Here is a 125,282-nt window from a genome sequence, read left to right as displayed (position 1 = left end):
CAAATTTTAGTATCATGTGCTAAAATTCCATGGAATCCAAGTGAGGCTACCATTTTACTACTATAAATATGCATGAAATTTTGAGGGTGTTAAAAACTTGGATCATCTGATGACTGTTAAAGCTTGGATCATCTGATGACTGATATTATGGTCATTTTGAAGCATGAAATGGATATGTACTTGCAAACTAAGGCTTTTTTCTTGAAATTACTTGGTTTTATTCATCTTAAATTTTAGATTGTTATAGTTTCAAGTCACTCAAAATTGAAATTTTCTGAAGACGAGGTTGACTTTATATTGTTTTTTTAAAAGAACTTGTACCGTTTCTAATTTTGCTCTTTGAAAAATTAAAAAAATGTGATTGTATTTTTCCAAATCCTAATTTAACTCGAGCCTCAGTTTTTTCACTTCAATGTACATTATTCAACCGTTAAATTTATAAGTTTGATTGAGTATTAGTTTGATCTTTGCATCACTTCAGTTATAGAAGAGAAAAATGAAGAAAAACATGAAAACATGTGGGATCATCACCCATCAACTTCCTCATGCAGAAAGGTAAATCACTTTCATTGCTTTTGCATCTCCAAAACCCCGTTGCTGCACAAGCACGAAAATTCTATGGCGTCTTTTCATTTAGGAGTTATAACTATATGTTTCTAATCCCTATTGTTTTAAATTTAATAATTTTTTAATTTGATTATATAGATTCATTTCATTTCGATTCTAAAGTATCCTAAGTTCAAATATTCCAGCAATTAAATGTCATTTGTATATTTTTTAATTTCCCTCCGTCCCCCTCACTCCCACGCTGCCTCCCCCTTCCATTAAATTGAAAATATAAAACCATTTTTTTTATCATCATTAAAACAAAAGCTTTTGTTTGATGTGGGATCACTTTGTTTGTTCTTGTTCTCTAACTCTAGAGAGAAAAAGTCTTCACTTTTAACTTTTTAAGATCTTCAAAAGGTAAGCTATGGTGGCCGTTTTCCTATCTAATTTCTTCATCAAGTGATTTATGTTTTTAGTTTCTCTCTAAATTAAACCAAATCCAGTTCTAAAAACCTGCAAAAAAATTCAAAGCTTTCATCTCTTACAGTACAATCTTATTTTATTTCTTGAGTGAATCAGAGGGGTTGTTTTTGTCTCTTTAAAATGGAAGGGGGAGGCAGCAGGAGGAAGGGGGGGGGATTGCAGGGGGACGGGAGCGAGGGGGATGAGGGGAGGGGAAGAAATTAGTTTTTTTTTATGCAGAAAGTGTCCAACTTGTGTCTGCATTTCTAGTTTAACTACTAAAATTTATTTCGTTTTAGTTTGATATCTAACATTTAATTTTATGACTCAAAATAATTTATATTGTAACGAACCATTAAGTTCAGTATACTTTTAGTATTAAAAAATAATTTCTGGAAATAAGAAATTAACTAAAACAAACCTCCGTCCCCCGCACATCTTAAATGAGCTTCGCATTCTTCGCTTGATCGGAACACTGAGGGAACGCCACTGTCGGCACGATGACGACCAAGCTCTCCAACGTCGAGCTCCACCAGCAATGAGTCACGAAGCAACCCAACGATAGATGAGACAAAACTTCCACTTGTGAACACCATGAGACTATCATCCCGAACTTCTATAATTCTTCTCTGTGTTGAGAGATCATGTGTAAAGAGTGCACATAATCAATGTGCTCTCGAGTGTATGTGAGCAAAACCTCAGACTGTTAGTCTGTTAGTCAGTTAGGCGGGTTTTCTTACTCTTGTAGCTATAAATGCAGCCTTGCTCAGCTGTGTAAAGCATGAATAATATACTGCAAGTTTACATCTTATGTTGAGTTTCTAATATGGTATCTTTCGCCAAACATTCTGGGCTTCTTCTCTGCTGTGCTCTCTGACGCCAATTACTAAAGTGTTGCTTCCTGCTTGATTCGCCATGTTTACAAATAAGAAAGTGAATGTTGTTTTGGACGAAACCAATTTTCTTCTCTGGAAGCAGCAGGTTCTCTTCACGGTTCGTAGTCATCGGCTCGAACGGCTCCTTAATGGTACGATGACTGTGCCACCTGAATTTGTTGTTGATGAGAATGGGATATCTAGTGTCAATGAAGCGTTTGAAGACTTCATGGCACAAGACAGTGCTCTTGCCTCGTGGCTCTTATCCACGATCAGCGCTCCGCTTCTACCTCAGTTTGTAGGAGCTGATTCCGCAGCGGCTGTTTGGCGTACTGTGGTGCAGTTTTTTGCCAACCGCTCGACAACAACAGTCATGAATTTACACTACAAGCTGCAGTCGTTGAGGAAAGGTGATGACTCCATGCGTGTATATCTCACACGCATCAAGGAGATTTGTGATGCTCTCGAGTCGTGTGGCAGCCCGGTGTCGCAAGTTGAGCACGTTGTGAGTGTTTTAAAAGGCTTGCCAAGAGAATATCAATCTTTTATGGCTGTAATTACCACGAGTCCAGATTTGCTTACTCTGGATCGGATCTATTCCATGCTTATTGATGCCGAGACTCAATTAGCTGGATTTGATTCTCATGCTGAGAATTTCCCGATGAGTGCCAACGTTGTGCAAGGTCAAACTCATGTCACTAATACTGCTTCGGATAATACTCATGGCTACAAACCACAGCAGTTTGTCTCAATGCGTGGAGGACGGTCTGGTGGTAGAGGTCGAGCCCGCCTGCAGTGTCAATTATGTGGCAAGAATGGTCACTCGGTTGACAGATGCTGGTATCGGTTTGATCGTGATTTTGTTGGTGTCCTAGCGAATAATGCTCAGTCGAAAGCTAAGGATGAATCCAGCAGTGTCAACTATGTGAGCCTTGACAATGTTAGTTGTGCATGTTGTACCAATAAACATTGTGCTGCTTCGGTGCAAGCTGGTGGTGCTCCCCAAGCTAATGTTGCTGCGTCTCATCGTGCTCAGTGGGTGGCTGATTCGGGGGCTACACATCACGTGACCCCGGATGCATCCAACATAGCTCATATCACTGATCTTGATGGTCCAGGTAACTTATTGGTTGGAAATGGAGTTTCCCTTAGTGTAAATACGGTTGGTAAATCCTTATTACATTCAGCGTCATCCTCACGAGCTTTGTTGCTCACAGAATTATTACATGTGCCTCAAATTACTAAACATCTCATTTCGGTGTCAAAGCTTGCTAGGGACAATCACGTGTTCTTTGAGTTTCATGCGGGTGAATGCTGCATTCGTGATGAGGCATCAGGTGAAGTTATACTACGAGGGAATCAGCAAGGTGGTCTTTATACATTTGCGTTGGATAATAATAGTTTGAGTACTTGTAATAAACCAAAGGTGTTTTCGGTGGATGTCTCTTGTAATGCACTTGATCTGTGGCATAGGAGGTTAGGACACCCAGCTCTTCCTGTTTTAAAGACTGTTTGTAAGTCAATTGCTGTTGATATTTCGAATAATGCAAATCAAACGTGTGTTGCTTGTTGTTTGGGTAAAAGTCACAAGTTACCCTTTACTGAGTCCGATACTATATATGATGTTCCATTCCAGCTTGTTTTCTCTGATCTCTGGGGCCCTGCACCTGAGCTCTCGGCTGGAAATAGATATTACATTTCGTTTGTAGATGCGTGTACAAGATATACATGGGTTTATTTTTTGAAGGACAAGTCACAGGCACTTGTAGCTTTTCAAATGTTCCAAAGGATGGTTAAGACACAATTCTCTCTACCTATAAAAGCTGTGCAAAGCGACTGGGGAGGGGAGTACAGAAACTGGGCGAATGAATTAAACCAAGAAGGAGTTTTACATAGGGTCACGTGTCCTCACACGTCTGAGCAAAATGGGGTAGTAGAACGTAAGCATCGACACTTAGTAGAGATGACGCTTGTGTTGTTAGCTCAAGCCTCCCTTCCAGTACATTTTTGGTCATATGCAGTAGCTACTGCAGCTCATCTTGTGAACAGATTGCCCACCAAAGTGCTCGGCAACGTGTCACCATTTGAGAAGCTATTCGATAGGAAACCAGACTATAAATTGCTACGTGTGTTCGGTTGTAGGTGTTTCCCACACTTACGAGCGTTTCAACCGCATAAGTTGATGCCACGATCCAGAGAATGCACGTTCTTGGGTTATAGCACTCAACATCGAGGCTTTCAGTGCATTGACCCCAATGGTCGAGTGTTTATTAGCAGGCATGTTAAATTTGATGAGTTTGTTTTCCCTTTTGCAGAAAAAAAACTACTACATGCTGTCACACTCAGCCTTCATCGAGATCAGCAGCTCTTGAGATTATTGCTAAGCATCACAAGCCATGTCTTCAAGAAAAACTGCCACAGCATGCGTCTGTTAGTGACACTTCGCATGTAGATGCTGTGTTAAGTGAAGATAGTCACGACTCCTTGGTGGCGGGGGCCGATCTGCCCGATAGTGATAATGTTCTCTTGCTGCCTGCTGAAGGTTCCTTCTCAAGTGCTGATTCAAGTAGTAGTGCTGAGAACAATGTCGATATGCAGCCTGTCAATGAAGCCTCAGTTGAGTCTTCGGTTGAAGTTGTTCCTGTTACCAACAATCATCCCATGCTTACACGCAGTAAGTGTGGTATATTCAAACCGAAAGTGTTTGTTAGTGAGATCGGTGGGACAATTCCTACGGATGTCCATCAGGCTATGCAGTCGAGCAACTGGGCAGCTGCTGTGCAAGATGAACTAGCAGCCTTGCAACGAAATGGTACGTGGTCGTTGGTGACACTGCCAGCTGGACGAACAACTGTTGGGTGCAAGTGGTTGTTCAAGTTAAAACAGAATCCGGATGGCACTGTCAATCGTTACAAGGCACGCCTTGTTGCAAAGGGTTTTACACAAGTTCCAGGGCAAGATTTTAAAGAGACCTTCAGTCCAGTAGTCAAGTTCCCAACGCTGAATGTTGTGTTGTCCCTTGCTGTCACAAACAGATGGCCTCTAAGGCATGTAGATGTGAACAATGCCTTCTTAAATGGTGATTTGAGTGAGGACGTCTTCATGCAACAGCCACCTGGATTTGAACGAACTGCTGCAGATGGCACTAAGCTTGTGTGCAAACTTCATAAGGCCCTTTATGGGTTACGCCAAGCACCAAGAAATTGGCACTCTAAGTTGAAAGACAGTTTGTTGCAAATGGGATTTTGGCCATCGAAAGCTGATGTTTCATTGTTCATCACTCGTGCCCATGGTGTATCAACATTTGTGCTCGTTTATGTCGATGACATCCTTGTTACTGGTGAGACTGTTGAGGAAGTTGAACGAGTGGTACAAATGCTTCGTGACAATTTTTCCTTAAAAGATCTTGGAGACCTAAAGTACTTTCTAGGTATTGAAGTTCAGAGATGTGCTGGTTCTCTAATGCTCAGTCAAAAAAAATTTGTTTTAGAGTTGCTGGAGAAAACAAATATGTTAAAGGCCACACCAACTGCCACACCTATGACTGCCAATAACAAACTCTGCAGTGGTGAAGGTGAATTATTAGAGAATGCGAGAGAATTTCGAAGTATAGTAGGATCGTTGTTGTATGTTTGTCATACGAGGCCGGATGTAACCTACAGTGTGAGCAAGATAGCTCAATTCATGCATGCACCACGAGAGTGTCATATGTTGGCTGCAAAACGCATATTGCGTTATCTAGCTGGAACGGTTGAGTTTGGACTTGTGTTTTCACCGTCCAAGGAAGCAATGCATGTAAAGGCTTTTGCAGATGCTGACTGGGGTGGATGTGTTGATGATCGACGATCCATGACAGGTTATTGTGTCTTCATTGGCAGCAACATGGTGTCGTGGGCTGCTAAGAAGCAAAAAGTGGTTTCTAGATCAACCATGGAAGCTGAATATCGAAGCTTAGCTGATGCAGCAGCAGAGGTTACATGGGTGGAAGCACTCCTAACTGATCTAGAAGTAAAACGACAAGAATGCCCCATTATCTGGTGTGACAACACCAGTGCAATTGCGTTGAGCGTCAATCCAATTCATCATGCGCAGTCAAAACATGTGGATTTGGATGTTCACTTTGTAAGGGAAAAGATTGCAGCCAACCAGTTGTGCGTTAGCTATGTTCCTGCTACACATCAAACTGCTGATGGCCTAACAAAACCATTGGCTAAGACTACATTCACCATTTTTCGTGCGAGAGTTAATGTGATGCTGTTGACAGGTGAAGAAGAGGAGAAAAAGTAGGGAGAATGTTGAGAGATCATGTGTAAAGAGTGCACATAATCAATGTGCTCTCGAGTGTATGTGAGCAAAACCTCAGACTGTTAGTCTGTTAGTCAGTTAGGCGGGTTTTCTTACTCTTGTAGCTATAAATGCAGCCTTGCTCAGCTGTGTAAAGCATGAATAATATACTGCAAGTTTACATCTTATGTTGAGTTTCTAATACTCTGCAACTCAGTTTATCTTGTTAGGTTTCTTCTCCTCCTCTAGCTTTCTGGTTTCTCACCACCCACAAAAATGGCCGCCCACTAGATATCAAAGTTTGAGCGATTTCCTCCATTTGTTGCCTTGCTAAAACGGCGATGCTTCCGAATGATATGTAAACAACATTTGATTTTGGTTTCGAGTTTAGCCATTGGAGATAATCGTTTGAGTTGCACTGGAAAATGTCGGCTCTTAATGAACTATCCAAAGATGATTGGATTAAGGGTCTAACGACGATCATTTTGAACTTTTCAATTGCGTTTAATGTTTCCGGTTCCAAAGCGTTCGAAGTGTTGAAAAACGAGGGAACGTTGCGGCTGGAGACGGCGGAGGTATGGAGTTGTCATTACCTGGAGGTGGGGCTGTACCAGCTGGAAACAATGGTTGGTGTAGAATTCTTCTATAAATGATAAAATCCTGAATTATAGAAGAAGAAGAAACTTGTGAAGGTGATGAAGAGAATGATAGCAAGAAGAGAAGGAAGATGAAATGAGGAGGAGTCATGGTGAAAATTTCAGGGTACAAGATCCTTCTTCTTTCATCAATGGGAGAAGGAGATGAGTTTGCAAAACACAACACGACAAAGAAAAGATAAAAAAAATTAAAAAGAAAGAAAGAAGGAATACGAGTTTGTTTTAGTCGAGGGAAACTTCTTTTTTGCTGCAAGATCTGGATGCCCCCGCTCTTCCTTCTCTGTAGCTGAAATCAGCCACCTCCGTCACCCAATGAAGGAGCAAAGAGTAGACAATGCAGGTGATAGGTTTTCCTTATTTTCAGAATTTTTTTTAGTATTAAAAAATATGACGTGTGATATTTTTATTGGGTTAACAGTTAAATTTAACAGTTCATCACAGTTTGATCTATTTTAAGCCACAGAATGAAATGTTAGCTATCAAACTGGAACGAAATAAACGTTAGACACTAAATTGAAAAAACGGACATAGGTTGAGTACCTTTTGTATTCTTAATTTTTTTTTTATTTTTTTTAGAAACAACAATTTCAAAAATTATATAAATGTGATGTTTTTTTTAATGGAAGACACTTAAAATTTTATAGGAGAAAATAATGAACATATATTTTTTAACAAAAAAAATCTTTTGACACTAAATTGTATTTCAAGATATAATTTAGATACTTATTTTTAAATTAAACCTAAAATCAATAAATCCAGAATTTAAATTGAAAAGGAGGGAATTAATTAACATATGTAACTAAATCTTTTTCTAAATTATATCTTTTTTGAGAGGGAAACTTCCATTAACAAGAATTAATACAATGCTCAATATAAAGACATAAGATGGAGTATAATAAGAAAGGCATAAAAATGAGTAATGTTCTAAGAGGTCGTGAGTTTAAATAGTTTTGTTTGTAACATATATATGTTGTCAATAATTAAGAAGGATTTTAAATATAACATTTTTTATTATTTAAATTATGTTTAAACATAATAATGATTTTTCTAAATTATTGTCTAAGGGAGTGGAAGGAGAACGGAAATGTTACTCTTAATAGGTATTGAGCCCACAACTCAAAAGAAATGAGACGTGTAATTGAAATTTTTTTAATCATCTTCTCTAATGATTGTTTACTAAATATAATAATAATTAAACTTATTTATTAATACTCAAATATGTATCATTCAAAAAATGATTAAAATAATTCCTGTTAACGAGTAATGTTAAGGTGTTTTAAAATGATTCTATGTATTCATGTTTTAGTGCATAAAATCATGAATACAGTAATCAATTATTTCATTTAATATAAAGATATCATTATAAATATTAGTGTACTGAATAAATTTTTATTTATTGATTTTCTAAAATTTTCATTAACAGTTTTTGAAATAATTTTCTAAAATGATTTTATGTATTCAATTAATTATTTCAGGTTTTTTTTTATATTATTATAAATATTAGTCTATGATTCGCCCATAAGATCTAAAGGGGGAAGTGACCCCAAAGCCGAAAATACACGTGAAAGGAAGGGACCCACACGTTAATATCGGTTTAGGTTACGCCAATGAATTTAGGTTCGATGTTATTTTAGATAGATATATGAAAAACAAAAAAAATATTTTATATAAATTTATATTTGTAAATTATTAAATAATAATTTTAGGTGGAATGATAAAATGTTATGTTTAAAAATACAGATAATTAGTTTTAAAACCAAACGTTTCATTAAAAAAATAAGCATTATTCACATGTACGTATGCGTCTCTCAAAACTTATATTTTTAAAATTATTGTTTAAATTTTATATCACTTAATTTAATATATACATAAATAAAATATTTATAATAGTAATTCATGTTTATTTAAACTTATAAATAAATATCATTAAAATTTATTTTTTAACTAATGTAATTAATTTTAAAATTATAAAAGTATTTAAATTTAAATTAATTTTATTTAAAGAAGATAAATCTTTTAGAAGTTATCTAGTATTCTAGTTATATTTAAGAACTTATATATTTAAACAAATTTGTATACTTTCAATTGTTAGTATATTATCTGTATTATTTTTCCATATCCTAGTATTTTAATTAACTTTACAATATTTAAATAATTACAGTACATTCAAAATTATTATATTTAGTTAATTGGAATTGGTCTAAACTCTGAATGGTGACTTTTGGTTGTTAATTAGACTTTCCCCCCTCGAAAGGGACATATATTTGTTGCCTATAAATGGCGATTCATTTGTAGTTTGAGCCTTGAGTACCCTACCATTTCTTCTTTTATTTTAATCATTTTTTTGGTGGACAGTTAGGATGGGTATAGGTCGGGTTTTTGCCAAACTGACCCAATCTGAAAATTGCATATCCTTATCCTAACCTGACTCGATTTTTTGAAATAAATTTGAACATGATCCGACCCAACTTGAAATAATAATAAAAATATTATTTTTATTTAATAAAAACAATGATTTAATAGAGTGGAATATTATTGTAATTATACCTAAATATATAATATAAAATTATATATATTTATTGGTCGGGTCATGTAATTTTAACCATAAACCCGAATCCGATCCAACCCGAACATCACATTTAAAAAAACTAAATCTGACCCGAGTTCGATTATTTAAAAAAAAAAAAAACCCGACCCGATCAGCTCGGGTCGGAATCCATCGGGTTCGGGTCCCATGCCCATCCCTATGGACACCTTTGAAAAATCTTAGGGAGAGAAAATTAAATTATTCCAATGTTCAGCATCAAATTTCTAATATCTTAACAAGGTAAGACAATATTTTTTTTATTAAGAATATAAATATAAGAAGTTATATTATAAGATAAAAAATATAAAGAAAACCTATGATTATAATAAAAATATGTAAATTATATTTAAAATTTTTAAAGATGTGACCAAACAACATGTCTCCGATCCATCTATGATTCTAGTAAAAAACATTAGATTTCTAAGGTGGGGAACGTTGAACATATGCATGGGCTCACATAATCACATGTAGGGTAGATGTATATATATATATTTTTTGAAAATGGGATATATCGTATATTGGTTGTTTTATATTTAGCGGCTATAATAATTGCCATGAATTGTTATAAATATTATCTTTTGGAATATTGCATTTCAAATAAAATAAACAAATAAAGGGAAAGGCCACATGTAAAGAGCAAAAAGGAGATTTCAACTCCTATAAAAAAAGGTCCGTTGAAAGGCTCCACCCATTTTCCCTCCGGTTTTAGGGTTTTTGCAATGGCTGATCAATGCACTTCGCTCACCTTGTCTTATTTCCACCAACACCAGGTAAACCATCTTTCTAATCTTGTTTAGCTTCGCCATTCTTTGAATCACTACTCCAAATTGCAGTACGAGGGTTTAGTTTCTAATCTCCTTTTGTTTTCTGCAGGGAATGGAAGAGTTAAAGCAAACCCTACTGTTTACAACGGTGGAGCTAGAGACAACTCTAATGTCAGCCAAAGAGGAGATTGCAAGGAGAGAGTTTGAATTGGTTCATCTCAAAGATGTCCTGATTCGGACATTGAAACAGAGAGATGAAGCTCAAGCTCAATGTCGGAAGCTGACGATGGAGAAATTCCTACTTCACCAACAATTACAGCACCGACTGCCGGAAACAGCTTCACCTTTTGGTGTTTCCCGTGAAGAAGACGAATCAAAACCCGCAGCTGAAGCTGTTCTCTCCGCCGGCGAACCAACCATGGCTTCAACTCCGGGTTCTGACTCAATTTCGGCTCCGGTGACTGTACCATCACCGCTTCCCGAACATGCCTTGAAACTAGCAGCTAGCAGGCCACTTCCGGCGAAAGGAAAGCTGTTGCAGGCTGTTAAAGATGCCGGTCCGCTCCTGCAGAACCTTCTTTTGGCCGGACCGCTTCCGCAATGGCAGCATCCTCCGCCACAGCTCACCTCCGTTGACATCCCGCCGGTGGCCATCTCTTCCAACAAGCTTAATAAGAAGGGTCCAGAAAACTACGGAGACGATGATTCTTCCCCTAAAACCAAGTACCAGAAGGTCGTTGATGCCGACTTCATCCATTAATTTCCGGACATGGATGGACCCGGTACGAGGAACAAGAATTAAAACATAAGCACCCGACCGCCTATCTAAACCATGATTTAATAGGATGATCTTTTTCAATTCTTATACCAGGAAAAAATGATTTGTTCGAATCCTAACCTCCAATGTTTAATGGAGACTTCAAATGTACTTTTTATGGCCGAGTTTCCTAATTTTGTAAATTAATGAAATCGCAAGCAAAGTTTCAAAATTTACAGATTAGTCAGGAACCTTAAACAAATTTATGTTGTACCCAAGTTTTAACTAATCAAATTTCAACTTTTTGCTCTCATGGCATTCACTGTCTCTCTTCTTTAACTTTGCATATCAACGTTTAACATTGTTACATCAACAAAAAATTATTTATTAAAATAAATATATTTAATTATTTTTATTTAATTTAATCAAAACCAATTAAATGATTATATGTGTCATCCTCTGATTGGTAAAATATAATTTAAATAATAATCCTAAATAAGTTTCAAATTTAAGATTTATAATTAAAAGAAACATATTATATAAAATAAATTTACACAATTTACGATTCAAATAGCAACTCTAAATATAAAATGAATTTAAATATCTAAAAATAAGTAAAAATATATATATTATTTTATATATATTAAATTTAATATCAAAGACAAATATCCTAAAAAAATAATAGAAATTGGAGTTGCATGATGAAAAATATGATTAGATAAAAGCAAATAAGCGATGATAGATCTTAATTGAGATTTTCTTTTTCTCGGCCCATAAAGCACTCTCCTACCATCCATGGCGAATGTCTGCCACTAAAACCGGGAACTGATCACATCTCACTATCATTACTAATTAAAAATCAACTTTGAAAAATTAATCATTTTTATTTAAAATCAAAACCTTTAAGATAATGGTTTGCTTTCACATGGAGGGGTCACGGTCATTCTTTGCTCTAAGATCATTTTTAATGGAATTATATTTGTTATTTATATAAAATTATCAATTTAATGACGATCTTTATATCATTAATGGGAAAATAATTTCACATTTTTAATTTACTTTAAACTAGACTTGCATTACTTATATAAATAAGACATGAGATATGATAATTTGATCATTAAAATATTAATTGAATACAAAATTAAAGATCTTTAATGATTTTGGTTGGTTTAGTCATAATCATAAGGCCACATGCTGGTTAACTTAAAGATTCACTTGTTTAGAGGACCCACACGTTTTCTATGGTCTACCAGAGTTTCATACTTCTAGATTGTCTTTACAAGAATTATAATTTGATTCGATTGAATTAATTTTTTAAAAAGACAAGATTGAGTTTAAAATAAAACAGTAAAATTTAATATAATATTATAATATTATATATATATATATATATATATATATATATATATGTAGACACTCATTTTCGTTCTATTTTTTTTTATTTTTTCTACATATATATATATACAGTATATAGTTTGAAAACATTTTTAATATATATATAATATATAATTTTGAAAAGCATGTTTGAAAACATTTATATATTATATAGTTCTTAAGACATTTTGAAAATTAATATAATATATGGTTGTCAAAACATTTTTGAAAATATATATATTATATAGTTTTTAAAAACATTTTGAAAATTAATATAATATATAGTTTTTAAAATATTTTTGAAAATACATGTTATATAGTTTTTAAAACATTTTAAAAATATATATAGTTTTTAAAAAACATTTTGAAAACATAAATATATTATATAGTTTTTGAAATCATTTTGAAAACATATAATATATAGTTTTAAAAAAACATTTTTAAAAAACTATATAATTTTGAAAACATTTTTAGAAAGTATATAATATATAATTTTAAAATATTTTTAAAAGTATATATTATATAAGTTTTGGGAAAATATTTTTTATATTATTATTATTTTTCCCCTTTTCTCTGTTTTATTATTATTAATTTCATTTTTTATTTTCGTTTTTAGGATCCAAACGAGGTCAAATCTGTCCAAATCCAGGGTCCAACATTGGGCCTGATCTAGCCCGGTTATGTTTAGGGTTTTCACAACCCTAACATCAACCTTGTCACAACGTCGCATAGGAGGTTCCAGAAGCATGGAGCCAAGCAGTCAACGCCCAGCGCACATTCCGGTCGCACCAACGGGACTGAACCATCCCGAGGCGGCCGGTACCATGAACTGGAGGATCGAAACAAGCAACAACCCACATCCCGTTATTTGCGGGAGCCAAACAACCAACACCGGGGCTATAAAAAGCCCCGGTGAGGCAAACGGAAGAAAAAAGAGGAGAGCCAAAAAAACTGAGACCACAATATCGGTCAACACAGTAGATCATCGATACAGAGAACCCAAATAGTACCAACAACGATACACCGACCATCGTTAGTAAACAACCAAGAACCATCAGGCCAACAGGCTACAAGAGCGTCCAACCACAGTTCCAACACCGTACCAGAACCACCATCGTACCACACATCAAACAAAAAACCAACAGAACCACAATAGCAAAATCGAACCACTATAGCCAACGAAAAACCAAATCGAAACATAAACCCAAAGGCCGGAGCCCCACAGCAAAGCAAAGTAAAAAAATCCAAGCAAAAACAGCAACACGGTCACCAGAAGTTGAAGAGACCGTCAGAAGAAGGTAAAAAAGCCGAACCTTGTTTGCTAGGTCTACGTCGGGACGGCTCGAGTTTAACGTTTTGGGGTTCAGATTTAAAATCTCGGGGGGAAGGTGAGTGTCTTGGGATGTTTTGGTTTTTGCCCGGCCGCCGCTAGCGGCGGCTGGAGAGGTGGCAGTGCGGTGGAGAGAGGTTACCGGGCGGTGGCCGGACCTTGGTCGAGTCTAGAGAGAAGGGAGAGAGATATCATCAGAGGAGAGAGAGAGAGAAATCTAGCAAATGAGGGGAGATGGGGTGAGAAAAGCCTTGCTTTAGCCTTAAATAGGCGCACCAAAACTACGTCGTTTTGGCCCCTTAATTTGCCGTGTTCTGGAACACAGGGGTGAAATCCTTTTTATGGTCCCTCCTACTTTGTATGCTTATTATTTAATCATCCAGGGACATTTTAAAGGTTCTGTTTTGGGCATTCTTTTTTCTTTCGTTTATGTTTTAGTCCTATATTATATATATATATATATATATTCCGAATTTGAAGTAAGATTTGTGAAACTTCTATTTTGGTCCCTTCTATATGCCTATTTTATTTATTTATTTTTTTCCTCACGGTTTCTAATTAATTTTTCTATTTTATCCTATTATTTTTTTCCTTATTCACTTATTTATTCATTTAGTCTAAACTAACATTTTCTATTTTTTTTCTTTTTTTTATATATATTATTTTCTCTTATTTTACTATTTTCTAGTATCTTTCTTTTTTACTAACTCTTATTTATCTTTGTCATCAATTTTTTATCATTATTATACTAATATTTTTTCCTTCGTATTTATTTCACCATCTAACATTTTCAGTGATAATTCCAATCGATCGAAGGTAAGCAATTCGAACCGAATTTTTAAATTTCAATTTCAATTTTAATTTTCTCAAATAAAGACAACCGATAAATTAATTGGTACCGAAAGGGCGGTTCAAGGGTGCTAATCCTTCCTTGACCGTAACCGACTCCCGAACTCGATATATTTCTGGTACAACGCAGATCAGGTAAGATGGTGTCCGACCCACCTAAATGTTTTTTAAAATGGTTGGTGGCGACTCCAATCCATATTTTTCAAGTCGAAGCCCAATTCCGGGGCCCACCAAAAGACGGTTCCGACAGCTTGGCGACTCCGCTGGGGACAGGTAAGTGAGTCAGGCCTGAATTAATTTTTTCGGTTGTCTTTTAAGCGAAAATTACAAATTTTAATTTTAATTTATTTATTCGATTCCAATTATTTACCTTTGATTATTTTTCAAATAAATAGTTGTACTAACTTTTTTTAATGATTTCAGATTTTTCAAAATTGTCATCTCTAGCTCTATACCCGAGCTCTGAACCCTTTTATATGGGGGTGAAAGCGATGCCTTCGTGTGAATTTATTCACCGTATGGGCCTAGCAAGTAACCTTCGGGATTCATATACCTTATGCCTTCGTGTGAATTTATTCTCCGTATGGGCATAAGGGAATGTGTCCTCTCGAGTTTAACTTAGTCCACACAAGCCTGTAATAGGCTTAGGACTAAGGGTCTGGCAAGCCCAAGGGGGCACCGACAAGGGGAACTTGAGTACCTTTTTAGAACCTAAACCGGGAGAGTACATGGAATTAGAGCCCACCCCGAAACCTCATTCCAAACCCTAGGCTATTTTATTTCCTGCTTTATTTTCTGTTCAAAGCATGCGAACTAGACAAACATGTGGTTAGGTTTTGTTTGAAATTAGCATGCGGGATAGAGATCATGTCCGGGTAGGAATAATAATCATGTGGGGTAGATATCATGTGGGGTAGAATTTTTCATTTTTATTATTGTTTTGATTTACCTCACTAACTCTTTTTATTTTTATTTTTTTTATTTGTTCTCTTTCATTTTGTTCTCATCATTCGCATCATTTAAAAGAGGTGTTGATCCACCAAAAACGTGTTTGTTGAACATGAATAATCTGCATTAATGGACAAAGGGGTTGTAATACAAGAGATGAAAATGCAGAAGACAATCTACAAGGTGACTATGTGGTGCCCACAATTGAAGAGGATATTACTCTGGTGCATTATAAAGGACTCAGGATGAACCAGGTCTACATCAAGCAATGAAAGTATATCTTTGAAGAACTAACTGTCAAAGGTTACAAAGCAAAACAGGAAAATGTTACAGACCCGGACGCTCATTTTGAAAACTACGAGAACAAGATGGCGAAACCCTAGCTGAGATGAACGTCATGGCTGACGAATTCAAGAAGAAAACTTCGATAGAGGGCTCTAATGGTGTTGCTGCTAGGGAACAGACTCGGCAGAGAGTGGAAGCTGGAGGTGCAGCCCTTCGAGACTCTTTTTTGGGGCAAACAACTCATCATCTGCATAAGTCAGAGCGGTTCGACAGGTTATCCAACCGGTGACAGACGAACGCAGAAGACTAGTCAACATGTCAGAAGTTGTCAGAATATTCTTGTCTCTTAAAAGATAAAACACTTTTGTCCCCAATAAGGATTATTTCTAATAACAAATACATTTTTGGATTAATGCCTCGATCATTTCATGCATCCTGCATTTAGACATTTTGCATTTTGTTATTTTCTTTGCATTTTGTTATTTTCTTTGCATTCACATTAACTAACATAAACATGTCTCATCAAAGGGAACAAATACCGGATACACCGCCTCAAGCATTAGACACACCCCATCCACATAACACTCGTTTGAAGAAGAAGAGGATGGAAGCCAGAATTACACAAATCGAGGAGAATATGTTAAAACTACAGAAGGAGCTAGAAGATAAGATAAACCAGAACAATCGAAATACTCTGGAAACAATCACAAAGAACCAAGAGTCCTTGGTTGATCAGATCGTTGCCAAGTTAGTTGGCCTACAACAGACCAGTGCGCCCGGGGCAGGTTCACCGGAAGGGGTAACTATACAACCTACCCCACAAGTGGTTATCTCACCTGAAATCTTACCAGAACTTCGAGGGGACTCATCTGCGGCAAAATCAAAGCCCTCGTCCTCTGTATTTAACCCTAAGAACAATCCGGGTTATTACCATGTACCGGATTTGGACGAAGAGGACAAAGCGAAGAAGATGGAGGAAAAAATCAAACAATTGGAGGACCAAATGAATATAGTCAAAGGAGACCGTGACTACCATGAAATCGATGCAACAGAACTTAGTCTAGTCCCGGACTTGGTTCTTCCCCCGAAATTTAAGTCCCCGGAGTTCGAGAAGTTTGACGGGAACAGTTGCCCATCCGCTCACATCACCATATTTTGCCGAAAGATGACAGGATATGGAGGAAACGACCAACTCCTGATCCACTGTTTTTAGGATAGTCTGTCAGGCTCAGCCGTTCGGTGGTACAACCAGCTCAGCCGATCAAATATCAAGACCTGGAAGGACCTGGCCAAGTCATTTCTGGAACAATACAAGCATAACAATGATATAAGGCCAGATCGAGTTATGCTACAAAACATGGAAAAGAAGCATAACGAGAGTTTCAGGCAATACGCACAAAAATGGAGGGACTTGGCTGTGCAAGTTCATCCACCGTTAGATGAAAAGGAAACCCGGAAACTTTTCGTGCAGACTTTGAAGGCTCCATACTTCGGGCATCTGGTGGCGATCACATCAGGAAGCTTTTCAGACTTGGTTATGGCCGGAGAAATGATTGAGTCGGCCATAAAGCAAGGCAAGATTAAGGATGGGGAAGCCAGTAAGAAGCCTCCTATGAGGGAGAGTGATGGAGAGGTTAACAACATCAAACACTCCAGTAAAGGTGTTACAATCTCCAGCCCAAAATCAACTGCAGCTGTACCCGTTAGGTACTTCTAAACAAGATTCCAGGAGGGAAAGGGAACATTTCGACCCAATTCCCATGACCTACAAAGAGCTTTACCAGCAACTTCTTGACACCCATGTGGTGTCACCATATCCAGTAGAACCCATGAAGCCCCCATACCCCAAGTGGTATGATGAGAATGCGTATTGTGAATATCACGGCGGAGTCCCAGGGCACACAATTGAGAACTGTTACGCATTCAAGAGGGTTGTACAAAAGATGCGTAACCAGAACTGGATCGACTTCAATAACTTGGGGGCATCCAAGTAAGGAATATCATTTCATCATTTGAGGCATTCTGTTTGACTTTGTTTTTTCCATTTTTTCTCAAGTTTTTGTAAAGACATTTTAATCAAATTTATGTTACTTTAAAATATGTTAAGCAATGGATCATATTTGCAAATTTGCAATTCTTTGCATATCATTTGAATTAAGAAACTCTGTAAACGGTTCAAAGTTACGAATCTTTGACGAAGTAACATGATTTAAAACAAGGACTTTGACCTTATCCAGAATATACCCTCAAACACCATACCCCGCTCTTGGAATTAACCAATATACCCTTTTTCCTTTCGTAGGAAGTGGACAACACGGGGCATCATTTGCATATGACAATTACTATGTTTTTTATTTAAGACGTTCAATGACGATGATGATCTTTACAAATGAAAGAGTCGAGTAGGTGAATCCAGTTTAGGTCAGTTGCTTGAAAATTGAACTCTAAAGATGAAATTTTTGACTTTCAACAAATACCTAGGCTATAACAGGTTCTTCTTGACAATCTTAAGAAATTAAATCTGTAAAAACTGAGCTATTCCGCTAAGGCAATTGGTTATAGAGGAAACTTGAAAGCCCTGGCCTTATGAGTAGATTACGTTCAAACCATGACATTGCTCGGACACTTGGCAATTCGGTGTTTGCTCCACTGCTCTTGTCAGGCTGAAGACTCTGTGATGAGATGAACCCTTCAGTTAACTTGATAAGAGTGATTGTAATATTAAGTTGTCCCTCTAAGGCAATTGGTTAAATGCCCCGGCTTTATGGATTCAACTAGCCAGATAATGACAAGTTAAATCAAATTTATCTAAGCAAGAAATTTTCGGTGAAATGGACTAAGGGAGTTAAGGAACACATGTTATAGTCAACTACACACGAGCACCCAAGAATTTCATTTTTAGACCGATGTTTCTGCACTACCTTTGTTAGAGGAGCCTACAAAACTTGAACAAATGAAAGATTTCGGAGAACCGAAATAGAAGGCCTAGTAATTGATTAAGTTAGTTGCATCATTTTGTCCGCGCCTAATCGAAATGCCAACGCATGGTTCGATATTTCAAAAAATGACATTTTTTTTACCAAAACCTTAGAAAGGAGGCCAGACTAAAGCCAACCCATCCATTTGAACATTTGTCAAAGAGCTGTAACTCTGAAAACGTTAAAAGAGATATTGATTCCTTTGATAATCTTTGAACTCACGTTTATAATTTGATTCAATTGCGAATAATATTTTACAGCATTTTTATCATTTTCTCTCCTGAAACAAGAAAAATGAGAAAAACATTTTCAAACAGAACAATCTCGGATATGAAATGTCTGTAAAACCCAAGCTCGAGAAGCAAATGGGGCACGATCGACTCCATGGACCAGATTGGCAGACAAAGCACGAGACTCCATCCAAGAAATAACACATAATTTATTCATGTTGCATGCATCTTAGACATACTTAGGTGCATCACATTCATCATTTTAGCATACATAATTTTGCAGCTTTCAGAGTCAAGCTTCGACTTTAGGATGAAGGCTACTCGACTTGCAAGCACCTTTAAAAAACGATGGTGTAACTCAGCAGCAAGAAGCTACACCTCAACCGACTTTACATATCTACAGATCTCAGAACCAATTTCAGATGGGTTCGAGAACCAATTCAGATCAAATTCAGTTCAGCTCAACTCAACAATGAGCAACATGTTTCCAGTTTATGTCTTCAAGCCAGATTTCAATTCCACAACGGAAGATATTTGGCTATCAGAATTCATCAACGGGCTTTCCCATAAAATGGGAGTCATCCAAAGATTGTCTTACTTGATTCTCGCTCAGAGGAACCACCTGAAGAATCATGACCGGCTTCGACCCGTTAAGGGAAGCCATTTTTTAAACAAACTATTTGCAGCATAACTTAAGTCGAGAAGGGTTATCTGCCGACCAAAGACCCCCGAGTTCGATTACACTCAGCTTCGAGGGCACATCATTTGTAGCATAACTTAAGTCGAGAAGGGTTATCTGCCAACCAAAGACCTTTGAGTTCGACTACGCTCAGCTCCAAGGCACATCATTTGCAGCATAACTTAAGTCGAGAAGGGCTATCTGCCAAGAACCCCGAGTTCGATTACACTCAGCTTCGAGGGCACATCATTTACAGCATAACTCAAGGCTAGAAGAGTTATCTGTGACCAAAAGACCTTTGAGTTCGACTACGCTCAGCTCAACGGCACATCATTTGCAGCATAACTTAAGTTAAGAAGGGTTATCTGCCAACCAAAGACCTTTGAGTTCGACTACGATCAGCTCAACGGTACATCATTTGCAGCATAGCTTAAGTCGAGAAGGGCTATCTGCCAAAGACCCCCGAGTTCGATTACACTCAGCTTCGAGGGCACATCATTTGCAGCATAACTTAAGTCGAGAAGGGTTATCTGCCAACCAGAGACCTTCGAGTTCGACTACGCTCAGCTCCAAGGCATATCATTTGCAACACAACTTAAGTCTAGAAGGGTTGTCTGCCAACAAAAGACCTTTGAGTTCGACTACGCTCAGCTCAACGGCACATCATTTACAGCATAACTCAAGGCTAGAAGGGTTATCTGTGACCAAAAGACCTTCGAGTTCGACTCCGCTCAGCTCCAAGGCACATCATTTGCAGTATAGCTTAAGTCAAGAAGGGTTATCTGCTAAGACCTTTGAGTTCGATTATATTCAACTTAGAGGCAAATCAAGCTTACAGAATAGCTCAAGGCAAGAAGTGTTATCTGTCAATAAAATTGTCGAGTTCGATCCCAATTAGCTCGATGACACCTCAATCACACTATTGTCCGGCTGCAATCAAGGTTTTCAAGTCGAGAAGAACACCTGGGTTAACCGTGCCTTAGTGACAAAAAACCGCTTTCCGACAGCATAACTTAAGTCGAGAAAAGTCATCTGTCGACGAGGACCTTTCGAGTTCGATTTTATTCAGCTCAAGGGCCTATCAATCACATGGTGGAGTCAAGGAACTGCTTTACAGTCGAATTTTTAACCAATGTCTTTAAACCGAGAAGAAGACCGAGGTTGACCACAATTGGGCAACAAGAAGCCGCATCCGGATTCAAATTTTAAACTACATTTCAATTCCATATCATTTCAAGATGAACTCGACTTCGCGACGGAGGAGCCATCCGCAACCCAATTCGATAGGGAGTTATTCTTCAAAACGAAAATTTGTGTCTTTTTATCTTTGTCCTATTTTTCGTTCTACGAAAAAGGACAAAGAGGGGCAGCTGTAGACACTCATTTTCGTCCTATTTTTTTTATTTTTTCTACATATATATATATATATATATATATATACAGTATATAGTTTGAAAACATTTTTAATATATATATAATATATAATTTGAAAAGCATGTTTGAAAACATTATATATTATATAGTTCTTAAGACATTTTGAAAATTAATATAATATATGGTTGTCAAAACATTTTTGAAAATATATATATTATATAGTTTTTAAAAACATTTTGAAAATTAATATAATATATAGTTTTTAAAATATTTTTGAAAATACATGTTATATAGTTTTTAAAACATTTTAAAAATATATATAGTTTTTAAAAAACATTTTGAAAACATAAATATATTATATAGTTTTTGAAATCATTTTGAAAACATATAATATATAGTTTTAAAATTTTTTTTTAAAAAACTATATAATTTTGAAAACATTTGTAGAAAGTATATAATATATAATTTTAAAATATTTTTAAAAGTATATATTATATAAGTTTTGGGAAAATATTTTTTATATTATTATTATTTTTCCCCTTTTCTCTGTTTTATTATTATTAATTTCATTTTTTATTTTCGTTTTTAGGATCCAAACGAGGTCAAATATGTCCAAATCCAGGGTCCAACATTGGGCCTGATCTAGCCCGGTTACGTTTAGGGTTTTCACAACCCTAACATCAACCTTGTCACAGCGCCGCATAGGAGGTTCCAGAAGCATGGAGCCAAGCAGTCAACGCCCAGCGCACATTCCGGTCGCACCAACGGGACTGAACCATCCCGAGGCGGCCGGTACCATGAACTGGAGGATCGAAACAAGCAACAACCCACATCCCGTTATTTGCGGGAGCCAAACAACCAACACCGTGGCTATAAAAAGCCCCGGTGAGGCCAACGGAAGAAAAAAGAGGAGAGCCAAAAAAACTGAGACCACAATATCGGTCAACACAGTAGATCATCGATACAGAGAACCCAAATAGTACCAACAACGATACACCGACCATCGTTAGTAAACAACCAAGAACCATCAGGCCAACAGGCTACAAGAGCGTCCAACCACAGTTCCAACACCGTACCAGAACCACCATCGTACCACACATCAAACAAAAAACCAACAGAACCACAATAGCAAAACCGAACCACTATAGCCAACGAAAAACCAAATCGAAACATAAACCCAAAGGCCGGAGCCCCACAGCAAAGCAAAGTAAAAAAATCCAAGCAAAAACAGCAACACGGTCACCAGAAGTTGAAGAGACTGTCAGAAGAAGGTAAAAAGCCGAACCTTGTTTGCTAGGTCTGCGTCGGGACGGCTCGAGTTTAACGTTTTGGGGTTCAGATTTAGAATCTCGGGGGGAAGGTGAGTGTCTCGGGATGTTTTGGTTTTCGCCCGGCCGCCGCTAGCGGCGGCTGGAGAGGTGGCAGTGCGGTGGAGAGAGGTTACCGGGCGGTGGTCGGACCTTGGTCGAGTCTAGAGAGAAGGGAGAGAGATATCATCAGAGGAGAGAGAGAGAAATCTAGCAAATGAGGGGAGATGGGGTGAGAAAAGCCTTGCTTTAGCCTTAAATAGGCGCACCAAAACTACGTCGTTTTGGCCCCTTAATTTGCCGTGTTCTGGAACAAAGGGGTGAAATCCTTTTTATGGTCCCTCCTACTTTGTATGCTTATTATTTAATCATCCAGGGACATTTTAAAGGTTCTGTTTTAGGCATTCTTTTTTCTTTCGTTTATGTTTTAGTCCTATATTATATATATATATATATATTTTCCGAATTTGAAGTAAGATTTGTGAAACTTCTATTTTGGTCCCTTCTATATGCCTATTTTATTTATTTATTTTTTTTCCTCACGGTTTCTAATTAATTTTTCTATTTTATCCTATTATTTTTTTCCTTATTCACTTATTTATTCATTTAGTCTAAACTAACATTTTCTATTTTTTTTTCTTTTTTTATATATATTATTTTCTCTTATTTTACTATTTTCTAGTATCTTTCTTTTTTACTAACTCTTATTTATCTTTGTCATCAATTTTTTATCATTATTATACTAATATTTTTTCCTTCGTATTTATTTCACCATCTAACATTTTCAGTGATAATTCCAATCAATCGAAGGTAAGCAATTCGAACCGAATTTTTAAATTTCAATTTAAATTTAAATTTTCTCAAATAAAGACAACCGATAAATTAATTGGTACCGAAAGGGCGGTTCAAGGGTGCTAATCCTTCCTTGACCGTAACCGACTCCCGAACTCGATATATTTCTGGTACAACGCAGATCAGGTAAGATGGTGTCCGACCCACCTAAATGTTTTTTAAAATGGTCGGTGGCGACTCCAATCCATATTTTTCAAGTCGAAGCCCAATTCCGGGGCCCACCGAAAGACGATTCCGACAGCTATATTATATATATATATATATATATATATGAGATAATTATAATATTATCGATTTCGAAACATTTAAAGAACACATTTTTGTGTGAAGTAAATAATTTATCAATTTCGGATAAACTTCCAAAGCTGAAAAGATCCGAAGAAAAGTCTTCGAGAATGACAAATTCTACAAGGATAAAAGGAAAAAAAATTCTTTGATCATATAATTTCTCGTAAGATATTTCTTTGATGGAAAAAACGTATAAAGTGTAGTAAGTATCTCTCGCGAAACATGTAGTCTGAATCAGGTCGTCGAACTAACGACGTTAAACAAAAGTGCTCTAATGAGAGGAAACCCATTTTGGTTTGTTTTAGTACCTAAAGTTTCAATTTTTCAAAACCATACCTAACATTTGGTTTTTATTTTGTTTTGTTTTAGTTCATCGCTGTTAAAAACTTAAACGGGTGATTTGCACGTGACACCTTTGCCAACTTTTTTTATACGTAAATTGCATCATTCATCACTCAACTATCTTTTGACTTTTATTTTGGTTTCTAAAATTTAATTTTTTAATTTAATTGCTTAACTTTCAAATTACTCCTAAGTTAATCACTCTAACTTTATATATTAATAAAATAAAATATGTCATGTCACAAAACTTATTAATAAAATAAATTAGAATGATATATGAATAATTTGAAAGTTGAGTTGTTAAATTGAAAATTTTTAAACATTAGTACCAAAATAGGAGTGATAAGATAGTTGACTTATAAATGATGTAATTTGCCCATAAAAAATACAATGTCGTTAAGTTTTTAATGGTGTGATACTAAAATAAAACAAAAACTAAATGTTAGGCATAGTTTTGAAAAATTAAAAGTTAAGGTACTAAAATAGATCAAAATTAATAGTTTAGATACTAAAGGTGTAATTTATCCTAAAAAATATGAAGAACCTTAGGCCTGAGTGGAAACATTTGATTCCGGCCCGGAATATCTACAAATATTAACATTGTGGATGTCATGATGGTCAAAGGTCCCTCTAAATAAATGGACAAGCTTAGGAATAATTGAATGCTTAGTTTTTAAAAAGCAAGCCTAAGTTGCAAGGCGTTGGTTGGAGAGGTAGGCACAGCGCAAAACGGAAAGCTCTCCCAAGCGCACTTCGGGCTTCGGGGGTTTTTCTATTAGGTGCAAGGTGCGTGGTTCGGCCGCTGGGATAAGAACTAGTCAGCTAGTGAAGATCATCAAGAGTTTATACAGTAGGAGAAGAAGAAAGGAGATATGAAGCTGAATAAACAGAGAGATTTATTAGGGAGCAGTGATGTGTAAATACATGAACCACATTAATGGAGGAGTTAAGATGTTGATCCGGACGAAAAGACTGCACACATTTCCTTGTATAATGCATGAATCCAACAGCGATGTGTGAATACACGAACCACATTAATGGTAGAAATTTAAGAGTTGATCCAGGTGAGGAGACTGCACACATTTCCTTGTTGTATAATGGATGAATTCAACTCTATATCAATAGACAAAAAGAGGATGTTGGTTGCTGTAAGACTAAGCAAAACTAGCTTTATATAGCCTTGATTAGTTGTTATCTCTATGGTTTTTAATGCTTCATCTTTATGTCAGATGCTACTGTTATATTACCTGCATGTGATGTGCCTCTTATTCTTAAACCTTGATTGAAGAACTGCTTCTGAACTCTGTTTTATGATGGCAGGACAGTCAATATCTGGACGAGGATGCTCCACCTAGTGATGAAGTTGTGAGAGAGCTGCCAAATGAGAGAATGGATGAGCGTACTTCGTCACCTATAGATAGATCAGATAATTGCCTGCCACTATGCAACCATAATTGAGAATCACCTTTATCTCAATCCCGATACAAGAGAAGGCGGCATGCTGATTCGGTTCCAAACCATGCACATATTTCTGAAAATTCTACTAGAATTACTCAGGGTCATTGTTCAGCTACAACAGCCACAATGTCTCCATCATCCGCAACAAAAACGGCGGTTTCTGCACTCTTGGAATTTTCATTGATAGAACCTACAGAACCGAAAGAGAATTCTTGTTCTCTTCCACCAAAAAAACATTACGAGTAGTCTAGATTCTGTTGTGCCGCCTGACTGCATGAAACTTATCAATGAACTGCAAAGTGAGGTCCGCAAGATTGACTCTGCTCAAATTGATGAGTGCTCGAACTATGATCAGCATTCTACATTCAAGAATCGATTCTCTTATCGATGAAAATGAAGATCTGAAGAGGAGCAACCGAGACATGTAGCATGGGGTGGCTAGGTACTTTTCTGGTATGGTTGTTGAATTAGGACGACATTAGCCTTCGGCTTGTCGATGAATTTTGCAAATGTCCTTGTTTAATCCTTGGTTGATGAACGTTGAAAATGTACCTACATGGCCAGATCTTCCATTGAAAATGAATAGAGAAGTATTATTTTGATTTTTTAAAGCTTAATTAAAAGAACTTGTACATTCCTAGTTATCCAAACAAATTAAATATACACTAAAAGAGTTTTAAATCCAAAAACAAAGATGGAAGAGTGCTTATTATTAACCCACAAACGTCATTACAAGTACAACAAAATAAGACCCACAGCCATTACATTAAAAACCTAAAATGGAACTAAAATTCCCAGAAAAACAATAAATTTCTTTCATCTTTTCCCTTGATGCCTTGCATCTCCTACTCTTTACGAAAGTTGTTCTGACCGAGTTACTCTCTACCCCTCTTGGAGCCACTCTTTCGTGACTTTGCGTTTGCCGGTGGAACTGACTTGGGCAGTGTCGGCAGGGCGAAGAGGCACGTGATGCCCAGGAACCAAAGCTGGGAACCCAACAGCAGGGATTCTAAAAAAACAAACAATGATAGAACTGTTCAACAGGCTTAAAAGAATGAACCATAATTAATAGCAACAGTGTCCTAATAAGTAACAAAGAACACAAGAAGCATTGAGTTCTCCCACTCCGGGGCAGATTATCAAGTCATTAATCTTTAGAGGATCAGAAGTACAATAAGCCTCAAAACAGCCCTCCTCTTGACATAAAAATGAAATTACAAGCTAAAACCAAAACCCTAATCCAAGTGATAAACCCTACTAAAGCTAACATGGGCAAGGTTGAATATTTGCCAATTCCATTACGATTTTGATCTAGAAGAATAAAACTAGAAAAACACACTTGCAAGGACATAAACAAGTGGTATTCATATTAAATAAATTAGTGTTATTCTTTAAGGATTCGAGTTTGAGCACTACATATGTTAAAGGTGTAAACATTTAATTTTAACAGATTAAGAATTATCTTTAAACATATAATGTCTTGTACTTATATTATATTAATAAAAAAATCATCCGTTATTAATTACAAGTAGTGGCCCTAATGTCCACAATTTTGACAGATGCAATTATGTTACCTAATAACACCCATATAGGTTAGTTATGACTTCAAAAGGTTTAATCATTTCACTTAAAATTAGTACTTTAAACGATTTATATATCAATAATTAATAAAAATAATTATTTAAAAATTCATATGCAATAAATTACTAACAATTTTAATTTTTCATTAATTGTAAAGTAAAAAAATAAAAATAAAATAAATAGATTGTTTTATTAAAACAAAATTTACTTTCTCAATTTTCATATAATAGAAGAATGAAATTTACAATTAAACCACATATCAATTATCGTGTATATGTTTAAAAAGTAAAAATCTAGAACCTTCCGTTCCACGTGCTTTCATGTCAACAGCACCTGATATGCTACTTTGAGTAACTTTATCATTCCCTGGTGACGTAGAAAGACAAATTAAAGTTCTCGGAGTTCACGTTAAATAAAATAAATACGAAAAAGAAAATGAACAAAGGGATGAAATAGTAATTTCATACCTTTCTTAGCCATCTCAGAAAGTTGACGGATGTGATTACGTCAATATCCTTTAAACCTACCCCACTTATCATTTTTCTTACCAAAAAAGAAACATAAACAAAGTTGGGTGACAAAAAAAAATAGTTTACTCTTTATATGAAACAAAATTTTTAGTATGATATTTTAATAATTTTTTTAATAATATAAGGTAATTATAAAATATTATATATTTAATTTTTTTAATTTATTGGTGATATATACACCCTTTAAATATAATAAATTAATAAATTAATAAATTAATAAATTAGTATGAAAATTTTGTCCATATAAACCAACATTTGTGATCAAATATCAGATTTTATATTACTACACCAAAAAAATTAGTTCTCACCGAATTATGTAATTGAATATAAAAATAAGTTTATTGCTTAGAAATTTTGGTATCAATATATCAAAATAGTTATCCAAATATCGAATATTTTAAAGTCACACTAATTTATCAAACATGTAATCATATGTTAAATAATACCAAATATGTATATTATATTAAAAATATATTTTAATATTTTATTGTGATTACAAGATAATATTTATTACAAATATTTTTTAGTCATTAATAACATGTCTAATCACAAACGTAACTACTTGAAATTAAAATATATAAAAGAATTAACACTCATTTTAAAACAAATAATTTGTAAGTATCTTATTTAAATTATATATTTAAACAAACCCATAGTAATATAAATTATTATTTAAATAAAATTATTTTAATAACTTTAAATAATTAATTCAGCACCCAAACTTGTAACCGAGTTTATTAAAACTTTTCCGCTGTGCACGGCAGTCATTAGGCACTCGGTAAAACTTTCATATTTCAAAATTATTTTCTTTGAAATATCTGAACTTTGAAAAGCTACCCAATTCCTTAAAAGCCCTGAACTTTGTTTATTCCATTCATTCTGAGTAGATGGGTCGTGACAAAGCATCCTCGCTAGCTCCTGGGTTCCGGTTTCACCCCACCGACGAGGAACTCGTTCGTTACTACCTAAAAAGGAAAATCTTGAAGAAGCCTTCTTCTGATTTGATCTCTGTTATCGATATTTACAGATACGAACCTTGGGATCTCCCTGGTAATTTCCTTTTTTCCCTTTCGGTTTGATTCTCCTTTGTTTGGTTATTGAATATTCTGTTAAGTTTTTTTTTTCTTGATCGGAATTTTAACTTCTGAAATTAGGGTTTTTGTTTTCGGTTAACTGTATTTTGATTCATGGGTTTTAGGGGAAATTCAAAATTTCGCTTGAGGTTTGATTGTTGAAGATACTCTTTTTTTTCTTTTTCTTTTTTTTACAGCGAAATGCTTCTTTGCATTTTGTTTTAGGTTTTAAAATTGGGAATTTTTAATTGCTTAATTATACATTTAACTTCCTAATTTCGGGTTAAACTTTACGTTGTACGCATTCTTAAGGTATTTTTCTATAATTCTTGAAATTGGTTTATATATATATGTATGTATGTATATATATCCGCCTTTATCTGTTGCATATTTTAGTTTTTCCTTTATATAAAACTAGATTTTTGAGCAAGTTTGTTGAGTTAAATCAATATTTTCTTCTCAATAGATAAGTCAAAGCTGAAGAGCAGGGATTTGGAGTGGTACTTTTTCAGTGCACTGGACAAGAAACATGGAAATGGGTCGAAGACCAATAGGGCAACTGAGAGAGGCTACTGGAAGACAACTGGAAAGGACCGTGCAATTCGCTTTAGGGAAAGAGTGGTTGGCATGAAGAAAACACATGTTTACCATAACGGTCGTGCCCCACGCGGTGAACGGACTAACTGGGTAATGCATGAATATCGCCTTACCGATGAGGCATTGGCGAAAGATATTCAGCAGGTAAAGATTATAATCTTTGTTGTAGTGTTTTGGCGATTTGAGATTTGATGTTTGTTTGGTATTTAACACTGGGCTGTTGGGGCTGGAAGGATGCTTTTGTTTTGTGTAGGGTGTTTCAGAAGAGCGGGTCTGGGCCAAAGAATGGGGAGCAGTATGGGGCACCCTTTATCGAAGAAGAATGGGAGGATGATGAGGCAGTTATTGTGCCTGGTCAACATGATGCAGCAGTCTATGAAGTGGCTGCCAATGATGAGGCGTTTGTTGAAGTAAATGATATTGATCAGGTGTGTTATGTTTTTGGCTTGTCTTGTGCTCGGAAACTTTGTTTTTGCTATATTTTATGTTGTTATGTTTTAAAATTTGAATAAACTCTTTTGGATGATGCTTTGCAATATAATTGAAATGACTGTAACTAGTGAAAGTTTATAGGATACTGAACGATATAAAGATAAGTTAGTAAATGTTCCTAGGCAAGCTATTTGATTGTCCAGGCTTCTTTTTTCGTGTTGAAAAGAAAAACTTGCTCACCTGACTTGTTCTTATGAAATCTTTGAGACACTATAGCTTTAGTGAATATAGGGTAAGACGCTCATGCTATGAATGAGTTGGTTCACAGCTAGATGAATGATCGTAATTATTGTTGCTTTGTTGACAGAATCTTGACATTGGTGTCTACCATGGGGAGGAATCAAGCAACCATATGGATCATTCAAGGGAGTTTAGTGAAGACAATCAAAAGCCATCAGACAATATGTCTGAGAATGCATTGCTCCCTTCCAATTTCTATTATGGTGAATCAAGCAACCGTGCTGAACACTCGATTGAGTTTAAAGAAGAGCCTAATGCGACAGTTACATATGTAAAACCAGTCGAGGATGAATATGTGCTTGAACCAATTGAAAACATACTTTCCACGGACTATGTAATTGAAGACCAGTACCAGGATGCTAGTGATTATCTTCCAACCATTGATGAACATCCCCTGGAAAGTAATGATCTTTCAAACCCCATTGACCCAGACTCTGATCTTTTTGACATTGGTGAATATCTTTCATTCGATGATGCTGATGATCAGTTGTTAGCCTTTGATTATAATCAAATTATGGGAAGTGAGATTCCTGTTTCTGGCGAAGAACCTCTTATTGAAACGGTATATAGTTCTCTCCTGTCTTTGTTTTCTCGTTGTAGTAGACGCAGAAAATTTATGCTGTTTCTAATTAAATTATTTATTGATAACAGCATACAAATGAAGGAACTGAACATGTGCTTAATTCAAGTAAACATGTTGAAGAACACAGGAATAGTGAAGCATCCTCTAAAAGGCAAGAGTTGGAGACCACACAAGTTGAACTCGGTAAGATGTTTGGAACCACCTAGCTCTTAATGCCATTGTTTACGGAACGTTTGTATTTGTTTGAGCTCACTTTTGGTGCCTTATTTGTGGTATAGGTACCAAGTATCCATTTATTAAAAAAGCTAGTCAAATGTTGGGTAGCTTTCCTGCTCCTCCTGCATTTGCCTCTGAGTTTCCTTCAAAAGACGTAATGCACAAGCTAAATGCAGCCTCACAAGCTTCCAGTTCTGTACGTGTTACAGCTGGCATGATAAGAATAACAGACATGGCTTCTTCTGGCAACCGATTGGACTGGACGTATAACAAAAATGGGAGTGTCAACGTTGTTCTTTCTTTCAACTTGCCGCAAGGTGATATCAACTCCTCCAGTTTTCTGCCACTGGCTGGCCTACTTTCCAGCAAGACAAGAGGTCGGTTCTTCTTGATGCTATTTTGGGCCCTAATTATTTCTGCGAGTTTAAAGATGGGGAGCTGCATTTGCTCAAGGTATTGGCTATGATTCACTCAACGCGTCAATTGATTAAGAATGTCTGGTAATATACCGGTTGCCACTGTAGGTCGACTAGGATGGTAGACCAGGTGATGTTTCGTCATCTATTTTCTTTTTATGATGATTGCGGAATCCGAAACCGTAACATATACATTAATCATCTCATTGCAGTCCTTGTTCACCATATAAAGTTGTAAGGTACATTAACGATACTCTGGGTTTATAAGCTATCATGCAACTATTGCTGGTTGCTTCATCCTCTCATCCTTACCGTCTTATTTGAGTGTAAGATGCTCTCACAAGCTGAATTCCGGTACAGGTATTTGTTGGACGCAAGTGTTCTCAATTTTGTCCAAGTATTTTGGAGTCTTTAAAAAATCTTATTTAAATATAAATTTATTCAAGTTAAAATTCATTTAAATCAATATGAATTAATAGTTTAATTTTAAGTTTTAATGGAGTTTAAGCTTTAAATTCTCTTTTCTTGAATTATCACTTTTTGTAAATTCTATTTTATCATTAATTTTTTATTCTTTTATACTCTATTTTAACAACTTGTCCTAATTTTTTTTCAGAAAATAAAAAATATATTAGATAATATTTTGTGGGTACAAAGATGAGGACTGCAGAAGCAGTTGACTACAATTTAATTGCTTTTACACCCTTAGCATCAGCCAGTAACTCGATATGGGTTAACAAATTGCCAGGTTATAATGTTGCAGAAAAATCAGGATGATCCAGATTATCCGTTGAAGGCAAAATAAGCTGGTTTTACTCGCAGGGGTGTAAATGAACTGAATTTGAACGAATAAGATTATATTCGTGTTCGTTTATTTATTTTTAAAGTTATTCATATCCCATTTGTGTCCGTTTAAATTTTTAATATCATGTTTGTGTTTTTTTTCTTCTTCTTAAAAGTGTCCGTGTTCGTTTATTTGTTGTTCACGAACATGCTCATTTAGTACTTGTTTATACGTACATTTAACATTTGTATATATGTTCGTTTAACGTTTGTTTATATGTTCAATTAACGGTCTTTTTTATATTCATTTAGTGTTTGTTTATATATATATATTTAATTATTAGGTTTTACCCTTTCATTTGTAAAGCTAAAGAAAATTAATAAAATTGTGTCACTAGTGCTTAAACTCCTTGAAATTCACAATTTAAACTTCAAATTTCATCATGTATTTGTCGAAACGATTTTTTCTTAAAGGTGAAAAAAGGTGAGATTTTGAAAACCACATTAATTCTTAATTGTCCCTTTTTAATTTAAAAACAAATGCGAAAAAAATCTCTCGTTTCGAAAAATTTTGAATTTCCTTTACGATCGAAAAATACGGTTTGAAGAGTCGCCACCAATCTTTGACTAGAGTGTGATTGGGCACCAAAAAATGCTTTGTCATTTTAAATAAAAACTAATTTTAATTAAAACAACAAATTGAAGTCTGCGTTACCAAAATCCGACTTCGGGAGTCGGTTACGTGTGGGGAAGGATTAGCACCCCCACAACGCCCTAAATCGGTACCTAGTCGATTAATTAACGTCTTTACAATGAACTTTACAAATTCGAATTTATTTTGATTTTTGATCCCATAAAATAAAAATGTAAATTTAAAACATTCAAAAGCACTCAAATAAATTAAATTAAAATTACCGAGTCGTTTTAGAAAGATAAAGAATGTTCGATTATTTACAAATATCGAGACCAGATCTTAAAAGTTATAACAACCTTTTCTCGATAAATTTAAATAAACAAACATTTCATTTTCTTTCATTCCCAAATTTTAGGTGACGAATCAATTTTTGGTTTCACTTTCAGGATACACTTTTATTTTAAAATCACTAAAAGCAGACCTCAAATCAGTTATGACTGCCCACTTAAAACAATTTTAAATTAAAAGTATATTACCCTTAATCCAATTATGTCATATGGTCGAGTTATGCAAATGATGTTCTCATGCATATTATGCAAAATAATGTCATGCAAAAACTAATTAAAATATGCCATGCACTCAAACAAACTTCTAAATCTATAAAAAAAATCATATGTATTTACGACATTAACATACATTAGAATAAAACAATATATACAATAAAACATATTATTAATAACTCGATTTCATATTCAAAATTACCATGAAGGACCAAAATAAAATAAGATTAAACTAAGCAAGCAAAATGACTGAATTGTCAAATAACCAAAATTACAAGTTATACTTCAAAAATAAAACGTATAAAAACATTTCAGGATTAAAATGAAAAGCACTCATAAAAATGAAGACCAAATTAAAAGGGTGCAAAAGATTCGTTCAAGGACCAAAATGAAGGTTCCGCAAATTACACAACCAATGTAAAAATAGTGCGAAAATAGCTCTAAAATAATTGTGGACTAAAATGGAAACCAAGAAAAAATCTAAGCCAAATATGTAAAGTAACAAAAACTTAAAAACAATACAACGCATGACTGAAATGCAACACGCGCAAAGATTGATACCATAATCAGAAACGTTTAAAAGAATGAACCATGGACTAAAATGTACTTAAACAAAACATGGAAGGGTTTAAACTGAAAATGATCCACACGCGAGAGCTCCTCTAAACGACGTCGTTTGACGCTTCATTTTAAAACCCTCAGACTAAAACAAAATCCCTAATTATCATTTCTCCCCAGCCTCTCTTCTTCTCCTCCAACACTCGACCCCGAAGACCAAAGACAGAGCCACCAAGACTCTATCGTCATCCACAACTAAGGTAATTTTCTAATTTCTTTCTCTGTTATTCTTATTTTCTCGGCTTCAAAAGAAAATTAAAGAACCATACATAGCATTATTTTCAGGAAAAAAAAACAATGAAACATAACTTACTTACAAATTAATGGTATTGCTTTCGAAAAAATAGAATAGGAAAGATCTTGATTACACCGTTCGATCTCTGAATCCCTGGATGTTGTTGACACAGCTTTTACACTCCTTTTTTAGAATCGTGCAGTAGAACCTTCAACATTTTTCGTTGTTTCTAAACTGTAAGAAGAATAGATGGGGAATCAGTTTTTTTTTTGCTTTCTCTGTTAATTATTGATGTCTTTCGGCTGGTTCCAGTTTTTTTTTGGCTCTGTGTTCCTTTCTCTTTTTTTTTTCTGGTTCTGTCTCTGTTCCTTGCTGATATCTCCTCCCGTGTCTGGTGGTTAATTCCAATAAAAAAACTTCCATTTTTTTTGTTTTTCCCTTGATCATGGACCCGTTATTCACCAACTTCACTTTTATGCTTATTAACTCCTCATAACCGTCTTTATTTTCCAGGGGATTCTCACATGGAATGGAAGTTACTCTGCTGGATCTTTGGACTTGAACTAGGCCTCCAACTGGTTTGGGTTGCAAGTGATTTTCTATAAACCGGACAAAACGGTTGTCTACAGCTGCCCCTCTTTGTCCACTGTTGTACAACAAAAGTAGGACAAAGACTAAAGACACCAGTTTTCGTCCCAAGGCAACCAATTTCCATGGGAAACCCATTCCACTGCAACTTCATAATAAGTGAGACTTGAAAAATCTTCAAATGGCGTGTCTGCTCCCTATTCATTCAGGGAGTATAAGACTCGAACAATCTTCAATAAACGGGTCCGCTCCCTATTCATTCAGGGAGTATAGAACTCGAACAATCTTCATAGAACGGGTTTGCTCCCTATCCGTTCAGGGAGTATAGAACTCAAACAATCTTCATAAAACGGGTCCGCTCCCTATTCTTTCAGAGAGTATAAGACTCGATCTTCAATAAACGTGTCCGCTCCCTATTCCTTCAGAGAGTATAGGACTCAAACAATCTTCAACGAACTTGTCCGCTCCCTATTCCTTCAGAGAGTATATGACTCAATCTTCAACGAACTTGTCCGCTCCCTATTCCTTCAGAGAGTATAGGACTCAATCTTCAACGAACTTGTCCGCTCCCTATTCATTCAGAGAGTATAGGACTCAATCTTCAACGAACTTATCCACTCCCTATTCCTTCAGAGAGTATAGGACTCAATCTTCAACAAACGAGTTTGCTTCACTACTCTTTCGTGAAGGCTTATAATTTACTTATTTTGAAGGTCAAACCTGAAAATCAAACATTACCAATCATTAATATATGTTTGAAAAATATTATACTCAAAAATTTAAGATTTGAGAAAATTTCTGAAAATCCATCTCCATCGCGAAAACTTGTCTGGAAACCATTGGATACGTGAATCTGCTTTAGCTCAGTTTTCGTATAAACATCATTCTTTTCAAAATCTCCAAACCAAATATCTTAATCTCGATGCTTCAATATCTTCAATCTTCAACTATCATTGGGAAACCTGCAAATGCTTAAGTCATCATGCAATTATGAGTGCCATGATCCTATTCATGCCTAAATGTATGCAAATATGCAGTTTGATGCACTTTCTTCTTCGAAGGAACTCTATCTCCTTTGATCTCGTTGGAACTCGGCTTCATCTTGGGCACAGAACGTTTGACCAGTTCACCCCAGTTGACAATCTCAATTCCATATCTCTCGCCTTAACATGACCTTGGCTCATTTCTTTCTTGAAACCCGCCAGTATCCCTGACCAACTTCTCGACAAACAACACTCTCTTAGGGTCATCTTTTAATGGCTGAAATTTTCTACGAACTTCAAGATTTCATTTTCCCGTAACCACACAAGCTCAAATGTTTAAACCATTGTCAACTTCAGAATACCTGCATTCTCCAAAACCTTTTGCACAATAATACAAAATGATCTCATGTACTTCAAGTTAAGCTATATGTTTTAACTTTTCAAAATAAGATACTTACAAAAGGGAAACGAACAAGAAAATACATCTCTTTATTTATATAAATACAGAGAATTTTAGGCAACTAAATGGCAAACTTTTAACTGGAAAAAGCAAAAGAACAAAAGAGTAGGTGTCTTCAAATATCAATAATGCAAATGCTTTTGAATTGGCACGCCGTTAGAATGTCTCGAGCGTAGCTTCTGTCAAAAAGATCTTCAAAATTGTGATGCTTAAGAGTATGAAGCTACTTCTAAACTCCCAAATCTCTATCATTGGATGCCCTAAACCAGTATTGAATCTCATGTGCATTCAATTTCTCTTGGTTATTTCAATCGAGACTCATTAATCTTTAGTCTCATCCCTGATCACCAACTGTCATTTTTACTATCCATATCAGGAGCTCTTTCCACTTCCAAAATTAATTCAGAACCTTCCACCATGCACGAATTCTGAATTTCAAATTCAACTCAAGTCGCCCTTTGCGGGTTTTCAACTTGAGACATCCTTTGGTTCCAAGACGCCCTTTTCGGGTTTTCATCTTGAACCCTCCTTTTATTTCTTTTTTTTCATTTTTCTCTTTTTTCATTTTTCATTTTTTCTTCCCTTTTCCATTTTTTCTTCTTTTTTCCTTTTCGTTTTTTTCCATCATTTTTCTTTTTTCTCATTTTTTCATTTTTTCTCTTTTATTTCTTCTTCAAGCAAAATATCTCTTAACAGCGTCGGAATTCACTAGATATGGTAATTCTGATCCGTCCATTTCAGTTAGGACTAAAGCTCCCCCAGAAAAGGCCTTCTTGACAACATAAGGTCCTTCCCAATTGGGCATCCATTTTCCTCTGAAATCCTTCTGAATAGGCAAAATCCTTTTAAGCACCAAATCTCCCTCATGGAATTCTCGAAGGCGAACTTTCTTACCATGTGCCCGTATCATACGTTTTTGGTACATCTGACCATGACAAATAGCTTTCAATCTCTTTTCTTCAATCAAATTCAACTGGTCATACCTAGCTTGGACCCATTCTGCCTCATCAAGCTTTACCTCTGACAAAATCCGAAGTGAGGGAATTTCCACCTCAATAGGTAAGACAACTTCCATCCCATAAACCAAAGAAAACGGAGTTGCCCCAGTTGAAGTCCGTACTGAAGTTCGATAAACAAACAGAGCAAAGGGCAACTTCTCATACCAATCCTTATAGGTCTCAGTCATTTTCTCTATGAGCCTTTTGATGTTCTTATTGGCCGCCTCTACTGCCCCATTCATCTTTGGGCGATAAGTAGTGGAATTATGATGCTTTATTTTGAACTGTTTACAGACCGAGTCCATCATCTTATTATTTAAATTCAACGCATTATCAGAGATAATCCTCTTGGGCAAACCATATCTACAAATGATCTCATTCTTCAAAAATTTGCATATTGTAGACTGGGTAACATTTGCGTAAGAAGCTGCTTCTACCCACTTGGTGAAATAATCTATGGCTACCAGAATGAAGCGATGGCCATTTGAAGCTTTGGGCGAAATTTGTCCAATAACATCCATGCCCCACATTGAGAATGGCCACGGAGCTGTCATTACATGCAACGGATGAGGAGGAGTATGTATTCTATCTCCATAAATCTGACACTTGTGACATTTTCGGGCATAATTAATACAGTCTGTTTCCATAGTTGACCAATAATACCCAAATCTCATAATCTGCCTAGCCATAGCATGCCCATTAGCATGGGTACCACATATTCCCTCATGCACTTCTTCAAGAATCAATTTGGCTTCTTTCGCGTCCACACATCTTAACAAGACCTGATCCAGACTTTTCTTGTATAGGGTCTCACCATCAAGCACATACCCTGATGCCATTCTTCTAATGGTTCTCTTATCATTCTCAGTAGCCTATTCTGGATAACTCTGATACCTTATATATTGCAAGATATCATAATACCAGGGGTTTCCATCTTCTTCCTCTTCAATATTAAAACAATGGGCTGGATACTCATAAGCCTTCATTTCAATGGGCATCATATTTGAATACTCGCTCATCTTAAACGCTGCCGCCAGTGTGGCTAAGGCATCTGCCATTTGATTCACTTCTCTGGGGAGGTAATTGAAAGTTACTTCATCAAATTCTTCAACAAGTTCCATAACTAACTTACGGTATTCTACAAGCTTAGGATCTTTTGTCTCCCATTCTCCCCTGAGTTGGTAAATTACCAAAGCTGAATCCCCATACACTTTAAGCATTTTTACTTTGCGTTCAACAGCAGCTCTAAGACCCAGAACACAAGCTTCATACTCGGCCATATTGTTTGTACAATCAAAATTAAGCCGGCTGGTGAAAGGATAATGCTCTCCCTCTGGTGATACCAAAATCGCCCCGATTCCATGTCCCAAGGCATTTAAAGCACCATCGAAGTTCAATTTCCAATATTTGCTAGTGGATGCAACTGCTTCTTCTACCGAAATAGCCATTAAATCTTCATCTGGGAAATCAAAGCTCAACGACTCATATTCTTCCGAAGCCCTGCTTGCAATGAATTCCGCTATAGCACTTCCTTTAAATGCCGTCTGGTTTACATACTGGATGTCAAATTCGGACAATAAGATCTGCCAACTAGCTAATCTTCCAGATAATGCAGGCACACCCATTAGATATTTCAAGGGATCAAGCTTGGATATAAGCCAAGTAGTATGATACAACATATATTGTCTAAGCCTTCGGGTAGCCCATACTAAAGCGCAACACAACTTTTCAACGGGTGAGTATCTTGTCTCACATTCAGTGAACTTCTTGCTGAGATAATAGATAGCCCTTTCTTTCTTCTCAGTTTGGTCACGTTGCCCCAGCACACACCCCATTGAATTTTCATAAACTGACAAATAAAGAATCAAGGGTTTGCCTGAGATGGGTGGCGCTAAGATTGGAGTGTTCGACAAATATCTTTTCACTGCTTTAAAAGCTCTTTGACAATCCTCACTCCATTCCCCTGAGTTATTCTTACGAAGAAGGTGGAATATGGGATCATACTTTTCAGTCAACTGCGAAATAAACCGAGCTATGTAATTCAATCTCCCCAAAAATCCTCTGACTTCTTTTTGTGTTCGTGGGGGTGGCAAGTCTTGAATAGCTTTTACTTTATCTGGGTCTATTTCAATTCCTTTTTGGCTTACTACGAATCCCAATAACTTCCCAGATGTCACCCCAAAAGTACACTTATTTGGGTTGAGTTTTAGTTGGCATCTTCTTAGTCTTTTAAAAAGTTTTCTCAAATTCCCAATATGTTCTTCCTCTGTCTTAGCTTTGACAATCATATCATCGACATAAACTTCTATCTCTTTATGCATCATGTCATGAAATAACTTCACCATGGCCCTTTGATATGTTGCCCCAGCATTCTTCAGTCCAAACGGCATTACTTTATAACAAAACTTTCCCCACATGGTAACGAACGTCGTTTTTTCCATATCTTCAGGGTTCATCTTAATTTGATTGTAGCCAGAGAAACCATCCATAAAAGAGAATAAAGAATTTCCAGCAGTATTATCCACTAGAGTGTCTATATGTGGCAAGGGAAAATTATCCTTTGGACTAGCTCGGTTGAGATCTCTGTAGTCGACACACATTCGAACTTTTCCATCATTCTTCGGTACTGGGACAATATTCACCACCCACTCAGGATATTTAGCCACTCTAAGAAACCCAGCATCAAATTGTTTCTTCACTTCCTCTTTAATCTTGAGCAACATCTCGGGTCTCATTCTTCTCAGTTTTTGTTGTATCGGCTTACATTCAGGCTTTATTGGCAGTTTGTGAACAACCAATTCTGTATCTAAACCCGGCATATCTTCGTATGACCAAGCAAACACATCATTGTATTATTGAAGCAATTCTATCAAATCATGTCGACCTCCAACTGACAGAGTGGTTCCAATCTTTACTTCTCTCTTATTCTCATATGTTCCCAAATTCAAAATCTCAGTAGGCTCTTTATGAGGTAGAATATACTTATCTTAATTCTCTACCATTTTCAGCAATTCAGAAGGTAGTTCACATCCTTCATCATCATCACAATCTTCGATTTCCCCTTGACATATAGGCTTCTCGAAATCAATCTCCGGGTCAGAGTCATTGGCATTCATATTATTGATATCTGAGATCCTGAAAAAATAATGAAAGAGAAGATATATATACATATATACATATGGGAGGATCTTTTCCCATATAAATAAATAGAAAGAAATAAATACATACATATATACAACAAAGAATGAATGAATGAATGAAATGCATGGGAAAATGTTTGCCATTTGGAACTAACAGAATGCATCTTTTATTGAAAGCAAGAAAAAACAAACAGCTTAACCCTTTACATAAAATCACCTATTGCCCCAGGGTATGAACAACAGGGAGAAAGTTCCAGTGCATTACTCTGTAAAAGATTTGTAAACTACAGGCAGTTCTTCCGCGGTCCTATTGTTCAACACGAAGCCCGGCGGTGCAGGATAAATGCCCATAGCTCTCATTTCCTCAAACTCACCATCAGTTATAACATTAATGCCTAAATCTCCCAAGGCATTCTCAACCATCACCTCGGTGTTCCTTGAATTCCCTTGAAACATATGTCCCCCATATATGAAAATGTTGCTCAACGGCGGGAAGATCATGGGTTCCCAACTAAGGTCTTCACCAGTCAATCTGGCCTTTCTCATTTCCTGACCCTTCTTAATTCCCCTCAGCTTATCCCTCGGAGTTGAATGATACCCCAAACCAAATCGATCTCTTTTAGTAACAGGGCATATTGGATTCACCGGTCCTTGCAACTGTCGACCTAACCCTTTTCCAACTTTCACTCCTCTTCCAAGAGTCAATTTGAGCCCCATCTTGGTACAGTTTGACAATCGAGGCTTTGGTATCTTCTTGCCTTCGGCCACAAACGTAGCATTGACATACTCCAACGATCTGAAAGAACACTCAACGGCTTGCTCATCAACTTCAATATACGGAGCAGTAGTAGAAACAGAAGAAATAATGTCCTCTTCAGCATGAATACATACCAACCTTCCATCAATCACAAATTTCAGTCTCTGGTGCAATGTGGACGGAACTGCACCGACCTGATGAATCCAAGGCCTTCCCAACAAACAATTGTACGTAGGCATAATGTCCATTACGAGAAATTCCAGTTCATAAGTTGCTGGACCAATATTCAGAGGAACATCAATCTTGCCCAACACTTCTCTTTTAGTCCCATCGAAAGCTCGAACCACACTTTGACAGGTTCTCATAAGTGTACTATCTAATGGAAGCTTCTTCAGAGTCACTAAGGGCATCACATTCAAAGCTGAACCATTATCAACCAAGACCCGGGACAACACATACCCTTTACATTTAACTGTAATGTGCAAAGTCTTCTGACTACCAATCATCCCAGAAGGGATCTCATCCTCAGAAAAAGATAAAAAATTATCAGCTTGTATATTGGAAACTAACTGATCCAACTTTTCAATGGGTAATTCTTTCGGAACAAAAGTCTGGTTCAAAACCTTTAACAGAGCATTCCTATGGGCCTCTGAACTCAAAAGTAATGATAAAACAGAAATACGGGCAGGCAACTTGTGTAACTGTTCCACAACACTGTACTCACTGTGTTTCAGAAATTTCAAAAATTCTACCGCTTCACTCTCGGTTACTGGTTCATTGATAACAGGCTTATCTTCTTCTATCTGCACATCAACCTTTTTCCCCTTATCAACTGCAACCTTCTTCTCAGACTCTTTAGGTGGATTAAGAGAATAACACCTACCGCTTCTAGTAAAGCGTCCCACCTCATCTACTTCCTCATTCTCTTTTGTTACATCTCTCATCTGGCAATCATATCTCCAAGGCACTTGTTTATTATCCCGATATGGGAATGGAGATGGAGGTGTAATAACCACTTTCGGGGCTACCTTCTCAGCAACTCGATTTTTAGGAGTAATAATTAGGGGATAACTGGTATTGTATACCCCTTTAGACGATCCTTCTGAAGCGCAAACTTCCGCTTCCTCTTCTTCAGCAATCTCTCTAAAGAACTCAATTTCTTTACTGTCCATCATGTCTTGTACCAAAGATAGGAAGTCAGGACATTGCTGAATATTGTGTCCTTCACTGTTATGATACTAACATACCTCTCCACTATTAAACTGTTCAACCACCAAACTGGGCTTCAACCATCCTACCTTAACCATCTGGCACCACACCCAACTCATGGGTGATACCACCTCACTAATATTCCTTACAATTCTCTTTCCTTTATCTTCAGTAATCGCATTAACACCTGCCCCTGCATGGCTTGGCAACGGATTCTGAGCTATATTTGGCTGCTCACTGTCACCAAAGTTGATGACATTCCTCGTTCTCAAAGCTTGGAAAACCTTCTTAAAAGCAGTACCATTCTCAATGGAATGCCCAGGGTTCCCTGTATGGTACTCACACTGAGCACTAGTATCATACTATTTGGGAAAATGAGGTTGTATTATAGTCACGTGATACGGTGAAACCACATGTCGATCATACAAAATCTGAAACAATTCCTTATAAGTCATCAGAATTGGATCAAATTGAGGCCTCTCTCTCCTATGGTCCCTTGCCCCTTGTCTATTATCATTTTGTGTTGACGACCCTACTCCTTGAGGACGGGAAACAGTGATGTTATTAGAATCGTACTGCCTCACATTACTGACTTCGTTTTCCTTTTTCCTTGTTGGTGGCATCTTACTAGACTCTCCTCCCTCGAGCTTTCCACTCTTAACAGCCATTTCAATCATTTCTCCCGCCGTAACTACATCAGCAAAACTTCGATAAGGATTACCGATAAGATGCGAGAAAAAAGGAGCCTTTAAGGTGTTGACAAAAAGCATATTTGTTTCCTCCTCTTCCAATGGCGGGTGGACTTGCACTGCTACATCTCTCTATCTTTGAGCATATTGTCTAAAACTCTCGTTAGACTTCTTTTCCATTCCTTGCAACATCATCCTGTTGGGCCTAACATCTTTCACATGTTTGTATTGCTCAAGAAAGGACTTAGCCAGGTCTTTCCACAATTTAATATTAGCTCTACTCTGCTGGTTATACCACCGGATTGCCGAGCCAGTTAAGCTTTCCTGAAAGTAGTGTATCAACAATTGATTGTCCCCTATGTATCCAGTCATCTACCTACAAAACATCGTGATATGCGCAGAGGGACACCTAGTACCATCAAACTTTTCAAAGTCAGGAACTTTAAACTTTGGAGGCAAGACCAGATCAGGAACTAGACTTAACTCCTTTGCGTCAAATCCATAGACACTGGTATCTTCCTTCATGGCTCTGACCTCTCTTTCTAACTGCTTCCATTTCTCTTCCAACAGATTGTTTTGGTCTTTCTTGGCTTCTTCATCAAGGTCCGGAACTTGATGATATTGATGTTCTTCCTGATACGAACTAGATCCAGGCTGTACGTTAACAGAAGCACCGAATGGATTAATGTGCACCTTCCCGACATGAACAGGGGTCACTTGAACATTCTGAGATTGTTCTGGGGTTAACCCTGGATGATGAAGTGGGTCCTTAGTTACACCTTCTGGCATAGGGCTTTTCCCATGTTCTGGATTTCTTCCTTCCAACATACTCGTAAACTTGGCAAACATCTCCTTTTGGGCATTCATCATATCTTCTTGCATTTTCTTGATATTATCTTGTAACTCCAATCGAGCCTTCTCAATTTGGGCAAGTTTTTCTTCCATAACTTTCTTCCTGGTTCTGTAGATATGCTTGGGATTTTCCAGTATTACTCTGTCACAGAGTCATTTTGTTATCGCTGATATTTATTAATGAATATGAAATATATGATTATGAATGAATAAAATGCGATGCAAAAATTAAATGCATTAAAAATGCATATGCAAAATACAGGGTGTTGATCCTGGAACGACTCTTTAGAACAACTCTTTATATTAGAACGACATTCAATTACAAAGTTGAAACATATCACAAATAAATCTGCACCATCTCTCCTATTTGTTGTACATGTGCTAGCAACTCCATGATCTTCTGGTTTTCTTCAGCCTCGGGATCCAGTTCTTCAGTCACATCAGCAGCTTCCTCAGATAGAATGACCAATATTGAGCTATTCCCCGCGCGTGGTCTAGGTAACAAGCAATAAAATCCTCTATTTGCTTAACTCTCGCCTGAGCTCGCTCCCACCGAAAACGCCACTGTATATCCCCCTCATAGGGAACTATCGATAGCTCACTTGCTTGCCTCTGAAACTCTTGAACCATGGCTTCAAGCTCGCCCACTTGTCTCTTCAAACTTTCAACCTCCCCACGGCTCGAGCTACCTTCCCCGCTTCGGTATCGTCGTAATGCAGTCTCTAAACTTGTAATTTTCCCCTTCAACTTCTCATTCTGGGCTTGACTCTCTTGTAACCGCTGCTCTAAAGAATCATTTTCCTTCGATAAAATCTTAACTTGGTGCCTGCTTTGCTTGAGATCTTCTTGACTCTCTCCGGCTATTCTTTTGAGGCTCGCCACCTCTTGCCTCAATTCGACAGACTTACTCGAGCTAGAACCTACTTGAGCTTTTACCATTCGCTGATAAGTTGACCGAAGATCGTTAAAATCCAGCCGAAGTTGCTTCTCTACTTTTTCAATTCAATCTGATCTACTCTTCTGAATGTCAATCTCCAATCCTTTTTGATACACTTCATCTTCTAGCTTCTGCAAAGTCATTCTCCATTGTCTCCGTTCTGCTTCGAAATCGCGCTTGGCTAACTCTAATGGAGATGGCATCACTCTCAACTGTTCCTCCATCGGCTGAATATTTTCAGGATTCACCATCGGGATATTGTCATTTACTCGACCGCTTCTCCACTGCTCGTACTCTTGAGATAACTCGAGATCATAAGTGAACAGATTCACACGACAAGTTTGCTTCCAAGCCTCAGTAACCCCTTTAACTTTAACCTTATACTGATCTCCTTTGAATGCAAAATCCGATCCTACCAAGTCCCACGTGGCTGGGATGAACTGCCTCGATCCATACTGTCTGGAAACTAGTAGCGGTGCATACCCAACAGAACCCCATATACCTGGAAAAAGAACCCAATCTCGCTCTCCACATCGGTAAAGTATAGCTGAAGATACATTCCATGAAGCTCGCCACAAGATATCACCATCTCTAATATTCTTGAAGATGACCATCCATTTTTCTTCGGTAAAACCCCCAGGCCACTCTTTAGAAAGAAAATCCTTCAAAGGTGAGAAACTGTCTAAAAATACTCATCCTGGTGCCCTTTCAACATGTTTGAAATGACTCAGAATCCACACTAGCAGCAAAGGCGCACATCCTATAAAGCGTCCTTCTCCCTCGCGCCTACAAGAACTCAAAGACCAGAACGTCTCAGCTAGAATAGCTGGAACATGATCCACGCGCTTGTCTAATCTTTCAAACAGGTCAACAACTGATACGTCTACATATCCTAGCACTTTTGGAAAAATAATGAGCCCATAAATCCCTAAAGCAAACAAATCAAGCTTCTTTCTCTTATCAGGATGATGAGCAATTACTTCTTTCAGAGTAGCCCACGAGATGCATTCACTGTCTCCCTTCTTCTTAATGTTTCTGATTACCCAATCTTCACTCATTCCGGTCATCAATAGTAATTTCTTCTTAAATGAAGGAGTGACTGTAGCTTGGTATATATTCTATCCATTTGGGACCTCGGACAATGGACCAAAGCTTGATACTCCTCTATTGTTGGTGTCAGGTCCACCCTACCAAATGTAAAACAGCTATAAGCCGGATTCCAGAACTGCGCCAATGCTCTAAACAGATTTCGGTCAATAGGAACATCCAGAAGGTAAGGAATATCGCCGTACAACTGATAAAACATCTCCTTATCGGCTGCTTCCCATTTTCTCCATATCTCTCTTAGCTCACTCAGATCATTCTGACGTACGTTGATGTGAGTGTAACCAAATAACTCTGACACATATCCGGGCATCACGCTGTCTCCATTGGTCAATTGGGACTGTTCCGACCACCTCAGAACATCTGCATTGTCCTCAACCTCTTTCTGAACCGTTCGTTCCATATTACTGGCCTTCTATATGGATATCGACCCCAAATCAACACCATGTAATGGACAATGCAATGCAAAACAGAAAAGAAACAAGGCAAAAACAACAAAAGATCGGTTAGTAAATATGAAGCAATTAATTCAGGATAATAATTTGTTCAAAAATCCTACCCACATATGCTGACTACCCCATCATGCTTTATCAGATCTTACCCAACATGATATCTACCCCCATGCTTTGTTATTCACAAAAATAAATCTTAACCGCATGATATCTAATTTGCATGCTTGTTCAAAAAATAAACCTAACCGCATGATATCTAGTTCGCATGCATTTATTCGAAAAAATGAAAATAAATGACTCAAAAAAGCTTTTCCTTGTGTACCCTCCTCACGGGATTCTTAAGGTTCGGGTTTGGTTCAATCTAAGTTCATGCTCTATGTTCACTATATGTCGGGTTAGGTTCTAAAGTAATAGGTTCTCGAATTGTCCTTGTCGGTGTCCCCTTAGGTTGCCGAACCCTCAATCCTGGCCCATCACAGGCTTTAGGGGATCGAGTTCAATTTCGAGGGAACACACCTCCTTATGTCCATGCGGAGGTGATTACCATCACGAGGACCATAAGGCGTGAGCTCCAGGAGCGATCCACTATCCCATGCGGAGGTGAAAACCACACGAGGGCATAGTCTCTCACTCCTACTTAAATAGGACGGAGTGGGGTTTTAGCTCATGTTATGATAATGCATCTGTGCAGTGTGTGAGGAAAAGCGAAAAAACAAACAATAAAAACACTCAAAATCAATTCCTCAAACAAACAATTATTCTGAAACCATTAGCAAACAGATTAGTACAACTATTTAATTGTTAATCGAATTAAATTAAAAAAAAATCAAAATACAAACAAAACTTATTAAAAACCAAACTAGGGATCAAAAACCAAATTAAAACAAATTTATAACTTTCAATTGCAAAGACATTTAATTAATCGACTATCGGCCTGACTCTCTAAAAAAAGTTCCCAGTGGAGTCGCCAAGCTGTCGAAACGATTTTTTCTTAAAGGTGAAAAAAAGTGAGATTTTGAAAACCACATTAATTCTTAATTGTCCCTTTTTAATTTAAAAACAAATGCGAAAAAAACCTCTCGTTTCGAAAAATTTTGAATTTCCTTTACGATCGAAAAATACGGTTTGAAGAGTCGCCACCAATCTTTGACTAGGGTGTGATTGGGCACCCAAAAATACTTTGTCATTTTAAATAAAAACTAATTTTAATTAAAACAACAAATTGAAGTCTCCGTTACCAAAATCCGAGTTCGGGAGTCGGTTACGTGTGGGTAAGGATTAGCACCCCCACAACGCCCTAAATCGGTACCTAGTCGATTAATTAACGTCTTTACAATGAACTTTACAAATTCAAATTTATTTTGATTTTTGATCCCATAAAATAAAAATGTAAATTTAAAACATTCAAAAGCACTCAAATAAATTAAATTAAAATTACCGAGTCGTTTTAGAAAGATAAAGAATGTTCGATTATTTACAAATATCGAGACCAGATCTTAAAAGTTATAACAACCTTTTCTCGATAAATTTAAATAAACGAACATTTCCTTTTCTTTCATTCCCAAATTTTAGGTGACGAATCAATTTTGGTTTCACTTTCAGGATACACTTTTATTTTAAAATCACTAAAAGCGGACCTCAAATCAGTTATGACTGCCCACTTAAAACAATTTTAAATTAAAAGTATATTACCCTTAATCCAATTATGTCATATGGTCGAGTTATGCAAATGATGTTCTCATGCATATTATGCAAAATAATGTCATGCAAAAACTAATTAAAATATGCCATGCACTCAAACAAACTTCTAAATCTATAAAAAAAATCATATGTATTTACGACATTAACATACATTAGAATAAAACAATATATACAATAAAACATACTATTAATAACTCGATTTCATATTCAAAATTACCATGAAGGACCAAAATAAAATAAGATTAAACTAAGCAAGCAAAATGACTGAATTGTCAAATAACCAAAATTACAAGTTATACTTCAAAAATAAAACGTATAAAAACATTTCAGGATTAAAATGAAAAGCACTCATAAAAATGAAGACCAAATTAAAAGGGTGCAAAAAATTCGTTCAAGGACCAAAATGAAGGTTCCAAAAATTACACAACCAATGTAAAAACAGTGCGAAAATAGCTCTAAAATAATTGTGGACTAAAATGGAAACCAAGAAAAAATCTAAGCCAAATATGTAAAGTAACAAAAACTTAAAAACAATACAACGCAGGACTGAAATGCAACACGCGCAAAGATTGATACCATAATCAGAAACGTTTAAAAGAATGAACCATGGACTAAAATGTACTTAAACAAAACATGGAAGGGTTTAAACTGAAAATGATCCACACGCGAGAGCTCCCCTAAACGACGTCGTTTGACGCTTCATTTTAAAATCCTCAGACTAAAACAAAATCCCTAATTATCATTTCTCCCCAGCCTCTCTTCTTCTTCTCCAACACTCGATCCCGAAGACCAAAGACAGAGCCACCAAGACTCTATCGTCATCCACAACTAAGGTAATTTTCTAATTTCTTTCTCTGTTATTCTTATTTTCTCGGCTTCAACAGAAAATTAAAGAACCATACATAGCATTATTTTCAGAAAAAAAAAACAATGAAACATAACTTACTTACAAATTGATGGTATTGCTTTCGAAAAAATAGAATAGGAAAGATCTTGATTACACCGTTCGATCTCTGAATCCCTGGATGTTGTTGACACAGCTTTTACACTCCTTTTTTAGAATCGGGCAGTAGAACCTTCAACATTTTTCGTTGTTTCTAAACTGTAAGAAGAATAGATGGGGAATCAATTTTTTTTTTTTGCTTTCTCTGTTAATTATTGATGTCTTTCGGCTGGTTCCAGTTTTTTTTTGGCTCTGTGTTCCTTTCTCTTTTCTTTTTTTTTTCTGGTTCTGTCTCCTTTCCTTGCTGATATCTCCTCCCGTGTCTGGTGGTTAATTCCAATAAAAAAAACTTCCATTTTTCCGTTTTTCCCTTGATCATGGACCCCGTTATTCACTAACTTCACTTTTATGCTTATTAACTCCTCATAACCGTCTTTATTTTCCAGGGGATTCTCACGTGGAATGAAAGTTACTCTGCTGGATCTTTGGACTTGAACTAGGCCTCCAACTGGTTTGGGTTGCAAGTGATTTCCTATAAACCGGACAAAACGGTTGTCTACAGTATTCAATTTAATTACTTCCTTAACCCATATTTAAAATGTAAAAAAAAGATATACAAAAAAGGAATTGTGTAAATGAGCTTATAAATGAGCTTGTTCATGAACATAAATGGACGAGTCGATAAACAAGTTTATAACAAGCTTTTTCGTGAACATAACAAACCGAACACACCTATGCTAATTTTGCTCGTTTAGGAAATAAACATAAAACTTTTGTTCATACTCATTTATTCAGCATAACAAATAAACATAAACGAATGTTATACGAACGGTTCATGAACAATTCACTGAATCCTCTGTTCATTTACACACCTATTTACCGGAAATCATCAAAAGAAGCTATCTTTTTGTTTTTAGGAGAAAAATCTCAAAAGAAACGCATGCAAAGAAGCTATAGGATTTCTCGTCTTCAAAATAATAATGAGGCTATTGAAATCACAAGAACAGTTACTTCAATTCCTGGAAAAGACATCGATTTTTTAAATTTCTGATCACTGGGGGCAAAGATATTTGTAGTATGCAAATTGATTCCTTTCATGTGCATGAAAACTTTAATACTCAAAATCGAAACTCGGAAGCTCACAAACACCGACTGAGAAAAGTGCCGTAAAACACGTTAACAGTGTGCATGATGTAAGTGTTATTCAAATAGACCGCACCCACTTATACCAGTTGGTTTGGAACTTACCTAGTCATTGCTCCAGAGATACAGGAGCAACACTAGTATGATCCTTTGTTTCGAATGATATGCAACTTCTATGTGCCTCCGGCTATCCACCGCCAAACACCACCCGAACCTTGCCGCTGGGCAGATGAAAGCTCCATCTCCTGCTCCAGTGCAGACTTTTGCCTCTTAAGTATTTGCACTTCGTTTTCTACTGTTTGAAATGATTCCAACATCTTATGTAGTTCTGCAATTTGAGCCTGGAAATATAACTATGTGTTAGATCTTGAATCCGCGAAACTGAAAAAAGAATACACAAAAAGCTAGAATGAAACCAAAAGATATGAAAATTGGAAAACCTCAAGTTTAAAGCATCTTGATCTCTCTGATATATTGGAGTTCCTGCTCGACCGCAAGAAATTAAATATAGCAAACACTTCAAATCGATTTGTTAATCATCAGAGCTATATAATTGACGACGACTTTTTTGAGTCACTTCAAGATCATACCTTTGATAATTCAGTATGATTGCTTTTTAATTCATCGATCTTCTCCCTCAGCCTAGAGTTTTCGGCCTTGACTTCCTCAATCGATGTCTCCAATGCCTTCTCTTCTTTAATTGCATCAATTTCCGTATTGATATCCTTTTGAGGAACACTCTTTTCAACTGCATTAAAGTTCAGATCTATTATTTGTGGGAATTCCAATTTTTCAGACTTCGCCAATGCATATGCAGCAGTAACAGAAGCCGCTGCTGCAGCTGCTGCCGGGGACTGGAAGATCTTCGGATGAGATAAGTCTCTTGGCTTGAGTTTCATAACAAAAACCTATCAGCAAACAACAAATAAAATATCTAGGAAATGGTAAAATGATGCATAATGAAATATAGATCAGTATGAGCTCTTCGAGAAAATGATTTCATATATACAACAAATACCTCATTATTATATTTCCCATTGTATCCACCAAAGGCTACCAAATATTTCCCCCCATCAATTACAGCCGAGCAAATACTTAAGCCCTGCAGTTTAAATGATGATTAGATCATATCACTCATGGGAAAAAAATAGGGAATTGATTGTTTCAAGGTAGGAGTGATCGATTCTTCTCGATAGAAAATAATTAAATATTATGGTGTTTTCGTCCTAAAATTCAAATAATATTATTTGTATGAGATCTTAAATTAAATTAAATTCGAATTCGTAAATTTCATTGCAAAGACAATTAATTGATCGACTAGGTACCGATTTAGTACGCTGTGGGGTGCTAGTCCTTCCCCACGCGTAACCGACCCCCGAACTCAAAATTTTGGTAATGCGTATCATAAATTTATTGTTTTAATTAAAATTAATATTTTTATTAAAATAACAAATACGTTTTTGAGTGCCCAATCACATACTAATCAAAGATTGTGACGACTCTTCGAATCACATTTTATAATTAAAAAATTCAACAAATTATTCGAGATGAAATCTTTTAAAAATCAGATTTTAAAAATTAAATTTGTTTTTTTTAAAAAAATCGTTTCGACATTAGCCACATAAGAAGATACTAGAATTTGAGCTAGGTTTTGGGGATATTTAAATTGATTATTTAAGTGTTTAGTGCCCTTTGCAATGCCCCATAAATAGAGGACCCTGGCCTTCATCTTTTACACAATTCAAGAGCCAGGCTTGTTAAAGTTTTTCCTGTCTGTATCATGGATTCAAATCGCAGTTTCGTTTTCGATCATGTCGCGTTTACTGTGATTACGGTCATAGCGAGTGCTATTACGGGTATAACGTTTATATCAAAAGGCAGTGCTACCGTTATTTCGCGACCACTATCGCTGTCGTAGACCACTATTTAAAACCCTGGTTTATACCGTGTGAGAGTGGTTGCATTTAATTCCTTTTATTCTGTTTTTGTTCACTAGCTTTAGAATAATGGGGAGCACTAGGGTTATTGGTGCTGCGTTTTTGGTTTTGGTTCTATTGGACTTGGCCTTTGCTGCTAGGTCATTTAGCGGCGTAGGGAAAGGTGGCGAAGGTGCTAATGGTTTGGACTCTGGATATGGTTCCGGAAGGGGTTCCGGGTATGGTTCTGGTAGAGGAAGTGGAAGTGGAGGTGGAGGTGGAGGAGGAGGAGGAAGTGGCTCTGGATCAGGCAGTGGGTATGGGTCCGGAAGCAGTGGAGGAGGTGGAAGGAATGGGAGCGGATATGGCTCAGGCTATGGATCTGGATCGGGATACGGAAACGGAGGTGGAAGAGGTGGTGGTGGAGGAGGAGGAGGTGGGGGTGGCGGCGGCAGGAATGGTTATGGACAGGGTCTGGCTATGGTTCAGGGGTACGGCGGCGGAGACGATGATTACTCGCCATAAACTAATTAAAAGATGAAATATTGGATTCAGGTAGAAGTAAGGATATTATAGTTAATTATTGTGATTTATGATTTGAAAATAAAATAGAAATGTATAGTTTTTGCATGGGGGTTGCGTAATATAGTGCAAGACTTTCCACGCCTTTTGTAAGGCGTATTATAGACCATGTTTCATTGTGATATACCGATCCATAAAGGACACTTGTTAATTCTACTCTTCTTCTTCTTCTAACCCTCATTAGGTAGTATGAAAATTTAGTTGGAAAAGGAAATTTCCATAATGATAAGTTGGCTCTCTTACTGCCCTCCGTACAAGAAGTTGTTCCCTGCACTCTCGATCAGGCTACTCTGTTCGTTCAATGTATGGATTCCCTTGATCGAATATCTATATAATTTTTTGTAATTACTTTAAAAATTAAATCTACTTGGTATTCATTCTAGTAGTTACAACTGATAGATTGAATTGAAAATAAACAATCTAACCAAGTTAAATAAACAAATTTGCAAACCGTCAAAAGACAAGAAATGGGATCAAGGTTCAACCGGTTGAGATTTTAAAATTGAGTAAATTACAAATTTAACGACCGAGCGATAAAAAAAATCCAATATACTAAGTTCAACGAGCAAAATAGGAGAGATAATAAAATTTAATAATGAAAATTTTAATTTATCTTAAAATTTTCTAATTATTTTTAATTGGTAATTGAACCAATCAAGCAGAATAAATCAAAAATCAATATTTAACCAAATTTTCACCGGTCTAATTTTTAAAACATTCTTATTTACATTAAATTTACCCAGTAAATCATTTTTTTACAAAATTTTGCATTCTCTAAAGGAACATCCAATCAATATAGGTTCAGTAAAGCGAATTGAATCCGAATAAGTTGAATACATAATTAATATAGATTTAGATCATAATGAGTATTCCACCGTTAATATATAAAAATGCTGCCTAAATTGAATATAAAAATAGGTATCATCTTAAAGTTATAATTCAGCTATTCAATAAAAGTAAACAATTGCTAGCTGTTGCAATTGATAGCCTATTCTAACATAATTTTTCTTTTTGTGTTTTTATTTTTTCAATCAAGAAAATTAGTTTGCATGTTTCGAAAAATACCTAAATAAGAGCTCCGCTCGATAAAAAAAAATTCCCCTTCCTGCTCTTACATCTCTGTCAACAACTCATTGCATGCCAATGAATGCAAATACGTTTTCAGTCAAACTATGTGAGCAAGTCGGAAAACTCGACAATAATGGTTTCGAATCTTTTGATAACCGGAAGACTAATCCATCACCCTCTCAGTGGAGTTTGCCACCTTCTGCTTTATCATTGACTCAGCTTGACGAATTGCTCTTTCTGATCCCATGATTGTGACTTTCCTGTTGCACGAGGTAAAGGGGAAAACATTACCTATGAACTCGATGCTTAATGGCAGATTGATCAAATCGGGATTCTCGTACCTGTCGGTTGTTCCGGACATGAAATCGCCTCTATCCGATATTTTTATCCTGGCGCCGCTTACCTGCAATGACAAAGTGCTCAAATTCATAACACAAGCGAAAATATTATGGAACCAAATGTGTATATATTTCTCATTTATAAACCTGACTAATTTCCATGATATTCCTTCCGCTACGACCTAGAACCAGTCCAATATGCTCATCGGAAACACCAATTGTGATGGAGTTGCTATGATCCTCCTGTATAGACATGTAAAATAATTCCGTCAAGCAAAGACCGATTAACGACAATGTACGCATATAGTATGAGTTGTTGATTTCAGAATATCAGTCACATCACTTACAAAATAAATAATAAGGGTTTAGTGAGACATTAAAATTTGAAATGACACTAGAAATACAACTATATTGCTCCTATTCTTCATTTAGCTTAAAGCACCCATGTCTGACATATACGGAAATAAATAAGGTATGGGGATATGACACCCCCTAAGGACCCTACAAAAAACATGGAAAATATTAGAAAAAATTAAACAATCCAGTGTTGGACACATACTCGTATCCAACACTCATACCAAAGTCCGAGTAACATATACTACAATAAAACAGTTCTAGAAGTATAATAAAATTTGGCAGAAATGAGTTAACAAATTAACTATTGTACGAGTCTGCAAAAAAAAAACAAATGGAAGGAGCATGTTATCATCCTCCGTGAAAATGCCAAAACAAAAAATAACAAATTAATATACTTTCCCTAGCACAGAACAGAACGAAGTAAAATAGCATCGGTCACCAGGCAGAACAGAGAAAGCACACAGAAAGAGATGAACCTTGTGATTCGGAAACTTCACTCCAGCCCCATTTGGTGCATAGCTCATTGAATTGTAAGTCACTGTTGCAACAGAAGGAAACACGTATGCATGTGGTATACCATGAAAACCAGAGAAGAAAATAGCAAAAATTTCAAGTTAAAAAAAGCTTACCAGGACCAAATTAAAGAAATCTTGCTAGTAATAGATATAGTAAGAACTCTACAAGGGTCATAATACCTAGGTAAATCACAATTGTACATCACGGAAAACTCACACCATAAATTAAAAAAGAAAAATGACCATTAAGAATCAGATTATTTGAAAACTGAAATTTGTTAAAACATCCTTAAAAAAAAGCTAAAACTTTCAAAGAGCTGAACCTCTGGAGTTTAAACACATAAAGGAACTTCCATAATATCTTATTCTCATGTACGAAGTTGAAAGAGGCATCATGATTTTTCGGCCACATTTTTTGAAGACTTTTTTTTTTATAGAAATTTTTTGAAGACATATTATTTTTAATCATTTGAACACCGTCAGTTGAAATTTGCAATTAGAATAAATTACATAGGTGCAACACTTCCAATTTTTTGTGTTTGTTATGCCCCTTTGCTTTTAGGTTTCTGTGATCATTCTGAAAGGCCCAGGTCCAACGGAAAACAATGTAACAGTTGTCTAAGCATTCAGCCCTCGAGAGTTGTTTATTTATGTATGTATTTTATACAATGTGAAGGCAAAAAGAGCATTAAAATATCAGAAAATGGGATGGAAGACTTGTGTCAGACGCGGTCTCAGTGGAAGGTGAAATACTGAAAAAACGATTGTTACAAAGGCAGTGTGTTCTATATTACAAAAAGAAATTTGAAGATCATGCTGGCAGCTAAGTTTAATGTTTAAATTCACAGCACATCCAGAAAGTTCTAATGAGAAGGATGACTACTGTCAGGCTTGGGCTTAGTACTAGATGGAAAATTGTAAAAAGGATAATATGGATGAACGGAAATACATCTAGTTTTAACTGTTTAAAGTCACGTTACAGATAAAAAGTTCTCTTTGTCAAATATTAAATGGTAAATAAGTAACTCTTTGCATATCAGAATTATGATATCACCGTGAAAGAGGTGGGAGATAAAATGGAAATATAGTGTTTATAAAGCAGAGACAGATGCAACCATAGACACAATAGCAAAATAAAACAAGAACACACCTGGATATGAAAATGGGGTATGCATAGCCTGTGAATAATGAGGGTCTTCACAAAGCTTTGAAAGAATCAAATCAATTGCCCGCAACTGCTCATCTATTGTGCCAGTCACTGTTACTAGCCTATCATTCAAGCCATAAAAGTTATTATCCTGTGGAGATATCTTAATGCCAGCTTGGGAGCCATCAATAAATGACCTACCAAAAAGGGATAAATAACAATTAGGATATGTCTAAGGCAGAAATACTCAATTAAAAGGCACAAATAATGCTTCAACAGTAACTAACAACAGACCATGGACCACAGACATATAACATGAGCCTACTTTAAACAATTACTTTTAGTATATGTTTCGTTTCTCGTTTCATCAAATGCATTCAGAAAAGATTATGTTCACAGCAATAATTTTCTTATGAGGGGAGCATGTTAAGGATACACGAGCTTTAAACAACCAATTATAACTTCATGTGGGACTTAAGCCACAAGTAGCAGCTATAATTCACTTGAACAGCAGTCATACTTTATAAATCAGAAAAACTTCCGAGTCAAATCATGCTCACTTAGGTGGAAGTAGTGGATAAATGTAGAAAAGCACAGGTTAGCACTAATTTTCCTTGCATGTGATAGTTACATTTAAGAGACTGGTCCATCTTGAAGAAAATGTCCTCAGCCCACACAGTACCCGAGCACCAAGGTACAATGATAACATTAGTTTGGTTCTTTTCCATGATCCTAATTGATATACAATCATAAATAAAGCTCAAGGTACTTCCATTGTAAAAAGAAAGCAAAATATAGCAAAATATCATGCAGTTTAGATATTGATGGCTAGCTAGACCTTCTAATAAGAAACCAATATTCTCAAAAACCTTAAGCTGCATGTTATGAATATGCAATTCTAGAAGCAACTTACTAAGCTGCATCAAAATTATAGCGATTGTAATCTTTACTAAATTTGTTCCTATCACCGAAATTTCTCCTTTTCAATGCTAGAAGTTGTCTAATCATCCCTAACTTAGTTGGCCATGTATAACCTTCATTGTAGACATTCTCAAACATGATTCAATTCCAAAGTAAGCAAACACCAGTCATGCCTATTTGAACATACTATAGATCAAGTGTAGTTTAAAATTTTTATGAAGTTTATTCCCAAATAAATACAGCATTATGGAAGAATGAACACATATTCTTTATAAAAACAAGCCGGGTTAGTATGCTACAATTCTATGAGCATACTAAAAACTATATTAAAAATTCCTTAGATTTCAAGCCTGCAAAAACATCATATCCAGGTTAATTGCCGAAACAAAGAAACAAAAATATGTACAATAATCAGAGTGTCCAAGTAGAATTCTTACTTAATGGTAGCCCCTCCTTTCCCAATTATGCTGCCACAAGAGCTATTGGAAACTATTAGCCTCACTTTTGTTCTAGGTTCAGCATCATCATTATCTTTGATATTAAGCTAACCAGAAAAAACAAACTTCATTACTATAAAAAAAGGTCAGAAAATTTAAAGAGTTAAAACTTAGAAAGTCCTCAAAAGAAAGATCACCTCATTCAATAATTTTGCAAGGATAAGTTCCATGGCTTTGAGTATATCATCAATTGCTCCAGAGACCATAATGATCCTGTCTGATGTTCCTGGAAAAATTTCATGACTGCGTGACAACTGAATTCGAGCTCCTGATTTGGACTGAAATTCAGTAATCGTTGAGCCACCCTTTCCAATTACAGAACCAGCGGAAGCATTCGATACAAGAAACCTGATATACGTAGGCTTCTCTGCATTATCTGCCAAAAGAAATATGTTAAAAAAACATCACTAACATACTTGTAGTCAATGAGGAACTTTGGAACCACGCATGAAATTTTTATCAACTGAAACAATCTCCTCTCTTTCAGTGCAAAAAACAAATAAGAGGATAAAAAGATCAACTGTGTGAAGTAAATGAATTAAAAACAGAATCTGTGGTAGCCTGATCTCAACAAGTACTGCTTATTAAGACATGCCACCTTGATTTCTGATGGTAATAATGTCATCTCACACATGGAAAAAGTGGAAAATCTGATCTTATGGTAATATAAAACTTATATTTTCAATGTTCACACAAGCCTTATCAACATTTTGAATTTTTGATATACATTTGAATAGTTAATAGCAAGCAACACAGATCGGTAAAACATCTCCTAAAACATCTCCTATTAACATCTCCAAAGTAACTTAAATCCCTATCATCTGTCACTTAACATTTAAAAACCAAGGGATGATCCTGAAGTAGACTGTAGGCTGGTAGCTGTAAAAGGACAGATCTTAAACCTAGAGAATATGAGTCGGAGAAAACTACAGGTATACGAAAGATAAGAATGCAAGCTGTAGATAACAGGATATACACTAGATGTTCTACATTTTAGTATTGAAAATTTTGAAGGACTAGTTTGTTAAATATAGCATCTAGGAAGTCGAATCAATTACTTCGATGATATCTTCAAATATATAAGAAACAAAAACATTTTATACATATGCCTTTCCATCAATGACTTCAATTTATTTTCTTTGGTTTCACGTCTAATCTTTAAAGATGAGCACCAGCACCGTGACCAAAACAACCCTTACTTGCAGCTCATCACACCTCCCAACATTGTTGAACTCATACATAGTCGGTTCAACTTTCACAGTTACTGTACAAATAAACGCAGATAAAAGATACTGTCAGCGGAACTCCAGGATTTCTCACCCTTCTACTCTGTTACTTTGGGCAGCATTTAACCATACTGAGAACACATTCTTTCCTCACAATAAAATTAGCATTTCTCCCCAGAGCACAATGCTAGGGTTAGAGTTTCAAATTCTAATCAAATCTAATCTTTAGATTAGGAAAAGAAAAAATAAAAAAAAAATACATAACAAACTTTTCCGCCATTACTCGAAAAACAGAAAACACACAAACTGAATAGCCTAAACGAAGATAAAAGGAAGATCAGATCAAAAGCTTACCAGATGTCGGCGATTTAGGCGGAGGCGGAGATCTATTCCTCGCCGCCTCTGGTGATGACATGTAAGACGACTCCGTCGACTCCATTTCTCTCTTCTCCTCTTCTAAACCAAAAATCAATAAAATAAAAAACAATAACAATAAAACAAGGACACCAAACTACATAAATAAGTAGGACAAGAGAAAGCAAAGGTTAAGCAAATTAATCAAAATCTTCATCTAAATTAAGGTAATTTTAAACAAAAACAAAAGGATTTATACTTCTTTTCAGAATTTGCTATCTAATCTAGCTTTTTTTCTTTGAGTTCGCAGCTTTCGTGTTCTTCGGTCCAGCTTAAGGTTTCTCTGATATTCTCGTTATCTATATACATCGGTCGCTGGTTTAGGTTCAATGCTAATGGCTCGTTTGAGAGTTTTCTTTTAAGGGTAAAATACAACATTCATCATTCAACTATTATCTTACTCCTATTTTGGTCATTTAAATTTAATTAATCACTTAACTTTTGAATTGTTTCTATTTTAGTCCCTCTACAAGTAGACAATCTCATTTATCTATTTTCAGTCACCCAACAATTCTAAAATAATGAAAAACTAAAAAATTTACACTAAATATAATCTTTACATGTGTAAATATATATAGAGAGAGAGATACATGATCCATTAACATTATGATTTTTTTTAGTTTTATATTGTTAAGATCGTTTGATGAGTTAAAATAAACGATTGAGAATAATTGTAAAAAATGAGAATATATTCACTTAAAAATATAAATAATTTTAGTCATCTATTTTCATTTATCCAATGATCCTAAAAATATATAAAGATAAAAAAATTTATACTAAATGTAAGTGGATATATATACATTAGGATATGTTAACATATTATAAAACTTTTAAATTTTATACATTCTTTAAAATTATTGAATGAATGAAAATATATTATTAAGATTAACAATAACGAATAAAAAGATTTTTATAAAAAAATAATTATCGTCATATTTTAAATTTTAAATTTGAATTATTAAATTCAATTAATCAATTGATTGAAAAATATGTAAAATTTTAAGAAATATATCATATAAATAGATATTAATCCAACAAATTAAATGATAAAAATATATTATTCAATCACTTACTTAAGAAATAAGTTAAAAACAAGTATCAATTAAGATTTTTAGTATAAATTTAATATTATTTTTTTATGATTAAGCTAAGATGGTTATAAAGTAATAATTGTTTTAAATATTTTTAAGTATTTAGGGTTTATGACTAGGAAGATGACAAAGACGACGTCAGCGGGTTTGAGTTAGGGATTTAGGATTTTTAGGTATTTGAGACTTTTTTTACACATGTCACTTAACGAAGAAATTTAACGACAGTTACGGTCAGGGCATTTTAAATGATAACATTTATAACGTTAGACACCTGGATGATTCAAAAAGTTTAAACACTTATTTTAAAAAACGATATAATTTATACACTTATTTTATAATTAAGCACAAACAAAGATTAATTGTGGGTCAAACCTAAAATTTCAATGGGTTGAAAACCATCTAACTACCGGACTAAACAAAATTTTTTATTATGTTCTAACAACAAAAGTTAAGTTAAAATTTGACCCTTTAACGACATAGGGTTCCATATCATCTTCCGTGACGGAAATGAGTATACCCGTTAACGAAATAAAATATTATATATTTTTTACGATTAAGTTAAGATGATTATAATGTAGTAATTGTTTAAAAATATGGTAAAGATAAATAATACAAACTTAATGTTATTCTACACACGATTCAATAGTTATTATATACTATGTTTTGAGTGATAACCTAATATTACGCCCTTTGTGCTTTTCTTAACCTAATATTACGCCCTTTGTCCTTTGCCAAATCTTATACGTGCCCTGTGATTTACTATATACTTTTAAAGGTTAAAATATACACGAATACATATAATTTTTAATAAGAAATAGATTTCTCTTTGTTGCCTTAAGTCAATTTACAATTTGCAACGATCAATTTGCATATAAATTTATTTTGATCGACGTTTGTTTGAAGCTATTTTTTTTTATAAAATATTAAAATATAACGATGCGTCTGTCGAAATAGACTTGGAAAGTTTGAGTAAAATGCAATGATGGTCGGTAAACTTTTAAGGTAATTTCATTTTGGTCATTGAAACAAAATAATTTTTTATTAAAGTTACTATGATTAAGAAAAACGTTCATTTCGATCCAAGTTCATAAACAGCTAAATTAGGATATGTATCACTATCAATATCTTATTGGTGAAAAATTAAGAAAAAACAAAGTAAGGACTTATGGTGGATTGAACATAAAGACCTTTGAAAAAGATTTCTAATATCCAACTATTAGATTAAGCAAGATGTTTTATTATAGTCTTAATTATAAAATAAGTGTACAAATTATATCGTTTTTCCCAAATAGGTGCATCGACCGTAATGGTCGTTAAATTCTAGCGTTAAAGGACACATGTCATGTTCTGGTAGTTTTAAAAATTTTATTTAAAAATAAAAAATTAAAATTATATTTAAAAAACAAAAATTTTGAAATACTTTTTTAAACCCCACAACTTTAAAAACCCTAATTTCAACCCCTAAACGCATGCCAACCGTCGCCTTTTGCCGTCAAAGAACCTCCACCTAGTCTCACCTCCACCTGACGATTGATAACCCTATGAAATCGCTATCAATCGACGGCCAACCGACGTGTGTATCATGATGAACCTGACATTGTAAATCGTGACCTCACGCGATCCCGACGACCAATCGACGATAATTATGGTGACTTATGACTAGAAAGATGGTAAGGACTACGTCGGTGGCTGGCAAGGACAATGTCAGCATGTTAAAGTTAGGGATTTATGATTTTTAGGTATTTGAAACTTTTTTGTAATCTAGGAGAAGTTTTTTTCTTATAAATATAATAATATTTTTGTCTTTCTAAATGTAATTTTTAAAATTATCATAACGTGACACGTGTCACTTAACGAAGAAATTTAACAACAATTACGGTCTGGACACTTAAAGTGGTAACATTTGTAACGTTAGACATCTGGATAATTCAAAAAGTTTGGACACTTATTTAAAAAAAAAAACGATATAATTTAAACACTTATTTTATAATTAAACACAAACAAAGATTTAATTGTGGGTCGAACCTAAAATTTCAATGGGTTGAAAACCATCTAACTACCGGACTGAACAAATTTTTTATTATGTTCTAACTAAAGTTAAGTTACAAGTTGACATCATCAAATCTCGAATTTCAAATATATGTGGCAAAAACTAACTCAATCATGATTTTTTTTTTTAAAAATAATATGGTCCAACATCAAAATAAATAAATCCATGGGTGCCCTGCCTCCTAGACAAGACCATTTGCTAATATTTTGCCATGTACTCCATGGGTGCCCTGTCCCCCTAAACAATAGCATCGTTGAAAAAGGCAGTCCAACATACAAGAATAATGCAAAATACCACATTTTTGCAGTGTACATTCTACATTATACTTACATTATTTATTTATTTTAAAAAGTCATTGTCTGGTAAAGAACTTGAAACTTTGAAAGTATATAGAAAATGAATTGATAAATCCCAATGAATATGAAAAAAGTTGTTAATCATTGTCTTGTCGGGTAATGCACTAACATAATTAAAATTGTTAGTTTTATTAAAAATAAAAAATATTTAAAATTATAATAAAATTTTTCAGACATAATTGTAAACTTAAAATATAATTATGATATTTTTATATTATCATAAAAAAATTAATTATTCTATATAAATAATATAATAAAGAAAAATGATTACGTGCCCCTCCTTTGGAAATTGGTGCGTAGCTCTCCTTCTCCCCATAAATAAAAAAAAAAAAAGTAAAAGACGAAATTATCTCTCTTTTCTTTCATGTAATAGAATTATAAATTTCTCAAACAATCATTATCTCTTCCTTCCATTTTCTATTTTAGTTTATTTTGTTTTGACAAATAGAACTTGTGTTTCGGTTTCCTATTTTCACGTTTTAGCAGAGGAGATCCTTCACTTCAGTGCACGATAAACAGCAATGAAAAGCTAGTTTTCTTTCTTTTTATTCTCAGCTTGCTGTTTTCAAAATTTACCGGTACGTCTCTTTCAGATGAAAATTTCTTTCACTTTCTGCGATTTTCAATCAAATTCCCTCGTTTTTTTTTGGATTTTTTAAAACAGGAGTTGTTAACTGGTGAAGAAATTAATTGGAGCTCTATCATTTCCAATCGGAGAGCATAGGGATATTTTTTTTGTGTGAAAAAATTAATGAAATTTGAGAGCTGAATTAGGGTTTTATTTTGTAATTTTTGGCATATTTGTTTCAAAGTTGTGATATTGGGTACATTATCAGGAGGAAAATGGGTTATTTGCATTAGACGAAAATGACAGATTTTCAAGCTTTACAACAAAAACCTGAATCCCCACTCGATGATGGAGCTGAATTCGAAAGGGGTTTGGAGGAATTGATGAGGGGGCATTTTGACGATTGTATGTCATTTGCATCATGTAGTGTTAGTAGAAGTCCTGATGATGAGGATGATGAGAGTGATCGACTTGTTAGGAGGAGGGCAAGGTCTGATATTGAAGGGGATGACTTAGCTGAGTCATCCGCAGCAAGAAGGCGACATTCTAGGATTTTGAGTAGGTGGGCTGCTAGGCAGGCTCAGGAAATGATAACTACAATGGAGAGGAGAAACAGGGAGTCTGAGCTGATTGATTTAGCTGGTTTACATACAGTTTCAATGCTCGACTCCTCTTTCTTGAGAGAGCCACAGTCACCTACTTCTAGGCGACAAGGGGGTAATGTTGACAGATCCAGTACTCAGGCTTCTGCTATTTTGCAAATGTGGAGGGAGTTGGAGGATGAGCATTTGTTGAACAGGGAGCAAAGGAGTGCTGATGGTAATAGGACCATGTCTAGTATTACTCTGTCCGAGAGTCATGGGAGTGAGAATCAAGGGAGTGTTGGGGATGTGACTGAGTGTGAGAATGACTCTGCAACTTTGTCGAATGATCAGGGTGTGTCACAGAATGATCCTGGGAATGACAATGGGTCTAGTAGGGAGCAGTCTCCTGATCTTGGGGAAGTTGAGAGAGAGAGGGTGAGACAGATTGTTCGGGGATGGATGGAGAGTGAGATTAATGATCATTCATCAAGTGTTACCCAAAGGGCTGGCAGTCCCAGAGCTGAATGGCTTGGTGAAACAGAGCGTGAGAGAGTTAGAAATGTCCGGGAGTGGGTTCAAATGACAAGTCAGCAGCGAGGAGTTCGTGGGGTACAGAGAGAAGATCAGGAAGCTACAATTGGTGCACAAGTAGACCATGTTCCTCATAACTATGCTACTGACCAAGATGAAGGTCAACCAGAGCATATTCGTAGGGACTTGAGGAGGTTGCGTGGAAGACAAGCTGTAATTGACTTGCTTGTGAGGAACGAAAGAGAGCGACAAAGGGAGCTTCAGGGTTTGTTGGAGCACCGTGCTGTATCTGATTTTGCTCATCGTAACCGCATTCAGGTCAGTTAGCTATCATGTAGCGTTCATTTATGCTTTCTCTTGATTTATGCATTTCTTAAATTTGTTCATAATAAATGTTTTACAAGTTCTCCACCTCATGATGGGTGTTAGTTCCATGCTTTGAGTCAAGGTTTTGAATTTTGAGTCCAACATGTATTGTAGTTTCATATGGGATTAACCTGTTTCAATAATAAGGTACTATGTTCTATTTTAAGTCAAGTCACTTTACTAGGAACTTTATGGGAACTAAGCATGTTTGATTGGTTCAACATTTAGTTTGACTTGATTTCTAGTTCTGTTGCTCAAGAACTTTGATCAATTTACTTAATAGGATCTGTGTAAATTGATTTGTTTTTCTTATAAGGTTTATGGTTCTCCTGATGCCAACTTACTAATTAACCAATAAATAAATAATTAACAAGTGGAAAACACTGTCAAAATAGAGAAAGCATGACTCTAGCTTTCATCCCCGAATAAAAATATTCAATATTAGTCTGAGGCTCTGTTCTGCACTTTTCTGCAATGCTAAGAAGCTTGAATCTTGCTAATATTGGTTAGATCCATTTGAGTGGTGTGCAATAGTTAATTGATCTTGTGTCATCACGTATCATATTGATTTTTTTCATATTCTTAATCACTGCTCAAGAATTTCAATGATGATAAATATTCAATGATTTTCTTCTTTTTTTCTTTTAGTAAATCCTTCATAAATATGTTTTTGTTACCCAAGCTTTTACCATTCAACCCCCTTCTCTCATATATTCATGCTAGGCTGGAAATTAGAGGAGGCTTTTTTTCGAAGAATAATACTTTCTATATCAGGTTAAGACTGAAAGTTACATCATTCTTATGTTTTTAGAAAACATTTCAATTTTAAAGTAAAATATGTAATAAAGATATGCTGATGCTGGAATTAGCTTTATACATCACTCCTGGACTATTGTATGATCAGGTGTCTTGACTCTCGGTGTTATTATTGAATTTCTGTGAAAGTCCTTTGGTAGTTTATTTTCAACCTGTGGCCTGGTTAATTAGTAATCCTTTTATCTAAATTTTGCAGTCACTACTCAGAGGTAGATTCTTACGAAATGAAAGACCTGTTGAAGAGGAGAGGCCACCTTCAGTGGCAGCTAGTGAATTAAGTCAATTAAGGCAACGGCACACTGTATCTGGTTTGAGGTAGGAATTTTTTTTCTTTCATGCTTCCATTATGGAATTTTTCAGAGAACTTTTCACTATTATTTCGAAACTTCTTGGTGATAGTTTTAAAATGGTTGATGTTTGTTAAACGGTGATGTTACAAGCTGAAGAATTTTGGCATATAGATGTATAAAACAAGCTTCATTGCCTTAACAATTTATGATCTAATTACATTTTGTTGATGTATTATGCAGTTACACCCCGTTTTATAATGTTTTGTTTGTTTTTCTACTCTGTCTCTGTGGTTATTTATTAATATTATAACCTTCTCCTGTTCATGGAGAATGGGAACAACTTAGGTTGATTTTTCTTTTACTTTTAGCTCCTTTTTCTAAAAGAACACATAAAAGTTTATCTTGCTTGTTAAACAATGAGAAATCTGTGGCACATGTGTGTGTGAGTGTGTGTATAAAAATAAGGCATGGGTCACTGTGCAGAGTCCATCTAGTGGCATCTAGATTATAGGTTGAAAAATTCTCTGCAATGCCCTCTTCAGCTCTTTCAAGTTTTCCATTGATTTCCTTAAAAGCCAATTCTTTTTCTTATTCAGGGAAGGGTTCCGCAACAGATTAGAAACAATTGTACGTGGTCAAGCAAGCGCCAGTTCTGAAACTATATCTAGCAACGTCATCAATGATTCTAGAAGTGAACTTCCCCAAACAAACACTTCACAAAATGTCCAACATGAAAACATTGAGGATACACAACCTAGGAGTTTGAGAAGTCACACTGAACAGTTGCCTAATCAAACAGGAAGTATGGTTAACAACGTGCTAGTTGTTGAAAGCATAAGTTGGCAAGAAAATGCTAACCAAGGTGGGAATTGGCGGGAACCAACAACCAATGATGAGGGAGGAAACTGGCCACAGTCAATGGGTCCCCTACAGAAGAATTTCTTATTGATAAAGGGTTAAGGCAAGGATGTAGCCTCTCTCCTATTCTGTTCAATGTTGTTGGGGAATTGCTTCACAAGATGCTTTCAAAAGCAGTGGTTTTGGGTCTGTTTCAAGGGTTTTCGTTCGGCAATGATCAAAACTCCTTTAATTTATCACACCTTCAGTTTGCGGACGATTTAATTATATTCTGTCGAGCCTCTATTACCCAGATCAAGAATGTTAGAAGAGTTTTGAGGATTTTTGGCCTAATGACGGGGCTCCATCTCAATTTAGCCAAAAGTAAACTTTATGGTATTAATATGGAGAATGACTTACTTGAAGAATGGGCGAGGGATATTGGCTGTTCTATTGGCTCTTTCCCGACAGTTTATTTAGGCCTCCCTTTGGGGGCAAAAAAGAATTCAGAGAAGTTGTGGGAGCCGGTCATAGAGAACTTTAGTAGAAAATTGGTGGGGTGGAAAGCTTCATCTTTATCCATGGCTGGCAGATTGGTGCTTATAAAGTCGGTACTTTCATCTTTACCCATTTTTTACCTATCTATTTTCAAGATGCCATCTACTATTTCTCAACAGTTAAATTCTTTGATGTCGAATTTTCTTTGGGGTGGAGGGGGTGAGAAAAAGAGAATGCATTGGGTTAGTTGGAAAAAGATTTGTAAGCCGTTGAGTGGTGGAGGTTTAGGAGTTGTTGATTTGAATCTTACCAATCGAGCGTTGTTGGGGAAGTGGGTATGGAAGTTTGCAAATGAGAAAGACTCGATATGGAAGAAATTCTTTTGTTGTAAACACAATGTGAGTTGTCATTCCTTGGATATCACTAAGGCCCTATCTCATAAAGACTCGTGGATTTGGAGGGGAATTGTCAATAACTTCTCAAAGAATGACTTCATTGGAGGGTGCCTTAGATCTCATGCAAAAATTCAAATAGGGAATGGAGAATCTGTCTCTTTTTGGAAGGATACTTGGCTTGGGGATTGTCCATTAAAAATACTTTTTCCTAGGATTTTTGCACTTTCTACTAACAAAGGTGGCAATGTGGCTGCTTTTGGTAGTTTTGATTTGAATGGATGGGAGTGGAATATTAAAACAAGGAGGAATCTTTGTGATTGGGAAGTGTTGCAGTTGGTTGAATTATTGAACAGCCTTAAAGACATTAAACTGATTGAATCTTTGGAGGATTGCCTGCTGTGGGATGGCTTGGGGGACGGGCTGTTTTCTGTCAAAGAGTGCAGGAAATCTCTAGAGTCTGTTTATGAGGATACATTTCAGTGGAGAAACTGTGTTTGGCTGGGATTAGTCCCTCCTAGAGTGGAGACTTTCCTTTGGCAGCTATCTCATCAAAAAGTTGCTGTTAGAATGGAATTGATGAAAAGGGGGGTTACTTTAGGGGAGGATACTCTCTGCCCTTTTTGCAATCTATGTGAAGAATCTGTCCAGCATCTTTTTTTGTTCTGTCAGGTTTCGTGGGAGCTGTGGAATAAATTAATTTGTTATTGGGGTATTAGTTTAGCTTTTCCACTTGACCCTCCTTCCTTACTTAGTTCTTGGTCTGATTTGAGGCCTTCTTCGGTTATTTGGAAGTTTATTCCGGGTGTAGTGCTATGGTCAATTTGGAGAATCAGAAATGAAATTATCTTTGATAATGGTAAACTGGACAAGCTTTCACTGTTTTTCACTGTTCGCTTAAGGCTAGCAAGATGGTTTCTAGCAAAATATCCTCTTTCCTATATTAAGGTGGATTCTTTAATTGGTGATCCTTCCTTGGCAGATAGTATCTCTGCCCCTAAGGAACTTCACAGATCAGGGTGCGGGTGGATTCCTCCTCCAGTTGATTTTTTTAAATTCAATGTGGATGGGGCTTGTAGTAGAGTTGGGAGAGTGGCTGGAATAGGGGGTCTTCTCAGGGATTGGAATCGGGTTACACTCATCTCTTTTTCAGAAAATGTTGGTCCTTCTTATCCCTATTTAGCAGAATTGAAAGCTGTAAGAAGAGGCATTGATATCTTTGTTTCTTCAGAATGGTTGTTGAAGGGCAGACTCATTATTGAATGTGATTGCAAGCTGGTCGTGGATTGGATCAAAGATCAAGCTTTGGTTCCTATTTCCCTTTCGAATTTTGTTAAGGAAATTGTATCTATTGTTTCTTTTAGAAATTTTATTGTCAGGTGGATTCCAAGGTCTTGTAATTGCGAGGCTGACAAGCTAGCAAAAGAGGGGATCGGGTGATTTTTTTTGTCTGTTTCAGTTGGTGTCTGTTTCTGAGCTTAGAAGCTAGAGGAGTGTGTGAAGTCTTATGTTGTTTGTAAAAGTGTTTTTAAGTCTTATGTAACTTGGCTTTCATTAATAAATTGAGGTACTCTTTTCCTCCTTCCGCTAGTTGGGTCTTACCTTATGGGTAAGATCCTCTAAGAGGGAGGTTTTTAATGAGACCTCCTATTCCTATCAAAAAAAAAAGGAAACTGGCCACAGCCGACCTATGCTCGGTTCAATGAATGGAGAGAGGGAAATGCAGAAGAAATGGATACAAATGGGCAAGAAAGTTCAGTTAGTGAGTATCGCCAAGAAATTCCTGAAAATGTAAATGGAGGAAGTGATTCTCAGGAATCCCATAGAGTTTGGCGCGAGGATGACTCACAGGAAGCTGTTGAAAATTGGTCAGAAGAGCCTTCTGATCCTCCAAGAGCACGTCGTGCACCCCCAGTTAGAAGGTTCAATAGATTTCATCCGCCTGAAGATGACAATGTGTACAGTATGGAACTTAGAGAACTCCTGAGCAGGTATTTGATCGCATAGTTAATCTTTACACTTTTATGTGAAATGACTTCTTTATTGATGCATTTTATTTTGTAGGAGGAGTGTCTCTAATCTTCTTCGAAGTGGTTTCCGGGAAAGTTTAGACCAATTAATACAGTCTTATGTGGAAAGACAAAGTCATTCTCCCATTGATTGGGATCTGCGCAGAAACTTGCCAACACCAGCCTCACCACAGCATCATCAAGAGCAGCAGAGAGATGAAACAAATGATCATCAGAATGATGCTACCAACAGGCCTTCACTCATGTTACCTTCTCCTCCAGTGCCTCCACCACAGCCGTTGTGGCATCAGGATTTGCATCACACTAGCTGGTCAAGGCACAGCATGCATAGATCAGACCTTGTGAGCCTTCTATCTTAGTCTTGCAACTGCATATATATTTTGCTCCAACCTTTCATTTTTCTATAAGTATCTGTGTCTGACACCCATGTTCAACACATTTTCAAACATGGATATAGGGATAGCCCGATAGGACCCTTCAAGGATCTTAAAATAACTGGAAAAACTTGGAGATAATGAGGATACATTTTTCTGGACACATCTGGGTCTATTACTCACACCCGAGTTCAAGTAACAGTGTTGCATATTACCGTAACTACTGAAAATGAGGATACTTTTGTTTTCCTATCCAATTTGCAATTATACTGTCTCTATCTAAGTCGACACATACTTATATCCAACACTTGCACTTGAGTTCAAGTAACGTTGATTTGCTACTGCTTGTGTACCATTATAGGTTGTCAGTCGTCCCTAGTTGAATAGAAGATGTTGAAATATCTTATTTGAAGACCCTGCCAATACTTTTTGTTACTCTGCATCTTTTCAGTTATTTTATGAGACTGCTTATTGTTTGCAGGAATGGGAGATGGTTAATGATCTAAGAGTTGATATGGGCAGACTCCAGCAGGGTATGAGCCACATGCAGAAGATGTTGGAAGCCTGCATGGATATGCAGTTGGAATTGCAGCGATCCGTCAGGCAAGAAGTCTCTGCGGCTTTGAATCGTTCAGCTGGTGAAAAAGGTTCATAAATCCTCCCAACGTTTCTTACCTGGAAAGCTTTGTTTTGTATTTTTCGAGGTCGTTTTGATTGTTTCTGTTTTGACTTCGTCTTGCATTTCAGGTTTGAGTGCAGAAACACCAGACGATGGTTCGAATTGGGGTCATGTGAGGAAAGGGACTTGTTGTGTTTGTTGTGATAGCCATATTGATTCACTTTTGTACAGGTTTTACCTTCTGAACTTTTCTAAATCTTTCCATGGTCAAATATCATCTATGAAACCATAATTTTGAACTCCATTGATGCTTTAATTATACATTGCAATTGCCCTCTTTTTTCACATTAAAGAACTGGTTGCAGATGCGGACACATGTGCACTTGTTCAAAATGCGCAAATGAGTTGGTTCGTGGCGGAGGAAAGTGCCCTTTGTGTCGAGCACCTATTGTCGAGGTAATCCGTGCATATTCAATTCTGTAAAGAGATGAAGAACAAAATTGGAATTGAACAGTCTGTTAAAGGTCCAAAAGAGCCAATGGCCAGATAAAAAGGCCCCGATTTGTAGAATGTTGAGTTGAAGCTAGTGTTTTTCTGATTATTTGGAATCGGAGCAGCAGTTGGCATCATTGATTCATCATTCATGCATAAATAAAATATCGTCTGTAAATTCTTTTCTTCCCATTTTATGTTACTGAATATCTAGGGGTGACAATGGGAACTGTGGACTCGATTATTTGTGGATATCCAATCCATTTTTATGGATTCGGTTTGATGCTATTCATTAAACATTAAATTGATAAGAGGAATCCAAGATAAAAACGAGACTAAAAATGGGCCTATTCTAAAACTACTCATCGATTGGATCATACATGAAACAGCAAAGTGTTTATGTTTTAAGTTTTTAACCGACGCCTAATCTAAATTTGACTTTTGGGTTAATATCAAATTTTGTCATCCTATAACTAATTAAATCGATGGGTTATAAGATGTTGTTTTGTTAAGTCTCTCGACTATTAAAAGTTATAAAATGGTCATCCAACTATTGATATGTTTTAAACTCGTTTTTTTTAATTAAAAAAATTAATAATATTTTAAGTTAGACGTTAACTTGCTATTTAGGATATGATAAACTTGATTGCAAAATCTCAAATGACTATACAAGTCAAATGGTTTTGGGATTAGATTTTATCATATCTCAATCAGTATGTTACGTTTATTTTAGGCGACCGTCAATTTTTTAACATAAAAGGATGAATTTAGAAAATATAATTGTCGATTGATTATTTTGTAACTTTTAATAGTAAAAGAACTCGATAAAACGGGATAATTTTATAACTTTTGATAATTGAAAGACTCAACAAAAGTTATACCGTATGATCATAGGATAATTTGTTTACTTTACTCTAAATCGATTGATACTATTATTTTTTACATAATTATTATACTTAAAAATAATATACGTTGAAACGCACTTGTACTGACGTTGTCTCAAATGCTAGCATAATAGTAATCATATCAATTGAATCAAAACTTATTCAAGCACCTGACTTCATGTCAAAAATGACCTTTTTAGTCTCTTGAAGATTAATTTACTTTAGAATTCATTACATTTTTTACTATTACATTTTTTTATTAAATTAATTTAAACATGATAAAATAGTAACATCAATTATTTACAATTTTACGTGACATTGTAAAAGGAAATTGAAAATATATATACATAAAAAGTTGATATAAATATCTGCATGATAATAAATGAATTAATTTTAAATTATTTAACAACATAGTAAAAATTAAAATAATTAACATCAATTTCAAGATACAATAGAACACCTATAATTAATATTCGATAAATTAATAATTTCTCTAGAATAATATTTTGATAAGTCACATTATACATTAACATCATTCAATTAGTCAATATAAAGTGAAGATTAGGCAAAATAAGAACAATCTAAATTCCAGCTTGATTTAAAATAGAAATGTAATTACTTGATTAAAACTCACTTACTTGAAAAAAGCATCCATTAATCATCATGCTCAAGCTTCAACCTCAATTTTTTATCCTCAAACTCAAATTCGAGCCGAGATTCTTCACTACTAACCCCAAGATACATCGGCAAACCAATTTAAACGTAGCTCACTCAATATCTCGAATTATGACAGATAAATAAATAAACTAAAATGACGAAATAAATAAAATAAGACAATGGATATTTATATTTATTAAAATAATTTCATGATATGAAAAATACGAAAAAAGTCTAAATTGAACTCAAACTGAAATAAGATATATCTAATAAATAATAAATAGTATTGAAAATAATTTTATTCAAATAACCCTCTGAAGGGTATCCCAAGTATTTGGAGGTCTTCTATAGATTAATCGAACAAAAAAAGATAATACATCGACTTAAAATTAAATATGAATTTTGACAAATCCAATAAAAATATTTCTTAAAATAATTGTACTAAAAGAAACACAATCAAATAATATATACGTACAGAAAATGTACCTAAATAATACTAATAAACATATATATATATATATATATATATTATTCAACAATAATATTTCAACAATAAGGACTTGTAATTGGGCCGGTTAGGCTTGTTGTATGGCCTTCGGGTCTATAAAAATAATAAATAATATTAATATTTAATACAATAACAAAATAAAATAAAAATGCCAACCCGGACAAAAAGGTGTCTAAAACATGAATTGCCAAGGATACCGGGATGGTAAGTTTCCGTGCGTTTAGTTCACGGAATATAAGATTATCTGTGAGAATAAAAGATTATCAGTGAGAATAAAAGATTATCGGAGAATAGGATTATTGGAAATGTTGTATTTTGTGTTTGGTTGGTTTAACAGAAATGTAAGATTACAGTGTTTGGTTAAAGGAATAAAAGATTATTGGAATGTATATTTTATCAAATTATCCTTTTTATATATTTGTTTTTTAACCAGTTGAATTCTATTATAATATTATTATAATTAATATATATATTTTATTTAAAAAATTTAAATTCATAAAATTTATATAATTTTTTTTACAAAATTAAAAAGATAACTAGGTTTAATGAAATGTAAAATTTTATTTTAACCCTGAACTTCATATAAAATTTTAATTATAATTTTTTTGTAAATCTAAAATAGTTTGAGATAAAAATCCACTGTTGGTAATAAAAGATTATCGGGAATATGATTACTGGTCAACTAAACGGGGAAATGAGGATTCCATTCCTCCGGTAATATCTTATGCTGTGAACCAAACGGCCGCTTATGTTTAAAGAATGAGGATGGAGCATAAGTTGAATACGTTTGCCTTAGTAGAGCCTTGTATCAGTGGTCATAAAGTTGATTAAGTTATTGCTAAATTGGGTTATAAGAAATCTTTCAGAGTTTAAGCTGATGTTTTCGGGGGGCATTTGGATCCTTTGGAGTTAACCTATTTTGCTTGAAGTTGTAGCGGTTCACTCTTAGTTTATTCTCTCAAAAGTGACTGGTTTATTCAGCTCTGTCTCGGTCTTTGTTACAGTGGTATATGGAAACCCTCACAGGGAAAAAATGAGAAGCTCTTTGGAGAGACCCTAGCTCGTAGGACACATCCTTTAGATTATCGCTGGTGATTTTAATGTTTATATGTCTAGTGCAGAAAAGACCGGCGGGACTAGGAGAGGTGTTGGGTGTAACCTTTTTCAATAGTTTGTGGAATGATATAAGCTTATTGATGTCGAATTTAAAGAACCTCAATTTACTTGGAATCATGGAGGAGTTTTAAAACGTCTGGATCGTATGTTGATTAATGACAATTGTAATTTAGTTACATCGTCCTCGACGGTCTATCATCTGCCGAGGCTCAAGTCTGATCATAAACCCCTTCTTCTCCGTACTCTTGGTGATCCCAAATCGACCCTCTAACGTCTATTCCGCTTTATTGTTGACTAGGCTAAGCATCCCGAGTTTCATACTTTCACCTATGAGAACTGGATTTTCGACGGTCGAATTAGTAGAACTACAATCACCTTAATCGATGCTCTCAAACTATGGAAGAAATACGAGCAGTCATATCATCCAAAAGAAAAAAGACCCTTAAAAGACAACCTACAATTATCCAGGACAAGATGGACAATAGGAGGGATTCAAGGTTAGAAAAGGAGAATCTGGGTAAATTTGAGGAGATTCTGGACCATGAAGAGCTTTTCTAGAAATAAAAAATTGGAGCACTTAGATGTTGGAAGGGGACCGTAACACCAAGTTTTTCCACAGGCAAACCCTCCACTATCGTAATTCTAATCGAACCCAAGCCTTCAAGGTTAGTAATTGTGAGTAATATCTGGGCATGCCTTTATTTCATAATAGGATAACCAATAGCACTTTTCAATTTATTATCGATAAAGTTTGCTCTAAGTTGAGTGGCTGGGCAGCTTCTAAATTGTCCTTAGCTGGTCCGGTGACCCTTGTCAAAGCAATGCTTCTTTCAATCCTGAATTATTTCATACAAACCGTATCTATACCCAAAAGTTTGTGCACAGATTGTTATTCCCTTAATGAAAAGCTCAAAGTTAAATTGGGACATTGATGTAATCGTAATTTCAGGTAACTTATTCGTATTGTTATTTTTAGCATTGTAAAGTACTGGTGTTGACAACTTATTTTGCCTCAAGCTGTTATCAAAAGCATTGATCAGCTTTGTGTCAGGTTTTTATGGAAGGGATCTGATTCCTCGGCTGCGGGTGCAAAGGTCAGTTGGGTCCAGATTTGTTTGCCTAAATTCGAAGGGGTCTTAGACTGCTTGCTTGTTTTCTCTTATGAGATATATCTTGGCGGGCCAGGAGTCTTTATGGGTTGCTTGGATTCATTCTTATGTGTTGAAGGGTGCAAATTTGTGGTAGGTTGACATTAAAGGTCATTTTAGCTGGTGCATGCGGAAGATCCTCAAGTCTAGGGAGCAAGCTTTTCCCCTTCTTGGTTCTGTGACGGATTGAAATGTAGTTGCTTCCTCTTGGCTTTGGTGTGAGGCGTGGGTTAAGGGTGGCGTTGTTTTCTGACATCAATTGGTGTGGTTTTCTTTTCAGGTTTCTAGGCACTTTGTTATTGTTTGATTTGCTGTTTTGGGGAGACTCAATACAAAAGATCCACTGTTGCGATGGGGTATCGTTACATATAGCTCTTGTTTTTTTATGGTCTGTGTGAGATGAGGAGCATCTGTTCTTCTCTTGCCCGTTTTCAAAAGAGGTTTGGGGTTGTTTTGAGATTGAGTAATGTTTCCTGGTCAGTTATGTCTTGGGATCATGAGTTGCTTTGGGTTGTTTCTTTTCTCAAGGGTAGATCGCTGATTTTTTGTATTTTGAAGATAGCTTGATGCGCTTATTTGTACTTTGTGTAGTATGAGCGAAATTGCAGAATCTTCAAGGATAAGCCTCGCTATGCTGATGATATTTTGGCTTTGATTAAGAGGGTCGTTGGCATTAAGTTTTGCAGGAAATGCATTGATAGTGCTGCCTATTTAAAATTCTCAGTTGTGTGCTACTTGGAACATATCGTTGTACGGACTGTATTTGTTTTTTTGCTTTATTTCTCTGCTGCTTTCATGGTTGCCCTTCGTCCTGCTGTTTGCTTTTAAGGGCAGGAGATGTTTGAGTTTCAATTAAATGCATTTTAAATAAATTTTGTAAAATGAAAATATGGATGATATTGGACATTGAAGCATGCCATGCACATTATGACGTTAATCTAATTTTCTTTATATAATCTATTTATTCATCTATATATAATTATTATTTTATACATTATTGATGTAGTTCTTAAAATTTACTGAAAAAACATGTTAAGATTTTGACAAATAATTTCTATTTACTTTATTATTTGTTAAAAAAATCCAGTTTTGACACTTAATCATTTAATGATAAAAATCCATTTTCTTAATTTAACTTTTTACCATTTAATTCGATTTTGACAAAAGGATGTAGCTTGCTACTTCTACGAATTTTCCTTGTAAACTACGTTCTGGATTAATTAATATGGACAAATTCCATCATACTCCAACGTTCTAAAAATCTTAACTTATATACGAACTAAATTATCCGAGTGATTAAAAAAATAATTATTGTTTTTAGACGTCAATTAATTATAGGTAATTTAAATATTAATTAGAGAAAACCCTAAAAAAATACGATGTCAAAATTTAATTAAACATTTTGGAGTGGTTAAGATGTATTTTTACTATCGTACTTAAAATTTATAATTTCTAAAGGGATTAAACCACAAATCTATCATTTTAGGTTTCAAATACATGGAATTTATAAAAATATAAAAGGAGTAAAACACAAATTTACCATTTTTTGTGGCCTAGGCCCGTATATGCCATTGGAGTCCTTTTTGTTGTTAGTATCGTATTCAAATTATATTCTAATTCCTAATATATTTTACATTTTCAATTAAATATTTGTGCTAATTGATATAATTTTAATTTTTTAATTTTTAGAATTGAAAATTTAGTTAATATATTTTTATTTTTTTAAATATTTTAAGTAATTAAATTTCAATAAATCAAATTTATTTATTTTTCGAAATTTTAAAGTTGATTTTCATTGTACCATCACGTTAATAAATCTATGTAAATTCCACTTCTTTACCACGTAATCGCTTTAATCAACGTGTCAAATATATCAACTGAATTTACACGTGGCATTCATGTAGAGCAAGTGAACATCACGCTAACTCAATGCCACCCCCCATAAACGTATCAAATCAAGTTTCCCATAAAAATTTAAAAAAGCAATTTATTGAACAAATAAGCAAAGTTTTCCAATTTAATTATTATTATTATTATTATTTAATGATAATAAAATATTTTTTAAATTTTTATGTTACTATAATTTTTTAGTGTATCGTTTTTTTTGGCTCTGCCCTTAATAATTATACTTATAATATTAAGAAATAAAACCTATAAAAAGAAAAAAAGAAAGGGAGAGCAAAATGGTGATGATTTTTCCTTAGAGAAAAAAATACAAATAAAAACAACGGTGGTTTATATGGTGGTTGCTGGAGGCGGTGAGAACGGCGGTAGTGGAGGAAGCTGCTGCATGAAGTGGTGGCAGCATAACCGTAATCACAATAATCACGTCCTCCACCACCATCACCACCACCACCACAATCATAGTAGCAATGGTAGTGGGAATGGTAACAGTGGGAAGTGTTGGATCATAAACTTGATCCATTATGGGAGCCTAAACCCAAACCCAAACTAAATTGATGTCATTACTTACATCATTTAATTAAAGATGTCATTGCTTACATCATTTAATTAATGATGTCATTGCTTACATCAATTTAGTTAGGTGAGAGTTAGATATTTGTTGAATTTGTAATGGTTTAAATTAGTTTATTTGTGTGGTGTAGGATTGTTCTTGAGTAGTATAAATACCCCTTCCCATTTTAGTTTTAAGCATCAAGAAAAATTAAGAGCTTCTAAGTGAGTGAAGAAGCAAAGTCTTATAAGAGTGAGTTGTAGTTCTTGTTTTTGAGTGAGAGTACTCTTGTAATATTTGTTTGAGTTTCAATAAAAGTTGTTTGTGTGAGTGTTTTATTTCCAACAAAGTGGCATCAGAGCGAGTTGGAAAGATCGAAGGTCTCGACGAGAGGAATACGACGCCGCCAGAATTTTCTCAATCTGAGTTCTGACGCACCGCCACGCACCGCCGGAAGACTGCTGCCAGAAAATCGAGTTGACTCACCGAGTTGAGCCGATTCAGCCGAGTTGGAGCCCTTGACCGAGTTGTCCAAGTCCCTCCAAAGTTTTTTTTTTCATCGTTTCGGATTCATCCGTGCAATCGGATTTTACAAAATCTCATTATATGAGAGATATGGCAAATGGTATGGCACCATTCCAAGTTCCGACACTCAACAACAACAACTACGACAATTGGAGTATCAAAATGAAGGCACTTCTTGGATCACAAGATGTGTGGGATATCATAGAGAAAGGCTATAATGAGCCTGCGGATGATGATGTTTTTGCTACTCTTACACCAGATCAAAAGACAACTTTGAAGGATTCAAGAAAGAGAGACAAGAAGGCTCTCTACCTCATCTATCAAGCATTAGATGATGATGGTTTTGAAAAGATTTCAAGTGCAAGCTCTAGCAAGGAAGCGTGGGAGAAGCTGCAAACCTCTTACAAAGGATCTGAGCAAGTGAAGAAGGTTCGTCTCCAAACATTAAGAGGTGAATTCGAATCCTTAAACATGAAAGCATCTGAGTCTATTTCAGATTATTTCTCAAGAGTAGTAGCTGTTTCTAATCAATTAAAAGAAATGGTGAAAAGTTAGACGATGTGAGGATAATAGAGAAGATACTCCGTTCGTTGGATCCCAAATTTGAGCACATCGTCGTGACGATTGAAGAAACTAAAGACTTGGAAGAAATGAAGATCGAACAGCTCCAAGGATCATTGCAAGCATACGAAGAGAAGCATAAAAAGAAGCATGAGTTTACTGAGCAACTCCTCAAGCTGCAACTCAAGGATATGCATGAGAGCCAACGCAATGATAGAAACCAACGTGGCCAAGGTAGAGGTAGAGGCCATGGACGAGGTGGAAGTCGAGGTCGTGGACGAGGCTGGAATTACAACAATAACAATTCCAACAACAACTATGAGAAAGGAGAAAGCTCAACACGAGGCCGTGGAAGAATTAATCCAACTCAAAGTATGACAAATCTCAAATTCGATGTTATAATTGTCAAAATTTGGGCATTATGCTTCAGAATGTAGAGCTCCCAACAACAAAATTGAGGAGAAGGCCAATTACGTGGAGGAAAAGACAGATGGCAAAGAAACTCTTCTTCTAGCATGAAAGGAAACTGATGGTGTCCAAGCAAATTCCTGGTATCTTGACAGTGGTGCAAGCAATCACATGTGTGGAAGGAAAGACATGTTTGTGGAGCTAGACGAGTCAGTAAGTGGAAATGTTTCGTTTGGAGATGATTCCACAATAGCAGTGAAAGGGAGAGGTAACATTCTTATCCGTTTGAAAGATGGGAGACATCAATTTATTTCAAATGTCTACTATGTGCCCAATATGAAAAGTAACATTTTAAGTTTAGGGCAACTGGTAGAGAAAGGTTATGATATTCATATGAATAATTATAATCTTTCTATAAAAGATGATAAGAATAACTTCATTGCTAAAGTGCCGATGTCAAAGAATAGAATGTTCTTGATCAACATACAAAATGATGTTGCAAAGTGCCTGAAAGCTTGCTACAAAGATGCATCATGGCTTTGGCATCTTCGATTTGGGCATCTCAATTTTGGAGGTCTAGAGCTATTATCTAAGAAGGAGATGGTGAAAGGACTACCTCACATCAACCATCCTGACCAACTCTGTGAAGGGTGTCTAGTCGGGAAACAATTCAGGAAAAGCTTTCCAAAGGAGTCAGAGACAAGAGCTAAGAAGCCACTTGAGCTCATCCATACCGATGTGTGTGGACCGATCAAGCCAAGCTCTCTCGGTAACAATAACTATTTTCTTCTCTTCATTGATGATTTTTCAAGAAAAACCTGGGTATATTTCTTGAAACAGAAGTCAGAAGTTTTTGAAGTCTTCAAGAAGTTCAAAGCAGCAGTGGAGAGAGAAAGCGGTAGAAAGATCAAAGCCATGAGATCCGATCGAGGTGGAGAATTTACTTCCAGGGAGTTTCAAGAGTTCTGTGAAGCAAATGGAATTCGTCGACCAATGACAGTCCCTAGATCCCCCCAGCAAAATGGTGTGGCAGAAAGAAAGAATAGAACAATCCTCGACATGGCACGAAGCATGCTCAAAAGCAAGAAACTACCCAAAGAATTTTGGGCGGAAGCAGTATCGTGTGCAGTCTACTTGTCAAATCGATCTCCAACAAGAAGTGTATGGGGAAAGACACCGCAAGAGGCATGGAGTGGAAGAAAGCCTGGCATTTCCCACTTGAGAACCTTTGGAAGTATAGCCCATGTTCACGTACCAGACGAGAGAAGAACGAAGCTTGATGATAAAAGCGAGAGTTTTATCTTCATCGGCTATGATGCTAATTCGAAGGGCTACAAGTTGTACAATCCAAACAATAAGAAGTTTGTGATTAGTCGAGATGTGGTCTTCAACGAAGAAGGAGAATGGGATTTTAATTCTCATAAAGATGACTTCAATTTCTTTCCTCAGTTTGAAGAAGATGAGCAGACAATGAGGGAGCAACTAGATGAATCTCAACAAGAGCTTGCAACTCCACCCACTTCACCAACATCAACCACTCAAGGAGACTCATCACCTTCATCATCGTCAAGTGGGAGTCAAAGTGAAAGAGTTGTGCAACGCACAAGAAGCCTTAGAGATCTCTATGAGGTAACTGAACGACAAGATAATCTTACATTATTTTGTCTGTTTGCCGATTGTGAACCAGTGAGCTTTCAAGAAGCGGTACAAGAAAGAATGGAGAGATGCGATGGATGAAGAAATCAAGGCCATCGAGAAGAATGACACATGGGAACTTACCTCACTTCCCAAGGGACATAAGGCGATAGGTGTCAAATGGGTGTACAAAACAAAGCAAAACGCCAAAGGAGAGATTGAAAGGCACAAGGCGAGGCTAGTTGCTAAAGGCTATAGTCAAAAGGCTGGAATTGACTATGATGAGGTATTTGCTCCTGTTGCTCGATTGGAGACTATCAGACTAATCATTTCTTTGGCAGCTCAAAACAAGTGGAAGATACAACAGATGGATGTAAAGTCCGCCTTCCTAAATGGAGTTCTTGAAGAGGAACTTTACATTCAGCAACCATCAGGCTATGAAGTCAAAGGGCATGAAGACAAGGTGTTGAAGTTGAAGAAGGCTCTTTACGGGCTAAAACAAGCACCAAGGGCATGGAATAGCCGAATCGACAAGTACTTCCAAGAGAATGGCTTCAACAAATGTCCCTACGAGCATGCTCTATATATCAAGATCAAAGATGAAGATATTTTGATCGTGTGCCTCTACGTGGACGATTTGATCTTCACTGGAAGCAACCCAAGCATGTTTAATGAATTCAAGGATGTGATGATGAAAGAATTCGAGATGACAGACATGGGGCTCATGGCGTACTACCTTGGCATTGAAGTTAAGCAACAAATGATGGAATTTTCATTTCACAGGAAAGCTATGCAAAGGAGATACTGAAGAAGTTCAAGATGGAGAACTGTAAGCCAATAAGCACACCGGCAGAATACGGGATCAAGATGACCAAACATGAAGAAGGCGAAAGTGTAGATCCAACATTCTTCAAAGTTTGGTAGGAAGTCTACGCTATCTAACTTGCACGAGACCCGATATTCTTCACGCAGTTGGATTGGTTAGTCGCTACATGGAATCCCCAACAACCACCCATTTTAAAGCCGCAAAGAGAATTCTTCGCTATCTGAAAGGTACAATTGACTTTGGCTTGTTCTATTCAGTTTCTAATGATTACAAGCTTGTTGGATATAGCGACAGTGATTGGGGTGGAGACATAGATAATCGAAGGAGCACTACTGGATTCGTATTTTTCATGGGAGATATTGCATTCACATGGATGTCAAAGAAACAACCGATTGTCACATTATCCACTTGTGAAGCGGAATATGTTGCTGCTACCTCATGTGTTTGTCATGCAATTTGGCTTAGAAATCTATTGAAGGAGATTGGTTTGATACAAGAAGAGCCTACCAAGGTTTGTGTCGACAACAAGTCAGCCATTGCCTTAGCAAAGAATCCAGTATTCCATGATCGAAGCAAGCACATTGATATTCGCTACCACTATATAAGGGATGTGTTGCAAGAAAAGATGTGGAAGTTGAATATGTGAAGTCACAAGATCAAGTTGCTGATATTTTTACCAAGCCACTGACCAGCGAAGACTTCTTAAGATTAAGGAACCTACTAGGGGTCACGAGATCAAGTTTAAGGGAGGGTGTTGGATCATAAACTTGATCCATTATGGGAGCCTAAACCCAAACCCAAACTAAATTGATGTCATTACTTACATCATTTAATTAAAGATGTCATTGCTTACATCATTTAATTAATGATGTCATTGCTTACATCAATTTAGTTAGGTGAGAGTTAGATATTTGTTGAATTTGTAATGGTTTAAATTAGTTTATTTGTGTTGTGTAGGATTGTTCTTGAGTAGTATAAATACCCCTTCCCATTTTAGTTTTAAGCATCAAGAAAAATTAAGAGCTTCTAAGTGAGTGAAGAAGCAAAGTCTTATAAGAGTGAGTTGTAGTTCTTGTTTTTGAGTGAGAGTACTCTTGTAATATTTGTTTGAGTTTCAATAAAAGTTGTTTGTGTGAGTGTTTTATTTCCAACAGGAAGGTGGTGCGGCGGGGTTCGTCTTTTGTTTGTTTTGTTTTGTAATACATGGGTTGATCGCTGTTTTATATGGGTGGCTGATTTTAACGCCGCCGTCTAGTTTAAACCAACGAAAGGGTTTGCCTTGGCTTGGTTGTCAAGAAGATAATGAAGGGTCTTGGGCTATTGGTGTTTTCATCGGTCAATCCCCTTTCTCTCTCAAACCCATTGAAACTGTGAGTTGTCTTCTTCTTTTTTGGGGAGGGGATGTTTGTTATTTTCCATCATTGCATGTAGTTATCATGTAAAAAAAGTTTTTTTTTTCTCATTTGAGTAGATTTTTATTTTCCCTTTCGGCTATGAATACAGGAATGTTTCTGGGTTTAGTTTAGTTTTGTTTGTGAATAAATTTGGGTTCCTCAAAAAGAGAGGAAGAAAATCATTACGTGGGGTTTTCTCGTATGAATGTACAATTACAGATGAGATAATTTCATCCTGATTTCTTTTAAATATTTGGGTTTTTTGTGATTTTTGGTGGGTTTTTCTCTCTCAAGCTAGTTGAAGATTGAACTTTTGCACTGGTTTCGTTTATATTCTACTGGAATGTAAAAAAAAAAACTAATTTTGGTTGCTGTGTATTGGTTACTTTTCATCACTGTATCTAGATGTCATTTTAAAAATAATGGGTTTTTTTTTTCATTCAAGTATATGCAAATTTTCTTATTTCTGGGTTTTGTGTGACCTTTGGAAAGTTTTTTGATTTTCTCTTATGCTTATGCAGTTAAAGATTGATTTTTTTTGTTTTGTATTTGTTTCTTTTCATCATTGTATGCTGTAATTATGTAAAACTGTCATTTAAAAAAATGGTTTTCATTTCAATAGTTTTTTTTGGCTACCAATACCTGCAAAATTTCTTATTTCTGGGTTTTACTTGGTTTTTGTGATACTTTGAGGGGTTCTCTTATGGATGTAGAGTTAAATATTGGATATTTATGCTGTTTTCTTTAGAATTTTTGTGTTTTTTAATGGTTTAATAATTGGAAAAAAAATTTAGGCTGAGATATGGATAAATGAGAGTGCAGCATGGCCAGTGGCTAACCCAGTTATAACCTGTGCTTCAGCTTCTGATTCTGGTTTCGCTAGTAATTTTGTTGCTGATCCTTTTCTTTATGTTCAGGTAACTATTGTTTATTATCTTTTTAAATATTTTTATTATTTTATTGCCACTCCTTTCTTTATTCATATGTTTCTGCTACTTGATTCTGTCTCTTTAAGCCAATGTAGGAGATTTTTTGGGGCCCAATAAACAGTAGTAAGTTGAGAGTTATATATTCCATACATCCAACTTCACTGTGTTGACTTTTCTGTTATTTGTTTATTTCAATTAGCAGAAGAATTTCTTGTTTATATCTTCAGGTCTTCCACCAAATATATCTTTTGTTTGAGATTAGTGTTGATGGTGTCATACATGTTACTTGGGGTCGAATTTAGCCAATGGACTGGACCATGTAGGAAATTGGTTTACTGTTTATAGATTATTTATTTCTCGATTTATTTTCTCCAACTTTATGTTGTTGAAGTAGGATGAACTATGTAAGACATGGGGTGCAGAGCTGAATTATAGATACCGATCCTTATTAGCTCATTGTTTTAGGTCTCTATTCACAATGAAGTGTGCAGGGACATATATAGATTTTTGAATATATAGATTTTGTTTTGGCCAGATATGCTGATGCAGTAGAAAAATCTGCCGAGAGGGAGGAATTGTAGGGTTTCTTTCTGCTGCCGTTTTAGTTAATAATTGCTGCTTTCTATAGGATTTGGGTTAGGCACTCCGGCGTCAGGCACAAACTCGTGTCTGAATCTTGCACTTGAGTCCAAGTTAACATGATTAGGCACTATAGAGTGGGTAGTGAAGCTGCTCAAGGAAACAACGCAGAGTCGAAATATAGGTCCCATTTTATCGGCTCTGTTCTTGTTTTGCTTGAACTAGAAAATCAGAATGGAGATTATCCTTGGAAGACTTGAGCTTGATTCTCGAGCATCTTTAACTATTTTATCTCGGAGATAATGCGAATGAGAGTATGAGGCCTAAATCAAGAATAGGGGTAGAGGATTTTGCATAAGAGTTAGTGATTCTCTCCTTGACTTGTGGCACAGTTAGTTTGTGCGATTCATATGACAAATTCCTTGACCTAGAAGTCTGTTAGTCATCGGAAAAACCTTAAATTCTATGAAAGTGCTTGTTCCCCCTCTCTTCTTACATCTTGTTGCTATGAGTTGTCAGTAATAGTAAAGGAATAATTGATTGGCCTCAAATCATCTCTCGTATGATTCTTGGGATTCCTGGACTTAGATGGAATAAGGAATTCATCTTCCATTAACTATTGTTACATTTAGTGTAAAATGAACTAAGCGTATCGCTTATGTACTGAAGAATGGCAGAAGGTACCTAGATATGGTGCAAATCGTGTCCTTTAAAGCATTGTCATAAAAAGTTTATCTTATATGTTAGTTTTTGTTTATTTCTGAAATTTGTCCTCATGTTCGCTTGATCCAGGGAGATACCTTTTATCTATTTTATGAAACAAAGAACTCATACACCATGCAGGGGGACATTGGGGTGGCAAAAAGTATAGACAAGGGAGCAACATGGCAACAACTGGGCATAGCCTTGGATGAGGAATGGCACCTCTCATTCCCATATGTCTTTAGCTATCTTGGCCAAGTAAGACTATCGATTTGTTCCGTTAGTTTTTCTTTTACCATCTATATTAGGTTCGATATTCATGCAATTGTTGCTTAGTATCAACAACTTTTAAGCACCTTCTGATTTCATAATCTCGGAAAACAAGATGGCACATAACTGGTCCAATCTAATATGACATGGCCAAAGTAGTGTCGAACATGAATGTATAGGTTGGTGAAATCACTAGTGTGCTGAATTAGTTGACACAAATCGGTACCTGACACGTATTCTAATATGGGTACCAGGGTATGATCCACCATTTTTAAATAATTTTTTTTTGAATATGCCCATGTCGTATACATCCACACATCCGAAACTCACCCTCAAGTTCGAATAACATAGGAATTTTGAACACCAATCTTTCCAGTTTCTAGGATTGACCAGTTAAAATGTTACTGTTTCTTTAGCGATCAAGTACCATCGTATTCATGATGGTTATGTAACCTACTCAATAGGTTATCTTGTTTATTGACAAAAGTGTTTTGTCGTTTTGTTCATGGCTACAGGTATACATGATGCCCGAAAGCAGTGAGAAGGGAGAAGTTCGCCTGTATCGAGTAACCAATTTTCCCTTAGAGTGGGAACTGGATAGGATTATCATGAAGAAGCCTCTTGTTGATTCATTTATTATCGATCATGATGGAGAGTACTGGCTTTTCGGATCAGAACACCGCTATTTCGGAGCAGCAAACGGACAGTTGGATATTTGGTATAGCAGTTCACCCCTTGGTCCCTGGGAACCACACAAGAAGAACCCTATTTATAATACTTACAGTAGTTTTGGGGCTCGTAATGGGGGACGACCATTTAGGTATAATGGAAATCTTTATCGGATTGGTCAGGACTGCGGCGAAACATATGGACGACGTGTGCGGATATTCAAGGTTGAAGTTCTTTCTAGGGTTGATTACAAGGAAGTTGAAGTTTCATTTCCCTTTGAGGAGTCCAGCAAGGGTCGGAATGCCTGGAATGGTGCCCGGTACCATCATCTTGATGTGCAGCAGCTAAGGTCTGGTGAATGGGTTGGGGTTATGGATGGGGACCGAGTACCTTCAGGAGACTTGGTCCATCGTCTTTTTCTTGGCTGTGCTTCAGTTGCAGCAGTTACAGGCCTCATTCTGTTATTAGGTGTCCTAATCGGAGCAGTGAACTGCATTGCCCCCCTTAACTGGTGTTCAGATTACTCAGGAAAGAGAAGCGATACTCTTATTGCTTGGGAGAGAGCAAATGATTTTTCTTCGAAAGTGAGGTGGGTTTTCAGCCGCTTAAATCGAACACCTTCGTATCTGCGAAGCTGGATAAAACCAAACACCTGTACTGGAAAATTAGTTTTGGCTCTGGTGTTTGTTTTAGGAGTTGTGCTTTCTTGCATAGGTGTTACGCTTATTTACGGAGGCAATGGTGCTGAAGAACCATACTCATGGAAGGGTCAGTTTTCGCAGTTTACATTGTTAACAATGACTTACGATTCTCGTCTCTGGAATTTGAAAATGTTTGTGAAGCATTATTCGAGGTGTGCTTCGGTAAAAGAAATTGTTGTCGTCTGGAACAAAGGGATACCCCCTAAGTTGAGTGATCTTGACTCAGCAGTGCCTGTTCGGATCAGAGTCGAGGATCAGAACTCCCTCAATAACCGATTCAAGATTGATCCATTAATCAAGACTCGTGCGGTGCTTGAGCTTGATGATGATATAATGATGCCCTGTGATGATATAGAGCGTGGATTTATGTTGTGGCGCCAACATCCTGATAGGATTGTAGGATTCTACCCTCGGTTTGTAGACGGGAGCCAATTGAAATATAGAGGTGAGAAATACGCCAGAAAAAATAAAGGGTATAATATGATTCTTACAGGGGCTGCTTTCATCGATACTCAAGTAGCCTTCGAACGGTATTGGAGCAAGCAAGCCAAGGCAGGGAGAGAAGTGGTCGACATGAAATTTAACTGCGAGGACGTGCTAATGAACTTCTTGTATGCGAATGCAAGCTCGTCTAAAACTGTTGAATACGTGAGACCTGCTTGGGCAATAGATACATCAAAACTTTCCAGTGCAGCAATCAGCAGAGACACAAATACACATTACAAAATAAGAAGCGAATGCCTTAGGAAGTTTACTGATATGTACGGTAGTATGAGTGGTCGGCGGTGGGAATTCGGGTCCCGGAAGGATCATTGGGGTTCCAACTTGTTCATCGGTTCTGTTACCTGACGGCTAAAATTCGCGTCTCCTCTCAATGCGAGTTGTCGATATTAGGTTGCACATTGATATGTTCATGTTTTCTTGTTACATAGAAAAGGTTTTAGAATGCTGAATACATGATTGCTAATCCCCTTTACTCTTCTTAATTAGAAACAATAATATCTGGTAAATGAATGTGTTCAAGGATTTAGTCATTGATTGAGAAAATAATGAAAAACAAAAATAGAGATGGCATGGGCATACGAATTATCAAGGCATTAGTTTCTTTTTTAAAAATAAAAATTAAATGTTTTAACAATAAATGAATACGATTCAGGTCTACACATTGTCCCTTAACAAAATGGAGATGGCAAGGACATACCAAAGGGGCATTTTGTGACCGTATTGAATAGGTCCAACCACAAATGTGTCATTAGATTTTGCCGGAAAATGTCTTTTAATATTTAGTTAACACTGACCACCTAGGGTTGGATTTATTGTTGAATATTATTAGAAATCATTCTTCGAATTTTATTTAAAATTATATATATTTTTAAAAAATAAAACACAAATTTTGAAATGAACCAAAAACTTTGAAAACCTTCGTTTCAACCCTTAACTCCAAACCGACCTTTGCCTTTTGCCATCGACGAACCTCCACCAGTGGCGGATGCACTAAGCCTCCATAGGGGCCAAGTGCATCCCCATTATTTTGGAAAAGTAGTTAAATTTAGCTTAATGTGTTAAGGAAAAAAAAGAAAAAATTACAATTTTTGCATACCCATTATTTTTAAGAAAAGAAAATTAACTCATTCTTAAATTTTTAGATCCGCCACTGACCTCCACCTGACCTCCCCTCCTATGGCGATCAAAACCCCCATGAAAAATTGATCGATCGATGACGTATCAAGTTTTATACCCGAGAACCCTATGATGAAAATTGTGATCCCACACGATTTCGACAACCAATCGACGGAAATATGATGGCGTATGAGTAGGAGGATGACAGGAACTACGTCGGTGACAGTGGTCGTGGCCAGAAAGGGCAACGACGACAGATTAAGATTATGATTTGGGATTTTGGGGCTGTTTTATAATATAAGAAAAGTTAGTTTTTTTATAAATATTGTAATATTTTAAATATTTAAAAAAAATAAATTTCAAAATACCAGATCGTGACATGTGTCATTTAACGGAAAAAATTAACGTCGTTGATGACCAGAACATCTAAATAAGTAACGTTTATAACGTTAGACACATGGATGAGTCAAAAAATAATTTATGCAACTATTTAAAAAGTATAATTTAAACACTTATTTTATTATTAATCCTTAATTTAATTCTAAGTTGACATATTTTTATAGTAATTACTATTTTTATGTCATTTATATCTTAAAAAAACAAAAGAATCTCTATAATTCAATTTGAACTCTAAATCAATGAAATATGTAACCTTAAAGGCTTAAACTTATTTCAATTCGGACGTGCATGTGCATGTGCATGCAGGTCCTGGGGCCTAGACGAATATTGATGGAACATACAGTATTGATTGATCAAACAGGAAATGTATCCTTTCCGACAAAATCAAAGATTATGACTTCCATGTCTTGTCTATGTCTATGTTATTTTATTTCTTTATGTGATATGTCTTTCAGCTCCCTTTGTTTGGGTCCATGTACAATTTATGTCCCAATCAAAAAGTAATGGCACACTAATTACGGATGAATAAATGATTTTATATTAGAGGTGAATTTAAATATAGTAGAATAAACTTTAATTTATAAAGTTTTAAAAAGATAAAAATAGATTTTTAATAAAAAAGATATAATTTTTTTTAAAATATATAATAATTTTAAATTTTTAGAAAATAAATGTACTTTGTCTCTCCAATCCATCCCCGACACTAATATAAAAGCTATATAGTAAATGGAACTCACTTGCACAAGTGGAAACAACACTGATGATTTGTGGTTTACTTTTTATATTTGAGTACAAAATAATTGATTAATTAAGTGATTTAGTGATAAAATAGAGTATATTGTTTTAGATTTGGATAGTTACATTTGTAAAATATGTGCATTGTAAAAAATTGAAAGTAATTTTAGATTATTTTTATTAAAATAATATATATTTTTAATTTTTTTAATTTATTGATAATATATATACACTATGTAGATTTAACAGTTAGTTACAAAGTCCTCCACGTGACCTTATCAACGGTGCCAATATCCTCGTTTTGCGCTTTGTTGATCCGACGGTCACGTTTAATTTGAATCCCATGGATCCCACTGTAAAAGATCTGATTGTAGGCGTCCCCTCTAATCTAATCCAACAAAATAATTTATTTTTTTTATTCCTCTTTGACTGGGACCAAAAATAGCAAAAAATCTGTTCCTTTGACACCCCATAATTTATTTTTGTATTTTTATTGTCGTTTTTTCCCTTAAATTACTTTTTATTATTAGTATAATGCTAAAGGAAAAGTGGGAGAATCTCGGAGAGAGAAATGTTGACAAAGGAGAAGGATTTTGATCCAAAGCTGGGGAATCAGGGAGCCAATAATAATAATGACGATGATGAGAAAAATGCTAATTGTTCTTCTTCTAATGGTGAAGCTTCCAACAATATTGTGAAATCAAAAAGCTTGTCGTTTAGAGCTCCTCAGGAAAATTTCAGTATTGACGGCTGCATATGTTCCTGCTGAAGTCCTTAACTCTTCTCCAGCAACTTTCGGGTTAGTCTTGCAATATAGATTAAAACCATCAAACAAAACCGATTCTTAACCCATTTTAGTAACAGTTTTAATTATTATCTTGTTAAATTGTTGTTTATAGGATAACTAGTTTGTTCTGTCTAACATATTCAAACAGAAATGACATCTGGGCACTTGGCTGCACCTTGTACCAAATGCTTTCAGGGACTTCTCCTTTTAAAGATACAAGCGAATGGCTTATATTTCAAAGAATTATAGCCAGAGATATAAGATTTCCAAACTACTTTTCCGAAGAAGCCAAAGACCTTATCGATCACTTAATGGTAAGCTGCAATTTTTATGCATGTGGGGATTTGGTTTCTGCTATGCATTCATAATCTTGTAGTTAAGACTTTGAAGATCTTTGTTGACGCCGGACAGAATAATGATTATCCTGCAGGCGCTCCAACAGATGATTCACAAGAGAAAATTCGTCCAAAAAAACAAGAGAAAAAAGCCGGACTGTTATAGCAAAAAAATCGTCTTTATTCGAATTTTGTCAAAAATAGCAAAATCCCGAAAATCACTCTAAATTGAAATTCGAAATAAAATAAGCAATCTCCAAAAAATCCGGCCTAAATCAGATTTAAATTGACTTCCTAATTGACAATTGAAATATTACCATAAATAATAAAAAATATCTAAATATAGTGATTCGGAGGAGAAAACGACATAATTTGAGGTTGAAAAAAAGGCCACATGGAGCTTAGCTCAATGTGGAGAGTGTGCGCGTCGAAAAGAGCTTTCCGGATTGGGGTCTTATGCGCGATTCTGACACATGTAGCCAAAGTTATGGCCAAAAGACTGAAACATACTCAAAACGACCCAAATGAGGAATATGTCACAATCAATTCCCGTCTTTGTGCTGATCAAGGTGCAATCTGACAGCTCAGCATCATCTGTCTCGGATCCCCTGCATCATTTGTCCAGTTATCTATTTATGTTATCAGATGAATATCAGATTTGTTCCGTTCCTTTTCACGGGAAAATAACAAATAAAAGCCTTGTAATGATAAATTCTTCTCTGTCGTGATTGATCTTGATTTACAAGAAAAAAATTTGTAGTCGTATAATTGTGTAATGCGAATCTGATGCAGGATACCGATCCCAGTAGACGAGCAGGTGTTGGACCCGAAGGTTATGCCGCACTCAAGAGGCATCCTTTCTTTAGGGGAGTTGACTGGAGCAATGTAAGAGCAGGAACCCCTCCAAAGCTTGCATTACAGAGCGGGGTATGACAGCGTACAGGCTTCAATATCTGTATTCTGTCTTTTGAGAGTTTTAAAATATTATCATTATCATAGTGATTCTTCACAGAATCCGACCCCCATCCAATATGGTTCAGGTAGACAAAATGATGGATCATCATCGACTGAATCACCTGGCCATATAAATAGAATGGCCTCCATCGACTCCTTTGACTCAAAATGGTATTTTTTGTTGTCTAGCTATTTTCTCAGCATTTGTTCTTAGATTTTGTTGTAAGGACATGACTTTAGCTTGCAAGCTTGTCCAATTGTGGATATCGATCGATCCAGTTTTATCCAGATTTTTCTAAGATAGTAGTCTTACATAATGATTTTTCCGATTGTAAACTCACTATTATTGTTTACGTACACTGTGTTAACATGCAGCAATTTCTGGAAGCGGGAGAATCTGTTCTTATGATCTCAATGGTGAAGAAACTACAGAAGTTATCAAGCAAGAAGGTGCAGCTTATCCTCACCAACAAGCCGAAATTGATTTATGTAAATCCCACAAAAATGGTCGTAAAAGGGAATATTATTTGGTCCGACAACTCTAGTGACCTTAGTGTCCAGGTCACAAGTCCGTCACAGTTCAAGATTTGCACGGTAAGTCTCTGCAAGTGTTCCAGTAGGATAGAAATGAATTCCTCTAATTCAACATTCTCCGTAGTCCTTTGTGTCCCTTTTGCTTGTTATTCGCCGTTGACGATGAAAACTGCAAACTTACATATTAATCTGTTCATGATTTCGATTCGTTCTTCTATGTTTGTTTCAGTCGAAAAAGGTCTTGTCATTCGAAGATGCAAAACAAAGAGCATGGCAGTGGAAAAAAGCAATTGAGAGCCTACAAAACCAGTGAAGTGATTTATTCATGGTGAAGAAGCTCATTCATCAGACATTCCGACATTATCGAGTAAGTTGAGAACCCATTAAATACAATCGCCATCTCGAAGCAACCGTTTACGTCATGAAAGCGGCTCAAGAGTGTTTCTATTCAGCAGTATTCTGGTGCAGGCGCGTCTTTCTGTTCCTATTAATCTTTCATCCACTATCTTGTGGAATTTGGTACGTAATGAAGGTTTTCTTGCATGTTTCAAGCTGTCCGAAATGAAATTACAATCTGAAATATGGTCGTAAAAAAGGCGCGTCTTATGTCGATTGAGATTGTTCTTAAACAGGGTACATAAGTTCAACTGGTAAGACGGTTGCAGAGAACTAGCTAACGAAACAGCTAATAATATGCAGAGAAATAATTGCATTCCTCACCGTATTAATCTTGTGTAACGTCGTTGAATAATTTTCTTTTGATATTCCTGAGCATGGAGATAACCATATCTGTCCTATCTTCTGGCAATTCAGCTGAACAGTCCAAGGCTAATTTTATAATCGATGATATGCAATTTGCTTTAACAACAAAGAATCCATCATCTTCTTTCACTAAACTGGAATCTCCTGCCCCCATTATTCCATTCGATAACCCCATTATTCAAATGTGGATGTGTTATAACCATTTCTTTTACAAATAAAATTAAATATTTTTAATATATTATTTAGGATTATAATTATTAATATATAAATATTATTTTTAATTAATTATTTTATTATTATAATTTAATTTATACTCGTTTGGTGTGACTTTCTAAAAACACTTTTAGTTAAAGGAAATCCATTTTGACCACAAAATTAATGTCAAACGGGTGAAAGATGAAAAAAAAATTGCGGTGAAAACGGTGGTTTCAAACTAATCGAAAACATAGGATTTCTAGCTTTTTCATTTTCAACTTACGTTTGAAAGAAAATTATAATTTTATTCTTACTAATGCATAGGCTCCACTTAATTATGTATTTACATTTTATTTTAAAATTTAATATTAACATCCTTAAAAAAATAATTTATTACGGAAAAATTTATTTTAATTACTTAAAACTAAATAAATTCATAATTTATATATTAAAATATTAATAGTGAGTTATTATAAAATATATTTTCATTATAATTATAATTTTTTATTTCTGTACATTTTAAAGGCATTTTTAAAAGCATTTTAAAATCATAAGTCAAATAAGGGGTTGTTTGTTTACTGCTGAATGCTGAACCGTTCAACATTTAGCGTGTTTGATTCTTACATTTGAATGAAGATTATGCTGAATTAAACAACAAAACACTGCTGAATGATTCAGCATTAAAGTACATTCTGAATCATTAAGCACCCGATATTTTACCATAATACTTATTTTTTCACATGTCGTCTTATTAAACAATCATATCTTATAATATAATAAATCATTATGAAGGTAAAAATGAAAATATTCATAATTTAGATTGTACATTCAGAACCATTGTCAAACATCATGTCACATTCAGAGCCAATTCATACAAAGCCATCGAATCATTCAGGCCATCGAATCATTCAACGCTTAATCATTTTATTTTATCAAACAGCCCCTAAGTAACAAGTAGGTTAGAAGAGAGTCAAATATCAAATAGGTCTACCAACAAGATATTTAAGGTCAGGTTTGAGAATTAACTCATTGATTAGAGATGATACATGGATAAAATTTGATATTAATATATTAAATATGTGATTTATTTTTAAACTTATATACCAATTAGATACCTAAAACAAATTCCAAAAGACAAAATATGCATGAATCCAAGAATTAAAACAAGGCTGCAAACAAAGACCAACTAATTGATGGACATGAAGGTGTATGATGGAGACATAAATGGATTGATTGGGTGATGAATTTTATTGGGCTTAGAGGTTAACACCCTCATAGTTGTTGGGTTCAAACAGAATCATCCCACTTTCTTAAATAAGAGCAATTCAAAATTCTCTAGCCGCCTGCCTAGTATCTTCAAGAAGCTTTAAACCCTGGGTAAACCTCCAAATTATACCGCTATATGTAGCTGACGTTTCAGCTCCAGAAGCATTGTTCTCTGTTTTTGAAGCGAACCCCCCAAAAAAATGGCCAAAAACCTTGAGATCCAGATCGAAGACAAGAACCCAAAATTCCCCAAGAACTTGTTGCTATGGCTACCGAAACTTCCCTTCAATAGAAAACGTAGCGTTGAAGTTGTAATCCAAAAGAAACCCATTGAAAAACAGTCGGGTGGTGACAACGAGAAAATTAGCAAAAATAATAAGGCAGCCGATGTTGTGAAGTTCTCGGAGCCTCGGCCGGCTGTTCCACCGCCTTTGACGCTTGAGGCCGACGTCTCTGGATCCACTTCGAACAAAATTATTCTCTGGCAGGTCAGACTCCACCTTATTCTGCATCCCCCCCGGTTTTTTATTAAAGTGGGAGTGAGTTGGAATTTAAATTACGAGCGTATACATGCCTTATTTTTATTGAGTATATATAGAAATGCTCTTTAGGTGATCATGTATATTAATAATGAAAATTTCTTGCATGGATGAACATAAATAAAATTTTAATGTGAGCACATCAGTAAAATATCAATTATTATAAAGAAACTTTAATTTCATTATGAGCATTTACCTATCCTTGAACACACTTACCTCCACCAATGTTTTTATTGATATGTGAACTTGTAAATCTTAAAAAAAAATCAATAGCGGAGGAATATTAGATGATTAATTAAATTTTATGCTCTCTTTTTTTCAAATTTTGGTCGATTGATATTATTTTTTAACATATGGTATGGTAGATGGTAGGTGTTATTATGTTAAAGGTGTAGTATCATCTCAAGTCAGGGCCGGTTCTGACTTTTTCTTGGCCCTGTGTACAATTAAAAAAATTAGACCTTAATTTAAAAGAATATTAAAAAATATGCAATATAAAATTTTAATTATTTTTTATTAAATTAAATAAATATTAATTCATTACAATATCAAAAATGTCAAAAACATATTTAAGCATATAAATACTCATAAAAAAACATTGCCTTCGAGCATTTCTTGATGCAAAATCATTGATGATAGTGTCAACATCAATGTTTTCCAACATATTTTTCTCAATATATAATATAGCTAGCCCATTCAATCTTTCTTGTGACATTATTGACCTCAAGTAATTCTTCAATAATTTCATCTTTGAAAAACTTCTTTCCGCGGATGCTACCGTTACCAGTATTGTTAATAAGATTCGATAAGCAATTGAAACATTAGGATAACAATCTCTAGCTTTAACAAACTCAAGAACTTCAAGCGCTGATATAAATACATTTGGCAAAGTCAATTGCAACACTTTATTTTCAGAAAAAAATCATCTGCATCAACATCCGACAAATTATTATGAGAAAAAAATAATCTTAAAATTATTACAACATTCTTTTAATAAGTCAATAAAAAATAAGTTTATGAGCCATGCTTTTAATTTAGTATATTAATATAGTTTTTAACGTTATGATGAGAACAATAAATTATTAATAAATAAGTTTATGGGCCCTCTTGTATTAATATAAGAAAGTGGTATATTAATATTTATGAGCCTTATTTTTTATTTAGTTTATTAAAATATAATAAATTAATATAAATTAAAATTATGAACCCTGGGCGGATGCCCCTCTTGCCCCTGCCCAGAACCGGCCCTGTCTCAAGTTTTGATATTATATAAAAAGAAATTGTGTTTAATAAAATACTAATAATATCTACCAATAGGTTGATTCAAGTGGTAAGTTGCTTGATATCCCTTAAGCAATGTCTCAGGTTTGAGTCCTTATGTATGCGGAAAACTCCAGCTCGGAGACTCACCCACCGAAATCAAGTGTGTTACATAGGTCGGTCCACGATCTAAATTAGTCAAAGTAAAACCTTAAAACGGGAGGCAACAAAAAAAAATACTAATAATATATTTGTTATTAGATGAAGCGGAGAATGTAGTGCAAACTGTAATGATGTATAATTTATGGATAGAAAAAATGAATAGATAAATAAATTTTGAATTATAGTTTAGGTTTTATATTTAAGATTTAATATTCAATTTTTTTAGCACTTAATCAAATACCTAAACCACACTTCAATTTGATAGGATGAAAATCTATCTAAATCTGGAAATTAAAAAAGAGCACGCGATAGGCACGTGACCTCTCTGATCTCTCCGCCTATACAGTAATAAATACAAACCTGGGTCAGAAACAAGTCCAAGGTAAGCTATGGCGGACGCTAATAACAAAGAAATCCAGCGCAAAGCTGAAAATCCTTTAGGACCCATAAATTTTTTCTCAATGTTTCCCAAACTGGACCTGAAATTCCCTCTCTTTAACCAACCATTGAAAAAACCTCAAGTTTCGGTTACAAAAGAGGAGGAAATTGAAATCCCGAAACCACCATCTTTATTTCTTGGAAACCGCAGGAAAGTTCCTCAGCCGTTGGAATTTGAGGCGGAGGAGTGCCTTGGGAGAACTTCTAATCCTATAGTTCTCTGGCAGGTATACTTTCCTTTTTCTTGTTTCTGGGTGTTTTAGGTAACTAAATATGTAGTTAAAAGAAGCAAATTTTGGCTGATTTTTCAAATGCCACCTTTTTATTTAAAATAAATCGAAGTCGATTAGCATATTGTGTTCTATTTTGTCTCTGTTGTATGATTCTTATATGAATTGCCATTGAGCCAAAATTTTCCTTTTCATTATAATTTTAGTTATATCTGGAAAGGGTTGTTTCGAAGAGTGTGGTAGAGATTATTTGCCAATCTCTGTAGGAAGTAGAAAGAGCATGTATCTGTGCTGGTCTTTTATTCAGTGTTGTGAAGAGCACAAGATGCACTGGTAAAATTCTGCTATTAGTTCCCAGTAAATTGTTTGAACAAAATATTCAAAGCTATGGCTGAAATTGTTAGAACAAGATTTATTTGAAGAAAAAAATCTTCTGGGTTTGTTTTGATAGAACCATTAATGTTGTGTAGGGGGAAACAACAGGCAGTCAATAAAATTGGGCTGAAAAAAACAAGAAGAAAGAAGTTGGAACTCTGGAAAAAGTAGGGCTAACGAAGAAATAAACTTTACAGCCAACAATATGCTGACATTCTTACTGTTTTCTTTGAATTAGTAGAGAGAAACTAGAGGTTTTTATAACCTTATGTTTTCTAGTGTTCTAACTTCTTACTCGTTTGTTCTTCCGTGATGCAATTGCTGTTGTATAAGGCAAAGTAAATACTCGTGGGAGATTACTAAGATACCAACTTATCTTTTATATTCTCTTCCAAAGAAATGGTTTATTCTACCAGTGAACAGTGTTGTTAAGACATGTAGCTAGGAACTTTTAACTGCTGTATCTCAGTATGAGAAAACAAAAACATTTTAAATCATTAGAAGTGAACCACGTTCGATCAACTACAAATTTGGTCACGTAGGCATGCTTTTTTCTACTGTTGTAGATGCAGAAACTAGATTGAAGTTCTTTTTAACTTCATTAGTATTTTTAGTTCTTCTTTTCAATATATTGTAAAATAAAAATCTCAATTTCTCTACTCATTGTATAGTCTGGGAGCATAAGGAAAACATGCATGTTAGCCAACAAAATCATTTTTGCAGGTTTTGTATGGTAAAATGGACTGCTGTCCAGTTTTTATTATTGTAATTATATGTTTTAAACTTATTATTATTATTATATATATATATATATATATATAATACTGACATACATAAAATAGATACACATATGCACCTTACTTCACTTAGGCGAGTGCTTTATCTTACACCTTGTGCAGTTGTGCTTTAGATCCTATAAGGGTTCTAGCCTCTAGAGTGTGCCTTACGCCCTTGACTGCACTACTTATGAGAAGTTTCGATGATGATTTGGGTGTGTAGGTATTTTATTTTCCTTGGTGTAAACTGTAACGATGTGACACCTAAGAAGCTGTATGTGATATTCAACATTTATTTTCTTTCTATTGGGAGCTAGGATCCAACTCCTAGGGATTCTAACTATTTGTAACACTTCCCTCAAGTTCATTTTCATTGGTAATTTGGGATGATTGAATGAAAATTATTTTACCTACCTCCACAATCCCTGTGCCATGGATGATTCTCTATATATACATTTTTTTCTATGTTGTTAGTTTCTTTCTATGTTACTCGGATTAAGGTGTGAGTTTCGGATTAAGGAATGTTGCAAATACTGGTATACTTGATTAAGGATTCTCGGATTTAGGTTGCGATATTTCCCTTGTACCATAATTTTAAAGTTTTGCGTATTGATATTTGACGCTTCTTTTTTCAATTATAGTAAACAAATAGCTGTCGTTGGTGTTGTAATATATTGAGCTTGAATACAATGCTTTGTGTTTGATTCCCAGCACCATTTTAGTTCATGTGTGATTTTGTCAGGTATATGCGATAGGTGGTATCTTCTTAGTGAAATGGATATGGGCAAGATGGAAAGAAAGGAAGGAGATGGGATCCAAGAAGGAATCCCCCGATGAAGACGAACAGCCTCCTGCTGTCGATGACTCTCAATATGTATGATTCTCTAATTTTGTTTTATGGTGCAGTTTATATCATTCCCAACTTTATGAGGTATAGTAAAATCAAGACCGAATCCGTATACTGTGTACCTAATGCTTGTTTGCCGCCTGCTTAGTTGAACTTCTTTATCGCCACAAATACAATTTCATGGTTTTCTATCTTTGGTAGGAAAAATAATATTTGTTCAACTTCAGCCATTAGGTTAAATTCATGTTTGCGTGGGATTGTTTTATCTATTTCCGTCGGATGTTTGTTTATTTCTTTCTTGTTTTTTTCACTTTCACTCGTGAATTCTATCAATTTTACAGGGTGAATTGACAAATTTATTCTTAAGCCGTCTTAGAATTATAAATAAATTATATCTATAATCACTGAAGATTCAAGGAGTCCATATCAATCATCTAATCACTGAAGTTTCAATGACTAAAATTTCCGGTCATGAATCACAAAATATTATATTAATATGGTGACATGTTAATAAAAATGTACAGTATTACATTTGACTTTTGAATTATAACTGAATCTCTTGTTTACAACTTTAACCCCTTTCTCCTATTCTCCGCGATCCCCATAACTTTTAAGATTTTGTCACGATAAATCTGGATCGATTTGTATCGAATAGACTTTTATGGGTGAGTCTTTCAACATTAGACTTTTGCATGTACACCGATTCAATTTGAGACCTGTGATATTATTTGAACCAATCCGAACCAATCCATTTGACTTTTGTGGGTCAGTCTTTCGACGTTAAATGTTCATAAGTAGGACGACTCAAATTTGACACTTACTATCTGAGATTTATGATATTAGTATTTGAACCAATCCGTTTTTGCAACACCTTCAATTTTATAGTTTTCATTAATTTTGGGGACCAAATTGTAAAATTTTAAACCTTTGGGTCAGTTTTTAAAGCTTCTAGAAGTTTAGTGACCTAGCTATAGATTTAACTCTTCTTTGTCTACAAAGAAAATAAGTAATAATAATAAAATGTGTATGTGGTTAGGATCACTGTTTTTAAAATCGGATCAGACTTTAAACCGGTGAAAGTACTGGTTCACAGATTCAATCGGGTTGAACCGGATTATATAAAATAATATTTTTTTAAAAATTTTACATAATATTCAAAGCAATATTAATAAATACATCACTACAGGAAAACGTCTAAATAGCATAGAAGAGCAAAAATAGGAGAACAAAACAATATCACATGGCTAATAAATATAGAAGAGCATCCCAAAAGTCTAAAGAGTAAAAATAGGAGAACAAAACAATCCCACATGGCTAAGAAACGTAGAAGAGCATTTCAACTGACTTCTATAAATAATAGAGGTAATTTGACATTCAAAATCATGGAGCCTTTTGGTGAGCACAGAGCGAACTATTCTTTCGCTTCAATCGATCTCGAGTTTCAGGCTTCAATCAAGCTTCTATTTTTTTTGAGTTCGAGCCTTTTCGAGTTCGAGTTTCAATATTATATTTCGAGTTCGAGTTGAGCTTGATAATTTTTAGCTCGCGAGTTTTTGAGTCGAGTTGAGCTTACTTTTAAAGTTTTCGAGTTCGAGTCGAGCTCAGCAATACTTGAGTTCGACTCGGCTCGTTTAACAAACGATGTCGTTTGGTTTAATTTTTTTTTAAAAAAAAGAAAAAAACAGAACTAGCGGTTCACACCAGTTTTGCCGGTTCTCAACCGGTTCTACCAGTTTTCAACTGACTCGTTGTAAAACTGGTTTTTGAAGTTAACCGGACCAGACAGGCAACTGGTTGAACTGACCGATCCGGTTCGGTTTTGACAACCATGGTTAGGATTGAACCCTTGACCCTTGACATATTAAACCATCATCCAAATCCTTAATCATGTAGCATAAACTACTATTAGCTGATGAGTTTAGGTAAAAATATCTTTTTTTTCTTTGGTCTGGGATTTTAAATCCCTAAAATTTAAAATTAAATCCCCAAATCGTGAAACTCACAAGCTCCTACCAACTCCAATCATCGCCCCTCCATTCACTGATCTCGTCGTCCCCGGTAGGCCCTCTGTCAATTTTTTGATAACCGTCATCGATCGTCGTGAAAAGTCTCGGGAAAGTTTCGTTGAAACCTAAGAACCTCCGTTTCTGTTTATGCTCGATTTCGGCCACCATAGATGACTGTAGGTTGCGTCATCGCCACCAATAAACTCATCGTCCCACGCCGAGCAAAACCCAATCAACCTCTCTCCATCTAAACCTATCGTTCGTCACAAATTTGCTGACAAAGCCTCGACAGAAAACTAAACCCACCTTCATTGTTTTTCGCATTTTCACATTGATCCTATCGTCGGTTGGCCTCATCGCCATCGTCAATGGGTTTCCCACTCTGTTTCGACCATAACCCGACCGATATCGTCCCCTTCTGTTGCGTCCTTCGTCGTTCGTCGTTGAGGGTAATAATTTGTTATTTTTTCGTTAATTTCTATTGATTTTGGTTGATTTCTGGATTGATTCGAGTTATTTTTGGTGAATGGTGTCTTTGGGAGGAATTAGCCGCCCCTCTTCGTCCATATCGTCGTCGCACATACCGCCACGCGCCACCGTCGCGCGTGGGCGTTGTTTCTGTCGAGTCTTCTAGATGACTAAGTCAACTAGCCTGAGTCAGTCGAGTCAACTCGTCTGAGTCAAACCTAGTCAACCCATTAACTGTTAACTGTTGACCTGGATCGTTGACCGAACCGTTGACTTTGACCAAAAAGTCAAATTTTTTGAAAACTCTTATTTTATTTTTAAGATGCCCTGAGTTCGATTTCGAAGTCCGTTTTGCCAAATTCAACCCCGATAAGTTGTTTTTCGATGTTTTATCTCCCGATTTGTTATGAAAGTTTCACGTTTAAGTTCTATTTCTAGCGTAAATTCGTTTGCTATGTATCCGAGACTTTATGGGACATGGACTTAAAGTTTGAGGGCGTTCGAATGAAGTTTAAATGGTCGATCGATGTGACTTATAAATCGAGGTAATATATTACAACTATTTGCATGTTTTATATAACACGTTCATATTGGTTATTACATGAATGAAATTTATTGAATAGTTTTGTATAGTTAATTTTATTGGAACACTCAAAGAACTTGCATAAGAAATTGGAAAATCGCTATAAAGGTAAATTTCAAGTCAACTCGTTAAGGTCTGGAATTGAACTCGAGTTCGAATCGAGTCAACCCGAGTCAAACGTTGATCGAATCGAGTTCAAACCATGCATGAGCTACTCAACTCATTAAACACCCTAGACTTGAAATAGTCTAACAATTTGAAACAAACATGAAAGAGTAATCAATAATGAAAGTCTATCTCTAAAGAGAAGGTTGAATTTTGTGAAGTTTTAAATTATGGGGTTGAAAATGGTGTGTCTATGCTTGTATAGTTTTTGAATTTGATTCATGAAAAGTTTAGTTTAAATTCAATTATTTAAATTATTAAGTGAACCGAATTTAAATATCAATTTAGAATGAACGAAATTTTTTTGTATATAGTTTAAAGACCCACTCATAATTTCAGAACTAAAACCAGCGGCATTGAATCATCGACTGGATTTAGACATACTCTAAAACACAACTCGTAATAACTCAACTCGGCCACGTTTTTTGTGATTAGTCTAGGGTTAAAAGCCAGGGGGGCATTGAATATTGTGAAGGACATGAATTCGACCACAAGTCTGATGTGATGGGAGTTGTGTTTGGTTGGTTTAGAGATTTAAAAAAAGGATGTTTTTATCAGGAAATGCTTGAAAAATGGTCTTTTACTGCACTTTCTGTTTCTAACATTAATTAGATTCTGTTTGGTTTGAGATAGACATTATAACTCGGATTCCATCATTGCTAATGCTTTTCCAACGAGCCAAAGCTTAAAGCTTTACTAAAGTTTCCCATACATGGGAATTCTCAATTCTTGATTAAATATATTATATCAATAAATTAATATTAATTATTATTTATATGGAATGCATTAAGGTAAACAAATTCGCAAGGAGGGAGAGAATGCATGTGTGCCCACTAGGAAGGAGATATGATTGGTCATCATGGCCTCTTCTTCTTCCCCACATGAAGTGCCCATTCAACCAATCTTACCATATTAAAACAAAATTATAAGCACTTCCCATGTGTTCATTTGGAGCTGAAATTCTTTTTATTCAAGCAAAATTAATACATTGCGTCTATCATTTACTTTATCAATAAAAACCTCCCCTTAATATACGCACGGTGGAACTAAATTCAAGTTGAGACACCCCTACCTTCTAAGCTTAATTATCATTCAAAATAAATCTTATTCTATTAAAATATATTTCATATGTTTCTATTTTTTTAACCATCATTTCCCCAACGTGTGAAAGTTAATAATAAAATGGGAAGTTGGAGGAGGCAAAAGATTCATAATTTACCAACTTTTCCATGTACTTTACTTGGTTAATTTACAAATGATGATTGGTCTAACAATCATTTAAGAATAATTAAGAGAAAAAAATAATTAGCAAATTAATGAAACATAATCCTGCCAAAATGCAGTCAACCTATTCAATAGCACCCTGAATCTGAACTTCAAATTTCATCTCCACCATTTAATTAAATAATTTTCCATGCAACTGAGAACTAAATAAATTAATCTTCCCTTATTAAAGTTGATCGAAAGCAATGTCTAAACTCTTTTGGGTAAGCTAAATTAAACTAAATTTGGAAGTTGACATTAAATTTATATTTAAAAATGAAGTTGTAAATAAAAAGTTGCAGGGTTTGGACTTTCATTGCAGGTTTAGGATCCTCAGTCCCTTTCCTTTTGACCAATTATTCTTTACAATATTTTACCATATAATATATATATATATATATATATATGAAGATTAGAAACTGGGTGTGCATCAAGCTCTTAATTACTGTCTCTCTTCTCTAAACAAGACAGAGAGAGAGAGAGAGAATTGTATAGGAAGACTAGAAGCTGCAATGGAGTGCTTTTGATCTACTTACTGACACAAAGTTTCCAGCTTGCTGTTTCTACAACATTGCCTATTCGTAACTCACAAGCAAAAACCAAATAATCACTCACATCCCAAAACCAAACCGAAGATTCGTGTTCTTTTCGCAAAGGCCAAGCTAAACCAAACCTCATATATTAATCCCACTTTCTCAGACAGCCTTCTCATCTGTCTGGTCGGTACTCCATCAGAGCTAAACAAAATATACATAGTGATGGAGATTTCGGGTCAGTTTGGGTTGATCTGGGAGCAAACGAGGGCGCCATTGTTGGTGCCAGTGCTGAAAGTCATGGTGGTTATGTGCCTGGCAATGTCCTTAATGCTTTTTATCGAAAGGGTTTATATGGGGATTGTGATAGCTTTTGTCAAGTTGCTTCGGAGAAAACCTGAGAAAATGTATAAATGGGAGCCGATGAAGGACGATGTTGAACTTGGGTATTCGGGTTATCCCATGGTTTTAGTTCAAATCCCAATGTATAATGAAAAAGAGGTCCGTTATCCGTATATATAATATACTTTTCTTTATTTATATATATATGTAGTGAAATTTGCTTATGTTTAGTGTTGTGTTGGATATATAGGTGTATCAGTTGTCGATCGGAGCTGCATGTGGGCTTTCATGGCCGGCTGATCGGATCATAATTCAAGTGCTCGATGATTCAACGGATCCTGCCATTAAGGTGCTCTCATTAAACCATGTAATGGTGTATTTTTCACGTAGATTTTTTAATTGCAGTGTAGGATACATTCTAATGGTATGGTGGTGTAGACTCTGGTGCAGCTCGAATGCCAAAGATGGGCCAGCAAAGGCGTGAACGTAAAGTACGAGATAAGGGACAACAGGAATGGATACAAAGCAGGTGCTCTAAAAGAAGGGATGAAGCATAGCTATGTTAAACAATGTGATTATGTTGCCATTTTTGACGCCGATTTCCAGCCCGAGCCGGACTTCTTAAACCGATCCATCCCGTTTCTGGTTAACAACCCTGAACTTGGACTAGTTCAAGCTCGTTGGAAATTCGGTAACCTTTCATTAAAACCTCCCTCTTGTTATGCTTCTTTTGATCTAGTCATGGCTTGAAGCATGTGTGGGATGTGTTGCAGTGAACTCGGATGAATGCCTAATGACAAGGATGCAAGAGATGTCATTGGATTACCATTTCATAGTGGAGCAAGAAGTGGGATCTTCCACCTATGCTTTCTTCGGTTTCAATGGTAGTTCTTTGAATTTCACACAAACCTCATATGACATCGATCGACGGCTTTTATGTCCTGTAATGAACGCCATACGGTTTCTATGATGGCTGCAGGGACGGCTGGCGTGTGGAGAATTTCAGCAATCAATGAAGCAGGAGGATGGAAAGACAGAACAACAGTTGAAGACATGGATTTGTCTGTCCGAGCTAGTCTCAAAGGCTGGAAATTCGTTTACGCCGGTGACCTCAAGGTGAAAAATGAATTGCCTAGTACTTTCAAAGCCTACAGGTTTCAACAGCACAGATGGTCATGTGGCCCTGCAAACCTCTTCAAGAAAATGGTAACAGAGATCATGAGAAACAAGGTATATGTACATATAAATCTTATACATGGTAACCTAATATGTACCATATTACTGAATGGAATTGTGCATATCATTGCAGAGAGTTTCACTGTGGAAGAAGCTATATGTGATTTATAGTTTCTTCTTTGTCCGAAAGATAGTGGCACACATCGTCACATTCGTGTTCTACTGCGTTGTCTTGCCTGCAACCGTGTTTTTTCCCGAAATCGAAGTTCCGAAGTGGGGCGCTGTCTATATTCCTTCCATTATCACTCTACTCAATGCCGTCGGAACTCCAAGATCATTGCATCTAGTACTATTCTGGATCCTGTTCGAGAATGTCATGTCCTTACATAGGACAAAGGCGACATTCATCGGTCTGCTGGAGGCAGGAAGAGTGAATGAATGGGTCGTTACAGAGAAATTGGGAGACGCTCTGAAGCCTAAATCAGACGGTAAGCCTCCGAGGAAGCCTCGTATTCGTATCGGAGAAAGGTAAACTACTCTTAATCGATCGAACTGGTTCCGGCTTTTTCGTTTTTCTTGAAGTGTTGGTGTGACTGATTGATATGTGGTTGGTGGATATAAATGAACAGAGTCCATCTACTGGAGCTTGGAATCGGGGCATACCTATTCTTGTGTGGGTGCTATGATTTGGCCTTCGGGAAGAATGGGTATTTCATATTCCTGTTCTTGCAATCCATTGCCTTCTTTTTGGCAGCTGCTGGTTATGTTGGAACCATTGTGTCTGCTTAATTATTTCATCGAACAGTCAGATCTCTCAACTCTCTGATTGTCCAAATATGCGATACTGTTGGATTTCTTTTAATTGTTAGATTATTACAGAGGGTGGCCATTCTTGTTTACAAGCCTAGCCAAGTGGATTTCAACGATAAGGTTGAATTGTATTATGTTTCTCACATGTACAACTTACATGTTCAACAAAAATTAAAGAAATTACTTAAATAATATTGTTTAATTTTATTCTGCCGGTTTATTTTCTAATATATATATATATATAAATGACTAAACATTTTTATTAAATGTGGATTTGAATATCTATAAATTATTTGAATTTCCATTTTAAATTTATTGATTTAAATTTAAAATGGTTAAATATAAAAATAATTTAAAATCTTGAAAATCAAAAAGGTAAAGTCAAAAATCAACCGGCCGGGGGTTTAGCGTCAGAGTAAACAACAAGAGTCCCTACTCTCCGAGTTTGCACTTTCTACTCGGTATAGTGATATTAAAAAAAAACTATTTTAGTGTTTTTTCTTTTAAATTTTAAATTTGATTTTTTATTGAATAATGAATAAAAATATAACATATTTCTAAATTAAACTAAATTATTTTATGCTTTCGTCATTGATAATATTATCTATTTTATTTTTTGTAAAATTAAAAATATTTTAAATTTATAAATTCTATAAATTATGAAATAATAAAATTTATTAGAAAATAAAAAATCGAAATTAAAAGAATTTGAGACCAGCTTAACAGCTTTCGCTATTTTCTTCTATTACTTAATTTAATAAGAAAATAAAAAAATGAAAATTTAAAGACAAATTATTTTGTCTAAAAATAAATTGGAAGTAAAAAAATATCGTTAGGCCAAAAACAGGCGTGACCCAGTTGGCAAAGCAAGGGCTCTTGGGATTATGAGTTGGTCTCATGTCCTAGGTTCGAACCGCGTTGGCTAAGAATCCTGGAAAAAAACGGGAAGACATAGTGGTGTGTTCTTTGAGCCCCTCCAGAGGTTGCCTTGTAGGGTCGAGTTATTTAGTCTGACCTTGGGAGGTCTTACGTTATCAAAAAAAAAAAAAAAAATAACAAGAGTCGACTTGGAAACTTGAGTCGTCGTCTCCTTTCAATCTCAGGCTCAGCTCCGACTCTGATTCTTATTACGAAAACAGTATCTTGTCCGAATGCTCGGACGGAGGCCAATCCAACTTTGGCGATTATGATATCATCCCTTGCTTAAGTACTAAGCCAGGGTTCTACGTTAAGTACACGGATTCCGATTGTGCAATCACCAATTTATTACACGGATTCCGGTAGCGTTGATATTTGATAGGAGTAACAATTTTCACTTCCATTGGAGCCGGCCGGGGTGCGGTTACTGCGAATTAGGCCGCCAAGGTTGTCAACGAAATGAGACCAACTCCTCGGGCTTTGAATGCTTTGACATCCCTATCAAACATATGGGTAGCTTCTTCATAAATCAATTTCCATTCTTCCTATAATTTACCTTACCGTTAAATTTGAATCACTGGTAGTTGCTTCATGCTTATCATTTTGAAGAGAAAAGTATTCCTCCAATACATGCTTTTATTGACACTTGACTTACCTCTTTTTCCAATTAAAGCTTTCGAAGAAGCAACTTTTAAAATGAAATCTTAATAAAATATTAGCTTAAGTAAATTACAATCAATTACTTAGTTTATGATTTAGTCATTTGACTGTTAACTTTTTAAAAGATTATACTTAACGTTACGTCTGTTTTGGTCACATGCCGTTAAAAGATACATAATTAAAATGTAACATTAAATATGATTTTGATAATAAAAAATTTAAAGTTTGATGACCAAAACAGAAACTAAATAATAGGTGAATGACCAAATAAGTAGTTTTCCCTGTTACCTTTATAATCCAAAAGAAAATTTTGTATCAATCAAATCTTTTCCGTTACCTCAATAGTTTAATTTTGATTATAAACATCAGTGATTTGAAAACCGGATCGGACCGGATCGGCCGGTTCAACCGGGAACCGTTGTCTGGTCTGGTTCACTCTACACCGGTTAAACTGCTACTAGTTAACCGGAAGGAACCACTGAACCGGCTGTGAACCGTTCGAACCGTGAACCAGCTGAGAACTCGAGTATTGCTGAGCTCGACTCGAACTCGAAAACTTTAAAAGTAAGCTCAACTCGACTAAAAAACTCACGAGCTAAAAATTATCAAGTTCAACTCGAACTCGAAATATAATATTGAAACTTGAACTCAAAAAGGCTCGAACATAAAAAAATTTAGAAGCTCGATTGAAGGCTGAAATTCGAGCTCGATTGAAGCGAAAGAATAGTTCGCTTTGTGCTCACCAAAAGGCTCCATGATTTTGAATGTCAAATTACCTTTATTATTTATAGAAGTCAGTTGAGATGCTCTTCTATGTTTCTTAGTCATGAAGGATTGTTTTGTTTTCATATTTTTACTCTTTAGACTTTTGTGATGCTCTTCTATGTTTCTTAGCCATGTGAGATTTTTTTTTAAAAAAATTAAACCAAACGACATCGTTTGTTATGATTTTTGTAGCCCCAAATTTATTTTTTTGATTATAGTTTTATAATTATATTTATTATTTAATATGTTTTACCTTAAATATTATGTTGTAGTTGATTTAAATCATTTTGTTTAACTTGATTTTATGGTTTTTAACTTATATATGTTATGACTTGCTTTGAATATGACTTGTGATATAAAAATCTGATTTTTATGAAATGTTTTTGGTATTTTTATTTAATTTTTTAAATAATTAATTAATTATGACGTCGTCCGGTTCTTCCGACCGGTCTGACCGGTTCGACCGATTAAACTAGTGAACAAGTAGCACGGTCGATTCGTTGACCGGTCCGGTTCTGAAAACCATGATAAACATAGTGTGCTGATAAAGTTGTAAATGTCATGTACAGGTCTAAAAGTGAAGCTGATGATTTCAGGTACATTTAGTTTTCCATCTAATGAGAAAATTAATGCAACATCAATTCTAATTTCTTACAAGGATCCAACCCTGTTTCTTCGTTGCAGGTTTAACAGTCGGTGGATTTGTTCTTGTATCATGTCTCATCGGATTGCTTTGGATGTACCATCTACGTAAAATGAAGAAGGACGCTCAGTATAAATCGAACAGTTGTTGGAAGATTACAATGCTCTCAAGCCCTCGAGATACTCATATGCCGATATCAAGAGGATTACGTTTCAGTTCAAGGAAAAACTGGGCCAAGGTGGTTACGGGACAGTGTATAAAGGAACACTCTCCAACGATGTCTCGGTTGCCGTCAAGGTCCTCAACAATTTCAAAGGGAACGGTGAAGAGTTCATCAACAAGTCGGTTCGATGGGTCAAAGGGAAATGTGACTGAACATTTAACTTTAGATCAAAAATCACCCTTGATGGATGGAAATCGTCAGTCAACTGACGCTCAACGTCAGACGCTGACAGAGCAAGCACACAAGGACATAGAAACTGGCGTGCCATGTCTATGTCGGAGATCATGATAACGTGACACAGACACGTCAGATTTTTTAAAAATAATAATTTTATGATTAATATTATTTATATTTAATTATTTACGATTGGTGTTTGTTTAAAGCATCTATTAAAAAGGGAAACATAAGGGAGGAGAATCAAACCTGGACAAAAGCTATAGAATAGCATAACCTTTACCACTAAACCAAACTACTTATTTGGTTAAATAATGAATTATATGATATTTAATAGATTTTACAGACCCCATCACACAAAATCACGTTAAAAAACAGTGGCTCTGGTATACTGATTTGATCTCTTCCACGACGATATCGCCGTCACAAACGCAACCACTACATTTGTCACTTCCACCATCAGCACCAAACACGGAGGAAAATTCATCATGGACACAACCAATGTAGCAACCCATCAATAACCTTACAAAGTGAATGATGTTGTTGGTTTCCAATATTAGGTGCAAAGTGAATTTAGAAGGGTTGAATTGATCGGTTACCGATTGCTATTGAGGTTAAGAGTATTGGATCTGGATTGAATATTACATTTGAGTTGCATATTGGATTTGAGTTTTGACTAAATATATTTTTGTTTTATTTAAATTCGGCCTTGATGAGTATATTTTTAAACTCAAATAAAAATAATGTTTATAATATGCATTTTTACTTATTTTTTGACATAAATAAATCCAGGGTGAGCACAAAAAAATTTAGGAAAAACACAAATTAAATTTAGAGTCGGCACGTATATAAAAAATAATACTTAATAAATTAATTTTAAATATATGACCACCCCAAAGAGATAGAAACTTCTTACCCGCTGCCTTTGAATTAGCCTCATTATTGAGGAAAATGTACTTAATAAATTAATTTTAAATATATGACCACCCCAAAGAGATAGAAACTTCTTACCCGCTGCCTTTGAATTAGCCTCATTATTGAGGAAAATTGTCATGTTTATTTCGTGTACAATCTTGTTTTTATGTTCATCCCTCTTGTAGCTGGAACTTAAGGCGTATTTTTAAACTTAGAACTGAGGCTTCCTCAGTGTTGTCTGCTGGAACAATGAAAGTTTCTGTAATTTAGGATGCAATTCGTGATAACAGATCCCAAGTCCACTGGCAGAAAATTATCTGGTTTCTTTTACACATTCCTAAACACAACTTGATTTCTTGGATGACATTACTTGATAGACTTCCAATAAAAGTGAGACTTCACCAAATGGGGATTATCAATGAATGCCATTGCTTATTTTGTAACGATCCTTGGGAAACAAGGGAGCACTTGTTCCTCCATTGTCATATGGCTCAACAATTATGGAATTATGTTTTCACCACACTGGTCTGCAACATTCCTTAACCTCTTGGGATGCTTTTTTTTTCGTGGGCAAGCTCTACTTGGAAAGATAAATCTTTGCTAACTTTGATTTTGAAGCTTGCTCTTAATTCTCTCATCTATGTCCTATGGGAAGAAAGAAACAGGAGGCTCTTTCAAGGTCACTACAGAAACACCCAAGAGTTGTTTACTGTCATTAAGGATGTGGTGCGATTCCAGCTGAGGGATAGGAACATAAATAGAAATGATAGCACTAATTCTACCATTTGTACACTTTGGAATATAAATTGCTCTTAATTCTTTTGTAAGTAATTTTTTTGATATACAAAACACTGCTGGTTTTGTAGTAGTTTCTGTTCTTGTTGTTGAACTTGTTCTTTGGATAATGAAACTGATTAATTTATCCAAAAAAAAATCTTGTTTTTATTAGTTATTTTTGTTATCATATCCCCCACGTCTTATTTTGTTTTATTCCATTAAAATGTTTTGGTGGTAAAACTTTTCAAATTTTAATTATAATTATTTTAAATAACTTTATTTTATAATATATGAAGTTTTTAAAATATATTTTCTTAAAGTGTTAATAATAATAAAATTTAAATGATAAGAAATTAAAATAAAAGATTTTGATTATAAAAAGATCAATAAAAAACTATTTAAATGAGATGGAAAATATAAAATATAAATGAAACACATATATAATTAAAGTGGTTCGAAAAATCTTATAGTAAAATTTAACAAATATAGAATCATATTATTGTATTTGCACCTTAAATTGTGTCCTCTTTTATAACAAATAAAGTAATAATAATAAAACCTATTAATTGATCCGTGATTAAGAATATTCATATAATCTCATCTCTATAAATATTAGAATTTTAATATTTATCTGAAAAATGTAATTAATTAATGAAACAAATAATATCTTTATAAAAATATTAGCTTGTCTAATTTATTAAAAATCTTATTTGAGGTTTCTTCCCCAAACTTAATTTGTTCATACCCAAGTCTAATAATTAAAAAAATAAATTATTTTACTAATAAAATAAAGATAAAAGGGTAACTTTTGTCCATGTAGTAGACTCAATTTATCACTTTCACTCTTATCGTATTTTCGTATCAATTTAGTCCCCAAACTTACTCAATTGCATCATTCTATGTCCTACTCTTAACTTAAAATTATAACTCTAGGGTTTAGGGTTTTAAGTAGGGTTTAGAATAAAGCAATTAAATAATTTTGAGGGCTAAATTGATGTGAAAATACGATAGAGATGAAAATAATAAATTAAGTCTACTACAAAGACAAAAGTGACCCTTAACCTTAAAATAAATTATAAATTATTGTTGAATAACATCTTTATCAACTAATCATGGTACAGTTTGATAAGTTAGAAAATATGGAGGGACTCATTCAACAAGGGAAACCCAACCACCTCATCGACTTTGCTGACCAAGTAATCATACCATATTCCATCAAGTTCAAATTTGTATATATTAAAAAGATTTAAGGTATCCATCAGATGCCCTCCATGGAACTAATAATATTGCTTCTTGTGGAGATCATTGCCATGGTGGTGTTGCTTGGACTTGCCGGCATTTTCATTCGCCTTTTTGATGTTCTTGTTTTGACGCCCAAACGGACTCGTTCCCAGCTCCGAATTCAAGCCGTCGGCGAGATTGCTCCGCCGTCGTCCTGGCTCAGAAACTTTCAGCCCCGGAACAACACTACATTCAAAGGAAAACAAGTAACTACTAATTCATCATCTTTACTTTTTTTTTCCCATAGTGTCAGCTCTATTTGCAGCCGTAATATTCATGTATGTAATCACGATAAACACGACACGATACGATATCCGGATTTATGTTTGTATATTTTTTTGTTAGGTTCAACGCATATGTTTTCATCGAGGGGAATACAGATTTTGCAGAGGAAGCATCCTGATACGGCCGAAAATGGGTACAATATGAGAGGAAAGGTTATTTTTTCCATGGAGTCTGTAAATTAATGTCAATACTGCTGAATAAATTTCTGGAAAACATGAAAGCTTGGTTGTAATGAATAATGAAGATGATGGCGTAGACGTGCAACCTTAATATCCTTTAGGTAGCTCAGTTGTCTTTCTCTATTGCTTCTTTTTGGGTAAACTACACTTAGTACTTCAACTATCATCTTTGTCTAGTTTTTGGTCGATTATTATCTTTTTCAAAATCATACTTAACATTAGGGGTGAGCAAAACTCAACTCGACTCGAAAAATTGATTTTTTACTCGACTCGATTCGAAAAAACTCGACTTAAATTGAGTTCGAATTATAATTTCATAAACTCGACTAGACTCGAAAAAAATTCAAATTCAAATCGAGTTGTAAAATACAACTCGAATAACTTGAAAATTTTAATAATTAGTAGATTGATTTTCAAATTTAAGTCAAAATTTGAGTTGACTCCCTCAACTTTATATGGTATATGTAAATCACATATGAAAAAAATACAAAAAAAATGTATATATATATATATATTGTATATGATTATAAAATATCATTTAAATTAGAATTAAATAATTTCATAATATTATAAATATTATTATTAAATTTAAATAGAAACACAAAATTTTGACTCAACTCGAATTTTATAAAACCGACTCGACTCGAAAAAATTTCAAATCAAATCCGAGATATAAAATAGAACTTATCAACTCCAATAACTCAAAATTTTTTGACTCGACTCGATCGAACGCTCACCCTACTTAACGTTACATTTTGATTCTATTTTATTTACATGATGTTAAAAAAATAACTACTGACATGACATCTTTTTAAAAAAATCAAAGATGATGTGACATGTCAATATCATTGTTAATTTTTTTACGATAGATAAACAAAATGAAATTAAAATGTAATATTAAATATGATTTTAAAAAAGATAATCGAATGACTAAACATAAATAAAAGTGATAATTAGAGCATTAAATGTATAGTTTTCCCCTTATTTCATGCAATCTCATGGAGTAGACAGGCTGTTCAAGTAATCTTAAAAGCTGATCAGTTGGTCTGCAATTTGAACGGATATAACCCGGACAAGTAAGTATGTGGTGGTTACATTGACATTACAACTACATTTTTAACATTTAATTGAGGGCCGAAGCCACGTAAAAGTAAATTAATTTTTAAAAATACGATTAATTTGATATAAGTATAAGATAATATATATTTAAAAGATAATTTTTAATCATTTAACGTGAAATGTTCACATTTTTAATATTTATGATGTTTAAACACATGACCTCAATGAATAACATCAATTTTTTATCACTGATATAACTTAATTCGTGCTAATTTAAGATAATTTTTTGTTTATATCATTGAACTTTCTATTTATCTAATACTACTAAACTTTAGTTTTGACTTCAATTATACCGTTGAATCGTTAAATTTTTTATGACGCATATTTTTTGTCATTGTGATAATGTGGATAAATTGATGCCATTTTAGGCATTGAAATTTAGTTGTGTATCGATTTCGTCACTTTTAAACAGTTTCATTTTTAGCATTATACTTTTTCTGCCGCCACCAGCAGTTAATCGTCGTCCACCATTGATCGTCTTTCGTGGAAAGATTGGTACTAAAACATTCACATTTTACTTCTTTTTTTCTTCTCCTAAGATTAATTTTTCATGACAATTGATAAAATTAAACAAAAAACTAACATTTTTAATTGAGGTATTTGTTTAAAAATTCAAACAGTGAGAAATATTTATTTGAGAAGACGAACGACATACCTAAAAAATAACCTAATTGAACGATCATTGAAATAGATCAGAGTATTAATACTTCAAATTTTTAAATAAATTTTCATTAATTTTTAATTGAATTTCATGGAAAACCGATCCTAAGAGAAATAAGAGGAGTGAAATACGAATATTTTGGTATCGATCTTACTGCAAAAAAGATCGATGATGGATGATGATTGACAGTCGACAGAGATCGAAAAGTGTGGTAACAAAATAATTTGATTAAAAATTTAATAGAAAAATCGATGCACATTGAAGTTTAGTGCCTAAAACGACATCATTTTGGGTATCAATAGTCATTGTCGTTTAACGTCGTTTTATTCACGTCTTTACCGTGACAAAAGATGTGTCTATTTTATCGTACCGTTAAAATTTAACAATCTAGTGGCATATTAAAACAAAAATCAAAGTTTAGTGTTATAATTAAAAAAAGTTAAAATTTCAATAATATAAACCATACAACACTTAATAATATTTTATGCAGTTTATTTTAAATTTTAAATTGAAAATATTTAAATTAATATTAATTTCTGTTAATGGTGTCCACCGGTTGTAGACGACACGACAAAATAATATCTCATGCAAAACAACCCGTTAAAACATGGCATTAATTAAACTTCGAATCTAATCGTGAGAAGGAAAAATAAATTTCCAGTTTTGTTGTTACGCGGTCTATGATTCCATGATTAACCTCATATAATATACCATATGATATTGTATTTTCTACATTATGCTGATATTATTTTATTTTTATATAATTAATATTTTAATAACTTAAGCATTAAATTTATCAAATAAATTTTTCATACGTTTAAATTTTTCTTTCAATGGATGGAAGTTCACAGTTACACAATTATGATCTAGAAAAAAAAAAAAAATACTTGATGGAGATGATTTATTGATAAAATCATGAAATAAGTCGTTGATGATTATTAAAAATATTAACTGCTAAACGAAGAGAGAAAGATGACGAAAATCAGAATAATTACATGAAAAATGTTTCATCCTTATTTCAAACTGTGGAGTGCCTGTTTCTGTCGGAACAACACTCATCTTGTAATGATCTTCAGCTATATAAACCGTGCCTCCTCTCCGACCACCTCAGAATCTACATTCCTTTCACATATGTTTAATTCTTTTGGTTGTTTGAGTTGTCAAACGTTAATTATATAGCAGCAAAGTAGAAGAAGAACGAAAGGCATTGGTCATGGCATCGGCATTTGCGGGAGACAACCCTGTCCGGTCGATGAGTCGTTCAATGAGCAGCAACCGCTCGTTGAGCCGGAGAAATATGAGTTTGACATCGGGGAGCAGGAGAGGTTGGGCTTCGGCTAGTATCCGAGGAGCATGGAACAATCAAACCGATGTTTTCCAACGAAGCGGAAGGGAAGAAGACGAAGAGGAACTCAAATGGGCCGCCATCGAACGGCTTCCGACAAACGATCGTATCCGACAAGCGATGCTGAAGCATGCCCTCGATGAAGGAAAAATCGGATACGAACAAGTTGACATCACGAACCTCGACATGAATGACAAGAAGAACCTCATGGAAAGTATACTAAGAGTTGTGGAAGATGATAATGAGAGGTTTCTTAGTAGACTCCGAGAGAGAACTAAATAGAGTGGGAATTGATGTTCCAAAGATTGAAGTTCGATTCCAGCATTTATCCATTGAAGGAGATGCTTATCCTGGAACAAGGGCTCTTCCAACTTTGCTTAATTCAACGTTTAACGCTGTCGAGGTGATTAAATTTAACTGTGTCTTTGAAGAAACTATTACATGCATGTATGCTTCAAGTTCTTAGTTTTGATTTTAATGGTGTATTAAAAACAGGGAGTTCTTGGATTAATCAAGCTTTCTCCTTCTAAGAAAAGAGTGGTCAATATACTTCGGGATGTCAATGGAATAGTGAAACCATCGAGGTATGTGTAAGATTTTATGCTAGGGGCGAACTTCAATTAACTTGAATATAATGTTGTTGGAAATTTGACTTATTTTCTTTTACAAGAATGACACTGCTTTTAGGACCACCGGGGTCTGGAAAAACTACACTTTTGCAGTCACTCGCAGGGAAAATCGACACTGGTCTAAGGGTATATTATCAAATCTTCGAGTTTGATTATTTAAAAGCACCATTATACTGTTTTTTAGGTTTGATTTTACTGATGAACGGTGTTCAAATTTGGAACAGGTATCAGGAAAAATAACATACTGCGGCCATGAATTTGAAGAATTCATACCTCAAAGAACAAGTGCCTATATAAGAAACATGATCTTCACCATGGTGAGATGACTGTGAGGGAAACACTAGATTTCTCGGGGCGCTGCTTGGGAGTTGGGACTCGATATGAACTCTTGGCCGAGTTAACAAGGCGAGAAAAACAGGCAGGCATTAAACCAGACCCTGAGATTGATGCTTTCATGAAAGCTACTGCTATGGCTGGCCAAAACACTAGTCTGGTTACTGATTATGTGCTCAAGGTTTGTCCACTTTTTTACTGTTTTTTAGTCTCCATTGTGCATGTTTCTCGAGTCTCAGATACGAATACTTGGAACAAAATGAATAGTTCAAGCAACCAAGTTGTAAAATTTAACTTTGTAACTATGATGTAATGATAGATTCTTGGACTGGATATCTGTTCTGATATTATGGTGGGTGATGACATGAGAAGGGGCATATATGGCGGACAAAAGTAACGTGTAACTACAGGTAATCTCGGTATTTTAAGTTCCATCGTGTGTAAATATTTTAAAATCATTTGCATAAGATCGGCCTAAGATGAGATTGTTGTACAAAATGCAGGAGAGATGTTGGTTGGACCCGCCAAAGCTCTTTTCATGGATGAGATTTCAACCGGTTTGGATAGTTCCACAACTTTTCAGATTGTAAGGTTTATGAAGCAGATGGTTCATATCATGGATGTAACCATGTTGATCTCTCTGTTGCAACCTGCACCGGAAACCTACAACCTTTTCGACGACATTATCTTGCTTTCCGAGGGTAAGATAGTCTATCAAGGACCACTAGAACATGTTCTCGAGTTCTTTGAAAGTGTGGGGTTCAAATGCCCTGAAAGGAAAGGAATTGCTGATTTCCTACAAGAAGTGACTTCCAGGAAAGACCAACAGCAGTACTGGTGTAGAGAAAATGAGCCTTACCCAATACGTATCGGTGCCGAAATTCGTGGAGCATTTCAACTCTTTCCATGTCGGTCAAAAGCTCAACGATGAGCTCAGGATACCTTATGATAAATCCAGAACTCATCAAGCTGCATTGGTGAAACAAAAGTATGGAATATCAAACTGGGAACTTTTCAAGGCCTGTTTTGCCAGGGAATGGCTACTGATGAAGCGTAACTCGTTCGTATATATATTCAAGACCACACAGATTACCATTATGTCTGTCATTGCTTTTAACAGTGTTCTTCAGGACCAAAATTGAAGCTGGTCATATATTAAATGGAACAAAATTTTATGGTGCACTCTTCTTTAGTCTCATTAATGTCATGTTCAATGGGATGGCAGAGCTTGCACTCACCATATTTAGGCTTCCAGTTTTCTTCAAACAAAGGGATTTCTTATTCTATCCGGCATGGGCCTTCGTCCGATTGCAGCCTAACTTAAAGTCTGGTTCCAGTTTTAAAAGTAATTTTGGAAACCAATTGCAGCTCTGGGGGATTCCAAAGCTGTTACTCTGGAAGAAGACGACGAGAGCAAGAATCAGCCATCGTCCGATTGACAGCCTAACTTAAAGTCTGTAGAAATGTGTTCACCATCAACCGATATGGCAGTGAAGAATAATCTCGACAACTCGTTTTCTTGTGCTGCAAACCAAGCACCTTCAAAGAGAGGAATGGTGTTACCTTTCCAACCCTTGTCACTTGCTTTCGACCATGTGAATTACTATGTTGATATGCCTGCTGTGTGTCCCTTATCCATAATTTTTGCCTTTTACCAAAAGACAAGGATTATGAATATAAGTTGATGCTAATTTGTGGTATCCTATTCAGGAAATGAAGAGCCAAGGGATCGAAGAGACTCGTCTTCAATTGCTACGAGACGTAAGTGGTGCATTTAGGCCTGGTGTGCTAACAGCATTAGTTGGGGTCAGTGGAGCAGGAAAGACCACCTTGATGGATGTTCTAGCAGGAAGAAAAACCGGTGTCTACATTGAAGGAAGTATCAGCATTTCTGGTTACCCGAAGAACCAACAAACGTTTGCTCGGGTTACTGGTTACTGTGAACAAAACGATATCCATTCTCCACATGTTACTGTCTTTGAGTCTCTCGTGTACTCTGCATGGCTTCGTCTTGCAAAGGATGTCAATGCAGAAACAAGAAAGGCACGTTCTTCTTTTAATCCAGATCTTTATTGCTTTATTTTCTATACTCTGCATAGCTTCACCTTGAAGCTAAAGAAACTTACATAAGTGCTGTATTCATTTGTGCAACAGATGTTTGTTGAAGAAGTAATGGAGTTGGTAGAGCTAAATCCTCTCAAGAACTCTCTCGTTGGCCTTCCCGGTGTCAATGGCCTCTCAACTGAACAAAGAAAAAGGCTTACAATAGCTGTCGAATTAGTTGCCAATCCATCAATCATCTTCATGGACGAGCCGACATCAGGACTCGATGCTAGAGCGGCTGCTATTGTCATGCGTACTGTGAGAAATACAGTGGACACAGGAAGAACTGTTGTCTGTACAATTCACCAACATAGCATAGACATTTTCGAAGCCTTTGATGAGGTAATCTTAAACTTTCGGCATCGGAAAACCATTAGCTCCTATTTGCATTTGCTCAATAGATTCCCCTTTTCATTTCAGCTATTCCTGATGAAAAGAGGTGGACAAGTCATTTATGCTGGACCTCTTGGGCGCCATTCTCACAAACTTATCAAATACTTCGAAGTAAGAATCATTTTTCTCACACCGCATACTTGGATTAAAATTACAGTCATGGATGAGTTTCAGATCACGTCGAGTTGCATACATTTTATCAATAGTGTTAGAACTCATTGAGGCTTCCATTTCAGCTAAAGTATAAAATCTTCCTGTAGGCTGTCCTAGGGGTTCCCAAGATCAAAGAAGGTTGCAACCCTGCAACATGGATGCCGGACATTAGTTCCACTGCTGTCGAAGCTCAACTCGATGTCGATTTTAGTGAGATTTATGCCAAATCTGAACTTTATAGGTAAGAAAAACTGAAACTATTGGCTCCATTTTTTATCTCTACATCTGAAATGTTGTAAATGTACCAGGAAAAATGAGGAGCTTATTAAAGATTTAAGCATCCCAGTCCCTGGAACTAAGGACCTTCATTTCCCCACTACATACTCTCAAGACTTCTTCACTCAATGCAAAGCCTGCTTCTGGAAGCAGCACAACTCGTATTGGAGGAATCCACAATACAATGCCATTCGATTCTTCATGACATTTTTCGTCGGTCTCATATTCCGAATGATTTTTTGGGGCAAAGGAGATAAGATGTAAGTCCTAAAATTCTTATGCAGTTGTCATTTCGTTAGTTCTTAATAAAAAAAAATACAATTCAGCATTCGAAACCTGCTTTGAACAGACATAAGGAGCAAGATCTAATGAACCTGTTGGGAGCTATGTGAAGATACTAATTTTTTACCCATATTAATTTATTTATTATTATTATAATTATAATTATTATAATTATTATAATTATAATTATTATTATTATTATAAATATTATTATTATTATTAAATATATATATATATATATATATATATAATAAAAAAAAATTACAAGCCAAATTTTCGGCCCAAACTAAACTGAAACCCAAAACATTTAGGGTTTCAGTTAGGGTTTTCTAACCCTAGCCGCCTCTGCCTCTAGCCGCCTCTGCCTCCAGCCGCCTCAATGGTTTCCAGCCGCCTCCACCGCTGCCACGTCCCAACCGAAGACTCCAGAAGCTCCAACACCAGCCGTCCACGCCATGGCTATGGGGTGAGTCACCACTGGTAGTCCGGTGACTCACCGAAGGGTAGTCTATTACCCGATCCGATGACCACACCGGTGATGGCTATAAAGCCATCACCCCATCTGCGAGCAAAGAAGAACACAGGGACAGAGACAGAAAAGAGAGACAGAAATAAACAGAGAGAAGAGAAATACAGAGAAACAAAACACTACCAACGATCTCAACAACAACGCAGCAAAGAAACAGAAAAGAAAGAAAAAGGAAGAAGAGAAACTTACCGAGGAAGCCCCGACCACCGGATCTCACCAAAACCTTCGAAAAACCGAAGGTACTTTTGTAGATTTGCTCCGATTAGGAGCTTTTTAAGGAAAAAGAACACCGGAAACGCCCTTAGGACGTTCCGATCTATTTAACGGTGTAAAAATAAAATTTTTCGGCCACCGGATGCGGTGGCCGGCGGTGATGGTCACGGCGGCAGACGGTTGCCGTCCGGTGACCAGCTTCCCTCCGATGAGGGAAGCTAGAGAGAGGCCAGAGAGAATTCTGGCTCTCTCTCTGCTTGAGAGAGAATTTTGGACCTTATATAGGCCTTCCCGAACGACGTCGTTTCGGGAAGGACTATGCGTGTAATTAAATAATAGTTAAACCCCGTCCGAAACCATTCCAATTTGTAAACTTTACATTTTAGTCACTAAATCTAGTTTATAATACTTTTAATTCAGATCTTTAATTTTAATTTCTTTTATTTTAGTCCTTTATATTAAAATAATATATTTAGGATAAATAACAGATTTAATCCCTTAATTTTAATAAATAATATTTTAATCCTTAGTTTATATTTTTAATTTATTTTATTCTAATATCCGAATTTTAGATAATTTTATTTTAGTCACTAAATAAATAAAATAAAGAAATAGCATGTTTAATCCCTATAATTTTGAATTAGGTCTTTAATTTTACTTTTACTATAATTTAGTCATTTATTTTAAATATTTTCATTTATTTTACTGCTTTTAAATATATCGTTTTAGTTGTATTTTTATTGTTTTAATTTTACTTGTTTATATTTTTAAATATTTTTATGTATTCATAAATATATATATATAATAAATAATAATTAATTTTTTTAAATAAATTATTTTAATATTTATTTTTCAATATCGAAGAAAATGACAGTCTTAATACAACTGGATGTCCTATTCTGGTATTTTAAAATTTAATAATTAATTTTTTTATTTATTTAATTTAAATTAACATTTATCAATATCAAAGAGAAGAGCTGTCTTAAGGTACCTAGAAGTCATTTTCTGATATTTTTTTAATAAATAAATATATTTTATAATTTTGAAATAATAGGATTATAAATTAAATATATTTTGAATTTTATTTTTAATTTTTAATAATAGAGACAATTTATAATTAAAAAGTACCAATTTTGGGCGTTGAAGGGGTGCTAATCATTCCCTAAACGTAACCGACCACGAATCCCTTTTTATTATTAAAAAGAACGAATTTTTGGTTAAAACGCAGATCAATTTATCTTTTAATTGATGTTTTCTTAAAAACTCTTTTAAAAGATATTTTTTAGGTATTCGACCTACCTGACCCAAAAGGCCGATGGCGACTCCCAAATTATTTTCAAAACCATTTATTCACATCACTTTTCCCGTCAAGTAAATATTTCGTGCCCGGACGAAAACCGGTTACGACAGCTTGGCGACTCCGCTGGGGATGAGTCAAACTTTTAAAAATCAATTATAAATTGTCTCTATTAATTATAAATTAAAATTTTATATATTTAATTTATAATTTTTTTTATATATATACATATTATTTTTATAGTATTTATATATATTATTAATATTTCATTTTATTTACAAGTATTTTATTTCATTATTTATTTTTCTGTCAAAGATTTGAACATTTCTCCTCACACACAACACTTGCATTGCATTACATAAAGCTCTATAATTGAGTTGTCCCTTTTAAGTGGGAGTGAAAGCGACGTCTTCGTGAGAATTTATTCTCCGTGTCAGACCTAGCAAGTAACTTTCGGGGTTCATATGCTCTATGTCTTCGTGAGAATTTATTCTCCGTGTCAGGCATAGAGAAATGTATCCCCTCGAATTGAACTCGATCAACTTTAGTCTGTGATGGACTAGGGTTGAGGGTTAGCAACCCAAGGGGGGCACTAACAAGGACAATTCGGGTACCTTTATTCTTAGATCTGAAACCTTGCATATAAAAAACCCTAGAAACTCTTCCGATCTGAAGTCATGCCGAAATTTTGTCCAAAATAGGTGTACACTCAGGAGAAATGAATTCTAACTTTCCTGTTAATTTATTTATTTTACTGATTAAATTACATGTATATTCAAATTATTTAAATTTAGAAAAAGCATGTTTAAATAAAAATATTTAGGTAAATGTTATTATTAAATTTCTTTATTATATAAACTAATTCATTTCTTTTTGTGTGTTCTTTATTTTTTTCTATTTGCATAGCATCATACAGGATAAAAGGAATTGATCCTAGTGTTAATTGTCTCATTGGAAAGCCTTCATCTATGGATAAAAAGTGTTCAAATCAAGTAATTCTAAACTCAAAAGTAAGACAGTGGGCTGAGGACTTACAAAGACAAGAAGGAGACAGCCTGCAGGATGATTATGTATCTGACTTGGCCAGTTATGCTCCAGTTTCGCTAAAAAGAAATGATATGCAAGATTTGCGAAGCATTTGGGAAAGTTGGGATTCAAACAAAAAATGGCAGTTTTATCAGACTTACGGAGACATCCCATATTTGCTCTATGTCGAAGTTGATGATGAATTACTCAGAGCCCTAATTCAATTCTGGAATCCAGGGTACAATTGCTTCACTCTCAATAAAGAGGACTTGGTCCCTACTATTGAAGAGTACACAACTTTGTTACATATCGAAGGGGCTTTGGAGAATCCAATCTATTCAAAGTCAATTAAAACTCAACCCTTTCGAGTTAAATTAGCAAAGATTGCCGGGGTACGAGAAGAATGGGTGGCATCCCGTACAAAACAAAAAGGCGAAAGCGAAGGCATTGCTTGGACCAACATTAAAGAACTTATTCAGAGTCATCCAGATATTAAAGTACGATTCGATTTATTTGCTCTGGGTATGTATGGTATGGTCATCTTCCCAAAAGTATTGGGATATGTTGAAGCTGCAGTGGTAGATTTGTTTGAACAGCTACCGAAAAAGATTAATCCTGCTTCTGCAATTCTAGCAGAGACCTTTAGATCGTTAAATGCTTGTAGAAAGCTAGGAGGTGGACGATTCTCAGGGTGTACCCAGTTGTTATATGTTTGGGTCCGTAGTCATTTCTGGAGTACAGAAAAGATTTCATACCGACGCTTTAATACGGATTACTCACCATTAAAAGAATTTCTGGAGCAGGAATGGCCGAAAGAAATTAAGAAAGATATGTGGATTAATGCCTTTCGAAATCTGCAAAGCAATGACATTGTTTGGCGAGCCCCGTGGCAAATACAAAGGGAATTCTTTTACAAATGTGGAGATTACAACTGGATAATGCTGCTCGGATTATGGGGAGGAATTGGATATGCACCACTTCTGGTCATAAGACAGTATGAAGGTCGTCAATTTGTACCTGTCACTGCTGGATTACAGTCATCTGAGTTCGCATTCCATAGCAAAAATTATAAAAGAAATATCATGGAAGCCGTTACAGCTTGGAAAACAACTTTTTGTATCCGAGCTAAAGCAGCAAAAGAAATGCTAACTCCTGATTATGAAGAATGGAGATCTGCCAGGAAAAATGAAAATATTCCTCTACCAGATCAAAAAGAGGATATCTCTATGGAAGATCGCATTAAGGTGGTTCCATCAGAGATTGAAATCCTGAGAGCTGAGTTTAAAGCAGAAAGAGAAAACTGGTCGAAAGAATTAGAGCAAATGAGACAAGATAAAGCTATGTTGGGTGTGGACATTGACTTTCATTCATCACAATGTGCAATGTTGAGAAAAGATAAAGAAAAAGTTGATGATGAATTCAGAGCATTACAGAAAAATTACCAGGAGTTATATAAATCCCGGAAAGCATCAGGATCAAGCCAAGCAACAATACAAATGACCAGAGAATTGAACATCGAGAAAAGTCGAGTTGAACATCTGAAAGGAAAGAATAGCCATCTACTCAAAAGCCTTGAGAAAGGAAAGCAAAAAATGGAAGATTTTGAGGTCGACAGAAGAGAGCGAATTATAAAACACAAGGCTGAACACCGTGAGATCATGAATGAAATGCGAAGAGAAAGGGATCGAGCCAAAGATTTAGAAGATATGAAGAATGACATCTTTGATAAATTTGAAGGTGAGAAAAATATCATGTTCAAGGGATTTGAATCTGAAATGAACCAGTTGATTGCTGAACTTGAAGTCCGAGGCCAAAAGATGGAAGAATCCAATGTTGAAAAAGAAAAATGGGAGCTGGAAAGAAAAAATTTCAACACCAGACTTGAGGTAGAGCAGGAAGTGGCTAGTAATTGGATGCAAAGATGCAGAAACAAGGATGTTCAAATCCAGAAGCTTAGTC

General features: G+C 35.4%; 9 protein-coding genes and 2 pseudogenes across 11 annotated transcripts; 9 read left to right on the top strand and 2 right to left on the bottom strand.

Moving 5' to 3' along the window:
* The first annotated feature begins 10,102 nt into the window (after nt 1-10,102).
* LOC120130337 lies at nt 10,103-11,163 on the top strand. Its single transcript, XM_039147593.1, has 2 exons — nt 10,103-10,183; nt 10,287-11,163. The coding sequence occupies exons 1-2, from the start codon at nt 10,133-10,135 to the stop codon at nt 10,935-10,937; spliced, it is 702 nt and encodes a 233-aa protein (XP_039003524.1). The 5' UTR covers nt 10,103-10,132; the 3' UTR covers nt 10,938-11,163.
* Nucleotides 11,164-28,165: 17,002 nt separating this feature from the next.
* On the top strand, nt 28,166-31,261 carry LOC120130328 (NAC domain-containing protein 78-like). The gene is made up of 6 exons (XM_039147582.1): nt 28,166-28,389; nt 28,879-29,153; nt 29,243-29,437; nt 29,809-30,303; nt 30,393-30,507; nt 30,603-31,261. Exons 1-6 carry the CDS (start codon nt 28,227-28,229, stop codon nt 31,004-31,006), a joined length of 1,647 nt encoding a protein of 548 aa, XP_039003513.1. The 5' UTR covers nt 28,166-28,226; the 3' UTR covers nt 31,007-31,261.
* Nucleotides 31,262-49,797: 18,536 nt separating this feature from the next.
* Nucleotides 49,798-51,581, bottom strand: LOC120130341 (acyl-CoA-binding domain-containing protein 6-like). The gene is made up of 5 exons (XM_039147601.1): nt 51,576-51,581; nt 50,761-50,844; nt 50,333-50,650; nt 50,183-50,225; nt 49,798-50,083 (listed from the first exon to the last, which is right to left on the bottom strand). Exons 1-4 carry the CDS (start codon nt 51,579-51,581, stop codon nt 50,190-50,192), a joined length of 444 nt encoding a protein of 147 aa, XP_039003532.1. The 3' UTR covers nt 49,798-50,083; nt 50,183-50,189.
* A 167-nt stretch (nt 51,582-51,748) lies between these two features.
* Nucleotides 51,749-52,183, top strand: LOC120130340 (putative glycine-rich cell wall structural protein 1). The gene has a single exon (XM_039147600.1). The coding sequence runs from the start codon at nt 51,749-51,751 to the stop codon at nt 52,181-52,183; it is 435 nt and encodes a 144-aa protein (XP_039003531.1).
* A 1,051-nt stretch (nt 52,184-53,234) lies between these two features.
* On the bottom strand, nt 53,235-59,026 carry LOC120130330 (protein BTR1-like). Of its 3 annotated transcripts, none has more exons than XM_039147584.1 (9): nt 58,927-59,026; nt 58,664-58,769; nt 57,221-57,459; nt 57,024-57,130; nt 55,669-55,862; nt 54,480-54,541; nt 53,794-53,889; nt 53,650-53,711; nt 53,235-53,568 (listed from the first exon to the last, which is right to left on the bottom strand). In XM_039147584.1, the coding sequence occupies exons 2-9, from the start codon at nt 58,746-58,748 to the stop codon at nt 53,472-53,474; spliced, it is 942 nt and encodes a 313-aa protein (XP_039003515.1). In that variant the 5' UTR covers nt 58,749-58,769; nt 58,927-59,026; the 3' UTR covers nt 53,235-53,471. The 3 variants fall into 3 exon arrangements, with proteins under 3 accessions (XP_039003515.1, XP_039003514.1, XP_039003516.1); XM_039147583.1 differs by having other exon boundaries at nt 58,664-58,765; nt 58,923-59,012; XM_039147585.1 differs by having other exon boundaries at nt 58,664-58,765; nt 58,959-59,012.
* A 3,625-nt stretch (nt 59,027-62,651) lies between these two features.
* On the top strand, nt 62,652-70,828 carry LOC120130381. The gene is made up of 9 exons (XM_039147624.1): nt 62,652-62,798; nt 63,057-64,221; nt 65,282-65,400; nt 65,972-66,297; nt 68,817-69,093; nt 69,167-69,473; nt 69,988-70,153; nt 70,254-70,356; nt 70,491-70,828. The coding sequence occupies exons 2-9, from the start codon at nt 63,088-63,090 to the stop codon at nt 70,606-70,608; spliced, it is 2,550 nt and encodes an 849-aa protein (XP_039003555.1). The 5' UTR covers nt 62,652-62,798; nt 63,057-63,087; the 3' UTR covers nt 70,609-70,828.
* A 6,226-nt stretch (nt 70,829-77,054) lies between these two features.
* Nucleotides 77,055-87,541, top strand: LOC120130382 (glucosamine inositolphosphorylceramide transferase 1-like). Its single transcript, XM_039147626.1, has 6 exons — nt 77,055-77,323; nt 78,712-78,741; nt 82,499-82,710; nt 83,529-83,651; nt 85,035-85,202; nt 85,730-87,541. Exons 1-6 carry the CDS (start codon nt 77,170-77,172, stop codon nt 87,431-87,433), a joined length of 2,391 nt encoding a protein of 796 aa, XP_039003557.1. The 5' UTR covers nt 77,055-77,169; the 3' UTR covers nt 87,434-87,541.
* A 2,368-nt stretch (nt 87,542-89,909) lies between these two features.
* On the top strand, nt 89,910-92,261 carry LOC120130339 (annotated as a pseudogene).
* A 4,233-nt stretch (nt 92,262-96,494) lies between these two features.
* Nucleotides 96,495-98,924, top strand: LOC120130380. The gene is made up of 2 exons (XM_039147623.1): nt 96,495-96,797; nt 98,694-98,924. The coding sequence occupies exons 1-2, from the start codon at nt 96,522-96,524 to the stop codon at nt 98,829-98,831; spliced, it is 414 nt and encodes a 137-aa protein (XP_039003554.1). The 5' UTR covers nt 96,495-96,521; the 3' UTR covers nt 98,832-98,924.
* Nucleotides 98,925-103,992: 5,068 nt separating this feature from the next.
* On the top strand, nt 103,993-106,168 carry LOC120130366 (glucomannan 4-beta-mannosyltransferase 9-like). Its single transcript, XM_039147614.1, has 7 exons — nt 103,993-104,317; nt 104,409-104,507; nt 104,597-104,849; nt 104,932-105,042; nt 105,138-105,388; nt 105,468-105,862; nt 105,964-106,168. Exons 1-7 carry the CDS (start codon nt 104,042-104,044, stop codon nt 106,121-106,123), a joined length of 1,545 nt encoding a protein of 514 aa, XP_039003545.1. The 5' UTR covers nt 103,993-104,041; the 3' UTR covers nt 106,124-106,168.
* A 9,783-nt stretch (nt 106,169-115,951) lies between these two features.
* LOC120130379 lies at nt 115,952-120,368 on the top strand (annotated as a pseudogene).
* The last annotated feature ends 4,914 nt before the right edge of the window (nt 120,369-125,282 follow it).

The sequence above is a fragment of the Hibiscus syriacus genome, unplaced genomic scaffold (assembly GCF_006381635.1).
Source record: "Hibiscus syriacus cultivar Baekdansim isolate YM2019G1 unplaced genomic scaffold, ASM638163v2 tig00110546_pilon, whole genome shotgun sequence".
Classification (NCBI taxonomy): Eukaryota; Viridiplantae; Streptophyta; class Magnoliopsida; order Malvales; family Malvaceae; genus Hibiscus; species Hibiscus syriacus.
This window is presented reverse-complemented; position numbering and strand designations above follow the sequence as displayed.

What these genes read in the sequence shown, in the direction of transcription:
- LOC120130381 (XM_039147624.1), top strand. Translation starts at nt 63,088, where the DNA reads ATGACAGATTTTCAAGCTTTACAACAAAAACCTGAATCCCCACTCGAT. An exon ending in CACACTGTATCTGGTTTGAG is followed by an intron (nt 65,401 to 65,971) that starts GTAGGAATTTTT and finishes TTTCTTATTCAG; the next exon opens with GGAAGGGTTCCGCAACAGAT. An exon ending in TCGTTCAGCTGGTGAAAAAG is followed by an intron (nt 70,154 to 70,253) that starts GTTCATAAATCC and finishes CTTGCATTTCAG; the next exon opens with GTTTGAGTGCAGAAACACCA.
- LOC120130340 (XM_039147600.1), top strand. Translation starts at nt 51,749, where the DNA reads ATGGGGAGCACTAGGGTTATTGGTGCTGCGTTTTTGGTTTTGGTTCTA.
- LOC120130341 (XM_039147601.1), bottom strand. An exon ending in ATGGGAAATATAATAATGAG is followed by an intron (nt 50,651 to 50,760) that starts GTATTTGTTGTA and finishes GTTTGCTGATAG; the next exon opens with GTTTTTGTTATGAAACTCAA. An exon ending in ATCATACTGAATTATCAAAG is followed by an intron (nt 50,226 to 50,332) that starts GTATGATCTTGA and finishes GCGGTCGAGCAG; the next exon opens with GAACTCCAATATATCAGAGA.
- LOC120130382 (XM_039147626.1), top strand. Translation starts at nt 77,170, where the DNA reads ATGGTGGTTGCTGGAGGCGGTGAGAACGGCGGTAGTGGAGGAAGCTGC. An exon ending in TGGACGAGGTGGAAGTCGAG is followed by an intron (nt 78,742 to 82,498) that starts GTCGTGGACGAG and finishes TCCAACAGGAAG; the next exon opens with GTGGTGCGGCGGGGTTCGTC. An exon ending in TCTTTAGCTATCTTGGCCAA is followed by an intron (nt 85,203 to 85,729) that starts GTAAGACTATCG and finishes TCATGGCTACAG; the next exon opens with GTATACATGATGCCCGAAAG.
- LOC120130380 (XM_039147623.1), top strand. Translation starts at nt 96,522, where the DNA reads ATGGCGGACGCTAATAACAAAGAAATCCAGCGCAAAGCTGAAAATCCT. An exon ending in ATCCTATAGTTCTCTGGCAG is followed by an intron (nt 96,798 to 98,693) that starts GTATACTTTCCT and finishes TGATTTTGTCAG; the next exon opens with GTATATGCGATAGGTGGTAT.
- LOC120130328 (XM_039147582.1), top strand. Translation starts at nt 28,227, where the DNA reads ATGGGTCGTGACAAAGCATCCTCGCTAGCTCCTGGGTTCCGGTTTCAC. An exon ending in TGGCGAAAGATATTCAGCAG is followed by an intron (nt 29,154 to 29,242) that starts GTAAAGATTATA and finishes TGGGGCTGGAAG; the next exon opens with GATGCTTTTGTTTTGTGTAG. An exon ending in AAGTAAATGATATTGATCAG is followed by an intron (nt 29,438 to 29,808) that starts GTGTGTTATGTT and finishes CTTTGTTGACAG; the next exon opens with AATCTTGACATTGGTGTCTA.
- LOC120130337 (XM_039147593.1), top strand. Translation starts at nt 10,133, where the DNA reads ATGGCTGATCAATGCACTTCGCTCACCTTGTCTTATTTCCACCAACAC. An exon ending in CTTATTTCCACCAACACCAG is followed by an intron (nt 10,184 to 10,286) that starts GTAAACCATCTT and finishes TGTTTTCTGCAG; the next exon opens with GGAATGGAAGAGTTAAAGCA.
- LOC120130330 (XM_039147584.1), bottom strand. Translation starts at nt 58,748, where the DNA reads ATGGAGTCGACGGAGTCGTCTTACATGTCATCACCAGAGGCGGCGAGG. An exon ending in TTGCAAAATTATTGAATGAG is followed by an intron (nt 57,131 to 57,220) that starts GTGATCTTTCTT and finishes TTTTCTGGTTAG; the next exon opens with CTTAATATCAAAGATAATGA. An exon ending in ATGTCCGGAACAACCGACAG is followed by an intron (nt 53,569 to 53,649) that starts GTACGAGAATCC and finishes CTCGTGCAACAG; the next exon opens with GAAAGTCACAATCATGGGAT.
- LOC120130366 (XM_039147614.1), top strand. Translation starts at nt 104,042, where the DNA reads ATGGAGATTTCGGGTCAGTTTGGGTTGATCTGGGAGCAAACGAGGGCG. An exon ending in CAACGGATCCTGCCATTAAG is followed by an intron (nt 104,508 to 104,596) that starts GTGCTCTCATTA and finishes ATGGTGGTGTAG; the next exon opens with ACTCTGGTGCAGCTCGAATG. An exon ending in CAGAGATCATGAGAAACAAG is followed by an intron (nt 105,389 to 105,467) that starts GTATATGTACAT and finishes ATATCATTGCAG; the next exon opens with AGAGTTTCACTGTGGAAGAA.